This window comes from Marmota flaviventris, chromosome 17, assembly GCF_047511675.1.
Source record: "Marmota flaviventris isolate mMarFla1 chromosome 17, mMarFla1.hap1, whole genome shotgun sequence".
Classification (NCBI taxonomy): Eukaryota; Metazoa; Chordata; class Mammalia; order Rodentia; family Sciuridae; genus Marmota; species Marmota flaviventris.
The window spans coordinates 62,668,766-62,795,649 of record NC_092514.1 but is presented as its reverse complement, the minus strand read 5'-3'; the positions used below and the strand labels follow the sequence as shown (position 1 = coordinate 62,795,649).

Here is a 126,884-nt window from a genome sequence, read left to right as displayed (position 1 = left end):
TCAAATAAATACACTATGAAACTGTAATATAAATTTTATTGTTTTCCTGGGCTGTCCACCGTGGTACTTTTTTGGAACAAACAAGTTGGGCTTTTCTTTTTTTCTCCAGCCTCGGGTAATCTTCCCCATCACTTAGCTCCTCCCATCTGTGCCAGCTGATTTTCTTGGCAAATAATCAGTTCAGTGATTGCATGCCCCCAAAGCTGCACCCACCAAAGCCCCCTACGGTGTCTTGGAAAGGATCCACTAGCTACACTCTGGCCCTGAAAGACAGTGGGCAGGCACACCAAAAAACCCTTGTCATTCCATGGCTACACGGCTAGCTTGGGCAGCCCTGTCAAGGCCAGGTGGCCTTCTGGAAACTGCATCTTCAATGCCCCTTGGGATGTGTCTTCTTGGTGTGGCATGTCCTGTGACCCCCAGGGCCCTGCACGCGAATGGCTGTGCTGGGGCTGCCTCCAAGATCCTCCTCTTGGTCTTTCCTCTACCAGCCCTGTATCTGCAAGAGATTTGAGGATTTGCCATCTTCAGCTGAGCCACCCTCTCCCTGTCTGAAGAGCGCAAACTCAGGATATTTCTGGAATGGGGCTGGATCCCCACTTCTTGACCAGCCTGAATAGGTTTTGGCATTCGCCCACTGACAGGGCAGAAGCCAACTCCCTGACATCACCGGACTGTGATGTGGCTCCAGAGAATCCAAGACTTGCCAGCACACGGTCCACTATGTGTCCAGCAAGAGGTGGGCTTGTTCCTGTCCCCCAGAGTCACTGAGCGTGTGCTGCTCCCCTGTGCCAGCTGCCGGGAGACACAGATGGGCAGGCACAGCCACAGCCCTATCAGCTCCATTTGGTAAGGAAAAGTAGATGAAATTTTTGCCATATTCCAGGCAGAGAAGATTCTGCTCAAGGGCTGAGAAGCATGAACGAGCACTGCATGGGCCAGGACAGAGGTCAGTTCAAGCCACTGAGGCCCTGTTCCAGTCTCTGTGGAAGGGGGCACTTCCTGTTCCAGCGCACCAGCGTTCCTCACTGCTCATCATCTATCTGAGCACAGGACTCCTGCCACCATCTGCCTTTGATCTTGAGCTCGCAAGGCAGAGCAGGGCCACATCTGGGCAATTCTGTGGAGAATCCAGCCCAGTTCCCTACTTCTTAAAGCTCCTAGGCAGGCTTGGTTGTCAACAGAACATGGCCACAGTTTGCAGGAGCCTTGTGTGTTGTGAGAGCTGGGGATTTCGAGGAACCCAGCACCCAGACCCTTATCTGTTTTCAAGAAAGGCTAGAATCCTCTGTGCCCATGCCCCCCACCCCCACCCCTACTCCCATGAAAGCTCAGCTGAATGCTCTTTACTGAGGGCTTATGAGGTACCAGGCATCAGGCCAGATGCTTGGGTCTTAGTGAGGTTTCTGACTGGTTGCAGGGGATTTTTGCCAAGATGATACTTGCTATAGTGGAATCAATACTGAGAAATGGCTTTCCACAGGCCCTGGGGCGAGCGGGCAGGGTGGTGTGTCTGTGATTTCATTAAGTTTAGTAAAAGGAGTGCAGACTTGGAGTCAGACCCAAGTTAAGAATCTGAGTTCCATTTACCCACCTTGTGACAATTACTTTAGCTCTTTACTGTTAGCAAGTTACTTCAGCTCTTTCCAAGCTCATAATTCTTATTTGTAAATGGGCAACCTTGTTTTCTGCCTTCCTTTGCAATTTGGACACCAGGGCACTTCCCTTCAAATCCTGTCCCTTCATCTAGCCTGCCTCTCCCTGCCCCCTCCCCACTGCCTTTGAGATGTGCATGGGTCAGATTTATCAGGATTAGGACACTGGGTGTCCCAAGAACAATACAACCTCCCCTCACTGTCCCAACATCTCACGTGTTTAACTGTGGGCAAAAATGGTATCTTGAAGTGTAAATGAATCCAGGCAGAAGCATCTTCATGCTCACTGTGCCTTGCTAAACAAAACAAAACAAAAACCTCACATTCACAAACAGGTCAAGTTGGGGCAGTGAAGTCCAGACCACACTGAGTTCCTGTTCTGCCATTCACTTAGCCACACAGCCTTGAACAAGTCACTTCCCTTCTGAGCCTCAGGAACCTCTGAGGAATGCATTTGGGTATGGGTACTCACTGTGCTTAGTAGGTTCCTTGGCATGAGTGTCCTCTTTTCTGGTTCTGGGGCTTAGCAGCTTCTGCCACTGGAGGGCACCCGGGAGAGCAGAGCACCCTTCCAGGCCAGGCCTACAACACAAGCTGAGGAAAAGGGAGCACAAGTAGGGAGGAAGAAGGCAGCTGGGTGGTCAGGCAGGGTGGGAGGCTGTGAAGACAGACTTGGCAGCTCCTGCCTGAGGCAAGTAGAGAAAGGGGTATGACCCTTTCTACCAGCTCCCTGGCTATGGTATCACAAATGAAAGCCCATGGGGCTCTACTCAGGCAAGCCACGGGCTCCACCGGAAGGCGGCAGAGTCAGGATTCACATGGCCCCAAATATCCAAGTTTGGCTCTGCCTGCTCCAGGTTGTGCAGCCTTGGGAAAGTCTGTTTCCCCCACCTCCACATCACTGTGGAGTTTTGTGGTTGGTCTGTCTTCTCTTGACTGGACTACCCCATTATGGCCACAAATCGAACTTGAGAAGAAAACTCTGCCCACTCTCCTTAGATCCCACCCTTTTCCCTCTTATGGGTGACACCTAGAAGGGCTTCTCCATCTCAGGAGGGCCTCTGAATGTAGTCCACTCACTTTCAACACAAGGCCTGTATTTGAAGAACACACTTTTAAAGTGACTCCCAACTCTGGCTTTTTTCCCCCAGGGGCTGCAGATGCTTATCTCACAGTGCCTTCCAGGAAAAAGGGGGTCTAGGAGTCCAGACTCTGATTCCCAAGAACATGGGTCATGAAATCCCACTTAGAGGAGCCACAGGAATGTTGTCAGCTGTCAGCAGGGCCCTGGAGTTAAGCTCAGATCAAGAGGGCTCAAGGACTGGGAGCCCAGGCTTCAGCAGGGGCCACAAAACCAATGTCTCTTAGATAATCACTGGCTCTGGTCTCTGCTTGGGAGCGAGAGGGGCAAAGTTGGCCTGAGGCACTATAGCAAGGAACGGAGGGGACCACAGAGTTGAGCGAAGAATGAGCTACAGTAGAGTGGGATATAGTCCCAGAATTTTCTATTGCCCTATCCAGTGAGTGCGAGTGGAGGTGAAGGACACTATATCACTCTGCTCTTTAAGGGCCTCTCCAATCTGGAGCTGCAGTGCCTCTGGAGCCTGTTCCTGTGCTGGGGATGGGGCTGAGCCAGGAGTCTGGGCTTCCTTTGGCCACAGCTCTGGCTGGGCTGGTAACTTCTGTACCTCCTTCCTTCTTTCAGATGCTGTCCTTGCTGCTGCCTGTCCCCTGCCTCCATCTCTCCAGCTCAGGAAGGACGGATGGGGTGGGATTTGCTCAAGACTCAGTACTTGTACCTCTGAAGCAAGACTGGGCCCAGCAACAGTGGCCCAGAGGATATAAAAGCAAAGGGTGGTTTTGCAGGAATAGAGCCAGACTTCCCTAGGCCTCTGGCAGAGTAGAGCCCTGGACCAAAAAAGGAGCCAGGTGGCTGCATCCAGCTGACCCACCATCCCCAACCCAGCCCAAGAGGCTGGCCAAACTTTCCCCAGCCCCCAGTGGAACAGCAAATAGTAGATGGGGCACCTTGGAAACTCTGCAATGTTTTCCAGCTTTCTAGAGGGTGGTGACCAGCATAAATGTCATAGTGCATTGCATGTGAGCGAAGTTCTATTCTGTGGAATATGTACTGGGTGGAGATGTAAAGTATATCATGGAGTTGCTGCCATTCAACAAATCTGAAGAACACTGCTATTGAGGACCAGCCACCTTTTCCCCCAGCTATTCCTGCTGAGTCCCTGTCCAAAGCACTGCATCTAACACACCACCCCATTTCCTTGTGTCACCTCCAGGGTCCCTCACTCACCCACAGAGGGCTCTACTTGTCCTTCACAGATACGTCAGCAGGCCATACTGCCTGGAGTCCTTCAGCCAGGCCCAAGGCTCACTGTAACCATAGGATGGCAGGTGAGGCTTGGGCAACCTTGACCTATTCCTGCTTATCCAATCAGGACGCTTAGGAGCAGAAGATATATTTTCTACAGGCAGGGCAGGATTGTGCCTTCCTAACTATAGACTACAGAAGCAGATGATCTTGGGGAACTTTCAGCACTAACGTTCTATGAAGCCACACCCCCATTTTCTCATCTAAATTCACTTACAGCCTGCACTGCAGGGACAGGGATACTGTCCAGACTGGCTGGTCCTAAAAGTAGACTTCCAACGGCTCTAGCCAGGAGGGAGAGGAGAGACCAGTGACAGGATTAGGGCAAAATATGATTGGATTAGGATTGGCCTAATTAGGGCAGAACTAGAACTTTGCTGGCAATCCAAGAGCCACCTTCATTCACAGCCATCTCTCCCCAAAGATTGCACTCAAGAGAATCCACTTGACAAAATTTTCAACCTGCAGTCCCCTTCCCAGTCACTGCAGCTCTACCCACTGACTGTCACCAATCCCCCTGGGCCCGTTTCCTGGTTGTAAAATCAGTGAGATACTTCTACCTTGCCTATGCCTAGGCTAAGAAGCAACAGAGCTAAGAAATTTCTCTGCAAAGCAGAAGGCTGAATCCCTTTCCTTTGCCCCTCCTCAAGCTTAAGTTGCTTGAGTTGTACAGGAGGCCACCATTGCTGGCTTCTCCATGAGGCTAACAGGGCTGAGATTTGCAGAGTCCTCTGGCTGGACACTTCCCACCACACCCAGGAGGCCTGACCCAGGGCCAATGGGGTGGGGCCAAGTCAGCCAGCCAGCTGCCCTTGGACCCTCACACCATGGGGTCTCCTGCCCAGAGCCTCACTCACACACACATCCTTCACTGACTCTAGCCAGACTTGGGCCCCTGCTGGGCTCCTCCAGCACAATAGCACTCTTGTATTCCCTGCCCCCAAGAGGTCTCAGACCTGCTCCCAGGCAGGCCTGTTTTCCCAGCCTCTGGCAGGTTCCTCCAACCCACCCACAAAGCTCACTAGCAGCCACTTCCTCTTCATCTCTCCTATCCTCCCTGCAAGCTCTCCATTACTCTCTCCTCCCGACTCCTCCAAAGAACTTGGGCAGGCCAGCCCCAGGTTCTCCTTACACACAGGACACCCCCCCACCTCCAGGCTGCCGCTTAGGTTCAGAAGCAGTTAGATCCCAATACTGAGTTATTGTGTATTTTAAGAGAAGGCCCAGGGTAAGAATCTTTGCACAAAGGAGGGAATGGTTCTTGAGTGTATTGTCAGATGCCTGTATGAGAGGCTCTCAATGTTGGTCCCCACCATGACAGCCAATATCTGACAACAAAGGGTCTCATCTCTGACTTCCAAATGGGTGAGTTCAGAAGAGGCCTGAGGGCTGGGGGTGTAATTCAGTAGTAGAGCACTTGCCTAGCATGCTAAAGGGCATGGATTTGGTTAAAAAAGAATTTGGGGTCTGGTGACCCCACCTAGACCATCCCTAGATGTGTTCCCAAAAGTGAGCCTGCATTATCATCACTGGAGGTGACACCAGAAAGCTAAGCCCCATAACTAGCTGTCACAGTGTTTGCCTGTGAGTGAAGTTCTATTCTGTGGAATATGTACTGGGTGGAGATGTGAAGTGTGAGGCTGGCAGGGCCTCTAGTTTCTCATCAGTGGGTGGGGTGGGGGCCTGAGACTGCACTTCTAACAAGCTTCCTGGTAGAGCTGATGCTGCTGGTCATTCTGAGAACCACTTACCTAAAGGATACTTCTCCCAGACTCAGCCTGAAGCAGTCTTGGAGCTAGGTTAAGAGGAGACCCACTAACCTAGGAAGAGATTCATGTTGGATCTCAAGTTGGAGGAGCCATTTCTGGAAGTCTGAATTACCTATCCCAGGTCAAAGTATCATCTGACACACTGGTGGGTAGGAGGTTCTGAACCTCAAAAACCCATGAACCTGGGGGGTTCCAGGATTAACTAACTCTTGCACTTGGTCGTGTGTATGTGTGTACGTGTGTGTTTTAAATACGGGAGATTGAACCCAGAGGCACTTAACCACTGAGCAACATCCTGGCCTCTTCTAATATTTTATTTTAAGACAAGGTCTTACTAAGTTGCTGAGGCTGGGCTTGAACTTGCGATCCTCTTTAGATCACATTTTCCCCCCCCCCTTATGTGCCAGGCTCTTTTACCTATCTTATCATTACTCCTTACTCTGCTCCAGAGTGAGGAGATATCCCTCAAGTTTGCAGAGGTGGGATCTGAACCCAAACAATAATTTTAAAGTTCAGACTCTTAACCTTTGAGTGATTCTATCTTAAGGAAGGAAAAGAGATGGCTTGGGCAATGTGAGTGATGAAGTAAGGGAGGGCAGGAAAGATGCTCAGAAAGAAAACACTAAGATGGGCCCAGCTAGTTGTAAACTTTGCCTTCTTGGAAGAAGTCAATGCTTGCTTCTAGCTCTAGGATTCTAAGAGATAACTATGTTTAAAGAGCGCTATTTTCTCAGTTAAGAAATGTAAGAGCTCCTTCATGGCTAATCTTAGCTGGAAGAAAGACTAGACAGCAGGAGGGGGACACACCTCCAAAAGACAGCTGGTATGCCAGGACAGCCACAGAAGTGGGGTGCATGCAGCTCTTCTGGGGATTCCCCTCTCAATGCTGTCCATCCCCCAATGGAAGGGCCCAAATTCCTCCCCTCGTTCTCCCACACTTCATCTCTTCCTGGGTAGGCCTGGGTGCCCACTCCTGGATCTGAGCCACTAGCTGGCCCATCCCTATCCTGTTCACTGCTGGATCCCACCATACAAGCCTAGTTCTTAGTACATTGGAGGCACAAAATGTGTCACATGAATCAATACATTCCCACTGTGCCTACAATGTCCAAGGGGCTCTGCTCTGCTGCCTGCCAGGAACCCCTCATCTAACACCCTTGATGGTAAGGGCTTTGTTTGGAAGTTGGAGAAATAGAGGAAAATCAAGAGGCTAGGAAATTTTCTCCTTAAAACTTTAATATCCTTCCTCTCCTTACCCCCAACTGGGAAAGGCCAAAACAGTCTAGTTGGGTTTAATTACAAATTAATAAACATTTTTGTATCACCGTGTAAAGTGAATCAACATTGTGGGAATAGGGGTTATCCTCAGAGAAGGTGAAACCCACTGCAACAAAGTCTGTCATGGAGAACCCCACTTAGTGATTTCACTGGCTCCTTCCAAGACCAGGAAAGGTAAGTGCTCTGTGTGCTCTTCGGGGCTGGCCCACACAGTGGAAAAGATGTCTTGCTCTGACTTGGCAAAGCCCAACTAGGCCCTACACCCAGTCAAAGCAAGGGGAGATGGTGCCTTCTTCAGAATGCTGAGCTTCACTGATCAGCCCATGAGATAAAAGGAGACAAGAAATTAGAGAAAAGGCATAAAGATGAACTTTTTATTTTAACTTTAAAAATTGAAAAACTAAATTGCAGCCAGGCACAGTGGTGCATACCTGTAATCCCAGAGGCTCAGGAGGATCGTGAGTTCAAGATCAGCCTTGGCAATTTCGTGAGGCCCTAAGCAACTCAGCAAGAACCTGTCTCTAAATAAAATACTAAAAAGGGCTGGAGATATGGCTCAGTGGTTAAGTGCCCCTGGTACCAAAAACAAACAAACAAACAAAAATAAAACTGCAAGATCACTATAAAGAGGAAAGGGGAAAAAGCACAGAACTAAACTGTTTTTAGTTGGTTTAATATGGTCTCAACTTCATTTGTCTCTTCATCTCTTCATATGTGAAGACCACTCTGTTCAATCAACCTGCTGCTCTCTGCTTAGCAGCTTGAAGGCAGTGGTTTAAAAAAAAAAAAAAAAAAAAAGGGCAGGGCTCAGTGGCACAAAAGAAAATCAAAGAGAAAAGCACACACACACACACACACAGGCATGTGTGTATAAATATCAACATTTTATTTCAATAAAATAGTTTTTAAAAAGCTGAGGGAACACCAAGGCCTCTGGGGATGACTTCTTTCCTTCTGCGTTCCATATAACACCTACCCATTCAGTTTGGAATGTTCCACCTTCTCTTAAGATGGCTTGATACTGAGGAAAGTGGGGCAGGTCCACAAAACAGACAACAGTCCTAGAAAACATGTCATCAGTGACATTTTTCACGTGTAAAAGAAACTCTAGAATCATGAGCAATTTGAGAGCTCTGCCCTTCCTGACTCCCTTCCTGCCCAGAAAACAAGCAGGCCTGAATGCTACGTCTTTAAATACTTCTGGCTGAGCCCTCTTGCCACATCTGTCAGTAACATTCCAAGCTGGCTACCACATGTTCAGGCTCTGGACTCCTTCCCTCTCCTGCCGAGGGCTCTTCTGTTTCAAGGGCACTGTGGGGCCACATGTCTCCCATTTCAGCTCCATCTTCAGTTAATCACATGTCTCAGAATCAACCAAATGTTTTTAAAAATTAGTTCCAAAAGAACATTCATAGTTGAAATACCTATTTTCCTTGAGCTGATTTTTTTAAAAAAATTTCACTTAATATATCTATTAAAGTGAGTTAGACAAAGTGTGTGTGTACATGCACACATAGACACACACACCAGCACACACCCACCAAATTTAGAATACTGGGAGAAGGTTGTTTCCTGCCAAAAGATCTAACAGAAGAAAGCTTATGTGCCGATCAAGTTTTAATAATGTGGTAACAAGAAATGTACACCATTTAGCAAGCACACAAAGACTGTGGGTAGGAACTACTAATCCCTTGAGTTTTTGGCTTTCCAGCCTGTTTTCTGCCTACCTTTGGAACAGTTTCGATAGTTACTACATTCAGAGAATCCAGGAGGACTGCATGGACAGATGAACCTTTATTTAAAAAAATAGCACTTCAAATAAATTAAAAGGGACAACCGTCAAGTGTTCAAATTGTGAAGAAATAGTTGAAAACCTAGAGACTCCAAGCTGCAGTCTTCTAACCTCATTCTTTGTCCAATGGCAAAAACCCGCGCATCTCAGTACTCCCACTCCCTTCTTTCCCAACTGAGACGAGAGAAGCAATTGCAAGCAGGAGACCAGACGGAAGAGAAAGCTGCATCTGACTGGAATGAACATTGCCACGTACTTGCTAATACGGGTTTCACTTTATGACCAAATGTATCCTTTCAAAAATAAAAAAGGGGGAGGGAAGCTGCATGTTTTTTAAAAATTGAAATTATTTAGGGATAAAACACTAACTCTAGTGCCTTTAACGGGCAATAGCAACTTTTTTCCTCCGAAGTCAAACACCATCCCCAGCTGAGCCTTTGTGCTACAAGCTTTTCAGGAGATGTTACCTAAACTTTATTAAAAGAAAAGAACAAGTTTAAATATAGACACTGGACTAGCCCAGTCTGTATTTTCAAGTCCACATTCTTCATCTGAAGCATTGCATCAGGGACCCCCCTGAGTCTGCATATTTTCAAGTTCACAGTACATGGAACCAGTTTTTCTTTTTAATTTTTTCCTCACTCAGAGCAGCCACACACAGTGGCCGTTGACGCCAGAACCTTGGGCGGGGCCTTTTCCTATGAGGCCTGGCCAGAGCTGCCCAAGGTTTCTCCTCAATGAGAATCGATGCTGTCATGCTCTATGGATGGGAAAAAAGCAAGAAAATAAAAGCACCTGGTACAGGTTTCATGAGATCCATTCGGATTCGCTAAGTTCCAAACCCGCTGCTGAATGCTGTTTGTCCACTCTGTGTGTTAACAGTTTGTGGCATTGGAGTCGGTCTCAATTTGAAGAACTGTTATTGGACGCCCCAGAGGTTGATGCAATAGCAGCTCCAGCAGGGCTACTTGTGGAGACCGACTTTCGGATATGAGGCAGCAAGTAGGGGTCACAGGCCAGCTGCTGAACATCGATGCGGTCCTCCTTTCGGTAGGCCAAGCATCGCCGGATAAAAGCCTGCAAAGGAAAGTTTCTTGTAGAAGGTTGTAGCAGACAATCCCAGCACCCCGGAGGGAACTAGAGGCTCTGGAACTACTGCCAGGGCCCGAAGCAGATATCTCATAAAGAGAAGGGGCTTAAGGCCTTTCCTGGAAGCCATCAGGCAGACCCAGGGAAGATAAGGAAAGGGCACCCCTCTGTTGCAATATTCTCCACTCCCTCCTGCTACAGAAGGGCCTCTATAAGTACTCCTGCCTGTAAAGCACTAGACCAACCAAAAAGTGTTGGTTTGGATGGGAAAAGTCTAACTTCACAGTCTTGCATCAACAAACCACAGTCTCATGTGAATTTCCAAGGAAGTGGAAATTCTAAGCTTATACTACCACCAATGCAGTGAAAAGAGATTGACAATGATTGACAACACAATATGTGCATGTGCGGCTGGAGTGTACTGGGCACTGAACCTAGGGGTGTTCTACTACCGAGCAACATGCCCAGTGGCTCTGAAATGCTTTCCCGACATACCCTATCTTCCCGTGAAAGGTCATTAAGCAAATGATGAGGCACTATCTAAGCATTATAGGGAAAACTGAATAGGACTATATCTCCAAAGGTACTACAGACACAAAAACAGTGAGGGAGTTTGACAAGGAATTCGAATTTATTACCAACATGGCGGTTTTCTTTCTACTAGGTATGAAAGGCTATGTAGTCTTACTTCTATAATTCTTATCATTGACCTATATACCATTATTTTCCTCTTGCTTTCTTCCTATTATTCAACTAGACAGTTCTATTTACTCAGTTTTATAATGCAACTATTTTAAATAAATGAATCATTTTGAAAAGTCTAAAGCATCATTATCACCAAAAGCCTATACTTTACAGTAGGGTGAAAATGATGTGCCAATGTAGGGTCACCAATAATAACAAATGTACTACTCTGATGTCTGATGTTGATATGGGAGGTTCTAGGGGAGGGGCAGGTAGTATATGTGTACTATGTATTTTCTGCTCAATTCTGCTGGGAACCTAACACTGCCCAAAAAACCTAAGTTTATTTACAACAAAATGTGTAATGCAAAATAAATGATTTTCTATTTTTTCCAAGTTTAATTAACAAAAGTACAATGCCACCAGGTGCAGTGGTGCAGACCTGTAATTGTAGCAACCCAGAGGCTGAGGCAGGAGGATCAAAAGTTGGAGGCCAGCCTTAGTGACTTAGCAAGACCCTGTCTCAAAAAAAAAGAAACATAGAGGGCAGCCTGGGGATGTAGTGCAATGGTAAAGCATCCCTGGGTTCTATCCACAGTACCAACCCGCCCCCCAAAAAAACCCAAGAAAAACAAAAATCACACAATGCCAAATTTGGGCTTTCAAAAAATCAAAGATACTTACTTACTTGATTGAAGATTTGGAAGATAAAAACAAATTCACAGAAATGAATATAACAACACTTGGTCTTTTAAAGAGAACCTTTCTGCTGGATGCAGTAGCACACAGTTATAATCCCAGTTTACGTGGGAAGCTGAGGCAAGAAGAGAAGACCACAAATTCCAGGCTAGCCTCAGCAATTTAATGAGACCCTGATTCAAAATGAAAAGGGCTGGGCATGTTGCTTAGTAGTAGAGAACCCCTGGGTTCAGTGCCCAGTACACACTCCTGCCACACATACACACATGCAAAAAGTTTAACAGGGTTGGGTCAGACACTGGCAAAATAAACAACAACTACTACTACTACTACTACTACTACTAGTACTACTTTTTAAAATAAATGTTATTTATTTATTTATTTATGGGACTGAACTCAGAGGCACTCATCCTGAGTTCAACAACTGAGCCACACCACATCCCCAGCCCTACTTCTTCTATCTTTAATTTTCTTTCTACATAGCTGCCAGTGTATGCTCTTAAAACTGCAACTGGATCACACAGTTGTCCTAATTACACCCCTCGCCTCCTTCCACCATGTTTCACAATGGCCCAGAGCCTTTCTACCATTCTCTCCTCTGTTCTGCATAAGTGGTGGACCTGTGAGCTCATTCTCATACGTGAGCTGTGCTTGCTTCTCTCAAGAATGCTTCCCCCACAGATCTACACATGGCTCCCATCTTCACATCAATGGCTCAAGACACTGCCTGAAATGTCCATTCATCATCGAGGCCATCCCCAACCATGCCATCAAAAAAGGGGTTCCCACCTCCCTAGCGAACCCTCTCCCCTACCGATTACTCTAATTTATTTTCTTTATAACATTTATAACCATCTAATATGCATCCAATTACGTTTTATTGTCTCTCCTATTGGAATATAAATTTCTTAAGGACAGGAAACTCATCTGTATAGTTTATTGCCACATTTTCACAATTCCATCTCCACTACCTACAACACTGTCCAATGACTAATAGGCACTCAATAAATATTTGCTGTGGGAGGAGAGGGAGAAAAGAGGGTAGGGGTTGGAGAAATACTTATGTAGAAGGAGGAAGAGGCCAGATAGGAGGCAATTAGCGGAAAAACTCAGATATTTCCGTATTGTTTATAGCAGGTCCATTCAATTTACTCTAAAGTCAAGAACATTTGTTCATCTATTTATTGAATGAATACTAAAATTTGACAAAATGGTCAAAATGAAGAAATGGGTCTTCAGAGATCTGACAGATGAAAATTAAACATCTTTTAGGCAACCTGTTCCTCAGTGTTACCCTAGATAGCAGATGGGGCATGGTCATTAACTAAGAGCAACTGCAGAAGGTACTGAATGGCAAGTGATTCAGTCCTTTTGAACCTCACAATTACCTGAAAGCATTTCTGTTTCATGGGTAAAGCAAAACAACTCAGAAAGTTTAAGTAAACTAGCCCAAAGTCATATAGCTGTTGAGTCCAGTGCTGACATCAAAATTAGGGCAGGCTTCACCACTGAAGGTCTCTCTAGTCCTCTCCCAGGAGTTAGAAACCCTGCATGTGCCTTAGCAATGTTACGGAACTCCTTCCTTGCAGATTTTTTTTTTTTTTTGGGGGGGGGTTGGTGGGGGAGGGAAGGGAGCACACTGGGGATCGACTCCAGAGGCACTTTACCAATGAGCTACATCCCCAGTTTTTAAATTTTTTTTTTCCTATCCTTCTGCCTCAGCCTCCAGAGCCACTGGGATTACAGGTGTACATCACTACACACAGCACTCCCTTGCAGATTTAATTTACTGGTTATGGAGTGTTTAAGCCCAAATGATGGGGGCAAGAAGTCATCCTGTCAGGAATTATAAACAACTGCTAAAGATATTCCCTCTTTCCATGTAATACATGGAAAAGCTGATATAATACATCAGCTAGAACACTTAGAAAAGAGACTCCTTTCTAATCTACTTCACATAGGTGTGCCATGAGGAAACAGCAAGACAAACATTCATACAAAAGAATTAGACTTATACTATTTGCTTTGACTTTAAAGTTCTGAATGACCATGGCATCCAACAGAGCTGACCACCACTGACCTTAAGTAGCTTTGGATAATACATAAGAAGAGATCAAGTATATGAACAGCTAATGAAATCTTGGTTTGCAAGACTGATTATTTTAATTTTCTTTCACCACCTCCATTCCATGTTTCCTTGGCCACCGTGAAGGTTTAGATACACGTTCACCAACTGGTATAGACTTTACTGTTTACTACTCACTGCTGTTTAACCCCAATGCCTTAGTACTCATATCATTTTTCCCACATGGGACTTAACTCCCAAAATTGATAGTCCTTAAATAGGAATGAGGCTGGGAATCCTTTCTATTGCCCTCAAAGCCTGGTACATCACCATCGAATTGCTCTCCTTTCTCTGCCCTGACTCTAGGGAGCCTTTGTGGATTAAAAACCCACCTACCAACATTCCTTTCACTGGACTTAGAGATGAGATGGGCAGAGTATAAGCAATATTCTTCTCTTATTTTTAGGAATATTTAACTCATGCCTTTCCTAATGTTTTTAATAACTGATTTTCAAATCAAATAATTACATATCCACTACTACCCAAAGAAATAAAAGAAAGCAAAGCAGTCACTTCTGTTAGCTGATGGATTAAACTTACCTTTGCTTCAGGTGTTACTACTGGCTTTGGTGGGAACTGCACTTCAGTAGCTTTAAGAATAGTATTCTCCTGTAGAATGTCTTGCTGGGACTGGTTATGGCCAAAGGGCTGTCATATGAAAAACAACACAAACAAGCAAATAAGGGTAGGTCTCTGATTAAAATTAAAGAGAATACAATTCAGTACCACAGGGAAGAGAGAGGGGAAGACATTTCCCCTACCATGGCTGGAAGGGATTCTGGAGATGATTTTTTCCATTTTGCTCCTTTCACAGATAAGAGGAAAGGGCTCACAGCTTAAGGATTGGGTCAAACAAGGCAGAGCAGGAACCAGCAGCAGCATTTCCTATCTCAAGCTTTGTTCACAATAAAAAAGGGGAAGATACAGAGCAGGAACCAGCAACCTGTTGTACTCTGAATGACACCTGTGGGCCTAAGCACTACACACATGTGCCTACCACTGGCTAACCTAAGATGCAGAGAAAAAAGTATAAAAAAGGAAGTAAAAGAGTAGAAGTGCTAAGGAGAGAGTGGGAACAAAAAAGGACTGGGGCCACTTAGTGCTGGTATCTGTCCCCAAATTGACATTTCCTGATAAACTCTTTAAATAAGTTCAAGCTTACTGTCATCTCTACCATCTTTCTACCAAAAGACCTTAAACGATTCTTTCTAGATGACCTATACCACTACCATCAACAGCCAATTCAACATTATCAGAGAGTATAAATAATAATTAAACCCTACTAGTTTCCCTGAATAGTCTCCATGATTCGGAGAGGTAAGAGAAAGACCAAGGAAAAGTTAAATGGGAAGGAGTCATCTGATTAAGAGCTTGGTATGGGGAGTCTAATCAAAATGTTAAGATTTTACAGGTATTTCAGGGCTCCCATCTGGCTTACACCCATAGCCTAATGGAATCACTGAGACACACAAAACTGAAGATTAAAATAGGAATATATATACATAACTGGATCCCTTTATAAGTTAAACTTACAAGGGAAAAACAAATGTGAAAATTCATTAGATGTAGTTTACTACCTGGGTTATTATTTGTTTAAATAACATTACCTCAATCAGAGACAAGAGGCAAGGGATACTTTCTGACACCACCTCCCTAGTGTAAAATGTAAAGCACACTTTCATTAACATTAAAAATAAAGTCTAGGGATTTTCTGAATCTTAGTTCTTAGGCCCCTTGAGAATGATCTTGACTATTCACTATAAACTACTTCATGTTAAACCCCTTCACATATTATGAGAATCAAAACATGTTCTGGATCTAATTGAGAACAGCAAAACTGCATGTTTTCAATGGCCCAGCAGAATTCATTAGATACCCTGTACTTGAGAATTTGTGCTTATGCATAAAGCTTTTTTTAGTAAGTCTGTATTTTCTTTGAACCGTTACTTTTGAGATTCCATTTAGTATAACCCAATGATTAACTCCAAGAGCAAATCCACACCAAGGTACAATGTATATATGCCACCCAGGAAGCAAGTCAAGTTGCTATCTCACCCTTCTTCCTTACCTTTCTTCCATATAGACACTGGTAGAAGATCACACCCACTGACCAGACATCAACTTTATTTGAAATCTTTGGTGGTTCCTTCCCAACCACAAAACACTCTGGCGGTAAATACCTGGGAGAAAAGAGGAATAAAAATTCTTAGAAAATAAATATATAAATCTAAGACAAATATAAAAAGGCAAAATAAAAGGTCTTATTGAAAATTGCAATATCTGGATTTAAAATCAACTTAGAAAAGTATGAGAGTCAATGAAAAGATTTAGGAAGGTGGCAATGCCCATATAGGCATTAAAATACATTTCTCTTTTTACAGAAAGAGGAAAATATTCTCCCTAGTCTGCAGTCTCCTTTCCTGGAGCTATGCCTAATCCAAGTGTCATTCAACATCCTTTTTTTTTGTTGTTGTTGTTGTTTTTGTGGTACTAGGGAGTGAACCCAGGGGCTTGCCCATGCTAGGCAAGCACTCCACCACTGGGCTACATAAACCTTTATTTGATAGACTTTTATTTTATTTATTTATATGTGGTGCTAAGAATCAAACCCACTGCCTCTCACATGCTAGACAAGCTCTACACCACTGAGCTTCAACCCCAGCCCCAACAGATTTTTTAATGGGGTGGGGACAAAAGAAAAGACTTTCCTTTTACAATCACTTTATCAACAAACATTAAAATATAACTAGAAATGGTTTTCTTTCATTGACTAAAGATGTCTCTAACATCAATAAATGGTTTTTGCATTTTTTTTTAATACTGGGGATTAAAACCATGGCTTCCACTAAGGTTACTGCCAGTCCTTAAAAATTAGTGTGGGTTTTTTGTTTTTTTGTACTGGGGACTGAACCCAGGGGTGCTTTACCACTGAGCTATATCCCCAGCTTATTTTTTAATTTTGAAATAGGGTCACACTTAGTTGATGAGGATCTCACTCAGTTGTCCAGACTGGCCTTGAACTTATGGTCTTCCAGTTTCAGTTTCCCAAATTGCTGGGACTAACAAGTGTCCACATGGTGTGCCACCATGCCCTGAAAAATTAACAGATGGTTTTAAAAGTCAAGTTAATTCAGGTCTCATTATAGAGCTCTGTGGGGTATGGAGCGGGTAGTCTGTCCTTTTTTTTTTTTTGGTGGAACCAGAGATTGAACCCTGGGGTGCTTAGCCACTAAGCCACATTTCCAGCCCTTTTTTACTTTTTATTTAAAGACAGAGTCTCACTGATTTGTTTAGGGCCTCACTTAGTTGCTGAGGATGGCTTTGAACTTATGATCCTCCTGCCTCAGCCTCCGAAGTCACTGGGATTACAGGCATGTGCCACTGCACCTGGCTCTATTCTGCCTTCTTAAGGTAGCCTTTTTGTGAAATGTTGACTAGAATTAACTCTAACATAAAAAATCAAGGGTAAGTTGGTGTGAAGGCGCATGCCACCTCCTTGGGAGGTTGAGGCAGGAGAATCACAATTTCGAGGCCAGATGGGGCAACTTAGCAAGACCCTGTCTCAAAATATAATAAAAAAGGGCTAGGACCACTGCTCCTATTTACAGCTCTTGCATTGTATGAATAAGGTCCTAGGTTCAATCCATTATACTACCAGCAGTTTCAAAACAAAAGCAAAAATAGAGCTGGGGTTGTAGCTCAGAGGTGGAGCACTTGCCTAGCATGTGTGAGGCACTGGATTTGATTCTCAGCACTGCAAATAAATAAGTGTCCATTAACAACAAAATAAATAAATAAATCAAAAGATATTAAAGTTCAAATTATCAAAAGACTTTATATTTCCTACTTTAAGGAGGATTGGGGTTTACTGGCAAATAGTGCAGCAAAAGCCAAACAAACTTGTTAGCACAACCTGTTTCTCACCTAAATTCCTTCCCTCCCCACCAATGGTCTCTAAAGAAACAGAGGACAGCTGACTACACCAAATTGTAAGGTATGGAAAGTTAAGTGCTTCTGGGCATTCAGGAAACCAAACAAATACACCTGGAGTCTTAGCTTTGGCACAACTAGAAGGTAAAATTCTGAAGAAAACAGATCAATTTCTGTTGATTTTGTGCTGGCAAAACCCATTCTATGAAAAACTCTTATTTTGGACCCTCACTGTACACCTGGGATAAAAATCTAAACTTAGAGCTTAAGGGGACCATAAAAGGCGAGAGGCAGATGTTCCTTCTCCTATTTTCCATCTTTGTTAAGTTTAGTTCAAATGAAAGGCTTTCTCTCTTTTCTTTTTTGTCTGTCTGTTCATTTGTTTTGTGAGGTAGTTCAACTTGTACTTGAACTACTGGTATCAAGCAATTCTCCTGCCTCAACCTCGTGAGCAGCTGGGAATATAGACTTGTGCTGCTGTACACAGCATTTTTTTTTCTTTAAAAGAAGTTTGTTCACTTATCTTATTTTTCTTAACAAAATATTTTTGAACGATTAGGGCCTTTGACTAGATGATATTTCACAATTAAAACTTTTAGCCAAAATGTGCTGAGGCCTGGGGGTATAGCCCAGTAATAGAGTGCATGCTTAGCATACAGGAGGCCCTGGGGCACCACAAAAAACAAAACCAAATAAATAACCAGCTGGGCACAATGAGGTGCTTCTGTAGTTCCAGGCTTTTTTTTTGGGGGGGGTGGTTAGGGGGTTGGGGAGCTGAGGCAGGAGGATGGTTTGAGCTTGGGAATTTGAGACCAGCCTGGGCAACACAGACATGCATCACAACAAAACAGAAACAGTTTCCAATTTATGGCATTAATAACATACCTATGAAGTAAAGTCCCCCCCCAAAAAAACACCAAAACCCACACTGAAAAATGAAATATCGATCCATCCAGAACTTAAAGAAGAAAAAAAAATCAAAGAAATAAAAAATACAGGGAAAAAAATTTAAAAACCCAGCTCTTCCAAGTGTCACAAAAAACTCCCCAGATCCAAGCTTTCACAGTCTTGATTCTTTAATATACAAAACTTAAATATGATCTTGGATAAAGGAAAAACATAAGCTTGATTCTAAAATGATCAATTTAATGTGTTTTTAACTTTTGGTAGAGGTGGTAGGGAAGATCAGGAGTTGGTAAGCTTATCCAAAGACAGCACAATAATTTGGCTAGATTTTCAGAATATAAATGACACTCGTAATTGACAGTATAAGTCTGGTAAATCACTTTTTAGGTCTCAGTTTCTCCATCTATAAATGAAGAAACAAACTAGTTCTTTACCCAAATAATACTGAAAATAAAGATTCTCATTTCCTGTCAAGGAGTTTGGGAGGAAAACTAAAGACAGTTCTATAATGCTACACTAAACTGTGTTAAAATACACACATACAGCTGTATTTCTATCACAATAAAAATTCTCTTACAGAGAAATGATGTTCACGGCATAGTCTATGATTCACTATTTTAAAGAAGTAGTCAATGTAGAAGAATTCTGGAACAACTAAAAACTGCAAATAGTCACTCAGAATATTATATCCTTCCAGTATATTTGTAGCTCTCTGGGTCATGTTAAGAGGATGACATGGAGGGATGGTGATTATGATAATATTTTCACTAACACAGAGACTCAAACCTTCAGAAAAATCTATAAAATTTAATTTTTTCAGAAGCCCCCTTTCTTATATGCATTATGAAAATCTTCAAACATAATCTAAAGTAAAAAGAACAGCAGGGCTGGGGTTGTGGCTCAATGATACAGTGCTCGCCTAACACGTGTGAGGCCCTGGGTTCGATCCTCAGCACCACATAAAAGTAAATAAATAAAACAGAAGTATTAAAAAAAAAGAACAGTAAAATAAACCTCAAAATAACCATTCTCCAGCTTTAATAAGCATCACCATGTGGCCAATCTTTGTTCATACACACCCTTTCCCATGAACCCCCATATAACAGATAACTTTGAAGCAAAACTTTTCTTTTTTTGGGGGGTGGTATTGGGGACTGAACCCAGGGCCTCATGCATGTGATGTTAAGCCCTCTGCCACTGAGCTACATCCCCTGGCCTTCATATGATATTTATTTAAATTCCAATTGCTAAATTTTTTTTTATAACTAAGTAAATAGAGCATTATGTAGGAATAAGATCACTATTTTAAACACGAAAAAAAAATGCACCTTTTAAAAAGAATGAGCTGTCAAACATAAAGCCCAAATCTAAGTTCCAGCAAATTTATATACTTGAAGTATAAAACTCTTTCCGGAATTTCCAACAATAGATATTTTTGCATCCCCAGTTAGTGACAGGGACACTAACCCCCAATAATTATCATATTGAATAAACATTGTAAGTGCAGCCTCTATTTTAAACCTCAAATTTCAGAGTTTTAATTTAGAGACTGACTCTTTACTATAAGCACCATTTCCACAAGCACAAGGAGCAATGGAGAGTACTGTGTGGTGCACTGGGTATTAACAGCCTCACTCTGTGCATAGTGAATGGCATGGCCCTCATCCCTGTCTGCTTCCTTGTCAAGCCTTTCACTCCTAGTCAGTATTCTGCTAAGGCCTACTGCCTCTAGTCCCAAATATAAGTGACCCCTGACGAAGGGATACAAGAGCATGTTACGCCTTCCTTAGTGCTAAGGGGCCCTTCCAGGTTCAAAATCACAGATGCCAATATATGGCTTTGTATAACCACCTTGAAGGGAAAGGAAAGCTTTGTTAACATACTTTTACAATTACAAAGTTAAATGCCTCGGCCACAGGTAATAGCAAGGGGAAAAAGTAATAGTAGGCAGGAATAGAAGAGGTTATAGCAAAACTAGCTGAAGTAGGGTAATTGGGGAAAGACAGGTGACAGTAAATGGTGAGAAGAAATGTGTCTCACAACTTTGTAGAACATGGTTAACAGATATGGATAAACTTCTGGTAAACTGTGTTCACTTGTTCCTGTATAGATTTCATGGGATGCTGTGGTTTTTTTCCATCCTGATCTTCACAACTCCTTAATTCTTGATAGTCCATCATCCTCAGGTAACTCTAGAAACAAATCCCTCATCCCATTAACCCATGAAGAGAGAGACCTCCATTTGTACCGAAAATAATTTGGACCCATTCTTTTTATATACCACATGAACAACCTCACTCTCTACTGACTTGTAAGGTCAGCCCTGTGGAGAAAACATACATCTCTAAGACCTGGCCACACATAAGCTCTCAAGGGTTTTCAAGAGAGGAAAGAAAAAGTAAGACAATTAATATAAAAGGTCAAATTGCTGAAAAGACAGTTACATTATTTCTGCCTTAGTACACAGTATATGGAAATTGTTAATTACCAAGGCTTCTGTATGGCAGAGACACATTTCCACCAGCCAACTTGCCAGGCCTCCTGAATACCTACCAATAAGTACCAGCACCTTGTGACGTTAGCTCCATGCCATCCACTGAATTGTAGCTATCGTCATCCATGATCTTGGAAAGACCAAAATCTGTAATTTTTATCTCTCCACATGCTGTACCATTTACTAAAAGAATATTACCTAAAAAGATAAAAATCTTCATGAATAAGCAGAGACTTAAGAGAAAAATCCAAAGTAATAACAGACAAAAAGAGAAGAACTGGACTCAAATTCTTGCAACCATATAAATCTTCAGAATAAAGCTATCTAACTCTCGATGCTACAGGAGAATCCTTGATGTCTACTGAAAAGTTCTGTTTCCCAAGAATTATCTGATTAATGTGCCAAAATTACTAATATGAGCACTGGAAACAGAAATAAGTTGCCAAAGTAAAATATCACTTGTACAGTTGGTCATAATGATGGGAAAACTTCATTTGAACTTTAGTGAAATCTCTACCCTATTTAGAATGGGTGTGTGTGTGTGTTAAAAAAATATATACATAGGAATGGTAGCTAACATCACAGCACCACCTACAGGTCATATGGCAGTAAAGTGCATTGAATTCATAGATGGAAAACCTAGTCACAGAGTAGCCGTTGTTTTTAAAAATCATTTTATTATAATTAATTTTTAAGTCACCTGACTCTTTTTAGCACATTAAAAAAATAGTAAATAGTGAGATGTAATGTGTACCTATCAGAAGAATAAACAATATTAATCATTTTTCCACACTGGGAGGTAAATGGGAACCATCTTCTTAATGCTCCCAACTGAATTGGTTAGAGCTGTCTACATGGAACACATGTAGATTCTTAAGAAATAGCTGAAGATAACAAAAAAAAAAAAAATAGAGATAAAGCTGGGTGCAGTGCTGCACTCATACAACCCCAGCAGCTCAGAAGGTTAAGATAGGCAGATTCAAAGTTCAAAGCCAGCCTCAGCAACTTAGCAAGGCCTTAAGCAACTTAGTGAGACCCTGTCTCAAAATAAAATATAAAAACAACTGGGTATAGTGGTGCACACCTGTAATCTCAGCGGCTTAAGAGGATCGCAAGTTCAAAGCCAGCCTCAGCAATTTAGCGAGGCGCTAAGCAACTAATTCAGTGAGACCCTGTCTCTAAATAAAATACAAAAATAGGGCTGGGGATGCAGTTCAGCGGTGGAGTGCCCCTGAGTTCAATCCCTGGCACACAATAAACAAACAAACAAATAAACAAACGAATAAATAAATAAATGGTGAAAAGGGCTGGGAAAATGTGGCTCAATGGTTAAGCAACCCTTAGATTTAATCCCAGTACAAAAAAAGAGAGAGTTAAGAAGCCTATGTGTCCTATATTCTTTGTTGATGACTATCAAAATTATGTGATAATCTACGAAAAGGTGAAAAATTCTCAAAATTTAATGAAATGGAAGGCACATGTGCAAAATAAGTCATTTTGGAGGCACTTATCAAAATAAGACTTGTAGCAGAGGAACCACTACGTAGTGTGAGTGACGAGAGAAAAAGCAAAACTAACTTGTCAGAACAGTTCTTTCTCAAATCTTGCTTATCTGCAACTAAAAAAATATTTTAAAAAAAGTAAAGGTCAATTGGAAGACTGAAAAGTCACCAATACTGTCTCCTAAAAGTTAGACATACCTGGTTTGAGGTCATAGTGTATGATGGGAGGTTTTATTTCATTTAGGTACTTTAAAGCATTCACAATTTGCATGATAATGGATCGGGCCTCTTTCTCCGACATTAATTTGTGCTGTTTCAGGTAGAAGTCCAGATCATTTCCCTCACAGTACTCTAACACTGTACAAAACCTAAAGACAAATAAACCAACATTTAGCCATGGAATAAGAACAAGCCAATTAAGATGATCTAAACCAGTCCCAGAGAAAACTTTAGGTCATTAGCTTCTCTTCTCCTTTTTCTGTTTCTTAAAACACTCTTCTATTCTTTACTCAGTATCTGCTACCGGAGCAGTTCATGGAAGAAAAGTACTCACTCTCTTGGAGAAGAGCCTCATGCCCTCCCTGTTGGCATTAACTGTACTGAGAGTCACAATGGAACAGTTCTTTTGGATCCCAGACTTGAAAAACACTGAGAAGAACTATAAGATATGTGAGATGGACATCTTGTGAGGGTCTCCTTCACATACTCATCATGTACACATTTCTAAACAGCCATGCTGTGATCAAGTACACAATTCTCACTGCAAACATTTTATATAACCCTGAGTGCTAACTATGAGGAAGAATCTAGAATTTGCCCAGGTCCCAAAAATTGGGCACATATTATGTATCCTAGCAGTTTGGCATAATGCTACATAAATGTGTTATTACATGGTATCGGGTCTATTTTTTCTTATTTTATGTCAACACATCTGTACACATTTAAGACCCACATTTAAGACTACATATCATTAGTGGCATTGTAGGTCAGGTATCTTATCTTCCCAGGTGTTATAAGCTGAAGTAAGGTTTTTGAACTATTTGAATATCTCTGAGAGATGAGTACCTTTTGAACTATTCTAACTTGTTACAATGTTGGATCTATTAGTCAGTGTCTAGCCAGGAAACAAAAAATACTTTAGTACAGGCTGGGGATGTAGCTCAGTGGCAGAGTGTTTTTATCTATCAAGTACAAGGCCCTGGGTTTGATCCCCAATACTGCAAACAAACAAACACCCCACACTTAAGGAGAAAAAAACTGATCACAAAGGCGATGGAAGAGTTAAGCGAACACACTGACCAGTGAGGAGCCCCAGAGATCAACTACAGCAGAGAGCCATTAGTACACTAAGGCGAAAGGGTCAGAGGGAGGAGATGGTTCAATCAGAACCCAGGATCATCAGGGGAAACTGGAACTGTGGAGTGAGGTTTTGGGGAAGAGACACATCCCCTGCATCTCTGCCTCCCTATCTGCTGGACATCAACTAATGTATGAGCTTGGTAAGCACAGCCTACAAAAAAGAGGCAACCCCCCTAGATGCAGAGCAGGGAAGGGTGAGGAACAGAAGTAAAAGCACACAGGCTCAGGAATGTGAGTTCTGGGCAACTGGAGACTTTGAAAAAGCACTGCAACTGACTGCAAACATTCATGGCCTTATGGAATCTAAAACCTGAGCAATAGCTTATAGCTTATACGTCTTATGAAACATAGCAGGGCATGCTATCACTCTTTTGAAAATAAATATATGATTTATATAGATGCTAAAATCTGAAACAGATTTTCATCCTCAGTGAACTGATTCTTTGACACAAATGTAAGCTAGAAATAAAATTTCTCTTTTAGTACCTAAACAATTCTCAGGAGACATTCTAAAACAATGGTCTTTTTTTTTCGGAGAAATTTCATCATGCACAACAGGAAGAAAGAAAAAAAACAACTCGAGAATAGTATGGAATCAACTTATCACATTAAAAGTGAACATATAATTCAGAACAGCAGGTAATCCAAGCCATTATATTTATTTTTGAAATGGTCTTACTACTTACATTTTAGAAAGGGGGAGGGGGCTCTACCTGTTATTCAAGGAATCTACTCAAAGCAAAACAGTCATGCCATCCTGTGGAGCCAGGTTTCCCACTCCTGCCCTTTTAACCAGGTTATTTTTCTGAATCCTACTCCATTCAAAACAAACAGCTATGCCTGGTGCAAAGGGCCTCCTCAGTGAAAAGGGAATGATACCCTGAGCAGATGGAAGAGAGGCCATGTTTCCAAAGAGAATATGGCCTTTTGTGGACATTTCTAAATGTCAGACAATTATTTGTGTAGCAAGTTAAGATAGCTGTTGGCTGAATAGACCAAATTCCTAGGATCACCTTAGGAGGCTGAGGGAACACCTGAAGGCCAGAGCTAAGGTATGTTCTTACTCAGACCTGACTCTGTAATTACAGAGAAAACATTTTCCAAGTGCTGAACTATTTCTTGACTCCTTGATAAGCCCAGAAGTTCTAGAACTTACTTATCCATACCAGGCTTGGATAATCTTATATGTTGTTACCTGGTATAAGACATATCATTTCTCTGGTTCTCAAAAGATACCTATACAATAAGAAGACTGGAGTCTGAGATACATTTCAATTTTAATATCCCATACCCATATGAACTACATTTCAACTTGAAGCATTAGGCTCTATACTTGTGTCATATCCATAATCTTGTTCCAGGGTATGTTATCATCTTGTTGATACCGTTTCAAAGCCTGCAGGGTTCATGAGAATCTCTAAGATGTGGTATAGATTTTTGACTAACCTACCCTCTCTGGGCCATGTCAGTGGCATGCTGGCATTAATTTGTGCCAATTACCAAGAGATGGCTACTAAGTTTTCTGGAATTTTGTGAGCCAGTTACTAAATAATTTGTAGGACAAATGGATAAGCAAAATGTGGCAAATCCATATAACAGATTTTTATTTGGCCATAAAAATGAATGAAACACTACATACTACAATTTGATTCCACTCATGTAAAGTAGCAGTTGCTTAGGGCTGGGGGAGAAAGATGGGAGATGTGTGTTTTGAAATAGAGGAATGATAGTGAAGGTATAGGCTTCTTCTAGGGTGATGAATATGTTCTAAAAACAGCTCTGGTGATGGCTGCATGAGTCTGAATATATACTAAAAAAATCACTGAACTGTGTCCTTTTTAAATGGATGAGTCTTATGGTATATGAATTATAAATAAAGTCATTTTGTTGTTTTTTAAATTGGTGGCTAAAAACTGAAGATGGTGGAAGTATTTATACTACAGAAATTGGCAAACACTACAAATAAGCCTGTCTCTATCCCCATTAAGCTGACTGTTAAACATTTATTATCACACAATGTCCATAACTTTCGTCCTAGAGATATCCATCTGACCCAAATCTGAATTTATATATGATAATTTTCCCATAAATTAATAAATTTGTTTCCATCAGAGGGTATTTCCTGGGTCCAGATTTAACCTCTATTCCATGAATACTCAAGACTTTGAAAAAATAATATTAACTGCTACAAGAAAAGGGCACAGCACTTACGAGTCAGTATCCAGTGAAAAGTAATCATACAGCTTAACTATTCTGGGATGATCCAGTTCTTTGTGAATCCGGTATTCCCTACATGCATGCCTGTAAACAAAATGGAATATTAACAAGAAGGCACTTCAGTCTGCATTTTAGAACTCTTTAAAGATACTTATAAACATTCTCTCATTAATCTACCATTTCCACATATTTATTCCATTCACATCCATCTGGTCGCTCAACTAATTTGTTTGTTTCCTTATTCTATTTCTCTATTGATATCTACACCAAGTCAAATACAACAGTCACTAGTATGGTAGTATGTATAAATGTGGATGTATAATCATGTGATCCTGTAATCTGTACATGTGGTAAAAATAAGAATTCATACCCCATTTGAATCAAATGTATGATATGTCAAGATCATTGTAATGTTTTGAGCAACCAATAAAAAAAAAGTCAACTTTTTATCCTTTTCAAGTTCCTTCTATTACAACCACACCTCTTATATTTATATCCAAATAGCAAAGATTTAATAATTAAAAAGATAACTTTTCTCCCTCTCCTTTAAAACTGTAAATATAAATATTTATATCCTTGGGTTTATTTCACACATACACACACACAATCAAACTTAGTTTATAAACTACTTGGATTAACAGATTATCTAACACATAAATGAACTGGCAATGCTTTTATCTTTTATTTTGAAATCGTACTCCTTACAAATAAAACTTCAAGTGTTATTAGCTTCACTTTGCCCTAAGAAAATATAAATTGATAAAAAAATGTAAAATTATAAAAATATAAATTGATAAAAAATGTAAAATTATAAAAATTCATGCACAGCGGTCCCTCCATATCCATGGATTCAACTAATAGTAGGTCAAAATTTTCAGGAAAAACAACAGCATCTGTACTGAACATGCACAGGCTTTTCAACTATTTATACAGTATCTCAGTGTAGTAGGTATTGCAAGTAATCTAGAGACAATTCAAATTATATGGGAGAATGTCCATGGGTTACAAGCAAATATTATGTCATTCTATATAAGAGACTTGCTTAGCTGCAGATTTTTGGTACAGGTGAGTGTCCTGGAATGAATTCCACAAGGATACCAAGGGATGACTGGATTATTATCATTCTTAAGTACTTTTCTAAAGTCAAAATAATTTAATAAGACTAGGAACAAAAATGCATTATATAATCTAACGTATTCACATATGAAATTTTAAAAGAACAACAGAGTTTGTTTGTACAACAAGATTAATTTTTTAACGTATTTAGTTCTTCTCTACACAGAATAACTGGAAACTATTTTACATAATCTAGCACCATTTAATTTGGAATGTTTTGTTATAAGGTAAGAGTTAGGAGGGAGACATTTTTCCATAGTATAAACAAAATAAAACTTAAAAAATAAAAAAAGGGTAATGTTTTCTGAAATTTGTATATTCCACTTTATTTTAAAAAATACATAAAAAATACTCAACAACAAAAAAAGCTTAAGTCCGTGTGGTGGTACATCCTATAATCCTAGGAGCTCAGCAGGCCAAAGCAGGAGGATTGCAAGTCCAAGGCAAGCTTCAACAACTTAGTGAGACCCTGTCTCAAAATTAAAAAATTAAAAAGGACTGGGATGTGATGTGGCTCAGTGGTTAAGTGCCCCCTGGGTTCAATCCCTGGTACTGAAGGAAAAAAAAACAAAACTTAAGAAAAATTTTTTGGAAGCAGGGAGAAGGAGAAATCTAAAAGTAATTAATTAAATATGTTTTCCCCCAATGGACATTTTGTTTTGTTTGGACTTATTTTTCAAGTTGCCACTTCTGAGCAACTTTGCTTCTTCTCAAGCTTCATTCCCCCCAGACACCCCCCCCCCCCCCCCCGGTTTCTTTATTTTTTCTCAGTTCTTGGGACTGAACCCAGTGGTACTCTATTACTGCGTTACATCCCTAGCCTATATATACATATACAGGGGGAAAAAATAAGGAAGAAAGAAAATAAAACAAAACAACCACTTTTAATTTTTTTGAGGTTTTCTTTCTTTATTTACTCAAATAAATGATTTGATTCCAAATGAGATGAGGAAATCATCCCCCAAAATGGGTAAGCAATGAAAAGGCAGGGTAAGAGCATTTTCATATTGCTTGAAACCAGGGCCTTGTAAATATAAGTTCTGTACCATTGAGCTACATCTCCAGACTTTTAAATTTTGATGATGATGATGACAACAACAATTATATTTTTTGAGATACTGAGGCTTGAAACCCAGGAATACTCTACCACTGAACTACACCCCTATCTCTTTTTATTTTGTGAGAGGATTTCACTACATTGTCCAAGCTGGCCTTGAACCTGTGATACTCAAGTCTCCCTAGCAGCTAGGATTACACATGGACAGCACCATGCCTAATGAATTTTTAAAGCACTCTTCAAAATCTTGTGTTTGATTTAAGCCTTCTTTAAATTCAAAGGTGTTAAATGACACTTGGCATTTCCTGCAGCTTGAAATTCATAGAATGGCTTCATATCCTTTAGAAAGCAAATATTTCAAGGAAAAAGTGGAAATATTGAAGAATATCCTCCAAGAAAGAATGGAAGTCCCAAGAACTTGATACACTTCCTCCCAATTGTGTCTGACAAATGGAAAGTGGTCCCTGGCCACAGGTGACATCGATGGTGCTCAAGCACCATGATTCTGCCCTCCCCCCCCCACCCCCCCTTCCCCTGCCATGAGGAAACACACAGTAGAAAGGTATCACTGCCAGCCAGAGCTGGAATGGCAAGGAGCTTATACAAATGACAATCCCCTTCCCTTGCTCTCTCACTCTGTTAGAGTAATGTGAGAATACACCCAATCCGTACCCACCGTGACTCAATCTACTTACTGTGTCAAAGACAAAGGCCTGGCTTCAAATCCTTACTGTTTTTAAAGGCTAGAAGAGCAGGTTGCCCTCCTGCAATTACTGTGGTATGCAACTCCACAGTTCTCCTAAGGTCTCTTAAGGTCAACCTAAAAGCTGGATTTTGAGACTATTCAAGCTCCAGCACAGGGACTATTTTCAAGATTGACCATGGCTAGTCCCTAGTACAGTCAACTGTTTTATGCAGTGAGTACACAGGAAAGCTAGAACAGTCTCCAAGGATAACTAGAGGACACTTGCATTGCTCCAACAACCTCAGCCACTCTTAAGAGTCTTGATACAATAAGGACAATTCTCACTTATAACTGGTCAGAACAACACATGGTTTTCTTTCTTTGAAGTGCTCCTGGCATCCACTGCTATATATCTTTCATCCCAATACATAAAGCCACTGAAACATATAATAATGTATCTGCTCCTCAGGAATATCTGCACTGAAGCTGCCTGTCACATAAGATATACCACAGGCCAGCCAAGTGTAAAGTACACATCACCTTTTTTCCTATGTGCTAAGCCCCACTTCTCTTAGTGCCACAGGAACATGCTCTCATTACTAGCATCATAGGAATCTGTGTGGAACAGAAAGAATTTCCAGGTCCCCAATCAATAGCAGATATAAAAGTAAGAATTGCCTTGGTCTGGGTCTCAAGAACTGTTTATTGATGAAAAAAAAATGCTTGATTTTCCTCTTGAGATTTAGAAGGCCACTAAAAAGGCTTCTTTTCAGTCCACTGTTTTTTCCCCTCCAAAGTATTATTTATGAGAAAAAACACAAAGCTGCCTCTAGAATCAGGAGATGGCTGTTTGTACCAAAGGGGGCTTATCTCCTTTCAGGGGCGGGAACTATCTCATTCAATATTTGTACCTTCAAGGTAACAAAACTCAGCCCAGCAGGAATCCTAATAGCAACTTAAGTCTAGGGCTTCCAAACCAAATGAACCATGAATTCAGTGTTTGGAAACTTAAAGAGAGTGATACAGGAAAATCATGACATTAATAGAACAAAGAAATATAGCATATGTGGGGCTGAGGTTGTGGCTCAGGGGTAGAGCGCTTGCCTAGCAAGTGTGAGGCCCTTGGTTTGATCCTCAGCACCACATAAAAATAAATTCAAAAAAATAAAATAAAAATAAAGATACTGAAAAACAAAACAAAAAAGCAAGCATACCAAGAGCACCCCCCTCTCCAGAAAGTAATAACTGGAGTAGCAAAGAGCCCCACTCAGAGCTCCCCAGGGTCCCTAGACCACTAAAGAACACTCTCACTTGGTTTCTACAGACAAGCAACAATGGTTTCCAAGGCTTTGTTTATTGGGGCTATTTTTAGTCACAATGGAAGGGGAATTATGAGTAGAGGTTTTGGATTAAGGGAAATCTGTATTTAAATACCAGCTCAGCCACTTCTTAAATGCTACTCAAATTCAGTAAATATCAGTTTTCTCATCAGTAAGATCAGAGTATATTTGCTCTCCTAGGGCAGTTAGGAGGATTAAATGAAACAAAACCAACATCAATTCATCTAAACCTCTTAGCACAGTGCTCAAACTCTAGCTACTACTACTAAATTTTGAAAAATCAGAAACTTAAGATCACTCACTTGTGGTAATTCTCCTTTTTTTCATCTCTCCAGTTTTTATTTAACTGGTGAATTTTCACAGCTACGTATCTTTGCTCTGTTAGATCAAATGCCTATGAAAGAAAAGGAATAAATTATATTCTAGATAAATGCTACAAGAATTACAGGGAACTGACTTGAAGCTTCTACTTAAAAGATCAACACAAAGTCTAAAATACATTATTAAATTAAAACTGCAGCAAATGACAACACATCACATACTTGCTTTGGTGTTACAACCATCTTCTTGAAACTTGTGATTAGATAATTTAGAAGTCTCCAGACACACTGGCACCAAGGGGTTTAGAAAACAAACCCAAGCATATACCACAAACAATCAGCCCATGCCTTCACAGCCTTTTCCCAAAAATGCTCTTTCTGGAAGTCATCTCTCCTCATTTGAGACCTTCCTCCCTTAGGTTGTCTCTTGTCCCTCAGTGATTCTGGGACTTCACACCCTTCAACAGTAAGTCTTACCACTTTTAAAAATCCTGGAACACATACTGCTTGCTTCCTGGAGGGAAAGGCCCTTCAGAATACAATTCTTAGGTATGATTACAAAATCACCTTGGAATTTGGTATATTGTTTATTAAATAAAAACAGGGGAAAAATGCCTAAATGCTGGATGAATTGAGTTTTTAATCGCAATAGTTGTCAAAATCACACTAAGTCACTTTTACAACACTGTCCAGAAAAGAGGACAGGCCTTCCCACAGAGACCACCACTGCTAGTAATCCTGAATCAGCCAGGTGGTAGGTACTATGTCATGGGGTAAAAAAAATTAACAGATGAGTTGTTGAGAAGTTGGGTATAAATCACAAACTGATAAACTACTATTTTAAGACAACAGTACATTTCTTCAACATATAAGAGTTTAGTGAGGAACTCATCCGAATGAACAGTTCTTCTTAGTTTTAAAGGTTCATCCTAAAAGCTTACTACTTCAGTTCCTACACCGTTACCACCCACTTGCTACCTTCCATGATGTACAAACAGATGAAGTCAACAGGTGAAAGACACACTGTCTGGAACAGAGGTGATCACTTATCACATATCTCTTACAGTGTAAGCCCCACTAGTGAAGCACAGCATGCAATAGGGGGCTGCTTATAAAACGGGGCAACTTCTCATTTGTCAAAACAAGGATGGTTTAAATTAAAAGCACCATTCAATTCAGACATCATCTTATTTCACAGAAATAAAACTTTTGAAGAACTATTTTTCTTACAGTTTGAAGTCCACCTACAAGCATGTACGTTATCAAGACTTCATTATAGAAAACCATTTCAGGTCACTGAAAACCAGGTTAAATAGCTCCTAGTCTGTAACAGCACTAATACCACTGCAAGTGTCATTTTTTTTTCCGACTACCACAACTTATCTTGAATCCCAGTCATTTATCACTTATATGAGAAGGACTTTAGGAGAGTGGAGGACAGCAAAAGAATAACTACATGAAATGTACATATCGCTGTAAGAAGCATACAGATTGCAGAAAAATCAAAATGTCTGAAGAAACGCACTAGGAAAAAATGATCATGAAGTCACTCAAAATACCTGAGAAGTATTAAGAACAAATTTTGATAATGATAATTGTAACAATGAAGGAAAAATTCATTTTCTGAGTCTTGAAATAATATTTGCACACTTAAGTTCACAGCAACATTATTCACAATAGTCAAGAGGTAAGAGTAACCCAAGGAACCAACAAAGGAGAAATGGATAAATGAAATGGGGTACATACATACAATGGACGATGACAATTGTTATTATCACTATTTCAAGACAGGTTCTCACTAATTACTAAGGCTGGCCTTGAACTTGTAACCTTCCTTCCTCAGCCTCCTGAGTAGCTAGGATTACAGGCATCCACCACCAAACCTGGCTGGAATATTATTCAATATTAAGAAAGGAAGGTATTCCGTCACATGCTATAGTATGGATGAGTCTTAAAGACATTATGTTAAGTGAAATAAGCCAGTCATTAAAATAGACAAACATACATTTTATGATGCTATACATATGATGTATCTAAAAGTAGTCAAGTTCATAGAAACAAAGTTATAAAATGGATACCAAGGGCTGGAGGAAAAGGGAGTTGGTAATTAGCCAAAGTTTCTGAAAAGCTCTGGAGACCTGTTTCACAATGTTATGAGTGTACTTAATGCTACTGAACTGCATACTTAATAATGGTTAAGCTGGTAAAGTCAGTGTTATATTCTTTTTCCAACAATAAAAAAAACTTACAAGCAATTTGTAAGCAAGAATGAAAATAAGCCAGGGGTAAAGAAGCACACCTGTAATCTCAGTGACTCAGAAGGCTGAGACAGAAGGATAACAATTTTGAGGCTAGCCTCAGCTGCTTAGTGAGATCCTCTCCAAAAACAATAGAAGAAGGAAAAAAAAAGGAAGGGGAGGGAAATTTAAAAAAAGTAAAAGGAAGGAATGAAAACAAAAGTTAATATAATAGAATACCCTAATAGCAGACCCTAACAGTAGATTTCCTCAACAAAATAAAAAGTTGATTCTTAGAAAAACTACTAACACTGAGTAATCTCTAGTTTATCAGTCAAGAAATACAAAATAAATATAAGAGAAAAAGAAGTATTGATGTATGGATTTTTAAAAAATCTAGATGAAATAGAAGATTCTTAAAAAATTAAATTGACTTAAGGAGAATAAGAAAATCTGAAAAGATCTGTATCTATAGAAGGAACTGGGAAAAAAAAGGGCAAATGTTTCCTTCCAAAATGACACTCACATAGGTGATTTTAAGGAGTCAGCTCTAACAAACTCAAGAAACCAACAACTCCCGAGTAGCGCAAAATTTCACAACTCGTGCTAGGAAGCTAGAATAACTATAACATCAAAGTTCGCCAAAGCTGCTTGCAAACAAAAAGATGACTATGGGCCTCCAGTCAGACTTATGAGCACATATTAAGAATATGAGGGCTGGGGCTATAGCTCAGTAGCAGAGTGCTTGCCTCACATGTGTGAGGCACTGGGTTCAATCCTCAGCACCACATAAAAATAAGTAAAATAAAGGCATGTTGATTATCTACAACTAAAAAAAAAAAAAAAAAACCTGCATGTTTTGGAAATAATGACAACTGTGCAACACTGTCAATTTACTTAATGCCACTGATTTTACACTTAAAAATGGTTAAAAAAGAAAGTTTCATTTACACACACACACACACACGTATGTGTGTGTGTGTGTGTGTATAAAATCATATTGGGGCTGGGGATGTGGCTCAAGTGGTAGCGTGCTCGCCTGGCATGCATGCGGCCTGGGTTCGATCCTCAGCACTACATATAAACAAAGATGTTGTGTCCGCCGAAAACTGAAAAATAAATATTTAAAAAAAAATTCTCTCTCTCTTAAAAAAAAAAAAATCATATTGAAAATTAACGTTTAAAAAAGAAAAATGGTAGAACTAGTTTTTACCTGAAACAAAACAATTTATTTTACTTAAGAGATTTCTCACACGTAAATCCATATGGGCACAACATAAATCATAACAGAGAATGATGTGTCTCAGGAAAGAAGGAAAGGTGTGCAGTGAAGACCATTTGCATTCTATAACCAAGTGCCAGAAACATGTAGATAAATTACTGGTGAACACAATATAGATCTGGAGCTGTCTGAACCCCCACTTGGTGCAAATCAATCTGGACGTTCTGGAGTTGGCACTTTGCTGGCCCCACTGAATCACTCTATGTGAGGATACTCCTGAATGCAGTGCTGCTAAATACTCTTAGACAAGAGCTTTATTAAAACAAAAAGCTGGTTTTCTTTTTTTTTTTTTTTTTAAAGAGAGACAGAGACAGAGAGAATTTTAATATTTATTTATTTTTTTTAGATCTTGGCAGACACAACATCTTTGTTTGTATGTGGTGCTGAGGATCGAACCCGGGCCGCACGCATGCCAGGCGAGCGCGCTACCGCTTGAGCCCAAAAAGCTGGTTTTCACATAAGAAATAACTGACACATCTATTTTGTTTAAAAAAAATTATGAGAATAAAGGTAACACATACTCACTTCTAGCAAATTCAGATGAGGCAGAAAATAAAGAACCAGACTAAAGATCACCGTAAGTCCCACCACCCAGAAATGAGTCTGGTATATAGTTGCTTATTTTTCAAGCTTAAAAACAGAGAAATATTAAATCCTACATGGTCACTTAAATTTACTAAAATCAGGCTTCTCAAAGATACAGGTTCTTAAAGCTTCTGGATTTCAACCAGTATACATCAACTCACAGTTATCACTATTCTAATATGTTCTCCAAATTGGTAATAACCAAAAATCTAATCCTACATCTTCGCACCCAGTTGTTCATACTCACCTTGTAAACTTCACTGAAACCTCCTCTACCCAAAAGATGTAACAACAAATATCTGTCATTTAGCGTTGGATGATCTTTAAATCTGTGGAAAGAGGGAATGTATAACCATCCTGAGGTCAAGGACTATAGCATTCCATATTCACAAAGTTCCTAGACTATCTAACATATCACACACATGATTTTAGCTGATGATGATAGTCTGACATTATTACAGTGAACTTTAAGCTAAAAGTTACATAGAACACAGTATATTTATAATAAATAGTCATAGTGGTGCTAGTCTCAGTGTGGCCACAATTAGACCTTTCTTGATCTCACTCCCTTTCTGCCCTGCTACAAAGTAAGGGGAAATACTAGTTCCTTAGAACTAGTTAGAGGGATTTTTCAAATAATGCTATCTGGTGCCTCCAAAATTTGTTGAGTCATATGTTCTCTTCATCATTTCAAAACTCTACACACTAAAATTCCAAAATATTTTATATGGCCTTAAAAATGGGTAATTATTAAGTAAGTTATATGTTCCATGTGCATTCATTTTTCTCTAAGATAAAAAGTCTATGATATAACTATGTTCCCCATTAAAAAATTCCATTTTATGTCATTTACTAACAATACAACAAAGAAATAAATTTGTTTAATTTTGCCAGATCGTGGCAAAAATAAATTTTAGGAGTATTTTTATTTGGTTCCAATCTTGGCCTATTAATCCTGAAATTATTTCTATTTTTAAAAAAGTAGCATGCCTGTGGGGAGATGACATTACTTCATAATTGTTTAGATTAGAAAGACTCAAATTTGGAGCTGAGGTTGTAGCTCAGTGACTCTCTTACTCAGTTATTGTCTCCTGGTCAAATAAACTTATTTTCTCTAAACTTGTTTCCTGATCAATGTATTGAAGATGATGGTGTTATTGTGAGCATTAAATATTAGATTATCAGAGCGCTTAGTGCTGTGCCTAATACACAGTAAATTCTCAGATATTGGTAACTGCTGGTGCCTGCCATTTGGCAGAGGAACAGTCCATGGCTCATGTTGGCTTAGTGACAATATATAAGCTGTGGACATGAAAAAATGTTTCAGAGTCAGAAATGTGGGAAAGAACAGATTAGTGATAGAAGTCCTTTCTCACTTAAAGTCCACTTTTCCTATATTCCATACTTTCAATGATTTATAAAAAAAAGTTGTTACACTGAATGAAACCAGGTTTCATCTCAACCTAATATTCTTCCCACAGTACCACACTGTGGCCCATGCTTCCCTTTCTCAAGGATCCACAGGTAAATGTGAATATGTAATATAGTCCTCCCTATTTACAGTTGCAAAGCTGTATCATTTTATTGACTTCTACTCATGTAAAAAATCCTATTATATTTGGATCTCGAATGTTCCCTAAAGACTCATATGTTAAAGGGTTGGTTTCTAATTGTTGGCATATTGGGAAGTGGCAGAAACTTTAGGAAGTAAGGCCTACTTGGACTTTCCCTTGAAGGATATAATGGGAGCCTGGCACTCACACTCACACTCTTACTATTCTCTCTGCTTTCTGATTGCCATGAGCCATGAACAGCTCTATTCCATCATGTTCATCCTGCCAAGATGTTCTACTTGCCAAGGCCCTAAGTGATAGGGTCAAATGACAGTGGACTAAAAACTTTAAAAGTGTGAGCCAAAATCTTTCCACCTTTTAAATTGTTTATGTAAGGTATTCTCTAATGGCTACAGATAGCTAACACAAATATTATATGCACACATATATATTTAATATATAAGCTTAGTATTATAATACTAGTATTATTATCATATATAATACTAGTATTAGATATACTAAGCTTACATATTAAATATGACATATATCTATATTTAAAGCAAAGCAGATCATAATTTTGCTAATGAAACTGTATTATATTCTATGAAAGAACTAAATACACTGTGGAGTCACTTATCCCCACCCCCCACCTTTTTTTTGGTGGTGCTGGGGATGAACCCAGGGCCTTGATGGGGATGAAACCAAGGCAAGTGTTCTACTACTGAGCTACATCCCCCAACCCATTTTTCAAATGCATACTCAGCAAAAACATTGCTCTAGACCACTCAATTCATGTCAGAAAGTGCTCAGCAATCTCCAACCCAATACACCCCAAGTTACTTACTGTGAATTATCTTCATTATGTATCCTTTTTAGTTCCCTGATATGTAGATTTCTAACCCTTTCTAGCCTTTCCAGCTCTGCCTGGATCTCTGCTTCCTCCTGAAATAAAAAGGGAAAAAACAGCTCAGGGTACAGGGTACCTTTTCAGAGTCTTGTTTCAAAAATTGTTAGGTACGCCTATTATTTATTTATTTAAGGAATTGAACCCAAAGCCTCACACATACTAGGCAAATGCTCCAGCATTAAGCTATACCCTCAGCCTAACAATAGGCTTTGCTCTTGTGAAAAGCTAATGGAAGATGTTTTACACTGAGAAAAATATTTTAAAAACTAGAAACTTAATCATACAAATAAGCCTCTAGCAAATAATAGATAAAATCTAAACTACAGAGTTCAGTAGGAAAAGCAAAAGTCACCTTCTTCTTCTTGACCACTCCCTGTAACCACTGTTTCTATGTAAGTTTGTAAAAATATTTTATGTATAAACATAAAGTCATGCAAATACTTTTTACAAAAATCAGGTTCACCATCTGCTTCTCTTCTTCAGGTATGGATTATACTTGGTACCTAAATTCCACCAACTTAAAAAGATTTGAGAACCCAATAGAAAAAAGATATGAAGCTGGGCACAGTGGCACATGCCTGTAATCCCAGAGGATTGGGAAGCTGACAAGTTCAAAGTCTCAGCAACTTAGCAAGGCCCTAAGCAACTCAGCCTGTCTCAAAATAAACAAATTAACAGGGCTGAGGATGTAGCTCAGTGGTTAAGCATCCCTAGGTTCCATCCCAGGGAGGAAGGAAGAAAGGGAGGGAGGGAAGGAGAAAGACCAATTTGTGGATAAAAAACAAATACACAACAACAGCAGTTTATTAAAAGCTTATTGACCACCATCACTATAAATAACATCTACCAATAATGTATGAGCTATTGAATTTAAGATGTGACAAGATATATCTAAAATATCTCAATGAACAGAATCAATTACAAATTCTGTTAGGTGCCTCTGTGTTAGAATATGGTTGGTCCAACACCTTCCCTTTAGCTAGGTTAGTCAAGAAAATAAGAGACACTGAGTGATTTAAAATATTCCAAGAGTCTTAATATCTATTTCAGAACCATCTGCTCCTGTATGTTTTATTCAATGCATAACCACTTGGGAAGCCTTACAATGTATATACACAGACTTATCCACTAATAGGTCACACTGAAGGAATAAATACTGTCATTGGGTGACTAGAATTGACTTGAAAATCAAAAGATGAGTCCCATCATTATACAAGACATGACAATGAGATTATCTATTCAAGACTTCTGCAGTATGTGAAACTACTTATTTGCTTAAATAACCAAATAACTTCCATACCAAACAAAAATTAGAAATCACACTTCTCCAGGCAGATTTCCTCAATATAGTTACCTTTTTAAGATGGCCTAATCTGAGTTTAAAGATTTCTTCTTGTTCATGGTATTCTGCTAATGTTAACCTGAAAAGTAATGGTAGAAATTTCAGTAAATTTTAAATAATAATGACTTTTTAAATAGAAATATTCAAGTATGCTACAAGGTAAATTTGGACTCACAGATAAAATGACTAAAAACCAATTTATTTTGCATCCTCTGATAAGAGAAAACTTTTGTGATTTATTAGATGTACTATGAAGAAATGCTTCCAAAGTCAAATGCTTAATTCATAAAAATGAAAAAAATAACTGAGCTATAGTTTATATTATTTTGTGAAAATGAGTTTTGTTTCATATATTGCTCAGATGAAAACCTATTGAAGAGACAGATCAAATAATAAGTCTAAAAATCTTCAAAGGGAAAAGCAATAAGCCAATGAATTTATTATTCATGATAACTTATATCTTGACAGTATAATAACAAGGAGAAAAAACAGGGTTAAAAGAGTCCAAGATTTGGATGCTGGCCATGTGACCTTTGGCAACTAACGTCAACTTCTTCAACTCAGTTTCCTGAAAATTAGGCAAGTAATAACACCTATCCAACAAAGTGCTGTGACTTTAATGAGAATGCAGAAAGAAGAATATAAAAAATGCTATTTAAACCAATGCTCAAAGGGTAAACTTGATGGGGTAATTTCTCAGTTCATGTTTCACCAAGTCTAATCATATCCTCCTATTTTAAGAATGAAGAAGTAATCAGTGTTCTAAATCTCAAGGTTTAGAATATTCTAAATAGCAAAAGTGGAAACAAGTTATCCTATCCAGCAGAAAGGGCTACCAAAACAAAAACAAAACCAAAAACAAAACTCTTAAGGCCTAACTCAAAGAAAATAGAATGATTAAAAAGTAGTACATCCCCCAGAGCTGTTAAATTTATCCTCTCAGCAGCAGAAATATCTCCATCTATTAGTCTACTTCATACCAGTAAAAAAGGGAAAAAATGAAAAATCATAGTTAAGAATTCACTCTGAAACAGATTCAGTACCAGGAGAGGATAAAGTGATTCACTTAAGAGGCCTGTCTTTGGCTTTTGGTCAAGGGTCAAGTCACAAACATTCTAACTAAAAAAGTGAACTAAAGGCCTCCTAGCTTGGATTTTACACAGGACTCCAGATGGCAACTACTCACTGACATACTATTGGCCTAGACTGAATTCTAATTATGGTTCAATGGCAAAAACAAAAACAAAAAACCCCTATCTTGTTTTTATTATTCCTACGCCTATGGTTTTGTGTGTTAGCACAAAATAATTTCCAAGCAATGCTAGAGTGAGAGTCCCTTCACAAAATAAACACAGGACTCAGAAAACAATGACCAGATTAAATCTGTCTGAAGACTCTTTCAAATCTGGGCCTTTTTGAAAGGAACTAATTTTTAATTGGACTTTAAGTTTTAAAACATTCAGTTATAAGGTGAAATATTTTCCAAACTTAGTTTACTCTGCATACTTTATTTTTTATTTTTATTTTATTGTGTTGGACAGAATACATTTATTTTTTTATTTTTAAAAAACACCAAATGGTATATTGCTGAGAATCGAACCCAGTCACACATGCTAGGCGAGTGTTCTACTGCTGAGCCACAACCCCAGCACCCCCATCCCGCCCCGTACTGTACATACTTTTTAATCACTATTCTCTATACAATTACTAGTAAGTTTACTCATCTCTCCTAAATAAACTGTGAACTCCTAAAACTAGGGTTGTATCCTTCAACTCTATATTCCCACAACACGGCCTAACCTAAAATAAGCATTTAATGTAGACTTACTAAATGATGTCAAAGAAAAGACTTCCCAACACATCAGGTATGTATGGGTGAGGATTGGTGTTAAGCCATCTTTCTCACTGGAATAAGGAATATGCATGTCTGGGATGTCATGGACCTTTAACAATGCTGTAATACAAGTAGTATACTTGAAGTGGATAATGGGTTACAATGTTTTTGTGAACTGATACAAAAACATAAAAAAGACAAAAGGCATATTAGTCAATAAGCTATATAATATACCTTTTATTTGTGGCTATCTTAGAACAGAAAATTTACTTTCAAATAAAGAGAAAAGGAGAAAGGAATAGAAAAGAAAGACATTTGTGCTCAGGATTTTCAACCCCTCCTATACACGAAAGCTATGTAATAATTATTGACTGGCAGAGCAAAAGATGACTATGCTTCAATTTAAGATACTTGTATTTTCCCTAGGTTTTCAAAACTGGAAAAGACCCTAGTAAAGTATGAGTTACTGGGAAAGTGTTCTTTCCTGAAACAACAGTTTTTTTTTTTTCTTGGCTTACTCCTAAATTTACAACTGTTAACTAAGTGCTCTTTTGACCAGTAAAGGAGCATTCTTTAGTTTGAAATAGTAGCCATGTAATCACCACAAGACAACACCAATTTACCAGAACTTAGAGTCACACATAAGCAATCATATTTGTGATGGTTAGACAAAAATCATGCTGTCAAGAAGTGACATTATTTCTCCCTCTCATTCAAAATTCTAAGTGTAGGACTAAGAAAGTCAGTTAATTTTATATGGTTTTTATGAGTTGGGCAAATCCATTAATGTGATGGGAAAGATCTCGAACACTAGGGACCTCTGTAATTTATATCTGTCCCCAGTGCCATTCAATAAGACATTTGTTCACATCAATAAAGAACATACGTTTCATTTTCAGCTCCGTTGGTCTTGCTCTTCCGCTGTTTCTGCTCATTGGTTGCTGGAGGGGCTTGACCCATGGCAGGAGGTTTCCGCTTTGCTAACATTTTCCGTTGTCTTTCTATCTCTTCCCTCTGTGAATTTATCCTTTCCTGTTGCCTAAAGACATAAAATATGTGGACAGAAGAAGAAAGTAAAACAAGTTCTTACTGCTAAGGAACAAACACAATTTGTCACCTGGATATTTGATAAACTTCAGAAAAACATAAGCTCCTTAAATTAAGTAGAGATTTGCATTTAACCTTCAGATAGTAAGAAACCAAATAACTAGTGAGAGATTATTTGGAAAGAAGCTGTACTTTAAGACAATAGTTACGTCTTAAAAGGAGAGGGAAAGTTAACAAGAAAAAAAAAATACCAAATTTCTAATATGAACTTACTTTCTGACTCCAAAGAAAAATTTTCTGATTCCTTTTTAGCAGTTATGAAAACAACTCTAGTATGAATCCATGAAAAGAGTTGTTTTTAAGAAAAGACGATACAGACTGTCCCAAGTGCCCTTTTATTTTTTGTTTGGATTAAAGCTTCCTCAAATTTAATTTACAAAGAGATCAAGCTTGCAGAATGCTAGACAAAGTAAACAAGACTTTCTTTTTAGGAATATCACTACTCTAGTCTAAGTGAACCTCTAGCATCCCCCAAATCATCTCCACTCACTGAGCAGGGTGACACACCTAATCTAAGCTTTAAAAAAGCATATTCAGAGAAAGCCAATGAAGTGTTACTAGCTGTGAAGTTATTAATGAAGTAACTCCTTAGGGAATGGTATATAAAGTGAAATAGTATAAAATGTATTTTATAAATCTTCAGATAATTTAATACTATTACTACTGGAGTACTTACTAATAAGATGTCTTATTTTCCTTTAAAAAAAAGAAATCTACTCGTAGAACATCCCTATAAAGGTTTTGAGTTTCAGAGATTTTCAGATTTTGGATTAAGAATGTTTTGACCTGTACAGTCTATGCAAATATTCTGAAATCCAAAAAACTATGAAATCTGAAATACTCCTAGTCCCACGCATTTCAGATAAGGGATATTCAACTTATAGTTTAAAAATTAGGAACCAATAAAAATTCTATTATAAGAAAAAACACTTTTGTCTCATGTATTCCATCACCAAACAAATACTAAGGCTTACAGGCTTAAATATAAAAGTATACCAACATTTCAGATTAACCATTTAACAGGCTAACATCTTTAAATCACCTATTACAGTTGATAGTCAAAATTCCCTTTGCCTTCTCTCTCTCTTTCTACAAGTCTTTTTTTCCCATATTCTTTTCTGGATCAATCTTGCAGAATAATGAAATCTATTTTTTTTTAATACCTCTTCCTTGAACAATGCAGTTCCATATTCTTATAGAATAGCAACCAAAACAAAACAATATTCCTCTAGGTTTGATGCCATAATATATATAATTTATGCTACCATATGTAGAAGGGTAATAGTACAAGCAAGGTTAAAATAAGCAGAGTATTACAAACAAACATCTCCTTGATTCTACATGAGCTAGAGATCACTGATAAGACATCAATTTAACAGTAAACTGAATGTTTTCATTCAAGAGTTTTGTTTCCCTGAAAAATCTGTATACTATTAGATATGCTTTTTCCTACTCACCCCTCTCCCCAATATATAAAATTTGTGACTTGAAAGAATTCTGGGTTGAGAGAGAATCCTTAGCTAAAATTGTAATGTTCCTTCTGCATCAATGAATGTCCTTGAGGAAAACCTTTACCTTATCTGAACATAAGTTTCCCAATTTAAAAAAAGGGAAAAACATTTTTAGCTCATATCTCCACCTTTTTAGGAGGCACCAAGTGCAAAGCACTCTGAACTCCCTGGAAATAGTTACACATTATGAAGTTTTAACTCTAAACTATAGTGGCCTAGGAAAATACCACAACATTATGCCTCAGAGGACTACCTGTGCTTTGTAAGCTTCAGATTTCAGAAATCAACTTTATTGTTTTCAGGGAGAATCCACACATTTATCTTTTCATGTTCAACAAGAAGGTAGCCCCACAGCCATCATATAGATGAGTCATATGCATAGAATACAAAGATTCCAAAACACCTTTAAGGAACTCTTAAGCTATTCTGAGAAAGAATGAAAGTTGATTCACTAAAGATCAGTGTTATACAGATTTCTATTCTGACTTAGCCCATTTTATTTTTTGAGACAGGGTCACTAACATTGCTGGGCTCCACCTTCTGATCCTCTTGCCTCAATCTCCTGAGTAGCTGTGATTACAGATGTGTGCCACAGTGCCCAGCTCTCTACAACAATTCTTGATATTCCTAAAACTGTTTAGTTATTTATACAGAAGAACAAAAGTCATCTAATGAGAATCTTCATTTAGGCTTATCTGAGGAGTACAAAGTCCACACTATCTTGATAAACTGTTAACTTCTCTTAAAATAGGAATCATGTCTTTCCAACTCTTATATCCTCTAGCACATAAAACAGTACCTTTCATGGAGCTGATGCTTAAATATTTCATGTGTAGTATCAGTTTTAGAGAGTACTTGTCCTACAACAAGCATGAAAAGAGTATTTCTTCTATCTTCTATAGAAATTTTGAATACCCAATAAATTCATCTCACTGAAATCTAAATAATTCTATTAAAGTCCTAGTCCCGGTACCTCAGAATATGACCTCACTTCATTGAAGTAATTAGTTAAGCCAGGCACAGTGGCACATACCTGAAATCTCAGTGGCTCAGGAGACTGAGGCAGGAAGATCACAAGTTCAAATCCAGCCTCAGCAACTTAGTAAGGCCCTAAGCAAATAACTTAGTGAGACTTTACCTCAAAATAAAACATAAAAAGAGCTGGGGATGTAGCTCAGTAGTTAAGTGCCCCTTGGTTAAATCCCCAATGCTAAATAAATAAATAAAAGGGGGAGGAGGAGATCGTGCTGCCATAGGGTAAGCCCTTAGTACAAAATGCAATATGCCTGGTGTCCTTAAAAGAGAAGGAGCAAGCTGGGCATGGTGATGCAGCCTGTAATCCCAGAGGCTCAGGAGGCTGAGGCAGGAGGATCATGCATTCAAAGCCAGCCTCAGAAACTCAGTGAGGCCTTAAGCAACTAAGCAAGATCCTATCTCTAAATAAAATATTTTAAAAGGGGGGGCGGGGCTGGAGATGTGGCTCAGTGGTTAAGTGCCCCTGGGTTCAATCCCTGAACCCCTCATCTCCCCCCACCCCACCACAAAAAGAGAGAAGGAACAGAAATACATAAGGAGAACCCCATATGAAGATGAAGATAAAGACTGAAGTTATGCAGCCACAAGCCAGGATCTCTGGAAGAGGCCAAAAAGGATCTTCCCCATATGCTTGCCACTCTTTTACTTTTGACTTTCTGGTCTTGGGAACTGTAAAAAGAATAAATTCCTCCGTAGGGGTGAGGTGGTGGTGGTTGGGGGCTGGGGAGTGGGGTCTGGGGTCTGGGGTTGTGACTCAGTGGTAGAGCCCTCACCTCGCATGTGAGGCTCTGGGTTTGATCCTCAGCACAACATTAAAATAAAGGTATTGTGTTCAACTACAACTAAAAAATAAATAGTAAAAAAAGAAAAATGAAGAAATTCCTATATTTTTTTTGTTGTTGTTGTTGTCGTTTTGTGATACTCAGGATAGAACTCAGGGCCTCAGGAAAGCTAGCCAAGCACTCTATAAATGAGCTACATTCCCAATTCTTTTATAAAATCTCTTTTGAGACAGGATCTTGCTAAATTCCCCAGGCTGACCCAATGATGCAATCCTCCTGCCTCAGTCTCCCAAAAGGCTGGGATTATAGGCAATTTCTGTTATTTTAAACCACAAGTTCATGGTATTTTGTTACAGCATCTCAAGGAAATGAAAGGGAATCTTCTATAGCAAAAGTATATTTCAGATCCAACCACACTAGCAATAACTAGCAGAAGAATGAAAATAAAAACAAAAAACAAATGCACAAATTTTCAGACATTATTGAAGGAGGAAAAAGTCTTTTTTGTTTTTTTTTTAAAGAAGACCTGTATGAACGACACATGAACATCTCAGAAGAGAATTTTTTAAAAATCCCCAGGCTATATTTTGTATATATTGGGAACTGTGAAATGGTATGGCTTATTCAAGCAAGATCTGACAAGAAAATCAACAAAATGAATGGTCTCATTATGGATCATATGACTAAGAATCAGATGGTTCACCAGAAACTGCTTTAAAATGGATAAGCCCCATACACATCAGAATACCAGGATTAGCACTGCAAAGCTATAAAGTTTAATTTATTCCCTCTGATATTCCACACTTAATTGATCAAAATTTTGTAGGGATGTCAGATTCTTTAATGTTGTTTATTTCAATATAAACAAAATCTTAGTCAAGAATTTTTACTGCTTTACCACTGAGACATTTGAATTTTTTTAAAAGATGTATTGAGCTGTAGTGGTGTATGCCTGTAATCCCAGTGGCTTGGGAGGCTGAGGCTGGAGGATCGGGAGTTCAAAAAGCCTGCCTCAGCAAAAGCCAGGCACTTAGCAACCCTGTCTCTAAATAAAATACAAACAGGGCTGGGGATCAAGTGCTCAATCAAGTTCAATCCCCGGTACCAAAAAGAAAAAGTATTGAAAAACACTAGTATACAAGACCACTTTTAAAAAATAAATAAATAAATAATACACAAGCTCACACACATTTTTAGTTGTAGTCGAACACAATATCTTTATTTATTTTTATGTGGTGCTGAGGATCAAACCCAGCCCCTTGCAGATGCTAATCGAGGGCTCTACAGCTGAGCTAGAACCCCAGAACACCACTTTTGAAGAATAAAACTATTTTCAACTGGTTCAAACATACTTTGAAAGCAAAAATTACTAATATGGCCAGAAATGTACAAATCTGGTATCATGTGCCTATTGGAAAACTTTGTTTTAGAAAACTAAAGAGCATTCAAAGGAACAAAGTAAGAACCAAAGAACTGTGCTAAGGCTCCTGATGAGGCTGTCTGATTATCTGATCCATTTTTTAAAAATATCTTGAAGTTTGCTAGACACAGCAGTGCATACATATAATCCCCAGCTACTTGGAAGGCTGACACAGGATGATCACAAGTTAAAGGCCAGCCTGGGCAACTTAGCTAGACCTTGTCTGAAAACAAAAAATTAAAAATGCTGGGGGTACATCCCAGAGGAAAAGCACCCTGGGTTCAATCTCTAGTACTACATCCCCTCTGCCCCTAGTCTTGAAGTTTGTCTCTTCACATAAAACCTAGCACTGCTGTCTGTTGTTCAGCTACTTCACCTACTAAACTTCTTTACATGTCATGAAATTTCTTATGCACAGAATTGTTGCTTGTGAAATTATCATATATAGTGCCTTTTACAACTAAAGAATTTCAATTTGGGGGGCTGGGGTTGTAGCTCAGTGCTGGAGCGCGTGCCTAGTGTATGTGAGGCACTGGGGTCAATGGTCAATCCTGACACCCATAAAAATAGATAGATAGATAGATAGACAGACAGAAAGAAAAAACAAAGGTGTCCATTTGTAACTAAGAAAAAATTGGATTTTTACTTTGAAAGTGAGAAAGATAATTTATTGAAGCAAAACATTAAGAAATAAGAGATTTATAATTAAGAGACATCAGCTGAAAATAGCTTTCCAAGGGAAGAGATACATATCCTACCATTTAGTTTTAGACCTATGAAAAACATTCTACCAACCCACAGGAAACAATTCTGGTCAGGTATCCCATTGACATGGTCTTAATTTGCTCTTATAATACAATTATCATTTTGTATTCTGATTAGTATAAGATTTCTAGATCCTTCTGGGTATTATATTGTTTACAGAGCAATAAGATAAAATACTGCTACTTCCAGCAAAACCCTAATCACTTCTTAAAACTAATTACATTTTATATCTATAAAAACCCACCACCTTTTTTGAGTCAATGTCTAAAATGACATTTAACAAGGCAGTCACTGTAGAAAGGTGGTAGGAGCAATCAGGACACAGTCTGAGCTTTGCATGACTTTGGCTACTAATAAAAATATAGAGGTTTGTTGTTGTTTATTTGTTTGTTTGTTTGTTTTGTGGTGCTGGGGACTGAACCTAGGCCCCTGTGCACTCAAGGCAAGCACTCTATCAACTGAGCTATATCCCTAGTCTGAAAATATAGGTTTTAAACATTTTCTGCTACTGTCCTCACAACTCTGGAAACTGGACAATTTTCTCATCTCAGTCAGGGTGCCATGAAATGGGTGTCATACCTTACTTTGGAGTGACTGCCCTGGTGCACCTCAGCTACTACCAGGCTCCAGTGCTTATAGTTCAGAGCAGACGCTGCTCCAAACCTCTGATATCTACCCTAACTGAAGTCTACTTTCCTTTCAGGGTATTTTCTGACTTAATAACCTCCTCTTATACCAAAATTTGAGGCATATTTGTGAAGTGAAAACGCGTTTCAACTAAGTTGGAGGTTAAGGTTCCATATACAAAATAATGACTACTAATGTGTAATTCAGAGGTTACTTATAACAGATTATTAAAAATAGCATCAATATTTCTTCTTTCTAGGGCTGGGGGTATAGCTCAGTGGCAGAGCACTTTCCTAGCATGTGTGAGGCACTGGGTTTGATCCTTAGAACCACATAAAAATAAACAAATAAGATAAAGGCATTCTCTCCATCTACAACTACAAAATAAAAATAATAAAAAAATACATAAATAAATAAAGGTATTGTGTCCATCTACAACTAAAAAAATTTTTTTTTAATTTCTATTTAAAAAAAAATTCTATTTTCTTTCAGGCATAAACTGTATTTACATCTCATTATTGCTCAAAAGTAACCCCACACTAATTTGTATTCAACAAGCTAATCAATCTCTGGAACCTTCCAACTCACTGTGATCTGGAGAGAAAAGTTGGAGAGCCCATGATTAAAAATATAATGTTTCCACTTGCCCTCAAGTTTCAGGTGGAAATAACCTAATAAATCAAAATAAGTAAGATATGCTAAAAGGTACTACAACTAGAAGATATATAATTTTTACAGTTCTGAGCTAATAACAGCTATTCACAGAGTCAGAATTTTAGGATTTTAAATATTATTTCCCTCTTTGGAATAAATTCCTGAATGTTTGACCCAAAAGTTATGATAAAGAGTTCAAGTTGCAAGACTCTACCACTCTACCACTGAGCTACAACCCCAATCCCTGATCACTCTTTAAAGAGCCTCAGGGACATGTTCTATAAGGATCTTCTTTGGTTTTCTTTTGTTTTATACCTAACTTAAAAAATCTTGCCATGGGCCCTTACCCATTTCATTTTTCTGTGGGCCCCAAATAAATGCTCAAGAGGATCCTCATGAAAATCCACTACTTAGGGATGTAGCTCAGTAGAACAGCACTTGCCTAGTACGTGTAAGGCCCTGCGTTCAAACCAGTACCACACACAAGCACAAATACATTACCTAATTAAAATATCAATACTAGATTTTTCCTTCCTTACCTTCATCAATTTTTGTTATTCTAAGCTTTAATGAAGAACTCACTTTCTATTCCTCTGATTACTTGTCATTTTTTCAGGACCTTTTCTAATTCTCTACATTTTTAAAAAATATTTATTTATTTTTTAGCTGTAGATGGACACAACACAATGCCTTTATTTGTAATGTAGTGCTGAGGATTGAACCCGGGTCCCGCCCGTGCTAGCGAGCGCTCTACCACTGAGCCACAATCCCAGCCCCCTACATTTCTTTATACAAATGGTAACTAAACTCAATGAAAAGATGACTATGACTACTAGGATTATTAATACTACAATTAACAGAAAACTTGAAAAATCCAAACTTTTCAATTAATCATGACAATTCACTTACTTGATAAGGTTCTGGAAAGCATAACCATCTGTCCACTGTTCAGTAAAAGAGGCCCCATGCCGGACAGTAGTAAAGTGGCCCAATCTCAAGCGGTCCTGCATGCTCTTATCTCTACATGCCATCTTCTCTTGTTTTGACTTATGGGAAAAGGATCAAAAAAAAAAAAAAAGGAATTCATCATCAAATTAGCACGGAGACAGACACTTTTTAGAAACTCAAAATTCTAAGATTTTCATGGAAAATATATTGAAAAACCACACAACATCTCAAAACAGTCAGTAATGACTCCTTAGATGAAACAGTATTCCCAAAGTAGACAGGATATGCTAGTGAAGAACCGTGAATTCTTCTTTGGTAAAATTTCTCCCATCTGCCTAGTCTTTTTTATCTTATCAGCATATTATATTTGCACCACAGCAATGCCCAACTACTAAGCTGTTTCTTTACTTTCAGTTTCTTCTCTCCAATCTGTTCTAGAGACCTGCTATCAATTCATCTTCTTAATATATTACTTTGAGGGATGGGTACATAGCTCACCAGTAGAATGCTCGCTCGGCATGGCCAAGGAAGGCCCTGAATTCAATACCCAGTACTGAGAAAAAAGTAAGAAAATCACTTTGCACACTTCCACTCTGATGTGCCAAACCTTCCATGGCTTCTGTCTCCCCAACTCTAGATTCTGACATGAAAACATCCTCCATTCCTCCACTGAGCATGGAAGATCAAGTGCACCTCCCCACAGGGTTCCTATTCCAGGACACTTTATGTACTTCTGATTCTTGAGGACTTCATTCATTACATGACAGGAATTGTAAGACCACTTAGTATAAAGTATGATGTTTATGGCCAAGAGGGGAATACAACCATTGAATTTCTTGATCTGTAATTCTAAGTACAAACTCTAATAAAGAACTTTTAGGAAAAGAACAAAGTACTGTGAGAGATAATATCATGGGATACACCTACTTGAAATGTCCTATGCATTTTTATTTATTTATTGTTGGCAGCACTGGGGACTGAACTGAGGGCCTCGCATATGATAGGCAAGCACTCTACCACTGAGGATATTACCCAACCCTTGTTTTATTTTATCTCATTTCATTTTATGACAGAGTCTAAATTTCTTAGGCTGACCCAGAACTTGCAAATCTCCTGTCTCACTTTCTAGAGTAGCTGGAATCACATGCATACACCACCATGCCTGGTTCTACTGTGCATTTTAACTTTATTTTTGCCTCACTCGGGTCTTTATACTGACCATTAAGGTTACCACCGGGTGACTGTGGGTCATCTCCTGGAAACTGGTGTGGTTTGGAGACAGGGCCTCACTAAATTGACCAGGCTGGTCTTGAACTTGTAATACTCCTGCCTAAGCTGTACTATGTATTTTTAATGGACAGGCAATATAAACCTGCAGTTGTACTTACCTAAAACATCTTTCTTGTAGCTTCCCCCAATTAGTGCCCTGCTTTTGATTTCCTTCAGCCAATTTCTTAATAAAACTGCTTACTTGAAAAGGTTTCTTTGTGAATGTGAATGTATCTTAATCCCCCCACCCCACATAGACTATTAGCCCTCTGGGGATAGGAGCCATGTTTTATGTTTCTTAGATCCATGCATGTTGTTACTTATATGGTGTCAATTCTTTTTCACTGCCAAGTAGCATTCTATTGTATGAACAAACCACAAGTTGTTTACATATTCACCTGTTGCTAGACACCTGTGAACAAAACTGCTATAAATATTCCTGTACAAATCGGTTTGTGGACATTTGCTTTTATTTCTCTTGAGTAAAAACCAGAAGTGGTACTGCTGGGTCAAATGGTAAGCATATAAGTAAGTGTATATATTTAATAAAGAAATTGCCCCAGATAGGAATGGTAGTACACGCCTGTAATCCCAGCAACTCGGGAAGCTCAGGCAGGAGCATCACAAGTTTGAGACCAGTCCAGGGAACTTAGTGAAACCCTGCCTCAAAACAAAAAATGAAAAGGATTAGGGACGTGGCTCAATGGTAGAGTACCCCTGGGTTCAATCCCCAGAACCACCATAAACAAAAAAATTGTCCCAAGTTTTCCAAAGCAGCTATACAATTTTACATTCCTACTAGTATAAGAAATTGGGACACCAACACATCTATACCAGCACTTGATACTGTCAATGTTTTTACTTTCATTATATGTATATAATAATATGGTTTCACTTGGTTTTTTTGTTTGTTTGTTTTTGTTGGTCCCAAGGAATATTCTACTACTGAGCTACACCTCCAGAACTTTAAGTGTTTTTTTTTTTTTAATTTTGAGACAGGGTCTAGTTACATTGCCAAGTCTAGCCTGGAACTTGTGATCTTCCTGCCTTAGCTCCAGAGTAATTCAAATTATAGGGTGTGAACACCATTGTATTCAGCCTACCATGGTCTTAGTTTTGAGTTTCCCAGATGCCTAATAATGTGCAGCATCTTTTCATATGATGACCATTTAGATATCTATAATTTTTTTATAAAGTTTCTGTTCAAGATTTTTTTTGCTTGGGCTGGAGTGTAGCTCAGTGGTAAGAGTGCTTGCCTTGCATGTGTGAAGAGCTGGGTGCGATCCTTAGCACCACATAAAAATAAAGGTATTGTGTTCATCTGCAATTAAAAATATATTTTTTTTAATATTTTATTTTATTTTTCCTCTTTCTTTTTTGGGTAGTGCTGGAGATTGTACCCAGAGACTTTTATATGCTAGGCAAGTGCTGTATCTCTGAGCTACACTGCCACCTCCATCTTTTCACATTTTTAATTTTTTTTAATTATAGGAATCTTTACATATTTTTATTTTAAAAACTTTTAATGTTATTAATATTTCCTCTCAATCTGTAGTGGCATTTTCATTTGTTTCTTTATACTCCAGCATGGTATACCGGACATTTGATAAATACTCATATTTAGAAAACTGAATTATTTTATAAACAAATCTAAATTATCTATTATTATTAACAAATATAAAATTGTATTTTTCTATGATAACTGAGGAGATGGCATTATGTTTGTTTTTTTGTACTATGCTACTCAGAGTTTAGTACAACTGGATGAATCCATGTTGATTTCAGGAAGAGTCCTGAAATTTTAAATACATTCTCTGTATTAACATGTTAATATTATTTCTCTCTCTCATGAAAATGTAACAAAGTAATTTCCCTTCTATAAAACTGTTTAATAATTAAAGAAATGAAGCAAAGTTCTTCCTAGTATCTTTGATCTCAGTAAAATAATCCCTTTCATTTTGACTAAGACTATGCTCCTTTAACCTTTAACAGCATTCCAAATTTTTCAAGAAAAGTAACCAGTAAAATGGTCAATTCTCCAGCTCATAATCTTTTAATAACTTCATTGGGAAGTACTGACATTTTAAAACTTCTAAGAAATAGTTACTAATAACTACTAAAGGCAGGCTGCAACTAACCAATTACTATAGTAAAGGAATATCCACCAATTTGTAATCATATGCAAAAATATGACAACTTCATTTTTTTGAAGCACAAAGCACTTAATTATCACATTATTATAAACAAAAGGAATTCCAAATATCTTTGAAAGAAAAATCTCACTATCATTAAATGTTTATAAATAGTAATAATATACTCACTTCAATTAATCAGATAAACATAAAAATTTAAGATTGCAAACCCTAGGTTAGGGGCATGGCTCAGTGGTAGATGCTAGGCTAGCATGCACAAGGTCAAACCCCCCAGCACCACAAAAAAAAAAAAAAAGTGTGTGGGGGGCGATCAAGAAACAAACCAAACTCCACTAGAATAAGCTGTCAATATCATACTCAAAACAATTAAACAGCCAGAAGGTATATCCCTCTTATCACTCTGGAGGCTAGGTCTGATGTCCATGCAAAGAAACCGGAAGCAATGGTGCACACCTGATGTTCATGCAAGGAAAATAATTCTAATTATCAAAAAACAAGAAGTCTTTTTCTAAAACCCCTATTTTACAAAATATTTTCATCTCAGGTAAGAAGTAAAAAGCCACTCAATGACATACATTATGTATCTTGGAATACAGAGCTCAGGCCACCATTAATGCACTAACCTTTTCTATAAGGAGTTTCTTGCTCATTGTGACACATCTATTTAATCGTTCCTTGTATTTTTCTAGCATCTTTTGCTGTTCATCAATCTGCCTTCTCAAATCACAGTTGGCCTTCAATGGAAAAACATGTTTTTAATTAGCTCCAAAGAAGACAGATTAATAGAAAAGTAGTTTCTAGGGAAAGAGAAAAATCATTTCTGTTATTAAATCAAAATCAAAATTTAGATTCAAAGAGATAAAAGTAACCAAGTCTTTTTAAAAGGTAAATAATTCATCCTTTTAATCTTACTTAATATATCTATTCATCAATAATGAATTCTGTTGTTAGAAATAGGCATGTTTTTCTACTAATCATATTTTACTCCTCCCAATACCCAGATACAACTCATTGTGTACATCACAAGTGCTTAAACCATCACAAAATACAATAAAATTTAGAAAAATCCATGACTATTTAGTGTGAGGGGTGATTAACAATATACATATTAAATACTTACTGAAAGTGATTAAGCACTTACAAAAAAGTACAGAATATTTTCTAAACCATATAATGTTCTTTAAGTTCAATTTGTCCTTTGCTTTCTAATTCCTATTTCTAAAGAAAAAGAAAGGTGAATTTTCATAAATGATTCTTACCAGAGAAGCCAGGCACACCTGTGCCCACCTAACACAGAACTAACCGATAGGATCTAGTTCAAGAATGCTGGAATGTAAATGCACAGTTAAATTAGCTGTGGTCAGGGGCCTACAGAATAGGCTAAATATTTTGAAAAATTCAAGCCTCCTTACAATAACAGAGAATGTAAGAACTACTAAGCTAATATCAAATTTGACTTGCAACTCCTGAATTTATTCTTCTTGGATTAAGCAAAAGATCTGCACTTATTTGGCAAATAATGCTGCCTTATAACATCCTTGAATTGTGGAAAAAAATCTATTATTTCCAAACAAATGATTCAAGCACTTCTGAAACTGTACAAAGCACAAAAGGAAGATATTACAGGACTCTCACTTTTTGAGACTTTTCAGCTTCATCTTTAAAGTGACCTGTATGAAACAGCTTCATCTTCAAATGGTTCTATTCTCCCCATAAACACAATGCTTCACTTAGTTTTTCTCAGGACTCTAGTCGTAGAGACCATATTATTAAAGATGAAAAAGTACAACTATATTGTACTTTTTGACAAATGTGACCTATTCATATTAAACAACCTATAAGAAGCTAAGATGATATAATAGGTTTTTGTTTCTTTGTGGTAATGGAGATTCAACCCAGAGATGTTCTACCACTGAACTACATTTCCAGCCCTTTTAAAATTTGTATCTTGAGATACGGTCTCACTCAGTTGCCCAGGCTGCCTCAGCCTCCAGAGTAGCAACCATGTAATGTTTATGTGAAATCCAATCTACTTTTAGAAGGTAAATGTTTCCTCGAAATCTGAAATCAAGTAAACAATTACAATCAATTAACCTCTGGCAGTTGAGAGTTTTAAAAGTTCTAAATGTTTATGGTTTCTGGACTAACAACTTCTATGAGTTTATGTTTAAAGTGGAAACTGGCTAATAGTGCCATACCCAACATCTGACAAAAAAAGAAAACTCGATCAATGACTGATTCATTTTATATCTGAAAGCAGATATAAAAACCTATGGTCTCTCTCCTTGACTGCCTATCCTCTAGATTCAAAACACAAATTCTAACCAACTTGAAAAAAGGGCAGTTGGACCTCTGTGTCTTTGTTTTTGCATGATCTATTCCCTTACTACTAATCTATATCCATATAAAATTACAACCTTCAAAAAACAATGGAGTAGGAGTTGGGGGTATAACAAAATGGCAGAGTCCATGCTTAGCATGAATGAGGCCCTGGGTTTAATCCTTGGCACCCGCCCCTCACCACCACCAAAGGCAATGGAGTAGAGGGTGAGGGTGAGTTAAGGAAGTATACTGCCTTCTGAATAATGAAAATAAACTTTAAAAACAAACCAACAAAACAAACAAACCAACAAAAACCAAGCTAGGATAAGTTTTTCACAAATTATTTCAATTCTTCTACCTTTACCCACCATGCTGGGGATCAAATCCAGGGTCTCATGCATGCTAGGCAAGCACTCTACCACTGAGTTATACTCCAGCCTCATGAGGCTATGAAGGAAAAAAACAAGACCGTATCCTTTTGTAGTCCAGCAAAGTTACTTTGGACAAAAATCCTTCCAAATGTTGGAAATATTTATACCCAAAGGATACTCCATATATCTTAGGTAGCAATTCCATCAACACTCAAATCAATAAAAACAAGAATAAGAGCAACTCTAAGCAAATGAACAACGAAGATGTAAAACAGGTGCTGAGTCTTCATGGCTTTCCTCACTCAAAGTTGGAGAAAAAGATATAAATAAAAATAGGCCTAAGGAATATATTTCTGAATAAGAAAAGGGAACATCAGCTTCAAATGAGGCAAATGGTCACATACAGATATTAAAAGGATATTTTCAAAATATTGCCCATCATACTCTACAAAATGCAAGACATATGTGTGAAATAGGAAACAAAAAACCATAAAGAATATACAGGGTGTGTTAAGAAAGTATATTGATTACATAAGGGGGAGAAAGCGAGTAACAAAAAAATGTAAATAACAGAATCAAAATTCACATGAACTGCAAGTAAATAGCAGAAAATATATAGAAGATAAACAACATTTTAAAGATCCAGAAGAAAGGGCCAATCATATTAAATGCAGCATAAAATGTCAGGAAGCCAAGATATCAGAGATTGAAGTTAGGAACCAAAGAGGAAAATCAATAATAAAAAGGGGGAAAAAACAGTAAATTAGGTATGATCACACATTTTCAGAATAAAAAATAGAGACACTCACACATAGATGTAACCTGGTAAAATTTGACAGGTTGTTTATTCCTTTGGCCATGGATTCTCAGATACACTAAATGCTAGAAAAATCAAAGGTGTGTATGTGTGTATGTTAGAGAGACAGGGAAGGAGGCAGGGGTGAGAGAAAGAGAGATAGAGAGAGACACAGAGAAAGAGATACCTGGGAAACAGAACAGGTTATAACACAAAAATCTTACAGAGAGTGCTGTCTTTTTCATGAAAGGGTAAAGGAAAGAATTTCCCAGCTCTATAAGGGCACAGAGAATTTAACACTGACATAGCTTTCCTGAAAAAAATAATTACTTAAAAGTGTAATAATTTAGTCAATTAATAGATGAAACAAAAAGACAAAGGCCATGTTAAAAAAAAAAAAAAATGAAAGCAACATTGGACGTGGTGACACAAGCCTATAATCCCAGTGGCTAAGGAGGCTGAAGCAGGAGGATTTTGAGTTCAAAGCCAGCATCAGCGCCGGGATATTGCTCAGTTGGTAAAGTGCTTGCCTCCCCTGCACAAGGCCTTGGGTTCAATCCCAGCATGCCCCGCCCCCCGCCCAAAAAAAAAAGCCAGCCTCAGCAATGTCGAGGCACTAAGCAACTTAGTGAGACCCCCCCCCACCCACCGCTTTTTTTCTTGGTACTGGGGATTGAACTTAGGGATACTCGACTGCTGAGCCATATCCCCAGCCCAATTTTTTATTTAGAGACAGGGTCTCAACTGAGTTGCTTAGCACCTCACTTTTGCTGAGGCTGGCTTTGAACATGTGATCTTCCTGAGCCTTGCAAGCCCCTGGGATTATAGGCATGTGCCACCATGCCCGGCTGAGACCCTGTCTCTAAATAAAATACAAAATAGGGCTGGGGATGTGGCTCAGTGGATGTGTGCCACTGAGTTCAATTCCTGGTACCAAAAAAAAAAAAGTAGCAACAATGAACTGTAAACCTATTTCTGTAAATTTGAACATAAAATTTCCCACAAATGTAAGAAATTATTCTCATATAAAATAATAATAATAACAGAATTTATTAATAAAGAGCATATTTATGGTTTGGATCAATGCTAAGTCTTACAGAAAACAAAGTAGAAATAAGCTATTTTACCCTATATTTTGATTAATTATAGAAATAAAAAATAAAAATAAAAATCTTTCGAAAGGCAGACAACTAGTGTCATTTTAAATCATTTTTATTATTAAACATCCTTTTATTCAGACAAAATGACACTCCAAAGCCCAATAAAAACAATTGATCAAAGTAAGGCTGCTGATTCCCACCCTAACATGTCATAGTCCATTGAGACAGTTAGAAATTACCACATTAGTACAAATAAAGGTCAAACCTATTCATTCTAAATCACTGGAAAGATGAAAATGCTAGCCAATTTCATTTATAAATCAGTAATAGTTGTGTATATGTTATGAATGGCTCAAACAATGACTGAAGGGCTGGGCATGGTGGTACACACCTGTAATACCAGAGGCTTGGGAGACCAAGGCAGGAGAATCGCAAGTTTGAGGTCAGCTTTGGCAATTTAGTGAGACCCTGTCTCAAAATAAGAAATAAAAGGGAGGGCTGGGACAGAGGACATGGCTCAGTGGTAGAGAGCCTCTGGGCTCAATCTCCTATTACACACATACACACACACACACACACACACACACACACTATCTGAAGTAAATGTACAAAATGTGTATCCTAGTTAATCATTCTGTATTCTCTATTACAAAAAAAAAATTATAAAAGGAAAACAATAAACATTTTATTCTTTTTGTTGGCGGGGGGACAGTACCAGGGATTGAACTCAGGGATACTTGAACCCCTAAGACATATCCCCAGCCCTATTTTGTATTTTATTTAGGGTCTTAATGAGTTGCTTAACACCTCGCTTTTGCTGGGGCTGGCTTTGAATTTGTGATATTCCTGCCTCAGCCTCAAACCGCTTACAGGTGTGCGCCACTGTGCCCAGCAAACATTTTACTCTTAAAAAAAAACAAACTGTGGGTCAATAATGCCAAGCTGCATATTCAGAATATATTTTGAAAATATCATGGTACATCTTCCAAAGGTAAATTTCAGACTAGGTGTTTAAAAGTAAATTTCAGACTAGGTGTTTCTTTTGTATGCACAAAAAATTTTTAGATGACAAGGTTATTGAAAGACACAAAATAAAAACTGCACTGAAAAAATCCTTGTTAATTTAGTTTTCTAAATTAAAGAATAAAATAATTTCCCTAAAATGTGAAAACATACTTAGTCCCACAGTTTTGGATGAAATATAACATTCCACATATCTAATTCTCTAAATAAAAATATTAAAATATACAACATAAGATTTCCACTGTAAAGACTGTTGAGAAAGTATGTATGATCCTGGTTCCCACTTAGATTCCCTCAGATTAAAGAAAAGTAACTTAATTATCTGGCTTTAGTAATTATTTCCGTGCTATGCACATAATCCAAACATATATAACAGTACTTGTTATAAAATTTCTTACATTTTAATACTTACTCTTAATAAATCATCTATTCTTCCTTCTTTCTTCTCTAAGTCAGAATTCTTACTATTTTCTAGTGCAGATATTTTTTCTATTGTGAGGTCAGACTACAAAGACAAAGGCAATAGAAATTTAGGATCAGTCTCAAAATAATACATGTCAACACATTTGACTCATTACTTTTCTGCAAAAAAGTATCTGCTTACAAAAATGGCCTGGAATCATGTGGCTCAGGATATTAAATTCACTTTCCTCATCCCAATCTTCAAATCTTAACTATGGGTTCCTAAAATCTCACTACACCAGCATGTCAAAACTCAAGCTAATTCTGGAATCAAATATGAAAATTCTCAAAACTACTGTGCATTGAATAAAATAGAACTGCAGTACTCTAAAAATGAAATGAATTGAATAAAAAGACTCAAGGGCTGGAGTTGTGGCTCAGCAGTGGAGCGCTCCTCTAACACGTGTGAGGCCCTGGGTTTGAACCTCAGCACCACATAAAAATAAAGGTATTGTGTTCAACAACAAGTAAAATAAAATATTAAAAAAAAAGGACTCAAAGGGCAACTTGACCAAAAATCTCTAAGGAACAAACATGCCATCTAGTGGAAATAGGGAGCAATCAGAAGGGGAAAAGTCTATTTAACCATCTAGATGCTGGTGGTTCAAATAAAATTAAATTCCACAGGGTCACATAAGTTTTAAGATAAGAAATTCTAGATTGCTAGGCTTCCTGTCTTGAAAGCAACAGAGTGCCAAAAGAGGCTGCAAGAACACCCAATATACTACTGGTTAACTCAACACTAGAAAGGGAGGATATATCTATTATACTTTTCAGATACAATTGTTAAATGTTCACAACATTCCCTAAATTCTGAAGACTGTTTATCGAGGAAATTATACTGGTATAGCACAACTTAAGTTTAGCTCGGTCTTGCAAGGGAAGTAAAGGAATACATAAATTGACTAGTTCCAGAAAGTAGGTAATTATATTTATCAAAAGTATACTGTAAGCACTTTCCTAATAAGCATTTTGTAAACATTGTCTGAGGTAATAAGGATCAACCACATTTTACAGATAATTTCTTCTAAAAGAAGCTGAGGCCCAAGAAGACAAAGTATAAGCGGCAGAACCAGAATTGGAACCCAAGCCTAGAGACCTCAAAGTGCATACTCTTTCCATGCTGAAGTAAAACCATTTCTGCTACAATACACCAGAAAGGTAAAGAAAAGCCTCAAACAGCTATTGCACATTTTACAAAAACTTTAAATACTCATAATGCAAATTCTGAATATAATGCACACAAAAGAGATACAGTCAAAGATATAAGGGGAAGATCAAGTGAGGAATCACAGATTTTCTACATGTTTAGGTTTACTCCTAAGCAGAACTTCTCCACTGTTTATCAACCCCCAACGTACCTGGGTCTGTCTGTGCTGGATGGAGATCTGTTTTTGGGAGCTGCAGGAATGCTCTGTGTTGCCAGATCCTGTGGAAGAGGGACTGTTTTGCTGAGCCTATAATAAAGGTATATCACCAATCACAGAAAGGCTTGGCAGCTTTCTCCACAAACATTTTTATGAATACAAACAATTACTTCTATATAAAATAAATCCTATCTGATAAAAGTCAGAAGTCAGGGGTGCTGGGGTTGTGGCTCAGAGGCAGAGCACTTGCCTCACACAGGTGAGGCACTGGGTTCAATCCTTAGCACCACATAAAAATAAATCAACAAAATAAAAGATTTAAAAAAAAAGAAGTAGTCAGGGCCACAAGGTTAAGGTGAAAGCAAAACAAGTTGAATGAGATACAAGGGCTAGATATGGTAGCTTAAGACTATATTCCTATAAACAGGTTTTATTTTTATTTAATTAATTTATCTTTGAAGCCTGGGTCTCTCACATGGTAGGCAAGCACCCTACTACTGAGCTATACCCCAAACCTTCTAAATACGATTCAAAGTATCAAATACTTACAAATGAATTTTTTAAATGTTTAAGTTACAGAAATGGACAGTTCCTTCATGAGCGCTCTCTTGTCCAGCGAGGACGTCCACAGAACAGGGTAGAGGAGACTGTGGCTGCAAAGTCGCTAATCAAGACCTCCAGAGAACCAAGCAGGAAGCAGGTCTGATTTTATTGCGCAGTTACCATGTATATATACTCAGCCAGTAGCTAAGCAGATTACAGGCAGCCACCAATGCAATTTCTGCTAAGTGTCCTTGCAGTGAACAATTGAGAAGTGGGCCATGGAACAAGCGCAGGGACTACATAACACATGGCCTCACGCCCAGGGCTGTGCCTACGGGGTATGCAGCCTGCCACTCATGTGCCTAGCATGAGGGGAGTGGCCTGCCACTCAGATGCCCTTGACATATGCCACGCATACAGTACTCCATGCACTTGTCCCCACATTCCTCCAATAATTATTTGCTTTTTTCACTTATGTTTCAACATGTCTTTATCAGAAAAGGCAAGTGAAACATCCAATGCATAGGGGATACACATGAGTACAGACAGAAAGGACTACAAACTGTTATTCAGAAAACTCTCTAAATACACCAATATTATCCATAAACACTATGTGTATAAAACTTTAGGCTAATCTCCAATATTCTCACTGCTAACTGAACATTCTAAAGCATCTTTATTATTTATTTATTGTAGCACTAGGGATCAAACCCAAGAATCTCAGTCATGCTAGGCAAACACTCTACCACTGAAATATAATCCTGTTATGGCTGTAATCCCAGTGACCCTGGAGGCTGAGGCAGGACGATTTTGAGACCAACCTCAGCAATTTAGTGAGACCCTGCCTCAAAGCAAACAAACAAACAAATAAATAAATAAATATAAATAAATAAAAAGCGCTGGTGTGTGGGGCTCAGTGGTTAAGTTTTTGAATTACTGCTCTTACTCATTATTATATTAATAGTAATATAACCATTTATTGAGTAATAAGTATACGCTACATGCTTCAAAGTCATTGTCACATGTAATCCTTACAAAGTATTATAAGGAATTTTTTATTATTTCCATTTTACAGATAAAGAATATACAAATCAGGGCTGAGGTTGTGGCTCAGTGGTAGAGTGCTCATCTAGCACATTTGAGGCCCTGGGTTTGATCCTCAGCACCACATAACAACAAACAAAATAAAGGTATTGTGTCCAACTACAACTAAAAAATAAATAGTAAAAAAAAAAAAAAAAGAATATACAAATCAGCTGAGCACTGTGGTACATGCTCTTAATTCCAGCTACTCAGGAGAATGAGATAGGAGGATCATGACTTGAAGACCAGCATACACAACTTTAGCAAGACCCTGTTTCAAATTAAAATCGGCTAGGGATGTAGTTCAGTAGTAGAACCTGCCTAGCATGTGCAAAGCCCCAGCTTTAATCCCTAGTATCACCCAGAAAAACAAAAAACTACATATATACAACATTAATAAATATATCGATATATTATTAATAACTATCAATTATTAAATAATTAAATGTATTGATAAATATTAATATTTACATATAACTATGTAAGATCACAGAGCTAGTAAGTGGGGGAACTAGAATTGGAGGCTGTCTGCATCCACAATAACTGCTCTTAATCACCAGAGCAAACTATTACAGCTAGGTGGTAAGTAAGCTAATGAGTTCCTACACATTATTTCATGGAAGTATCACTACAGTCTTTTAAGGAGGGCAGTATAACTAACTCAATTTTTATTTCTTCATTCACTGACTATTTATAGAGTAGTCCCTTTATCTAAGCACTGTGTTGGGTTCTTGTGACACATGGCTGAAGAAGATGAACATAAACCATTGATCCTTATTTTGCCTTAATGAAACTTAAAAATGAAGAGAAGATTTAATGAATACTCAAATATGGGTGCAAAGAAACTGTTGAAAGAACAATTGTAACAAATGCAAAATTACAATTAGGAGAAGTACTTTAACACCACACAATAGGATATGAAAGCTAATCTAGAATAAAGGGGTTGACTTGAAAAAGTTAAAGATCTGAAGGTAATCAGAGTTAAAGACAGGAGATGATTGAATCATTCCAGGTAAAGAACATGGAAGAAGATGCTAGGAAAAGAGAAAAGACTGATATAGGGTTCAGAGAAGGTAAAAGAGAGGAACTCACCTCAAAGAGGCTGTTAAACAACTTGTGCAGCCAGTAAATGTCAGAATTGTGATTAAAAGCCAGGTCTATGTGATTCCAAACAACTGAAAATTATCTGTACCCTTTCTAAACTTCAGCAAAACCAACTGTTTCTTACTGATTAGGAGTCATCATTAAGAACCTTAAGTATTACACTGCACTATAATACAAGTATTGTCTCCTTCGGTTATCATTAGATTGCTTCTTGCAATCTTTTATTTTCATATTTGTTTTTAAATAAATTTGACTGAACTAAAGGGCTCTTCTATAAATTTATAGATTTTGATAGGGAGACTTTGCTAAAATGCTCATTTTCTAAGTTTTCTTCCAGCAAACTGATAGTACTAAAATATGATTTAGTGGGATACTTCTAAAATCTTTCTGTAAAAATACATATGATAAGAAGTGTAAAAGTTAACTGAGGAAGTGGGCTACAGTTGTTAGGAAAGCAAATGTAAATGAAAATAATGTTTTTAAAAGGTAAAAGGTATATACAAATATAAAATCCTAATGTGACAACATGAGCCCATAATGGGGAAAATGCTCTAATTTTGAGCACTTGTTTTATATTAATTGTGGACCTCTATGCCAAGTCCTGTGTTAAACACCAGAAATGCAAAACTGAAAAACAATAGCTTCCACTTTCCCACAAAGTCAAATTTCAGAATAATGTCCTAGGACAATGATAACACAATCTGCCCAGTTAGCCTGGTGCCACTGCAGCTATGAATTAAGCAGAGTTTTCCAATACTCTATTAGGCTTTCCAGAGAAAACAAAAGAAAAGAATGAGACAGTAAAATAAAATTTTTCTAAGATAAAAAGGGAAAATTTCAGAGTAAAACATCTACTACATGGTAAGCACTATTAATGGGAAAATAAAATGGTGGGTAGACTTCAGAGACAAAAAGATACCTTGATTTAAATAAATGTAGAAAAAGCATTCAAGACTCTTTCATGTTAAAAACATTTAACAAACTCAGACTAAAGGAAACTTAACCCCCCAAAAGGGCCATCTTTGAAAAATACACAATGAACATCATACTTATTTTCAAAGACTTCATGCTTGTGCTAAGAGCTGAAACAAGGCAAGACTGTCTACTCTCATAACTTATATTCAATGATGTACTTGAGTTCTAGCCAAGACAATTAAGCAAGAAAACAAAATAAAAGCACCCAGAATGGAAAGCATGTAAAACTGACTATTTTCAGATGAAACAATTTTATATGCAAAAAATCCTTTTAAAAAAACTATCAGAATTAACATATAGACTTCAGCAAGATTGCAGCATACAAGATCAACATTTAAAAAACTATGTGGGCAGGGATATAGCTCAGTTGATAAAGTGCTTGCTTCACATGCACAAGACCCTGGCACGCACGCGCGCGCACGCACACGCACACACACACACACACTCACAGACTGTATTTCTATCCTCTTAACAATCACCAATCTGAAAATTAAATTAAATGGATACTATTAAAATACAAGTAATCAAGAAGGATACTTAACAAAAGAAGTGCAAAATCTAGATGTTTAAAACTGTAAAACATGCCACCTATGATAATCCACACCTGTAATCCCAGAGACTGAGGAGGCTGGAGCAAGAGGATCACAAGTTTAAAACCAGCCTGGGCAACTAAGAATCTGCCTCAAAACAAAAACTCAAAAAATGGCCAAGAATGTAGCTCAAGTAAAGTCCTTGCCTAGCATGCATTAGCTCTGGGTTCAACTCCAGTTACTAGGAAAGGGGGCGAGGGGTGGGAGTATTGGTGAGAATGTAGAGAAATTGGAATATACTGCTGATCAAAATATAAAATGGTCCAGCTATTGTGAAAAACAGTTTGGTAGTTCTTCAAAAATACACCACATGACCAACAATTTCACTCTTCAGCATATTAAAAAAAGAAAGAAAGCAAACAAACATATCTAAACAAAAACCTGTACATGAATGTTCATAGTAATATTATTTATAATAATCTAAGTGTGAAATAATTCAAAGGTCCACCAACTGATGAAAGGATAAATAAAGCTAAGACCAGATGGGCACAAAAAGAATGATTATATTTACTTATGTACATCCATGAAAATCCATGAGGCCAGGACTTGGGATATAGCTCAGTGATACAACGCGTGCTTAGCATGTGCGAAGTCGTGGGTTCAATCCCCAGCACCAAGAAAAAAAAAAGAAGAGAAGAAAGAGAGAGGGAGGGAGGGAAGAAGAAAGAAAGAAAAAATCCATGAGGTCATAATGATATCAAAGAGGAAGCTATTTGTTACTATTTGATGAAGCCAATATTATAATCAACTCCCTATTTTAAAAATTAAAATTTTATTTTAAAAATTGAAATTGGTAATTAAAGGGGTTAAAAAGTAAGCATTTATCCTGCCTTTCTAGTAAAACTATGTCAATATAGTCTAAGAAGCAGAGATGATGAGAGGAAAGTTCTATTTCACATTAAAATAAACCCTAAATGAAGTATGGTGCTAGGCACAGTGGTGCATACCTATAATCCCAGCAACTCAGTAGGTTGAGGCAGAAAGATCCAAGTTCAAGATCTGCCTGGGCAACTTAGAAGGCCCTAAGCAATTTAGTGATACCCTGTCTTAAATTTTTAAAAAATTTAAAAAGGGGTTGGGGATGTAGCTCAGTTGTAAAATGCCCCTGGGTCCAATCCCCAGTACCAAAGCAAATAAACAAACAAAAAAATCTTTAAAAAAAAAAAAGTTAGTTTAAATATATAATAATAAATCTCAAAAAAGTATGATAATGTTAATTTGGGTATATAGAAAAAGGTAACTATTTTGTAGAAAATGCCTGTTAAATTATTTAGAGGGGAAGTCAAAAATTCTGAAATTATATACATCAGCATAAATAAAGCTAACTACATTGTTATTATCATTAGTAGTAGTAGTGGTAGTAGTAGTAGTAGTTTTTAAATTCAGTTTTGGGGGCTGCAGTTGTAGCTCAGTGGTAGAGTGCTTGCCCAGCATGTGAGAGGCCCTGGGTTTGATTCTTGTGTGTGTGTGGGGGGTGAGTGGGAGGTTTCAAACTTTCAATTACATCTGAATAATATTAAATGATACAGCTTTTAAGGAAATAATAGGCCTGGCATTAAAGGGGGAAAAAGAAAAGAAAAAGATCTAGTAGACCTTGACAAATTATTTCATTTAATAAAAACTAATTCGATGACTATGACTGTTTTCTTCTCAAAGAGTTCAATAAAATCATTTGGTTTTGCAATGCCCAATAATGAAACATAATAATAATTATAAAAGTTCCTCAATCACTTTCAGGTCTTTTAGAATAATTTTCAGAATAGAAAAAGACTCAGTTATAGGTAAAATAATAAACTAAATATCACACACTTAGTAACAATGACTAAAAACGTGAAAGATACCAAAGGAAGGCTAGGTAAACATTATGAGTATGTTAAGCTTATCTTTCATATGGGGAGTAAATAGATCTTGTTTAAAATTGATTAAATAAGAGATATACTATTTGAAGTTAAAATGGTAATCAATAGAAAAATCTAAACAACAAAATGTCAGTAATGGTTCTCTCTCCAAGGAGTACAGAGCAAGGATTTTCACTCGTTCCCCATTGATTTAAAAAACAAATTTCCTATGTTACATAATTTTATATATTAAAAGATCAAATTCCTACTATTCTATCACCTACTATTTTTCTCAGCACATTTAGAGATATTTCATTTTTAGCATATACACAGCTATTTCACTTTTTTGTCAATTATATAGCATTCCACCGTATAAATGTATTATAATTTATGTAACAACCCCATCTATGAAAAGTGCTTTTATTAATTCATGCAACATATAATTACATTGAATTCCTTTCAGAGCAAATCCCATTCAGGGCATTGGAGATACCGAAATGAACAGAGCAAAGTCTTTGACCTGTGGAGCTTATGTTCAAGAGTAACACCCAAAGAAGTACATTATAAGAATGTTAGCTGGTGATAAGACTAAGAAGAAAAACAAAGCAGGGCATTAGAGCTAGATACTAGGTGAGGCAGTCAGAGAGGAACTGTTATTTCATACAGTCTAGTCAGACCAAGAATACTGAGCGAGTAGGAGGCATGCTAATATCTAGGGCAACAATGTTACGGCAACAGTGAGTATAAAGGTCCTGAGGTAAGAGCACTGCTGGTAGCATCTGAATAAAAAGGGAGCCAGTGTGAATGAAACTTGATAGTTACAAGAGATGAGGACATGGAGGACAAACCACATAGGGGCATTTTAAAGACCTTTTGGAAAGTAGAGTGGCAGGCTTGGACTTAAAGTTTCAATAAAATCACCATGTTTTGTCACAAAGAGATTAAAAGGGAAATCAAGGTGGAAGCAAGGAGTCCAATTAGAAGGCCAAAATTTCAGAGGGAGACATGGTTTAGAATGGAGGCAATAGTTGGTGGGGGTAAGGTGGGAGTAGAACTCTAAACACAATCTGAAGATTTATTGATAGCTTTGAATTTGGGGTATAATAAAAAGAGAAGATAAGAGAGAGATAAGAATGACTCCAAGAGTCTTAGTCTGAAAAAGAAGAAGAGTTGACAATATTGAGATGTGGAATGCTGTGGGGAAAAAAAGGTTTTGAGTGGAAGAACAGAATGGAGTTCAGTTTGGGATATGTTAAATTTGATATGCTTGTTAGAAAGAGGAGATGACTAGAAGCAACTGACTATATAGGGCTGGAATTCAGGGCAGAGATGTGACTACAAGCATACACATAGGAACCCTCTGCACATAGGTGATAGGCATTAGTAAACAAAGAAACGAGATGAAAATAAATAGAAAATTAAGGAGAATAAAAAGGAACACTGAGTCCTGGAACATGCCAATGTTGAGAGGTTCTGGGAGAAGGGAACAATTCACCTACAGCTAATGAAAAATGCTGGATGAATTCTGAGAAATGATCACTGGGTTTAGTAACATAGAGATTACATCCTCTAAAACACTTATCGAGGAAAACTGCTTCCAATTTTTGTAATTACAAATATCTCAACAAAAATCTTTGTAGTTTCATGGGAATGGAATTTCTGGACCCAAGGATATATAAACTTAACAAAATGACTATTCTAATTAATTTCTAGTTAGTATAAAACTACCCATCTCCATTATTATCACCTACATTGAGAATTATCAAATTTATTAATCCTTGACAATTTGATAGTTCATGAACGTTATCTTGTGTTATTTGGAATTTCTTTTATGGCCTAAGTTGAGCTCCCCCCCCAAGATTAGTTGTTTGGCTTTTTCTTTCCTTTAAAGCTGCCTTTGCAGTGGTGACTTCAGTTCTGAAAGACACTCCTAATAATGGAATGATAGGGCAATGGAGCATTCTCTTACTTTATACCACCCTTATACCTGATGGGGCAGAGAAACCAAGGGAAATAATAGCTTTTGATTCCAATTGCATTATAACTTGGCAAATTAAAATGAAGTCAAGCTTTTATAATACTTGAATTCTTGTTCTTCAAAAAGGGAGAAATAAGTAAGTTGAACAAACAGACAGCTGAATATTCCTGGAAAAAATAAGTATATGAACACTCCAAAGGGGTTAGAAGACAAGTTTGTAAGAGCCCTGCCTACATATTGAACTGTACTGACTTGAATTGGTTTATATAAGTGATGGCTGAAGTTTAGAAAATTTATTTTTAATTATACAAATATTCTGGTTGTAAAGAATTAACCTGCATTTTCTTTGCTTTTTTGTCAATCTAAGATTATACATTCCTTCCCACTCAGTGCTCAGACTTCAACAAAGCAGCTGCTTTCAGGAGCCTGAACCAGGAGGGACTGAATAAAAGCACAATAACTCTAGAAGGGATAGAGAATGAAAAATATCCCCATCTCTACTAAAATAATTAACCCAACTTCATCAAGAAGCCCCAGGACAATGACAAGCATCTGAATAAATTGAGCCTTAGTACTCACTGAAACGAAAGTAAAGCAGAGGCCAGCACCCCTTTGTGCTAACTGTTCTGTGTCAAGCCGAGGTTTTGCTAGCATCACTGACATGAGGGTTGGCAGAGCAGATTGTTCCTCTGGTGCCTCCTTTGCAGCACTGCCATCTAAACCATAGAGGGGCTGCTCTACTCGCCGCTGGAAAACATTAAAGAAAATACATAACATAGATGAGAAAGAAAATCTGATAGTGCCAAATTATTCAACACGTTAAAATATAGTTAGAAAATATAAGATGAATGAATTAAAAGAAAACAAACTTCTCAGGAAAACAATTATAGCAAGGATAACAACATTATCACTGGGTTATTACCTATCTATAAACCTGACTTAATATCTTACTCAAATTTTGTTCAATGACATTTTAAAGGTTCTATGTTTATATAACTCTGAACTTGGAGATTACTTTGTAGAGATTGATAAATGAACTTCATAATACTCTATCCTATACAAGGTATGTTATTTCCATCCTGTAGGTAAATAAAGAATTAAGACAACCATCCCATGACTTTATAAACCGGACTTACTTCACTCTTCTCTTTTCTATACCTTACATGCATTCTCTTTTCTATACCCCTTACATGCAAAAAAATCTAAAATACATGCAAACAAAACAACCATAATACACTAAAATAATAATAAATCATAATTATGGTTTATTCCAGAAATATAAGAATGGTTAAATAAAAGAAAATCTACTAATGTAATCCATTACAATGTTAGGGGAAGAAAATTATGATTTTCCCTTTGGATGTCAAAAAGATTTGCATATTTTTGGTCAACTTTTAAAAAACCAAGGTACCCAATTTTAATACCTGAAAGAGTACTTTTTCAAAAATCAGTAGAAAATGTAATTAATGATGCTACACTAGAGACCCCTTTAACTAAAATTAGGAGCCAGGCAGGGGTGACACATTAATTCATTCAACATTGTTACAGAAGTTTTAGCCAAGATAATGATGAGGAATAAAATTGGGAGAATAGTCAAAAGTGTCATTTTTGGATGATATAAATATTCACAAAGAAAACCAAGCAAATCAACTGAAAAACTGCTACAATAAACAAGCAAGTTCAGTAAGATGGCCGCACACAAAATAAGTGTACAAAACCTAGTAGACTCCCCCAGATACCAACAATAATTAATTATAATCAGAGCATATAATGGAAGAAAAAGCAGATTCAAAATAGTGAAAAAATTGGTCTGGGAGATGGGGTGCACACCTGTAATCCCAGCAATCTGAGAGGATGAGGCAGGAAGACTGCAACTTTAAGGCTAGCCTCAGCAAGCTAGCAAGGTCTAAGCAACTTAGCCTCAAAAGAAAAAAAGGAAAGACTGGGGAGGTGACTCAGTGGTTAAATGCCCCTAGTACCTAAAAAGGAAAAGAAACAAAAAAAGGGCTGGGGATACAACTCAGTGGTAGAGTGCTTGCCTGGCATGCATGAGGCCCTGAATTTGCATGTAAATAAACAAAATAAGTAAATAAATTTTAAATATAAATAAAATAGCAGGAAAAAAATCTATAAAATACTAAAACAAGTTATACATGGAGTATAATTTCCCACAAGAATGGGAAGTTATACTCCATGTATGTATAATATGTCAAAAATACATTATACTGTCAAGTGTAGCTAAAAAGAACAAATAAAAACTTTGAAAAAAGAAATTAAAAAAGCAAAAGCAATTATTTAAAACAAAAAATAAAAAAGAAATATGAAGGACAGCCAAGCGCACACAATATCACATGCCTGTAATCCCAGCGACTCAAGAGGTTGAGGCCAGCCTGGGCAATGTAGCAAGACCCTGTCTCAAAATGAAAAATAAAAAAGGGATGGGGATGTAGTTCAGTGGTAGAGCATTATAAGGTTCAATACTCAATCCTGGGGTGAGGGGAGGAGGAGGAAGAAATATGAAGAATACATGTGAAGAAGACTACATAGCTTTACAGATGAATATAAAAGATTATGTAAATTAAATGGTGATTTCATGTTCTGGAATTCAAATTGTCTAGATAGCAAATTTCACCAAAAACCACTATTTACAAGGTTTATTTATTTTGTTTTGGGCCTTTCAAAGAGGAAGAGTTATGGTAGAATAGTGGTCATATAAGTTCACTTTTCATGTTTGTTCTGGTGGAATTTAACAAATTAATTTTGAGATTCACTTGAAAAAATGGTGAAAATTAGCCACATAATTTTTGATAAAGAATACCAGGGACACTTGACTAGATATCAAAACATACTATAAAGTTACATTAAGTATAAGAACAGACAGACTGACCAGTGGCACAGAAAAGAGAATTCAGAAACAGATTCATATAATATGGATATGTTATTTGTGACTAGAGTACATTTCACATTATTGGGTATTTATTAAAAAGATGATGGGATATTTGTAAAGTATTAAGAAAAAAGGGTAAAGTAGATTCCTACCTTATATGTAAAATTCATAAGAAAACATTAAAAAAAAAGTACTTTTATACCTTTTTACTGGTAAAGGACATTTAAAATATGACATGAAAAATATAAAACATATAGGAATACCTATGAATAACACAAAACCCATAAAGTCATAAATGAAAAACATTGACAAATTTGATTTCTTCAAATTTCTATACTCCTAAATGTTAAGTATCAACATAAATTTATAAGACAAGATTACAAATAGGCAAAAAAATATTTATGATATAAATGATGAATTAGCAACAACCCCCTCTCCTCACGCCGTACTGGGGATCAAGCCCAGGACCTTGACATGCTAGGGAAATGATCTACCACTGAGCTTATCAATCTTTTTTTTTTTTTTAATTTTTTATTGTGGGTTGTTCAAAACATTACAAATTTCTTGACATATCATATTCCACACTTTGATTCAAGTGGGTTATGAACTCCCACCTTCACCCCATACACAGATTGCAGAATCACATCAGTTACACATCCATTGATTTACAAATTGCCATACTAGTGTCTGTTGTGCTCCACTACCTTTCCCATCCTCCACCCTGAGCTTATCAATCTTAATAACATGCTTCTATTCATCATTAAGAAAAAAAAATATTCCAATAGAGAAACAGGAAAAGGACCTAAACAAGAATTAAAAGAAAAATAGAAAAAGCCATTCCACATATGGAAACGTATTTAATATCACTAGTGAAGAAATGCAGTTAAAATAAGGTATTTTTGTCATTGGCAGACATTATAATGACAAAATCAGTATTAGTGTATGCAGAAATTGGTAATCTTAAACTGCAATAACCTTCTAGCAATTTACATGGTGACTTTTTAAAATAACATACTTGGGAATTGCAATCAAAGAAATTTACCTGAAGAAAAAAAGATGCATAAAGTATGTACAAAGACATTCTTTACAACGCTATTTATAGAATACACAGATGTTTACAGGATATTGGTTAAATAAAATAACACAATGAAAATGAGGAAAATTATAATGTAAACATACATGTACACAACCAGCAAAGGTCTAGAAACACTTTGCCTCACTGGACTCTTCTTTAGAAACCGTTCTTTTGGAAGGTGCCTTCTATTATACCACTTTGAAATAAGAATTGCCAAATTTTTATAGTCTACCTATACTTCATCAGGAAAAGCTATTTAACATTTTCACTGTAGGCAATAAAAGTAAAACAAGCCAATCACATGATTCTGACAAAGGAGTTTAGTTTTTCAATCTACAAATAAAGTCCTCTTCAAGATTAATGTTTCTACTATACCAAAAGTAACAGCCTAAATTCAGGTTCCAGAATACTTATGATACCCATTTATCACAGTGTACGCTCACTACTTAGGTAAATGTATATATCTCTGAAGCCATGATACTAAAATAAATCATTCTGCCATATATTCAATGAATGTCTGCTAAAGTCTAAAAAATGTTAAAAATTTTCTGTAAATATAGGCAGGCTAAGATGTCTAAACCAATTTTCTTTTCGAAAGCAACTATAAAGAGAGGATAAAATATTTTGAAAGGACATTAAAAGCACTTAAGATTTGACAAAATATAAGGAATCTGCCAGGGAAACAAATCTAAGGAAAATTAGGAACAGAAGACAAGTAAAAAATCACCAAAGTCATATGTGGCCCTAAAGGCACCTGCAAATATTGAATTTCCATGTCTAGGGCACTGTGGTGCCCAGCAGACAGGTCTATCAACAAGAAACCCTTTCCAGTTCAAGCTGGGTGGGTCTCCAATACAGCTGGACTGCACTCTCAGTAAAAGGGTAAACCAGAGGAAAATTTCTCCCACCCTGGAGGTGGGCAAGAAGTTGCCTTGACAGTGCAGGGGTCCGGAGTTCCCCTGAAAAATGCTAAGATAATACAAATCAATATTTCTTAATGGTTGAGACAAAAAAGAAAATAAACCAATCAAACAAAATACAAGCCATAAACTCAGTAAAGTAGTATTAGAGAGGTAAAAATCTCTAAGCACTAGAAAGATGCCAATAAAAATTCTCCCTGTGAACCCACACTCATCCTAGACTTTGAAGAAACCGCACAAATAATTTTTCAAGAACAATGAGGAGCACACTGCTAGAAAACAAAACACAAAAGAAACAAAGTCATAAGCAATAACTAAGCAAAGCAAGAAATAGCAGGAATGGATTCATAAATAATTTACATACCAGAATTATCTGACAGAGATTATAAAATAGCCACCTGTACAAGCTTTAGAAAAAATAAAGAGGGTGACACAGGGCATGGTGGTGCATGCCTGTAATCCCAGCAACTTAACTCCAGCAGAAGGATCACAAATTCAAGGTCAGCATTGGCATCTCAGGAAGATGTGTCTCTCTTTTTTTTTTTTTTGTGGTGTTGGGGATTGAACCCAGGGCCTTGTGGGTTCAATCAACTGAGGTCATACCAACTGAGCTACAGCTCCAGCCCTCAAATTTTTAAAAAATTAAAAGGGATAGGGATGTAGCACAGTGGTATACTTCTAGCTGCAATCCCCAGTACTACAAATATAAATAAATACAGGTATAATTTTTTAGGGGTGGGGGATGGTTAATGGGGATTGAACTCAGGGACACTTGCCCAATGAGCCCATCCTCAGCCCTATTTTGTATTTTATTTAGAAACAGGGTCTCACTGAGTTGCTTAACACCTCGCTTTTGCTGAGGTTGGCTTTGAACTCGCAATCCTCCCATCTCAGCTTCCTCAGCTGCTGGGATAGATATAAATAAATACAGGTCAATGGTAGAGTACTTGCTTAGCATGCATGGAGCACTGAATTCAATCCTCAGCACCAAAATAAATAAATAGATAGATAGATAGCTTAAAGCTATCTGTGGGGACTATTTCTTAAAAAGCTACAACAAAGGCTGGGGTTGTGGCTCAGTGGTGGAGTGCTTGCCTCACACATGTGAGCACTGCGTTCAATCCTCAGCATCACATTAAAAAAATAAATAAATAAACAAAATAAAGTTATTTTTTAAAAAAAGCAACAAGGGGCTAGGGCTGTAGCTCAGTGGCAGAGGGCTTGCCTCACACATGTGAGGTACTGGGTTCAATCTGTCTACAACTACAAAATATTGGGGGAAAAAAAAAAGCAACAACAAAAATTAAGAAACAAATGGGGTTAACAGCAAATTAGAGTGAAAACCCAGATAATTTTGGTGCTGAAAGGCAAAAGTATCCAAATAGAGACAAAAAGAATATAAAAAAATGAAGTTAAGAGGCATGAGGCGTGGTGATAAAATAGATGGTCTGACATATGGTTTGCTGAGAGGAGGAAAAAAGGAATGGGGCAGAAATGATTTATGAAGAGATAATGGCTAATTATATCTGGAAATGGTAAAACACAACAACCTACAGATTCTAAAAGCCCAACAAATCACAAGCAAAAGAAAAAAAAACCTTCCAAAAATCAGGGAAAAATAAAGTTATTTCAACAAACAAAAACCTAGAGTTAAATCCTAGCAGACATATATTAAAGGAATACTTCAGGCAAAAAAGAAAGTGACTTCAAATAGAAGGTATAAGATGCAATAAGAAAATATCCCCTCTCCTCCAAAAAGTAAATATACAGATAAATCTAAATGAATAGGGAGAGCATAAAACAATAATGTTTTATGAGATGTTTTATTATTTGTATTTTTGGTTTTTTGGTGGTCCTCAGGATTGAACCCAGAGGCACTCTACCACTGAGCTATATTTCTAGGCTTTTTATTCTTTCTATCTATCTATCTATCTATCTATCTATCTATCTATCTATCTATCTATTTGAGACAGGGTCTGCCAAGTTGCTAATGCTGGCTCTGAACTTGTGATCCTCTTACTTCAGTTTCCCAAGCCATTGGGATTACAGGTGTGTACCACCATGCTTGACTTATGACTTTTTAAAATACAAAATAAAAAACATCCCCTGCCCCCAACTAAGTCAGTAGAAGGGTAAATAAGTTAGTGCTCCAAGATCAGCATTTGACACTTGGGAAGAAGGTAATATTGGCATATTTAATATGCATGTTGGAATTTCTGAGAGAAACACCAAAGAGGACCTAGCTGCTATTAGAAGAAGAAAACATGAAATGATTACACAATGACAACAAAAAAATCTATCTAAATGAAAATAAAACATGAAAGAAAAAAGAAGATAAAAGAGGCAAGACAAGCAGAAAACACACTAAAAGGCAACATATTTAATAAACCCAGTATAATGATGTTTATTAAATGTAAATAGAATAAAAGTTAAAAGAAAAATTTTAGGTTGTATAAAGAAAAAAAAAAAGAACAGTATGATATTTGCCAGAAAACATATTAGCAAAAAGTCAAAAGTATAAGAATGAAAGGTGTAGAGCCATATGCAGTGGCATGTATCTGTAATCCCAGCAACTCAGGTGGCAGAGACAAGAGGATCACAAGTTTGAAGCCAGATTAGGCGATTTAGCAAGACTCTGTCTCAATATAAAAAATAAAAAGAGCAGGGGATATAGTTCAGTGGTAGAGCACCCTTCTGTACTGCTAAAGCAAAATGAGGAGGAAAGAAAAAACAGCAAAAAAAAAAAAAAAAAAAGACCCTACTCTCATGAAATTATCATTCTAGTCAGAGAAGATTAAAAACAAATTATAGAGTTAAAAACTGAAATAAATTATTAAATAAAACGTTATTTTAAAAAATACCACTAATCAATGGCAATGATCTCCAATAAACACAATATGAATAAATCTCACACAAGTAAAAAGAAGCCAGACATAAAAGTTTACAAAAAGTATAAAAACAGGGGGTAAAAAAGTTATGCTAGACAGCAGTGATATCTGGTGACAGAGAGGGGGTTAAAAAATTGAAGGGAACACAGTGGACTTCTACAGAGTTGGTAATAGTTTTGTTTTTTATGCTGGTACAGTTTGTGAAAACTCACTGAACTACAGACTTAACACTGGGTATGTGTACTCTTCTATAAGTATAAAACGTGAATCATTAAAAAATGTTAAGTATATATCAAAATTTATGTGTGTGTATGCATTTGGGTATAGGGGGGAAGAAATTAAGAATTAAACTAAAAAACAAGATTCAAGGACTAGAAACAGAGTGACAAAATTAAAGAACTGCAATTTTGGAGAAGCTGGACAGCGAAGACCATTCTGCTAAGGTCTTTTTGTTTTCCCCTTTTTAAAAATTTTTGAGGCAGGCCTTGCTAAGTTTCTGAGGCTGGATCTGAACTTGGTGATCGTCCTGCTTTAACCTCCCAAGTTGCTAGGACTAAAGGAGTGCACCACCCCTCCTCTCTAACGTCGTTTTTGAGCAACAAAACGTTGAAGTGATTGTTGGTATAGGGAAAAGATGAGTGAATAACAAGACTGTTAGAGTCTGCAAACAAGTCAAAATAACACCTGGCATTTTGCCAGGGGAATGTTAGAGTTCATAAACAAGTCTGGATGGTGCCTGGCAAAATGCCAGAGGGAGTGGTTTGAGAAGTAACAAAAACAAGCCATTAAGTGTGGAGATTCCTTATTGGTTGACTGATGTATCTAGTTTATGTTAATTAGATAAGCTGTGTGGAATGTATAAATACTGCTCCTGTCCTGCAATAAACGGCTCCTACTCCTGCTGTATCAACGTACACAAGTTATTCGTCACCCCCCCAGTTATTTTGCTGCAGCCGGACTGCGGCACAAGACAAAGATCATGAAGCAAAAAAGCACTTCACAGTGTTGGAGGAGGCCAGTGTGGCTGTCACTGCATGGGTGACAGGGGGATGATCACACAGGGGCTGTTAAGCCACAGTGTCAGAAGCAAATGAACAGTTCTAAACAGAGGAATGGCAGAGTGATCCTTAAATGCTCTCTCCTTTTTAAATTTATTTCAGTTGTAAATGGACCTTTATTTTTATTTATTTATATGTGGTGCTAAGAATCAAACCCAGGGCCTCACACACGCTAGGCAAGTGCTCTACCCCTGAGCTACAACCCCAGCCCCTGAGACTTTTCTTAACAATCACTCAGGCACATGTGAGACAAGGGGAAAAAATAGGGAGACTATGCTGGACACTAAGGCAGAGATCCAAAAGATCAGAAAAGTGTTGGAATCTAATATGTTTTAAAGGAAAAACAGGGTTTTCTGGTGGATTATATTTAGGGAACGAGTTATAATCTGAATAACTGGATGAAAAACACTGCCCATTTACCAGGATAGGTTAGATTATAGGAAGAGCAGTTTGTTGTTTTGGTATGAAGGGTTCCATTTTAGACATGTAGAAGTTCAAGTTGTGTGTTAGATACATACTTGTAAATGTCAAATGGGGAGTTGGATACATAATTATCAGAACCCATGTGAAGGATGCGCAAGTTCATTCATCCCAAGTCATATATAAATACTGGTGCAAGAGATACCTTACTACAATATCTAGCTCAGGTATTATCAACCTTGGCACTATTGACATTTTGGATCAGGTAATTCTTGCTGTAGGGAGGTTGTCTTAATAGAATGTTTACTAACATCCTTGGCCTCTGCCCGGTGTTGATTCAAATAGTATGTCAGATGTGAAGTAGGAGCACATGAAAGTTCTTTTCCTGATTGTTTCTATTTTCTCAGTAAAATAAAAAAGCAAGAGCATCAGTTTAAAGTTTGGAGGTTTGCAGGACAAAATTTTCATTGAGGAAAGGGAACTAACTAGAAATACAGCAGGACTAGCAGGCAACTAGAGGCACACCTGAGGTTAGTGGTCATGAACATAAAGTGAGATCAATCAACTTGAGTGAGTGTTGTTTTTCTTCAGCCACAGTGACCTGCTTAATTAAAGGCAGGCAAGGTAAAGGTAGAGAATTAGATTTAATTATGGCTGGTTTTTTTCCAGGCAAATATGATGAAGAAAGAGTAAAGGAATTAAGTAGTATACACAAATCATTGACTATAATAATGAAGGACAGAATATAAGTGGGATGATAAAGAGCTTCTCCGTGCAATGGAGAAAGGAAATTAAGGTTTGGTTCCTATTTCAATATCTTATATATGCTTAGATTTGCATATGATGAAGTCCAGTCATATTCATAAAGCTAGCAGAAAAAGCCTACAGATCATTAAATACATCTCTTTTGTCTTTAGGTACAAACTTAAGTGGCATATGATGGATGGTCACAATATAAAAATCAAAAAAGAATTTCAGGAAGAAAAAAGTAATGGACAACATTCAGAAATGCAACAAAACATATCTCCCAAATATAATCTGCAATCTCATTTAATATTTTTAAACTTTAATTGGTTTAAAACCTAAGGAAAAAGAGACACCAGCCTCCTCAAGAGTTATCTAAGAACCTATCCAAATAGCTCTACATATCAAACATTTCTAACATTTAAAAAATATGGTAAGGATGAAAAAAAATCCTAACAAAAAAATCCTAAGTTGTCATTTTAACTTATGTTTTCATAAGTATGTTAACAATTACAATCATCCTGATGCCATGTTTTAATGAGCTAGTAGAAGGGAAGGAAGTGCATTTTAAAATGCTTTAAAAATATAAAAATCTAAATCACTTAAGAAAAGAGCAGTATTATCCAACTCTATTAAGGAAAAGAAAAACAACCTTCCTAAACAAGCAGATCTAGGATGAAAACTTACAATTTCAGCAACCCCAATCCCAAAGATCCCACCTAAGGCAACACCTACAGCATTATGGACAGAGTGCTCTTGAGTACAGAGGTCTTGATTAGTATCAACAAATTATTCAAAGACACTGGAGCAAATTAACACAGAATCCTACTCTGGCTAGTTCAGGAATATCAACCTCACCACTACTGACATTTGTATCAATAGTAACAGCGGCTGTCCTAACTTCACAGGATGTTTATCAGTCTCTGCCCAGTAGACAATCAAAATGACACCAGATATTGACAAATATTCCCTAAGGGGCATTAACTGCCCGAAACTGAAAATCACTTAATGATGTACAATGTTTTTAAGACCTTGGGATCTCACTTAAAGTCTGGGCAAAAACCTATCTCAAATCTGTATGGCATTAGCTTTTCTACCACTGAGTGAGCCCTGGAGGTAATTCAAATACTAGGACCTGAAACAAACTTTAAAAGAAAAAATTAGAACATGTGAGTATAGCAAGGATAAAAAGCTCATGTTTGGACTGGAATCACTTCCTTGACAGATAAATGAGCTATACAGGTTTAGAGGCAATTTATTATACTGAGAGAATAGGACCAGCTCTTGAACAAAGTTAATTTACTGGTACTGACATGAATCTAAGTCTGATTCATAGGCAACAGCATGAAGTTCTCTCCCTGATGCCTAATTCCCCATGGGTAATTAATGGAAAAAAAAAAAACTGCTGAGTGTTCCTGGGCTTCTGGTCTCCTATAACAGGTGTCAAATTTCTCCAGGTGAATGCTTACCGGTAAGGGATTGGATAAGGAATGTTGCGGTGAGGATCGTGCAACTGGTGGAACACTTCTGCCAGGGCTGGTTCCTGGCCCGCTTCCCCCAGCAAACTGGCCAACAGGGAAAAATGGATATGAATAATTCAAAACAGTACTATGCTTCAGATAGGAGAGTAAAAGATTAAAACACAAACAGGTGTTAATTATACATGGCCCCCTTAAGTCAATACATCTTATTCTAGAGAGAAAATGCCACATAAGCCAAACTCCACTATCTTTTCAACTAGATTTTTTAAGAAAGAGCTCCTACAGAAATGACTAGAAAGCTGAAAGTGTATGTGGTTTTGAAAAGACATGAGAGAAGAATGTATTCCCTTCTTATCTCAAAATACACAAAGCAGAAAAACAGTGGTGCAGTGGGTGTTAGTCTTTAATACCACTAAGGATGGGCCATGTTCCACTGGACTAAGGGAAGAGGACAAAAGAAGAGTCCAAGTCATTCCACCTTAATCTTTGAAACACACAAAACCTAGTCTGGTCAGAAGGAAAGAAAAATCACCTTATATGTGAATTCTTATATCATCACAGATAAGACACATAATAATTTTTAAAAAAACCTTAAATTTACGAAGTCAGCATCAATTTCCTCTTATTGAGAAATGGGGCAGCATTAGGTTGATGAAGACGGGGAGAAAGAGGGTGGGGAAATCATAGCAAAGGCAAAATAATTGCTTTCTAATGCTGTAAATGAACACAAGGACTTTGGTTTTCATAAAAATCACTGCAGAATTTTTTTCCCAAAAAAGTAAACTTACCTCAAAGTAATCACTAATTTTATGTCCCCTAGGAGTGCCTTTCCCTGAAAATGAAACCAAAGTAAGTACAGTTTTTCCAATGCATATGTAAACCATCATTCACCAAAATGCATTATGTATTCAGTAACCGCAAACACTGCTACCATCAACTTTATTTTATCAAATGAACCAAAATACCTGTACTCTAAGAACAGACTGTTCACTCCATACAATAAGTAACTGAACAAGGAGTGCAGGAAAGAATTTTTCACAGCTTGTTTTCCATTAAGATGCAATAATCTTCCTTTTATAAATACTAACAAAATGTGCCATAATTGGGAAATAAAACAAAACTTCATCTTTAATCCGCATCCCAATTTAAGAAAACAGAGGTTCAAACAAACTTATCACAACTACAGAGTTGATTCTATTTCACACAGAACTACATAATATTGTTATGTTGGAAGAATTTTCCTTCTTAGAGTTACAATGAATTATCTATATTTATAAAGCTAAGAATAATGCAAGAAGAGACTGTCACTCCTTAGAAAGAGAGGGGGGAAATAGCCAAACTATCTACTCTTTCTTTAATTATATAAAATATATGGCACTAAACTATCACGTTTATAAATTTATTCCAGTCTCCAACGTGCAACTAAACTAAGTAATTGGCATGGAAGAATAGCAATAAAATGAAATCACTTATGGCTACCTCTATTAACAAATCATTGATTTAATGTAAGAAATAGTTAAAACTATAATGTCACCTCCTCTCCACACAATGCATGTTAGGTCTGAAGAAAATCCTGCAGTGAGAAGATCGTTAAAGTACAACAGAGCAAACAAGAATCCCCAAAGAACTGAAGGTTTTGTCAGGTGTATATCAAATGACAAGCATATAATAAACAGCCTGATATTCCCTTAAGATACACAAACCTTCTTTGATTGGAATCCTTGGATATAAACTAATTATTTACTGTAAAATTCTTAAGTACATAAGAATTCAGAATTTTCATTGGTGTGAAAGTATTACTACCTTGGCTAGTTTCATATGGTTCAGCTTTTCTTTTCCGATTTCGCTGGTCATTCTGCTTTTTTTCAGGAGTCTGTTAAATACCATATAAGTCAAAATTAGCATTTTGGTAAATTTTTCACATTAGAAAAAATGAGAATATCACACATATAATAGAAATAGAACTGTCACAGACAATCCTCAAACAGCATCCTATCCTTAGAACAGAGGAAAAGAAAAAGTACAGGGTATAGATCCAAATCCTCTAAGCAACTTTTGGCAAAATGCTTAAAATGTCAGATCTTTAATTTATTCACCTGTAGATAAGAGTAGCTAAAAAGCTTAAATAAGATATTCTGTAAAAAGATCTGCATAATCGATAAACTGACTACAATTTATTGAAAGTTTTATCATGGTACAAAGTAGGTCCTTGCTGGCTTTGACTTACATTTATATCCATGAGACTAGGTTATGCGCCTAACTTTAAAATCCCTTCAAATTCAATTACTAGCCTGATGTGGTAGCACATACATATAAAGCCAGCAACTTCTGGGGCTGAGGAAAGAAGATCACAAGTTCAAGGCCAACCTTGGCAACTTCGTGAGATCCTGCCTCAAATTAAAAAAAAAAAAAAAAATAGCTGGGCCTGGTGGCAAAAGCCTGTAATCCCAGGGACTGCAGAAGTTGAGGTAGGAGTACTATAAATTCAAAGCCAGCCTCAGCCATTCAGCAAGGCCCTAAGCAATTTAGTGAGACAGACCCTGACTCAAAATAAAAAGTAAAAAGGCCTAGGGATATGGCTCAATGATCAGGTACCCCTTGGTTCAAAACCTGGTACAATAAAATAAAATAGGCTAGGGATGGAACTCAGTGGTAGAGCACCCCTGGATTCTATCCGCAGTACTGCAAGGATAATTAGAAAATTCTACTACTAAAGTCAGCCAGTGACCAACTTACTCTGTTGAATTGCTGGCAAGTGTTAATATCCAGGTTAGGCTACATAAGCCACAACTGCAAATTTCTGCCCTTTATTGATGGTAATCATAATAAAACAAACAAAAAACAAAACAAGGCACGTACTTGATTACAGTAATAAAAACCCATCAGGGTAGGGTTGGGGTTGTGGCTCAGTGGTAGAGCGCTTGCCTAGCATGTGTGAGAGGCACTGGACTGGAGCCTCAGCACCACATAAAAAATAAATATAAAGGTATTAAAAACAAACAAACAACAACAACAACAAAAACCCTCCTTCACGGTAACATCATAGTTGCAAATAGCAATCAACCCAAAGGGGAGCCATTCACACACACTACCACAGAGCCACTGGAGTTACATAGTGCTATCTTTTAACCCAGACTAAAAATGTAAGAATACAAAAATTCTTGCACTGAATAGATTCTTACCTCTACTTCTTTATCACTCAAGGACCCCACGCTGCATAAGCTCTGGTTGGAAGACTCACTATTGAGTGGCCCCTGGAAAGAAAAAATGTTTAAAAGAATCAAAAGAAATTTTAATTTAAGATGATAGCAAAACTAAGGAAGAAGCCTACTGATTTTGATGTCCAAGACAAGTGACAAAAGCCAAGAGTTGACTGTAACACCTCCAGAAAAATTTGAAAAGAACTCAGCTATAATACTGAGCCTTCTATGTTAAATTCCTCAGTTCTACTATTTTCATTTGCTTTACAAACTCTGTACTCATATAGAGTACATGTTCTGAAGTTATTCATTAAGAAAAATAATCATGGGAAATCAATTCCCCCAGCCTCTTGTCTCACAAGATAGTATCTGAAAGTTGCAACATTAAATATTATGCTAAGAATTCTTTGAGGGGTGGTCAGAGACCATAACAAATGAAGTTTTTCTAAGACATCCCTTACAGAGGCATGAATGCAAACTAAAAAACCAAAGTTATAGGAGACCAACTTGCATAAAACAGCATGAGCTCCACTGGACTGCTCCTCAGTGAAACTCATGAAAATTATAAAAAGATAAGTATTTAACAAGTGTTGTGGCACACATCGATAATCCCAGCTACTATAAAGGCTGAGGCAGGAGGATCCTGAGTTTGAGGTCAATCTCAGCAATTTCAGGAAGACTCTGTCTCAAAGTAAAATAAAAGGGTTGGGGATGTAGTTCAGTGGTACACCACTCCTGGGTTTGACCCCAGTACCACAAAAAAATGAAGGAGAGAGGGAAGGAGGGAAGAAAAAAGAAGGAAGAAAGAAGGGAGGACAAAAAAGAGGAGGAAGAAGAAAGGAAAATATTTTAATAGTGCTGTGAAAAATCATTCGGAAAAATAAAAGTCTGTGGTATCTGAATCAACTCTACTGCCTAAATCTCAATTTGGCTCCAGACTATTGCAGCCAAAAACACAGCCTAAAGACTTCAGGGTTTATCAATCTGAGACCCCTCTTGCTGATACTGTTCCAAACAAGTACCATCAAAGGCAGAGGACTCCCTTCTGCTCAACCCCTACTTGAAGGGCAGAGGCTCTACTATAGATACTGCAGAGAATATTGGGTAACCAAGAGCCCTTTCACTCAGCTCAGGAGACAGTGGTTCCATAACAAAAGGAAATCGAAAGGACCTCAGGACTCTAATGCCATCCAGCCACCCCACCCCTGGTACTCAGCTCCTAGGGCTGAGATATCAATCACAGAAAAGCTTATGATTATCCCCATCCATACATCCAGAAGCTTGGTTCAGATAAATTGAGCCTAAGGGATGAAGCAGGAACACACAGTATACAAAGGACTTGACTTCATTTGCAATAAAGCATGGACAAGTTTAATTTCTAAGGGTATTCTCAAGAACACACCCTGTAATCCCAGCTATAAGAAGAAACCCAAGTACAAGGCCAGCTTGGGCAACAAAGCAAGACCCCATACCAAAAAAAAAAAGAGAAAAGAATAGTGGAAGAAGAACTGAAGGTGTGTATGTAGCTCAGTGATAGGACATTACATGTTTACTGTAAGGTCCTTGGTTCAAGCCCCAGCACCACACACACACACACACACACACACACACACAAAAGGAACAGCAGAGGTTGTGATAAAAGACAACTACAAGAAGATTCATGGATGTAATAAAAATCTAGACTGTAGGCTGAATAGTTTGTTACAAAGAACCAGGGTATAAGACAGCTGGGAGGAGTTCTGCTGGGGACAGAGAAAACAACTAAGAAGACCTCTGAAATTCAGAGCCATACTTTGATTGCATTCAATTAGGGGGGAATTTATGGCCAGGACATTGTTGAAAACAATGGAACACTAATCAACAAATGTTAATAAGGAGGGTACTGTCTGGACAAGTAAAGAAGAGAACCATACCAGTACTTTGGTCATTGCAGGATGATGATGACTATGGGCCTACAGAAAGGCATGCCTCCCTGAGGAACATCAGAGGCTTAATACTAGGGGATAAGGATGGAGAAGTATTAGCAGACCCTCTAGTCTACTAAATAACCCTCTAGTCACTCCCGGCTCCTCCAGCAAAACCACAGTAACAACTCAGGGGGTAGGAAAGTAATCTGTACCAAGAGTTGCTACCAAAAAAAAAAAAAGAGAGAGAGAGAAAAAAAGAGTTGCTACAATACATTATCTAAAACAAAGTTTAACAACAAAAGAAATCATAAAGCAACAAAAAAATGATCCATACACACCCCACCAAAAAAAAAAAAAAAAAAAATCAGACAAAGGAAACCATCATTAAAGAAATAAAGAAAGGGCTGGGGACATAGCTCAGTTGGTAGAGTGCCTGCCCTCTATGCACAAGGCCCTGGGTCAATCCCCAGCACCACAAAACAAAGAAATAAAGGAAGGTACGAGTGAACAGATGTTATAAAAAAATAACTGAACGGGAATTCCCGAGTTTAAAGAAAAATAACTGAAATTAAGGGGGGGGGGGGGAATCACGAGAGGCTCAATAGTAGAACTGAACCAATAGAAGGGCCAGTGGTGTAGCCCTATGGTAGGACATTAGGTCATGTACTTATTATTATTTCAATTCCCCAGGACCAAATACAAAGGTGGGGGGCTAGAATGGAGAAAAATAAACTGAGCATCAGAAAAATATGTAAAACTGTCAAAGAGGGGTGAGAAAGGAACTCTTCAAAAATTTATTGAAAAATAATAATCAGGTGCAGTGGCAAATGCCTGGCTGAGACAAAAGGATCAAGAGTTCAAAGCCAGCCTCATCAAAGGCGAGGCATTAAGCAAGGCAGTGAGACCCTGTCTCTAAATAAAATACAAAACAGAGTTGGAGGTGTGGCTCAGTGGTTGAGTGCCCCTGAATTCAATCCTCTACCTGCCCTGCCCCCCCCACACACACCCTAAAAAAAGAAAAAGAAAAAGAACAACCTACACAAATAGGAACCTCAACAAACATCAAGTAATATGAACACATAGAGATCTGTAAATAGATGGATCACAGAAAAAATGCTCAAAGGCAAAGACAAGGAGAAACTCTTGAAAACAGAAAAACAACATAACATACAGCAACCCAGTTAAGAATAACACCTGACTTCTAAGCAAAAACAATGTAGTTCAGAAGACAGTGGAATAAAATACTAAAAATACTCAAAGAAAAAAAATGCCAACCAAGAAACCTATCTCTTAAAAACTAAGGCAAGAGAGCTGGGGATGTAGCTCAATGGCACAGCATTTGCCTGTCACGTGTGAGGCTCTGGGTTCAATCATCAGCACCATTTAAAAAATAAACAAATTAAAGGCATGCTGTCCATCTATAACTACAATAACAAAAAAACCCAACCAAACAAACAAAAACCAACACAAAGGCAAGCTGGGTACAGTGGTGCACTCCTGTAATCCCAGCAGCCTGGAAGTCCGAGGCAAGAGAATCACAACCTGGAGGCCAGCCTGCACAACTTAGTAAGGCCCTGCCTTAAACTAAATAATTAAAAAGGGCTAAGAATGTAGTTCAGTGGTAAATGCCCTTAGGTTCAATCAATTCCCACGCACCCCCCCACCCCCACACACAAAGGGCAAAATGATTGCTTTCCCCATACATATAGGCATAGATATACACTCAAAAAGGATCAAAAATGCAAGGGCTAGAATTATAAACTTCTTAGAAAAAGACATAAAAGTAAATTTTTATGAATTTGGATTGGGCAAAAGATCCTTAGATATGACACAAAAGGCAACAACAAAAATAAATAAATAAATTGGATCTTTGGAAAACAAAGCTTTTTTTGCTTCAAAAAACACTATCAATAAAAAGAAAAAACAATCTAAAAAACGGGAGAAAATATTTGCAAACCTTCATGATAAGGAACTTCTATGCAGTTTAATAAGTCTTACAATTTATTAATAAAAAGAAAGAATTCAACTGAAAACACGGACAAAGAACCTGAACTGAACAGATATTTTTCTAAAGACAATACACAAATGGACAATAAGCACATGAAAAGATGTTCAATAACATCATCCATCAGGGAAACGTACAGCAAAATAACAAGGACCTTCCATTTCAATTGCACTAGAATGGCTAGAATCAAAAAGACAAGAAATGTTGGCAAGAATATGGGGAAAATCGGGGCTGGGCTTGTGGCAGTGGTAGAGCACTTGCCTGGCATGCGTGAGGTACTGGGTTCTATCCCCAGCACCACATAAACAAATTAAATAAACAAAATAAACGTATTATGTCCATCTACAACTAAAAAAAAAAAAAAAAAAGAATATGGGAAAAATCAGGGGGCTGGAGTTGTAGCTCAGTGGTGCAGTGTAAGGCACTGGGTTCGATCCTTAGCACCACATAAAAATAAAATAAAAGGCATTGTGTCCATATACAACTTAAAAAAATATTTTTAAAAATATGGGAAAATTAGAACCCTCATATAATGCTGCTGGGAATGTAAAATGGTATGGTACAGCTACTTTCAAAAACAGGCAGTTAGTTCCTCAAACAGTAAGAGAGAGATACAGAATTTCATTCCTAATTATTGCTCCAGAGAAATGAAAACATGCACACAAAAATGTGGACACAGGCCAGGTGCGGTGGCACACACCTGTAATCCCTGTGGCTCAGGAGGCTGAGGCAGGAGGATTGAGAGTTCAAAGACAGCCTCAGGGGCTGGGAGCTCAGTGGTAGAGCACTTGCCTAGCCAAGTGTGAGGAACTGGGTTCAATTCTCAGCACCACATATAAATGAATAAAATAAAAATAAAGCTCCATCAACATCTTAGAAAAAAAGCCAGCCTCAGCAGAAGTGAGGCACTAAGCAACGCAGTGAGACACTGTCTCTAAATAAAAAACAAAATAGGGCTGGGGGTGTTGCTCAGTGGTCAAGAGTCCCTGAGTTCAATCCCCAGTACCCACCACCACCACCACCACCCCCGCCCCAAAATGTGAACACAAGGCATAGTGGCACATGCCTATAATCCCAGCTTCTAAGGAAGCTAAGGCAAGACGATCCCAAGTTTAAGGCCAGCCTCAATTCAGCAAAACTCTATCTTAAAATAAAAAATTAAAAAAGGATGGTGTAGTCGTTCAATGGTAAAACATTCCTGAGTTCAATCCCCAGTACCATGAAAAGAAAATGAGGACAGAAATGTATACAGCAGAATTATTCACAAAAGCTACAAGGTTGAAGTAATCCCAATGTCTGTCAACTACAAAGTAGATAGGCAGAATACATATGGTCACATATGTAGCATTATTCAACCATAAAAACAAATTCGGTAGTGATATATGCTACCATATGGAGGAACCTTGAAAATATTTGCTAAAGCAAAAAAAATAAATAAATAAAGTATTGGATCTTCTTTCTATTTACCTACCTACCACTGAGTCACATCACCAGCCTTTATTTTATTGTGAGACAGGGTCTCACTAAATTACTTAGGACCTCACTAAATTGCTGAGACTGGCATTGAACTTGAGATTCTCCTGACTCAGCCTTTCATTGCTGGGATTGTAGGCATGCATAACGGCGGCTCCCAGGAAACTAGATCTTATTTTGTGGAGTGGAGTGGGGAGGCGGATTGAACTCAGGGGCACTCGACCACTGAGCCACATCCCCAGGCCTATTTTTAATTTACCTCGCCATTGCTGAGGCAAGTTGGATCTTTTAAAATTAAAGCTTTTCTGATTCAAAGAACAATGTAAAGTAAAAGGCAACAACAACAAATATAAACCACATATCACATGACTTCATTCCTAATAAAATCCAGAATAGGGAAATCTAGGACACACAAAAAAATAAATTAGTGGTTGCTTAGGGCTGAGCACAACAGTGAAGGAAGATAGAAGTATAACTAAAAGTTATGAAATTTCTTTTTAAGGTGATGAAAATGATATGATATAAAACTGTGTTTTATGGTTGTACTTATCTGTAAATATATTAAAAACCACTGAATTGTATATTTTAAAAGGTTGAATTGTAGTATGTAATTTGAATTATATCTCAATAAAGCTGTTAAAAAAATAAAGTCACTAGGTTTAGGACTAGAAATAACTGCATTCCTCTTAGAGTATATTAAGTATTTCTTTCACTGTGTCTTTAAAGCACTATTTTTAAACTATAATTAGTACACTATACCAGGGAACTGCACAGTGAGATACTTGTGAAACTGCAAAGAAAAATAATAAAGTGAATCTGGAGAAGTAAAATCATACCATGCATTCCCAGTGGCAAGAATCAACAAGATTTATTCCTAAAATTCCTATAGCGCTCAATAATACAACTGAATGAAGAAATCAAGCTTTATTTACATAAGAATTCTACAGTAATTTAAATTGAATATTTCTATGTCCAAGTTTTTTAAACACTTGGTTCATTAATTATCTTTAACATAGCCCTTGTGAAGCATTTTCCCCCTTGGACAATAATAAAACTGTATTTTAACTATCCACTTTAAAATCAAATATCCCTTATTTTCAAAAAGAAATGGCAGAGTGAGGAAAACAGATAAAAAGACTGAAGATTCTACTTTTTAACAGCAATTACTACTAATAAAAAAAAACAACTGTATACAGCAGTGCACACTGTAGTATTTGAAATGCAATGTTAAGAGGTACGAGTAGAATCACTGGGTATGCGTGTCTACCCAAAAGTGAAAAAAGCTAATTATTTAATCCTCCTTTTCCCATCTTCTTATGAGATAGATTCCTATATTATTATTTAATCATTAGATTAAATTTAATTAGCAAGAACAAATAAGATATATTCCCGTTCTAAAGTTTCAAAACTGTCACTCATTAAAAGGGAGATTGAACTAAAATTAAAGGCAGCTAAGAATTCACATTAAATTCAATATAAGGGGGGCTGGGGATGTGGCTCAAGCGGTAGCGCGCTCGCCTGGCATGCGTGCGGCCCGGGTTCGATCCTCAGCACCACATACAAACAAAGATGTTGTGTCCGCTGAAAACTGAAAAATAAATATTGAAATTCTCTCTCTCTTCTCTCTCTCTCTCTCTCCCTCCCTCTCTCTTTCTTAAAAATAAATAAATAAATAAATTCAATATAAGGACCTTAATTTGGTCTAAAACCAAAACAAAATAGGAGTATGGGGATGTAGCTCAGTGGAAGTGGGTTTGCCTAGCATGAATGAGTTCCTGGGTTGGATCCTTAGCATTGAGGGGGAAAACAAGTAAAATCAAACAATAATTACAAAGAATTACTGGGAGCAAAGCAAATATAGCAAAAAGTAGTATGGACTATATGTTAAACATTATTATTTACATCAATATTAAGAATGTACCAAAGGCAAGAAAATAAATCAAGTTCTTTTTTAGACTGGCCTATTATCAGGTCTTGAATCGTAAATTCTTCTTTTGCTACATCTCCTTTATTAATGTGCTTTGTGAGTTTTCACATTCAGCTTTGGGAGAGTCCTCCTCATTTCAGAAGTTAAAGAATAGGCCTTAAGGGATAGTTTCATGGTGGTCTATGTCAGTTCCCTATAACATTCAGCATTTTCCAAACAAATTTATACATTAGTGTTTGTTTTTTTTGCCTAGATTTTCCATCCAAGATTAGTTCAATTTCTTGCAGATGGCTATATAGACCCAATACAAAACAAATGGCTCAATTCTGTCTAGCCCTTAGAATGATGAGCTGTTGACTAATCCAAGTCCCAGGCAGGCTTGTCTTTTCCCACTTCTACAGTTCCAATTCAGAACTATGGCCTTAATTACCATTCCCAAGTGTGAATGAAACCCCAAGGCACAAAAGCCTGCAGGCTGTCAAGGTTTAACTATCATTTATCATTGTGACATCTTCAGATATTAAAAACAATATAACTAGCACTCAATTTTTTCTATTTTTATGGTGCTGCTAGTATGTAGAAATTATATAATTTTTAGATTTATTATTTAGCCAATTGTTTGACTAATTGTTCTTTTTTCTAATCATTTGTTTCTTCCTTTAGATTTATTGTCTACATCTAAAATATAAAATTTGTTAATAATGTTTATAATGTTTCTACCTTCCTTTCCACAATTTGTCTTGTTTCACATTTTACTGTACATACTGTACAATAAATACAATAGTAATTGTCTTCGAGAACAATGTTTTATTATTCATTTTTAAAAACTGATCTAATTAGTTATACTATTATTCATTTCCATGGTAACTCCTCTAGTGTTTTCCCATTAAAAACTATGTGAGGCAGGCTGGGGTTTTGGCTTAGCAGCAGAGCGTTTGCCTAGCACATGCGAAGCCGTGGGTTCAATCCTCAGCACCAAAAAATAAATAAATAAATAATGAAAGTCTTGTGTCCAAAAACTAAAAAATAAATATTTATAGAGAGAAAAAAAAAACTGTGAGGCTGGGCCAGTGGCGCACGCCTATAATCCCAGCCGCTGGGAAGGCTGAGGCAGGAGAATAGCGAGTTCAAAGCCAGCCTCAGCAACTCTGAGACCCTGTCTTTAAATAAAATACAAATAGAGCTGAGGATGTGGCTCAGTGGTCAAGTACTCCTGAGTTCAATCCCTGGTACAAAAAAATAAAAAAAAAACTATATGAAACCGGGCATGGTAGCTCATGCCTATAATCCCAGTAAATGGAAAGGCTGAGTCAGGAGGATCATAAATTCAAGGCCAGATTCAGATAGTTAGCAAATCCCTGAGCAACTTAGTGAGACCCTGTCAAAATAAAAAATTAAAAGGCTTGGGGATGTAGTTCAGTGGTAAAGCATCCCTGGATTTGGTCCCCACTGTCAAAAACAAAACCAAAAAAGACAACTATATGAAGATGCTAAATAGACAAAACACTTTTTAAAAAACCCCTAAGTTCAAGGTATAATACTTCTTATTACAAAGATGGGCATGGTGCCGTACAACTATAGACCCAGCTACTGGAGGCTGTGTCAGGAAGATAATTTGAGCCTTAAGAGGAATTCAAGAAAAACCAGCCTAGGCAACATAGTTGGAGTTATCAAAATTGTAATGCTGGCATAAAGATAGACACACAAACCAATGGAAAAGACTAGAGAGCACAGAAATAAACCTTCACATAAATGATCAAATGATTTTTCAACAAGGTGCCAATGGGGAAGAAGAGTCTCTTCCCAAATGGTGCTGGGGAAATTGGATACCCATACGCAATTAAAAGAAGTTGGACCTTGGGGCTGGGGTTGTAGCTCAGGGGTAGAATGCTTCCCTAGCATGTGTGAGGCACTAGGTTCGATCCTCAGCACCACATAAAAATAAATAAAATAAAGGTATCTTGTCCATCTACAACTAAAAAAAAATTAAAAAGTTAGACCTTTACCTTGTATCATATGTAAAAATCAACACAGATCAAAAAAGACATGAATATAAGAGGTAAAACGACAAAAGTTCTTAGAAGAAAATATAAGGAAAAGGTTATATAACATTGGATCTGGCAATAATTTCTTGGATAGAAAACCTAAAGTATAGATAACTAAAATATAGAGGTGTTTTTTGTCCAAAGGACACAAACAATAGAGTAAAAAAGGAATCCACAGAGTGGGAGAAAATATTTCCAATCATTTATCTTGTCAAAAGCTAATATTTCAAATGCATAATAAAATGTTATCCAGTTAATCATGCCCAATTGCAAATGGGCAAAGGAACTGAACAGGCTTTCTCCAAAGAAGATACACAAATAGCCAATAAGCACATGAAAAGATGGCCAACATAACTAATTACTAGGGAAATGTAACTCAAAGCTACAATGAGACTATCTTACATCCATTTGGAGGGCTACTACCAAAAAAAAAAAGACCCCCAAAGCAGAAAATAACAAATACTGAAGATGGAACCCAGGTGCAATTTAGTGGAAATGGAAAATGGTGCAGCCACTATAGAAAACAGTATGGCAATTTCACAAAAATAAAATTACCATATGGTACCCCAATGCCACTTCTAAGTACAAACCTAAAACAACTAAAAGCAGGGTCTTGAAGAAATATTCTCCCAGCAGCAGTATTCACAATAACCAAAAAAGTAAATGCAACTCAAATAGGCACTGATGGATGAATGAATAAATAAAATGGGCATATTGTTGCTTTTAAGATTAGAAAGTAGAGATGGGTATTGAGTTTATTCAAATACATTTTTAGAAGTTATTGTTTATAAGGAAAAGGTTACATAACATTGGATCTGGCAATAATTTCAGTGGCACACGCCTGGAATCTCAGTGACTCTGAAGACTGAGGCAAAAGGATCTGCAAATTTGAGGCCAGGCTCAACAACTGAGTGAGGTTCTAAGGCAACTTGGGGCTCTTTTGTTTCTTATTTTGAGACAGGATCTTGCTAGGGTGCCCAGGCTTGCCTCAAAACTGTGATCCTCCTGCCTCAGCCTGCCCCTCCAAGTAGCTGGGATTATAGACATGGGCAACCATGCCCAGCTTGTTCAACTGACTTCTGACAAAGTCAGAAAAGCAATGCAATAATTATGTAATTATATAAATCGAAAATAAAAGTCACCAGGTATGGTGGGGGCACGGCGAATACCTATAATCCCAGCAATTTGGGAGGCTGAGGCAGGAGGATTGCAAGTTAGAGGCCAACCTGAGCAACTAAGTGAGAGCTTGTGTCAAAATAAAATAAAAAGGGTTGGGGATGTAACTTAGGGGCAGAGTGCTTAACTAGCATGCACAAGACCCTGGGTTTAATCCCTTGTAGTGGGGTGGGGAGGGAGGTAATTACAGTAAAATGGGTCATTAGGTTGGGCCCTAATCCAACAGGACTGGTGTCCTCATAAGAACTGAATTATCAAGACGGGGGCGCAGCAGCAATAGAGGGAGGGAGAGGGGGAGGGAGGGAGGGGGGAGGGGGAGGGAGGGAGGGAGAGAGAAAGACACACACACACACACACACACAGACAACAAAGTTATATCACACAAATGCTTGCAAAGATCACATAAGGAGGGCTGGGGATATAGCTCAGTTGGTAGAGTGATTGTCTCACACGCACAAAGCCCTGGATTCAATTCCCAGCACCACAAATTAAAAAAAGAAAAGATCACATAAGGATACAAGAAGACAGCCACCAACAAACCAGGGAAAGAGGCCTTAGAGGAAACCAAACCTGCTGGCACCTTTATCTTGGACTTGTAGCCTCCAGAATTGTGAAAAAACAAATTTCTGTTATTCAAGTCACCCAGTCTGTGGTATCTGTTAGCACAGCCCTAGCAGACTAGTGCCCAATCTTATGAAGAAGCTGCTATTATTACTCAAGTGAGGGAACTATAAAAGAAATTAATTCACCCAAGCTCACACAGCCTTCACAAAGCAAAAAAACTAGGATCTGAACCAGGGAGATCTGGTTCAAAATATGTACTCCTAACCATTCAGCTATACTGACTTAGTCTCTATGGGCTGCTACAATAGAATACCTAAGAATGGAGAGTGCAAGGTTGGCTGGAGAGTGGTGGCGGGCTGGAGGTGTGATAGACATTCAGGCTTTGATTGCAAGATGATGTCTTGAACTGCTTGCTTTTCTCTGGAGGGAAGGAACTCTATCCTCACATGATTGAGGGTGGAGGGCAAAAAAGGACTAATAAATAGCAAAATATCATAACAAGGTCAAAGTCCCTCCATCAAGCCCTGTTACAAAGACACCTAATTCCATTTATAAGGGGAGGAGTACTCTTGATACAATCACCTCTTCAAGGCCTCACCTCTCAATATTATCATACTAGCAACACCTGAATTTGGAGGGGACACATTCAAACCATAGCACCAACTCTAGATTTGCTAATGAATTCTTAAACACCAAACTTGTCTGGCACTCCTAGTATGAACTACTTGAAATATAGTCAAGAAATCATTTCCTGTGGTCATTTGCTAGATTTACAACTGAGTGACATCCCCAGTCTTTGTTTTTTTTTTTTTTTAAGATAGTCTCACTAAATCATGGAGGGTCTCACTAGTTGCTAAAGCTGGCCTTGAACTTGGTGACCCTCTTGCCTTTTCAAAATGACAGCTGTGGGTCACTATACATGACTAAAATCTTTATTTTAATTTAAACATCTATACATTGATAAATGAGACTGTTGTATTGTCTGTGTGTGTTCATCAGATTTTGCAATCAGAGTTGTTTACTTCAATGTCATCCTTTGGTGAGAGAACTATTTATTTCTTAAAAGATTAGGAGGGTCGAACAGTAACTAGGGGGAATAGTGGAAACAGTTTTATAATTTATTTTTACTTTTATAATAGTTTATAATTTCCTCAATTTTTCCTTGGCTATAGGAGCCTGTTCTGATTTTTTTTAATGTTTATTTTTTAGTTGTACACAATACATTTATTTTGTTTATTTATTTTTATGTGGTGCTGAGGATCGAACCCAGGACCTCACACATCTAGGCAAGCGCTCTACCGCTGAGCCACAACCCCAGCCCTAATTTTTAATGTCTTATTATTCCTATTATCTTTGAACAAATTATTTACCTCATTGAGACTTTCATGGAACATATAACTAATAGCATCAAATTCTAATATTTTCTCTTTGTTGATCCTCACATCCTTTTGTTCTCATTTACTCTTCTTCATTTTTCCTAATTTCCTTTCATTTTTCTAATTTTCCAACTCTGAACTGATCTCCTATTCTTCTGTTTTGCAATGTATTTATTTCTTATTGTATCTTTATTTTTACTTCCTCTTTTTATTTTTCCAAAAACTTTTTCTCTTGGTGTGTATCAGGAATTGAACCCAGGAGTACTTAACAACTGAACCACACCCTCAGCTCTTTTTATTTTTTTTTTATTTTAAGACAGGGTGTCAGTAACATGCTAAGGCCCTCTCTAAGTTGCTAAAGCTGGCTTTGAACCTGCGATCCTCCTGCCTCAGCCTCCCAAGCTGCAGGGGTTATAAGCATGAAGTACTGCGCCTGATCTAAAACCTTAAATTATATGGCAAATTCATATTCTTGTATGTTCTCTGTTAACATTACGTAAGTTTAATTATACAACTCTTCATCTTATATGCTAAGTAAAATATTCTCCACATTTGATATGCAATAGCTAAATACACACACGCACACGCACACACACACATATATATGTACTAGATATATAGAACATTTTATATATAACAGCTACATTTGATATAGAATAGCTGGATAAACGATCTGACTCATTGGGAAGGGAAACTGTCACCTGCAATCTCAGCACAAAACAATGCTAGTAAATTTCTAACTTAATATGATAAATTAAGACTTCTCCATGAAAGTCCCATTTTCTATGATTCATTTATACAATTTAACCTCTTACTACTAATGATTTTTTTAAAAGTAAAAAACCAAACGGACAGACTAAAAAATGGACAAATATTAAGTTCCTTGAAAAGTAGTTTCCAAAAATCAAGTGAAACATATTTCTAACATGCTTAAAATGTGTTTTTGAGAACAAAATAGAGAACTTTATGGATAAACTATAAACCCACAACAAATGAGATTAAGATGCAAACAGGGGCTGGAGTTGTGGCTCAGAGGTAGAGCACTTGCCTACCATGTGGGTTCGATCCTTAGCACCACATAAAAATAAAATAAAGATATTGTGTCCACCTATATAACTAAAAATTAAAATTAAAATTTAAAAAGAATAAAAAAACAAAGATGCAAACATTGATACCAGCCCTTCAGCACATGAAGCAAGTCCATATAAACTAAGAAAAACTTGTAGAAGAAGGAACCAAAGGTGAATTTTTCACTCCTATATAAGTTTAAATGTCAATATTTGCTGAGTTTCTAAAGTCTCCATTTCCTCCTTGATTAAACTGGTAGCTTCAAGGGACTGGGAACAGAGGACAAAAATTAGGTTTGATGAGGTGTAAAGCAGTACAGCTGACAACAGAGTCAAACTACCTAATGCTCTATTAAAAACAGGTTAAAAAATATGCCAAGGGTCTCTATAATTTTTTTTCTTAGTCATTAGTAGCTCTACCTCTTTTCATACCATAGTAGAGCCAAAGCAGTAATCAGTGTAGTCTTGACTCTTAGAGACTTATTGTGTGGGCTGGTTGACCAGTGTTCTTAGAAGTTAAATACACAGGAAGTCTACTAAATCTTACTAAGTACAACCACAAGAGGTCTAGATCAAATGAACAAAAATCTAGCCTCTTAATCAATTCCTAATTTTGAGTTCATTTTCAGATTCAAAACACACTGAATGATGTGGAAGTCAGATCCTTTAAAGGAAGAACCTCATGACAAAATGTAGTCTTCTGATCTTTCTCTCAGCATTCCCCCAAAGCACCTATGGTCTTTTATCATAGGTGGCTGTTTAGGGGGAAAAGATTATTAGATACTGATTGTGAACTGGCACTAATTACAGAAGATCCAAAACATTACTATGGCCACTAGTCAGAAGCTTATGGGGTTGGGAGTGTAGTTTAGTGGTAGAGTGCATACTTAGTGTTCATGAGGTCCTAGGTTAGAGGCCCAGCACCAGAAAGAAGAAAAAAAAAATTTATGAAAAAGAAACAAGAAAAAGAATAAGAGGTAATAGAGGTCACATAATCAATGGAGCTTCAACTCAGGATCATCTCACAGTGGGTCAGGTGGGTTCCTAAACACATCCTGTGATTTCCCCAGTTTCAGAATGCATGATTGGAGTAGACATACTCAACAACTGGCAGAATACTCACATTACTTCTAGAATACTCCTAATTAGGCCAGGATCATTCTACCTCTTTAATTTATACAATCATCCTCAGCAACAACCCCCATAAGGAAAAAAGAAAAAATCAAAGAATAAAATAAATTTGACTTATTTAAAAATTGGTAGCACTATTGCAATCTATTTCAATGATTTTTCCCCCTTGTACTGAAGACTGAACCCAGGAGCACTTACCAGGAGCTATATCCCAAGCTCTTTTTTATTTTTACTCTGAGACAAGGTCTGGCTAATTTGCCCAGACTGGCCTGAACTTGTGATCCTCCTACCTCAGCCTCCCAAATCACTGGAATTACAGGCATTTACCACCTTGCCCAGCCCCAATACATTTTTTTTTTTTTCTTTTGCTGGGGAGTGGGGAGATACTGTGTGTACTAGGGACTGCATCCAGGGTTGCTCTACCACAAAGTCAAATCCCTAACCCTATTTATTTATTTATTTGTGTGGTGCTGGGGATTGAACCCAGGACCTTGTACATGCAAGGCAAGCACTCTACCAATTGAGCTATACCCCCTGCCAGAGCCCTTTTTAATTTTTATTTTGAGATAAGATCTTACTAAGTTGTCAAGTGTGACCCTGTGATCCTTCTGCCTCAGCCTCCCAAGTCATCACACCTAGCTTCGATACAAGTTTTATAACTTTAAACCAAGATAACTGGGACGTTCTTTCACTATGGTATTGACTTTGACACCTTGATAATACGCAAAACTAATCTAGAAAGCCAGAAGAAATGTCCAATTAAATCAACTGGCTTAACTCTAGTAATAATTCAGGAAAACAAGCTTTGGTGGTATAGATAATGATGAAGCCCATTCTATAGTTCCACTTAATTTTGACCAAAAGTGAGATAATTTTAATTAAGTAACTTTGTAGCCAGGCAAGGCATCCACCTGCAATCTCAGTTACTCAAGAGGCTGAGGAAGGAGGATCCCAAATTGGAGGTCAGGCTCCTCAACTTAACCCTGCCTCAAAATAAAAATGTTTAGCCAGGCAATGTAGCACATGCCTGTAATCACAGCAGCTCAGGAGGCTAAAGCAGGAGGGTTGCAAGGTCAAAGCCAGCCTCAGCAACTTAGTGAGGACCTAAGCAACCCAGCAAGACCCTGTGTCAAAACAAAATATAAAAAGGACTGGGGATGTGATTCAGTTGTTAAGTGCCACTGGGTCTAATCCCCGGTCCAAAAAAGAAAAAAAAAAGTTTAAAAAGAGCTAAAGATGAAACTCAATGGCTTAGGTCTAATTTCAAGTGAGAACACACATGTACACAGAGTAACTGTGCAGTACTAAATGAACTAAGGTATCACATTATACTGGTTAAGAAAATCCTTCATTAATATTACTGATTTTTAGAAATATTTCAGTCATAACAAATCTTAACCATGTAATTTAATAACATCCATTTTCAGAAAACAAACAAGCTCAATACAAAACATACTTTAGCTGTCTATTGTCCTAGAAACCTGCCTATGGAAGGAAGGCTACATAATTCACTCAATATCCAGGGCATGAGCTAGAGCATGGTGGCATAGGCCCATAATCCCAGCAGCTCAGGAGGCTGAAGCAGGAGGATCATGAGTTCAAAGCCAGCTTCAGCAACTCGAGGCCCTAAGTAACTTAGCAAGACCCTGTCTCTAAATAAAATATGAAAAAAGGGCTGGGGATGTGGCTCAGTGGTTAAGCACCCCTGGGTTCAATCCCTAGGACCAAAAAAGGGGAAAATAAATAAATAAATAGATATATAAATTCATCCAGGGCGTGTAATAAAAGACACAACAACAAGTATTGGTCAATAGATGGCTGGATAAAGAAACTGTAGTATATATAGACAATGAAATATTACTCAGCATTAAAAGAGAATAAAAAACCAGGGCTGGGGTTGTAGCTCAGTGGTAGAGCACTTGCCTCAGATGCTTGAGGCCCTGAGTTCGATCCTCAGCACCACATAAACAAATAAAGATATATTAAAAATATAGAATAAAACTATGGGATTTTCAAGTAAATGGATGGAGTTGGAAAACATCATGCTAAGTGAAGTAAGCCAATCCCCCCCAAAAAAAGGCAAATGTTTTCTCTGATATGTGGATGTGATCCATAATGGGGACAAGTGGAGCATGGGAGGAATGGAGGAACTTTAGACAGGGCAAAAGGGAGAGAAGGGAAGGGAGGGGGTATAGGGGTAGGAAAGATGGTGGAATGATTACCCTAAGTACATGTATGAAGTCACAAATGGTGTGACTCTACTTTGTGTACAACCAGAGACATGAAAATCGTGCTCCATATGTGTACTATGAATTGAAATGCATTCTGCTGTCATGTATAAAAAATTAGAATAAATAAATTTTTTTAAAAAAGAACAAGTATTGGCAAGAATGTGAGGAAATTTTTAACTCTAATACATTACTGATTGGGCTACAAAACAGTGCAGATGCTTTGGAAAACTCTGGAAATTCCTTAAAAGGTTCAATAAAAACTTTCCCTAGGCTCCAACAATTTCACTCAAAGGTATAACATGCTCTAAAGAAAACATATGTATCCAGAAAAACTTGTATATTAATTCTCACAGAAGCATCATTCATAATACCCAACAAAATGATAACAATCCAAATACCCATCAACTGATAAACATATATACAAAATGTGGTTCTGCAGCAGGGCATGATAGCACATGCCTATAGTTCCAGTTACTTAGGAGGGTGAGGTGGGAGCATCACTTGAGCCCAAGAGTTCCAGACCAACTTGAAAAATATGGGGAGACCCCATTAGAAAGAAAAGGTTTCATTTACAAATTTGGTTTGTATACAATTGGAATACGACATGGCAATAAAATGTGGTTTGGTATACAATATTATTTGGAAATAAGAAGAAATGAAGTAGTGATCTATGCTATAACACAAATGAACCTTAAAAACATGATGCTAAAGAAAAGATGCCAATCCCAAAATATCACATATTGTATGATTCCATGTACTTAAAATCTCCAAAACAGGCAAGTATGTAGAGACAGAAAGCATATCCATGGTTGCCTAGAGCTAAGAGGGATTGGGGTTTTTGAGAAGTAGTAGCTACATAAGAGTTTCTTTTGGAGGTGATACAAATGTTCTAAAATTGTGCAATAGTTACACAACCCTGTATATCATTTTGAGTGAACAGAAGAAAGATCCAATACAAACAAACAGATCTTGCTGGATGGAAGCAATTACAATCATGAAACCATGTTGCTATCGTGCTGGACACAGGGAGGCATCAAATACAATTCTTGCCCTCCACAGTTTCCTAAATATCTATGGAAGAAATTAAGTTATCATTATCTCCTTCTAACTTTCAAATCCTTTATCCCACTTAAGATTTCTTTAAATAAGTGACAAAACACTATTTTACACATGTGTTTACATAATGATTATTAAAGAAAAATGACCCTGGAGCTGGGGATGTAGCTCAGCCCTAGAATGTATGCTTACCATACACAAAACCTTATCCCAGCACCAACATATAAATGAATGCATGCAAGAATGAAAGAAACAATAAGCTAGGAACAGGAGCACACACCTACAATCCTAGCTACTTGGGAGGCTGAGGCAGGAGGATCGTAAGCTTGAGAACAGCCTGGGCAACTTAGAAAAGTAAATAATAAAAAGGGTTGGGAATGTAGCTCAATAGCTCAGCAACTAATCCTAAGAGAAAAGAGTAGAAATACTAGCCATATAAACCACAACATATTTCAAGGACTATAATTTATGTTTTTAGCTTTCTTGTTATGCTAAAAAAAAAAAACTCTTTTGTTATGATTTGGACCTTAATGTCCCCTAAATCTTATGTGTTGAAAACTTGGTCCCTAGCAGACGGTACTACCGGGAGGAGGTAGGGCCTTAGTTGAAAAAGTTAGGAGCATGCCCCTGGAGGATTTATTGGGCACCCAGCCCTTTCTCTTTCTGCTTTTTGTTTGTTTGTTTTGATGTTGGGGATTGAACTCAGGGGCACTAGACCACTGAGCCACTTCCCCAACCTATTTTGTATTTTATTTAGAGACAAGGTCTCATCTTACTAAGTTGCTTAGTACCTCGCTTTTGCTGAGGCTGGCTTTGAACCCATGATCCTTCTGCTTCAGCCTCCTAAGCACTGGGATTACAGGTGTGCGCCACCGTGCCCAGCCCTCTTTCTGCTTTCTAGCCACCATGACATGAGCAGTTTTCCTCTGCCACAAGGTTCCCACCATGATGTTCTGCCTTGCCACAGTCCCAAAAGCAATGGAGCCAGTCAACCATGGACTGAAACCTCTGAAACCATGAGCCAAAATAAATCTTTCCTCCTTTTAAGTTGATTATCTTAGGTTTGGTCATAGCAACAGAAAACTGACTTGCGCATCTCCTTTAGATCAAAAATCTACAAATCCTGGGCTGGGGTTGTGGCTTAGTGGCAGAGCGCTTGCCTGGCGCATGTGAGGCACTGGGTTCAGTCCTCAGCACCACATAAACAAACAAACAAACATACATACATACATACATACATACATAAATAAAAGTCATTGTGTCCATCTACAATTAAAAATTATGTACACACACACATATATAAAGAGAGAGAGAGAGAGAGAGAGAGACACCCTGTCTCGAATAAAATACAAAATAGGGATAAGGATGTGGCTCAGCAGTCAATTGCCCCTGAGTTCAATCCGTGGTAAGCCCCCGCCCCAAAAAAGAAAAACTGGTGTCTTGAGATATCAACTGTGAGGAGTATCACAAGAAATCACTGAATTTGTTCTTCTTGTGAATTATATACTTTTAAAATAAAATAACAAATTTATAGTTAATTTTTATATACTATAAAAATTAGTCTCACTTGCATTTCCCAAGTGTGAAAGAATGAGACAGTCCATGAGTGTGACCAATGGAAAAAACTGATTTAGAACAGCTGGAACCAGACAGGTGTGGGAGAGTCAGACAAGTGTGGGACAGTCAGATAGGTGTGGGAGAGTCAGACAGGTGTGGGATTGAAACTGGGCAAATAAAATTGTATGAGCTCTGGTCTTCTCATCTGTGATAAAAGAGAAAAGACCCACCTATCTTAGGGATACTGCAGGGATTATATAAATTAATACACTATCATGTTGTAGGGAATAAAACAGTGCTAGAAACATAGTACTTAATGAAGAGTAGCTAACTACCTTTTTGCCACTATGGGAGGTCTCTCATGGACAGTCCTTAATACGAAACTTTAACTAACCAAGCTAGTATCAACCACTCTATAAACTGCCAAGCATATATAAAATAAAACAAGATGCCACATATACAGGCCAAATTATTTAACAAATTACAATATTTAATATTTAACTAGGCCAGACACATGCCTGCATTCCCAGCATAAGGATCACAAGTTTGAGGCCAGCCTCAGCAAATTAGTGAGGTTCTAAGCAACTTACCAAGACCCTGTTTCAAAATAAAAAAAGGGCTGAAGATGTGGCTCAGTGGTTAAGCACCCCTGGGTTTGATCCCAGGTACCTAAATAATAACTAAAAATAAAAAGGGCTGAGGATGTAGCTCAGTAAAGTGTCCCTGGATTCAATCCCCAGTAGCAAAAAAAAAAAAAAAGAAAGAAGAAAAAAGTCTAATTAAAAAATAAAGACTTTGAACCATTCATCTAAATCATAAGTGCTAGCTGGGCATGGTGGCACATGCCTGTAATCCTAGCAGCTGGGGGTTGAAGGGCGCTGAGGCAGGAGGATCCTGAGTTCAAAGGTAGCCTCAGCAACAGTGAGGCACTAAAGAAACTCAGTAAGACCCTGTCTCTAAATAAAATACAAAATAGGGTTGGGGGGTGGTGTGGCTCAGTGGTCGAGAACCCTTGAATTCAATCCCTGGTAACCCCCCCTCCCCAGGGCAAGCAAGCAAGTAAATAAATAAATAAATAAATCTAAAGGTCTAAGACAGGAGCTAGGGATGTAGTTCAGTGGTAGAACACCTGCCTAGCATATCCATGACCCTGGGTTCAATTCCCAGCACTGCAAAACAAATAAATGCTAAGCAAAGATGAAAATTCAGTGCTCTAAATGCATTTCTTTCAATCTCTAGAAGATTATCAATTTCATAAGGGCAGGGAACAGTAATTTTACTCACTAGTATATTTTTACCACAGACATAATGAATGTTTATAAAGGTGTGCTCATGAACAAATGAATGTTCTTCAATCCTCTGTACCCTAACGTCCTCCATCCATAAATTGGGAATACAAGCTAACTTCTTGAGGGAACCCCAAGAATTTTCCTCATTCTTTTGTACTTGGGGAATATTTTTTATTGTATACCATTTCATGCTATTTTAAAAATAGTGCTTTCTAAGTTTCAGGTTCAAGGCCCAGTGACTCAGAAAGCTAAGGCAGGAGGACTGCAAGTTCAAAGCCAGTCTCAGCAACTTAGTAAGGCCCTGAGCAACTAGGCAAGATCCTGTCTCAAAATAGAAAATAAAATGGGCTGGAGATGTGGCTCAGTGGTTAAAGACTCCTGATTTCATTCCCTGGTGTCAAAAATATCAAACAAACTAACTTACGTTTATAAACTGATCTTGTATCCTAGCTAAATTTATCTGTACAGCTTAAAACTTTGTATGTCTACAATCATGTCATCTATAAGACATCTAAATAATAAACAGTTTTACTTTTCCTTTCTAATCTCTACTTCCTTTTACTTGCCCACTGGTTAGAACCTTCAGAACATGTTGAACAAAAGTTTCGAGAACAAATATCCTTGACTGCTCTGGACATTTGGCAGAAAGCATTCCATTTTTCACTGTTAAATATGATGTTAATCACAGGTTTTCCATATATGCCTTTTATCAGATTATGAAGTTCCCTTTATCCCTAGTTAGCTGACAGCTTTTATTAAAAATTCAATCATTTTGAAGTTTGTCAATTTTTTTTTACGTTATCTATTACAAGGTCACTTAGCTTTCCTCTTTTATCCCATTAATATGGTGAATTACCATTGACTTCTAATGTTAAATCAACCCTGAAAATAGGATAAAACCCAATTTGTCATAATGTATTAACCTTTATCCTTTTTACATATTCTTAACTCAATTTGCTAATATTTGTTAATGATTTTTGTGAGGGGCAGGTATTTTTGTTTCTTTTGTTTTGTTATTTTTTGCTTTGTTTTTGTTTGTTTGGAAACTGAACCAAAGGGTGCATTACCAATGAGCTACATCTCAGTACTTTAATTTTTTCAGTTTGTGACAGGGTCTCAATAAATTGCTCAGAGCCTCACTAAGGAGCCCAAGCTGGCCTTGAATTTAATCATCCTACCTCAGCCTCACTAAGTTGGTGGAATTATAGGTGTGTGCTACCAAGCCTGGGAAATTTCTTTTATCCTAATGGTTTTGTCCAGTTTAGCAACAAGGCAGTACTGTCCTCATAAATTTTTTTTTAATGAAAAATTGTTATTATTTCTTCCTTAATGTTTGCTAGAACCCTACAGTAAAGCCAGGTACATCTGGACTTTCCTTTCTGGGATGACTTTATTATAATAATCAGTTATTCAGATTTATTTTTCTACTTTACTTCAATTCATTACTATTTCTCTTCTGTATTGAAAATTGCTCTTTTTTTTAGCTTCTTAAGGCAGAATCTTGGATCACTGATTTTAGACCTTTATTTTTTAAGCTATAAGATCCCCTCTAGGTCTGGGGTTATAGCTCAGTGGTAATACTCACAATTGGTCATCTGCTTTAGACAGACATTTTTCTCACAAACAGCCTTTACGAAAAATTTATGTGAAATGTAGGTTTCCACCAGACCCAGGATGACAAGACCCCTGCTTCTGCACATAGTCTCTCGGTCTCATTGTTATTATTACTTTACAGTAGAGCACTTGTCTCTCACATGTGAGGCGCTGGGTTCAACTCTCAGCATATAAATAAATTAAATAAAGGTATTGTGCTCATCTATAACTACCCCCAAAAAAACAAAAAAACTGTAAAGCACTGGCAGCTGTATCCCACAAATTTTGTTATACTGTGTTTTGATTTTCATTCGATTCTAAATATTTTCTAATTTCCCTTATGAATTTTTCTTTGAAGGCTAGGAACGTGGCTCAGTGGTAAGGTGCTTGCCTGCAGGGTGTAAGGCCCTGGGTTCCATCTTCAGCCCTGGCAAAAAATAAACAAACTTCATGGACCCAGAGATTATTTGGAAATATATTATTTTACTTCCAAATATTGGGAGATTTTCCAGGTATCTTTTTTCTTTTTGATTTCTAATTTAATTCCACGTAGTCAAGAGTAGTCTCTACATTATTTCAATCCTTTCAAATTTATTGAAACGTGTTTCATAGCTCAGCATATGGTCTATTTTGGTTAAGTGTTCCATGTGCACTTGAAAAGTATGTGGGCAGAGTGTTCTAAAAATGTCAATTATGTACAGTCCATTGAGAGGATAGTCCAAATCTTCTATATTCTGATTTTTTTGTCTGCTTATTCTATTAATCACTGAGAGAAAACATTCCAATTGCTAACTGTGGATTTTCCTATTTCTCTTTTCAATTGTCAGTTTTTGCTTTGCTCTATTATTGGATGCATACATATTTAGGACTGTTGTGTCTTCCTGATGGATTCATCCTTCTTCTTTCATGATGAAAGGTCTTTGTTGCCCCTAGTAATATTTTCCTTATTCTGCAGTGTTCTTTATCTATAGTCGTTTCAAGTTTTAAATATAAAATTAGTATTGATGTGGATTTATCCATTACTTAAAATTTATATTAATTTTATATATATTTATAAACGTGAATAAAATACAGTGAGTTTCTTTGACTCTTGTGCTTGCTCTCTCTCTTTTTTCTTTTTTTCAGTACTGAGAATTAAATCCAGGGGAATTCTACTACTGAGCTACATCTCCAGCACTTTCTATTTTTTATTTTGAGACAGTTTCACTTCAAATTTGCAATCCTCCTGGCTTTAGCCTACAGAGTAGCTGGGATTACACCACACCTGGCCTGCCTGATTTCTTTAAATCCCCTATAACAGTACAGACTCAATAAAAGTTGTTTGAATTCAACTGCTGAAAAATGTAAATACTACTATTTCAATATAACTATTTTGTCTCTTTTCCTTCATCTATACAGATACAAGTAGATCAAATAGCTTTTCAAAGAATTTAATAGAATATTTTGTGTCTTATCCTAGCTGGTGTATCCTTACTCTAATAGAAATCTGGATAAGTTAGTTTGATGATGGTAAATTGTCCTAATTTGAAGGTTAAATGTGACTGCTAAAGTTAATTAGTATAACAGAAAATATCCTGAACTGGAGGCACCACCTCCTGAAATCAGTTGACCCTTCACATTACATTTTAATTTTACAATTAATCCCTATTAGTCCTCCAGACCCAGACAAAACAGAAATGAACACCAACTATGGCAGCAATTTATGTGATAAAAGTCACATAATTTACCCTTTTAAAATATATATATATATATTTTTTGTAGATGGACACAATAACTTTATTTGTTTATTATTTATGTGGTGAAGGGGATCAAACCCAGTCCCTCACGCATGCTAGGCAAGCGCTCTACCACTGAGCCACAACCCCATCCCAATTTACCTTTTTTTTACAAGCAAAGTTATCATTTATACAGATCACATGCATTACAACAGATGCCAGCACTTTGTTGTCTTTATGTATATAGCATTACCACTCTTCAGAGGACTGAATATTTGAGACAACACCTGATTTCAAAATAGAATTCTAGGGCTACAGATATGGCTCAGTGGTAAAGCACTTGCCTATCATGCTCAAGACCCTGAGTTCAAACCCCAGAACCGCAAAATAAATAGATAAAATAAAACAGAATTCTAGGGCTGGGGATGTAGGTCAGTGGTAAAGCATTTGCCTAGCATGAGCAAGGCCCTGGGATAGGTCCCCAGCAAGCTCAAAAAATAAAGTAAGACAGAATTGTTGTACACCAAATATGGATATTCATTTTCTATTATCACTTTAAAGTAAATGTATTCTTAGCCAGGCCCAGTGGCACATGCCTGTAATCCCAGCAACTCAGGAGGCTGAGGCAGGAAAATTCCAAATTCCAGACCAGCAATTTAGCAAGGCCTTAAGCAACTTAGTGAAACCTTTCTCAAAACAAACAAACAAAAGGGCTGGGAATGTAGCTCAGTGATAAAGTACCTCTGAGTTCAATCCTCAATACCAAAAAAAAAAAAAAAAAAAAAAAAAAAACCCAACAAATGTATTCTTTGGTCAAAATAAATAACTATCCTATGTAATTTACCAAATTACATCTTAGTTCTTCAACTTACTAGGCCAATATAACTATTTGCAAAACTAGTTGCAATTTGAGTATTATTACTAGTTCATCTGTAAATGCTAACTAAATATCTTAAGATGTCTAAACCCTTTTTCTTGATCTATTTTTTTTTCCCCTGGGGACTGGACCCAGGGCTACTTTACTTACCATTGAGCTACATCCTGTCCTTTTACTTTTTGTGTGTGTGGGGGGGGGGGGGGGGTTGAACTCAGGGGTTCTCACCCACTGAACCATTTCTTTATTTAAATAGAGACAGGGTCGCATTGTGCTGCTTAGCGCCTCACTGTTGCTAAGGCTGGCTCTGAATTCTCCATCCTTCTGCCTCAGCCTCCCAAATGTGTACCACCACACAAGCTCTGTCCTTTTACTTTTATTTTGAGACAGGGTTTCATTTTAATTGCCAAGGGTCTTGCTAAATTGCTGAGGCTGGTCTCAGAGTTGTGATCCTCCAGCCTGAATTGCTGGGATTACAGGGGGATTATAGGCATACAGCACTGCCCCAGGCTGATTTTCAGGCTTTCCCAAGACAGTAAACCCTGAGGGGAGGTCAAGCTTCAATAAAAGAAAATAGCTTAAACAAGGTGTGGTGGTGCTGACTGTAATCCTAGCAACCCAGGAGGGTAAAGGAGGAGGACCACAAATTTGAGAAGAGCCTCAGCAATTTAACAAGACCTTGTCTCAAAATAAAAAATAAAAAGGGCTAGGATACAGTTTAGTGGTAGAGCACCCCTGGGCTTAATCCTCAGTACCACCAATACAACAACAAAAGAACACAGTTGCCGGCTTGGTGGTGCACACTTATATTGCCAGCAGCTTGGGAGACTGAGGTAGGAGGATTCCCAGTTCAAAGCCAGCTTCAACAATTAGCAAGGCCCTAAGCAACTTAGAAGGACATGTCTCAAAATCCAAAATTTTTAAAAAAGGCTGGGGATGTGGCTCAGCGGGTAACCATTCCTGGGTTCAATCCCTGGTACAAAACAAAACAAGAACATAGTTTAAGATAATCTAGCAAGTCTACATCTGTGTGTGTGTGTGTGTGTGTGTGTGTGTGTGTTTTGACATATACTGGAAACTGAATCAAGGAGCATTCTACCTCTGAGATACATCCCTATCCCTTTTGTGCTTTTACTTTTTAGTATTAGGGATTGAACCCAAGGGTTTTTTAACTACTATGCCACATTCCCAATACTTTTTTTTTTTTGGTACCAGGGATTTAACCAAAGGGTGCTTAACCCCTGAGCCACACTCCCAGCCCTTTTTATTTTTTATTTTGAGATAGGGTCTCCTTAAATTGCTTAGGGCCTTGGTAAATTGCTGAGGTTGGCCTTGAACTTGGGATCCTTCTGCCTCAGCCTCTAGAGTTGCTAGGATTATAGGTGTGTGCCACCACGCCCAGCCAGAAAATGGTGGTTCTTTTACTTTTTTTTTCTTCTTCTTTTTTTTTTTTCTTTTACTTTGAGACAGTGTCTTGCTAAACTGCTGAGGCTGGCCTTGAACTTTTGATCTTCCTGCCTGAGCCTAACAAGTCTCTGGGATTATAGGCATGTGTCACCATGCCCAGACCATGCCAAAAGAATTAAAGCAGAGGGCTGGGACCCAGGTTCGATCCTCAGCACCACATAAAAACAAATGCACCTAAAAAATAAATATTAAAAAAAAAAAAAAGAATTAAAGCAGGGACTCTAAACATTTATGTTTACAGCAGCATTATTCACGATAATCAAAAGGTAAGCCAGGCATGGTGGCACACACCTGTAATCCCAGTGGCTTGGGCTGAGAAAGAGGATCGTGAGTTCAAAGCCAGTCTCAGCAATTTAGCAAGTTCCTAAGTAACTCAGAGAGACCTTGTCTCTAAAGAAAATATAATATAGGGTGGCTCAGTGGTTAAGCACCTCTGGGTTCAATCCCTGGTAACAAAAAAAAAGGTGAAAGCAATCCAAGTGTCCATCAACAGATGGATAAATAAGATGTGGTATTTACTTACAACAGAATCCTAGACTTAATAAAAATAAAAAAGGAAATTCTGGGCTGGGGATATAGCTCAGTTGGTAGAATGCTTGTCTTGAATGCACAAGGCCCTGGGTACAATCCCCAGCACCACCAATAAGAAAAGAAAAGGAAATTCTGACATAAACTTCAACATGGATGAACCCTGATCAAATAAGGTAATCACAAAAGGACAAATACTGTATGATTTCATTCAAATGACGTAACTAGAGTAGTGAAACAGAGTCAGAAAAAAAGAATGGTGCAGAGAAATAAAATCTTCTAGTTCAGGAGGCTCCTACTTAGAAAAAACTTTTGGATATAACCATTGTTGTGGTAGTTTACTTAACACTACTATGTACACAGTGAACAAACTTAGGTCCTATTTGAAACATCTAGTCTTTCTAGATGTTTAGAAGTACACAAAGAATGTTAAAAGTAAAAGTAGTAAATAGAACATTTTGTAGATTAAAAAAAGAAAGGAAGGAAGGAAGGAAGGAAACAGAATGGAGGTTGCCAGGGGATGGAAATGAGTTATCATTTAATGGGTATGAAGTTTCACTTTGGGAAAATGAAAAAGTTCTGGACATGGATATTGGTTATAGTTGTATAATTATGTGAAATACACTTAATGCCACTATATGCCTAAAAGGCAGAAGGATCACAAGCTTAAGACCAGCCAAAGCAACTTAAAGAGGCCCATAAGCAACTTAGCAAGATCCTGTCTCAAAATAAAAAATAAAAAGGTAAAGTACCCCTGAGTTCAATTCCACTACAGAAAAAAAAAAAAAGGCTAAAATAGTAAATTTATATGTTGTATATTTTACAGTAATATATGGAGCGTCCGAGTATACTTAAGGGAACTCTTCTTGCATGTATGGCATTTTCCCACTGTTACTTTATTCTGCATGATCAACATTCCCAAAAGCCTATACACAAACTTAGAAAATAATATGGCAGATTTTATTCTAAAGAGCTTTCTTCTTGAGGAGATAAATATATTTCTTTCTTTCTTTCTTTTTTTTTTTGGTGTGTGTGTGTGTGTGTGTGTGTGGTGCTGGGGATTAAACCCAGGGCCTTGTACATACAAGGCACTCTACCAAATGAGCTATATCCCCAGCCCTTGAGGATTTATATTTTAACACCACTACTCATTCTCTGATAGTATTAATGCCTAAATAGAATTTTGGGATTTTAGTAGGGCATGGTGAAATGTACTTGGAAATTGCCAGACACTTGGAAGGCTGAGGCAGGAGGATCAGGAATTCAAGGCAAGCCCGGGCAATTTAGTCAGACTCTGTCTCAAAATACAATTAAAAAGGGCTGTAAATGTAGTTCAGTGGTAGAGTGCTAAGGAAGCCCTAGGTTCCATCCCCAGTACTCGTCCCCCCTCCAAAATAGTCAAATTATATAACAAATTTCCCATGAATACCTATCAGGGCATAAACCTGACCAGGAGTAAGCAGCCAATAGAGCAAATGATCCTATGACCAAAACCCTATGGTTCCACACTTTGCTTTTAAAAGGATACTCCTGAATGAACCAAACAGAAACATTGATGGGAAGGTGAATCCCTCTGCAGCCCTTTGTCACCAAGTACTCCGAGAAAGATAAATGTGCCTAAAGTTTAAGAAAGGAATAGTTAAGAAAGGAATTACTGCACCAAAATCCCTAAGGCAAGAACTCAGAGACATAAGCCTACAACTCAAAACAAAAAGACACCCAAAACACTAGAAAGAACCACGTCTCTGGATTAGAGAAACAGGGTATCAGTACTGTAAATGGTCAAACAGAATATTATAAGAGTGTTTAGCCATGGCTAACATACTTATGAAGCAGATTCTACACAAATTCCATTCACCTAATTGTAGTCAGGACCAAGTGAAACCTATCACCAGAAGGAACCTGACAATTTGACATCCACAGAGAAGAAAAGGATCAACTAAGCCAAATCATTCCTAGACTCATGTTTTGAAATAGTAACTGACTATCTAATTTGTTTTATTTCCCCAGGACTTTTAAAAAAAAAGTTAAGAAATCTTTCAATTTAATTTTATTTAACTAAAAGTAAATAGAAAACAAGAGATAAAACAAATGACTGCAAATATCAGGAACAATGTCAACGACAATGCCAACCATATGGGAAGGAAAGAAACAGATAAGAAGTAAAAATCACACGAGTGAAAAATAGATATGGATTTTCTACCTACTGTATCAAAGGAATTCATACTCACTTTGTGACTTACATAATGTTACTGACTGTAAAAAAGCAAAATAAAGCCAGCCATGGTACTGCGTGCCTCCCAGAAACTCAGGAGGCTGAGGCATGAAGATCACAAATTCAAGGACAGCCTCAGCAACTTAGTGAATCTTCATCTCAAAAGAAAAAATAAAGGCTGGGCACAGTGGCACATGCCTGTAATCCCAGCAGCTCCGGAGGCTGAGACAGGAGGATTGCAATTCAAAGCCAGCCTCAGCAATGGTGAGACGCTAAACAACTCACTCAGTGAGACCCTGTCTCTAAATAAAATACAAAATACGGCTGTGGATGTGACTCAGTGGTTGAGTGCCCGAGTTCAATCACCAATATCACACACACAAAAAAAAAAAAAGATAAAAAGGGCTGGGACAGCAAGGAGCGGTGATGCATTCCTGTAATCCCAGCAGCTCAGGAGGCTGAGGCAGGAGGAGGATGAGTTCTAAAGCGCCCCTGGGTTAAATTCCTGAAATCCTAGCAACCCACCCCCCAAAAAAAATTACTGCACCAAAATCCCTAAGGCAAGAACTCAGAGACATAAGCCTACAACTCAAAACAAAAAGACACCCAAAACACTATTATGTCAATTTGAGGGGTTTTGCTGATTTAATTCTAAAGGAAAAGCTTTGAAACTGAGTTGAATTTAGGATGTGTAGGGGTGTAGGAAGAGAAATAAGCCAAAACCTAAAACCTGCCTCAAAAGAATGTGAAGAAGCCAGCCTATACTTTATTTAATAGTTTAATTAATTAATTACTTTTGGTAGTGGTGTGGTGGTGCAGGCCTGTAATCCCAGCAGCTGGGGAGGCTGAGGCAGGAGAATCTTGAGTTCAAAGTCAGCCTCAGCAACAGAGAGGTACTAAGCAGCTCAGTGAGACCCTATCTCTAAATTTAAAAATACAAAAAAGGGCTGGGGATGTGGCTCAGTGGTTGAGTGCCCCTGAGTTCAATCCCTGGTACAAAAGAAAAAAAAAAAAAAAGTAAAGTAAATGAGAGCTAAAGCTATAGTTCAGAGATAGAGCACTTGCCTGGCATGTATAAGACCCCAGGTTTAGCCCCAGTATCACAAAAACAAATTTATATATAAAAGTAAGAAACCCACAGGCTATTCACTCAGAATAAGAGTGACCCAGAACCAGTGGCTCATGAGCTTGAGGTAGGAAGATCATGAGTTCAAAGTCAGCCTCACCAACTCAGTTGAGACCCTGTCTCTAAATAAAATATAAAAAGAAGTAGGGATATGTCTCAGTGATTAAGTGCCCTTGGGTTTAATCCCCAGTACCAAAAGAGTGACCCAGGAAGAAGCCAGCTCTTGTGAAAACTCAATGGATAGTTTCATCCAGAGTAGATAAATTTAAAGGGAAAATAAAGGAAGTGGCACACAGGTCAGGAGAAATTGATCTACACTACCAAATATGAAGCAACTGAACACTACCAAGTATTCAGACAGGGGGAACAAACAGAACACAGAAGACAGGATTAAGAGGCAGTAAAAGAGCTAGGGTATAAGTCAGTGGCAAGGCGCTTGGCTAACATGCAGGAAGCACTGGGTTTGATCCACAGCCCCATGGGGAGGTGGGGGGTTAGAGAAAACACAAGAATATCTAGCATATATAAATGATGTGCCAAAGAAGAAGTAAGAATAAAGCAGAAGAAATATGAGAAGATAACAAAGAGAAAAATCTTTAAAATGGGCACCGAGAAAACAGATAACCCTTGATAGAACAGTACTGACTAAAAATAAAAGGCAGTATACTGGAAGCCAGAAGAAACAGTTAACACGCTGAGAAAAAGTAATGGACAACTGAGAATTTTTTTTGGGGGGTGGGGGAAACAATACTGAACCCCAGGGTGTTCTACCACTAAGCTAAATCCCCAGTCCTTTTTGTTATTATTGTTATTTTTCTTTAAAGACAAGTTGCCCAGGTTGGCCTCAAACTTATCCTCCTGCCTCAGCCTCCCAAATCATTGGGATTATAGGTATACCTACAATGCCTGGCCAGCCTACAATTTTAACAAAATACTATTCAAGAATAAGGCCAAAGTAGTCAGGTGCAGACAGATCACAACTATTCAGGAATCCCAGCTACTCAGGAGGCTAAGGCAAGAAAACTGCTTGAGTGTAGGAATTCCAAGCCAGCCTGGGCAACACAGTGAAACGTCATTTAGGGGGAGGGAAAAAAAAAAAAAAATCAAGGCCAAAGTATACATTTTTAAGCAGATAAAATAAGGATATCATCACTGGTAGATCCACAGTACCTATTCCAAAGAATATATTTCAGGCAAAGGAAAAAGTACCAACAAAAAAGAACACAGAATCAAGTGGCAAATATGTAGATCAAGCTAAATGAACACTGCCTATATAAAATAGATTAAATAATAATCTGTGGACTGATAAAATGTGTGTGTAAATATATGTATATGTGTATATACATATATACATATATATATAAAATATATGTGTGCATACACACACACACACACACACACACACACAAAAATGGGCTATACCTGGCTTTTTTTTTTTGCATTTTTCAAAACCATGAAACCGCCAGATGCAGCAGCACATGCCTGTAATCCCAGCTACTCAGGATGCTGAGGCAGGAGAATCCCAAGTTTGAGGACAGCCTGGGCAACTTAGTGAGACCCTGTCCAAAAATAAAAAAACAAAAGGGCTAGGGATGTAGCTCAGTGGCAGAGCACCCCTAGATTCAATGCCCACTGCAGGTGCGGGCAGGGGATCATAAAATTATATAACACAAAAAGTGAATCCTAATATAATTAGACTACAATTACTAAAAATGTATCCATATTGGTTTATCAATTTTAACAAATACTCCACACATAAGGCAAGATATTAATAAAGGGAAATGGGAGCCAGGTGGAATATGTAGGAACTCTGTACTATCTCTACCTTGATTTTTCTACCCAAAATTATTCTAAAAAAACAAAGTCTGCTAAACACACACACACACAAACACACACACAAATATAAAAACCAATAGCATGTGAATTAGGAAAGAAATAGGTGAAGTTTATTCTACAAGAGCCTTGACTGACCAAGAGGGCAAAGGTATTGATTAACATCAATTTTTGATAAATTAAGTATATATGCTATCACTTCTGAGGTAATCAATTATAGAATAGAAAGGATATAAGACTTTGAAACTAGAAGAGGTAATGGGGAGCCTGTAAAGCAAAGGAGTAACATTATATTATTGTTTTTAATATAACTGGTAGCTGGGCATGGTGGTGCACACTTGTAATCCCAGTGACTTGGAGGCTGAGGCAGGAGGAACACAAGTTCAATGACAGCTTGAGAAACTTAGTGAGATCCAGTCCCTAAAAAAAATAAAAAGGGCTAGGGGTGTAGCTCCATCATAGAGCATCCCTGGGTTTAATCATCAGTACCATGAAAAAAAATAAAATAAATAAAAACTGAACAGAAATATAACTGGTAGCAGTTTAGAGAAAGATGAATTAGGGAGGAGAAACTGACCAGTACAGTTATGAACAAGGTAGGTCTGGATCAAGGCAGTAGCAATGGTGGCGGAATTAATGGCATGAGAAATTCAGATTAAGTGAATTTCAGAGACATGAAGCCAGGCATTGTGGTGAATGCCTGTGATCCCGGCTACTCAGAAGTCTGAGGCCAGAGGATCACAAGTTCAAGGACAGCCTCAGTAATGGCAACTTAATGAGATGCTGTCTCAAAATAAAAAATAGGAAGGGCTGAGAAGGTAGCTCCATGGTAGAGTCCCCAGTACTAAACTGAAAGCATTAATGGTACACACCTGTAATCCCAGTGGCTCGTGAGGCTGAGGTAGGAAGGTTACAAGTTCAAAGCCAGCCTCAGCAACTGAGCAAAGCACTTAGCAACCCAGCAAGAACCAGTCTCTAAATAAAATATAAAAAAGAGCTGGGGGTACACTGGTGGCCTCTATGGTAGAGCGCTTGCCTAGCATGTGTGAGGCACTGGGTTTGATCCTTAGCACCACATAAAAATAAATAAATAAGGGTATATGTCCACCTACTTAAAAAAAAAAAAAAAAAGGATACTAGGGATGTGTGGTCCTGGTACCAAAAGAAAAATGTGAATTTGAATTCAAAAGCATCAGTATAAGTGTGAATTATTTTTCAGCATTTATTTACTTATCATTGTCTAATACATATTGCACATAAAATACTTGAAACAAAAAATACATATAAAATAATTAAATACTTTTTAAAACATAAATAAAAATGGAGCCAGGGGACATGGCACATACGTGTAATCCTAGCAACTCAAGAGGCTGAGGCAGGAGGGTCACAAGTTCAAGGCCAGTCTCAGCAACTTGTTAAAGCCCTAAGCAACCTAGTGAAACCCCATCTCAAAATTTTGTTTAGTTTTTGTTTTTTTTTTTAATGTGGTGCTGGGGATCCAACCCAGTACTTCATGCATGCTAGGCAAGTGCTCTACCACTGAGCTACAACAGCAGCCTGGGTCTCAAAATTTTTTTAAAAAAATCGTAAAAAGGACTGAGGATGTAACTCACTGGCAAACACTAGGTTCAATCCTCAGTGCCTAAATAAATAAATAAATGGCATTGGTATGTTAAAGAGCTAACACCAGATATCTAGTAGAGATTAAACCCAGAGCTTAGCACATGCTAGGCAAGTTCTCCTACCACTAAGCATGTATATTTCCAACCTAAATGTACATTCTTTTGACATTTTTTTTTGTACTAGGGATTTAACCCAGGGGGCGCTAAACCAGAGCCACATCCCCAGGCCTTTTATTTTTTATTTTGAGATAGGGTCTCACTAAGATAATCAGGAATACCCTAATTTGCTGAGGCTGGTTTTGAACTTGTAAATCTCCTGCTTCAACTTCCCGAGTTGCTGCGATTACAGGCATGTGCCACCACACCTGGCCTTTTGCCAGTCTTTTGAGGTGGGCCTTTTGAGTTGTAAGTCCAGTGATGGTAGTTTTACAAAGTACACTTATAATACATAATCTATAATTTCCAGTTTCAATATCTTTAAAGAGTAAAGTGAGAACTTAAAAAATTCTTATTAAAGTTATAAATGAAAGTCTTTCATATTAAAAAAGAGAATTATAAGTGCAGAGGGTATGTGGCTCAGGACAGAGCACATATTAAAAGGCCCTGGATTCAATCCTTCCCATCAAAAAACATAAACACACACACAGTGTGTGTATATATGTCACCTTTCTATGGCAGTTAACTCAGTTTCATAAAATACATCTTTTTTATTTTTTTGTTCCAGGAACTGAACCTATGGATGCTTAGCCAATGAGACACAGCCACAGCCCTTTTTTATATTTTATTAGAGATAATGTCTTGCTGAGTTGCTTAGGGCCTTGATAAGTTGGTAAGGCTGGCTTTGAACTAGGGATCCCCCAGCCTCAGCTTCCTAAGCCGCTGAGATTATGGGTGTGCGCCACCATGCCCGGCTCAAAAAATAAACCTTTCATTTCACTATCATATTTATTGGTTTATGCAACTCTAAAGCTATGTAATTACAATACAAATCCAGGGTGTAATAAAATGATCCTTGGCAAGTCTATATTTCCTCTAGTGGCAGCAATGCAGTGGACAACAAGCAGTACAGCTTATAAGAAGAGGATGGAGAATGTGCTAAATTGCTTAAAATACAAATTTGTTAACCAATATTATAAGTTCAAGGCCAGACTCAGCAATTGAGCAAGACCCTATCTCAAATAAAAATTAAATTTAAAAAGGCTGTGGATGTAGCTCAGGTTTAAAACCCCTGAGTATTATTCCCTGTCCCTTAAAAGAAAATAAATAAATAAAAAGGATTGGGAATGTAGCTCTATGGTAGAGCTCCCCTGGGCTCAATCTCTAGTACCCACCTCCACCCCACACACTAAATTTACTTCTTATTGTTTCTGCTCTTCCTGGGACAGTACTGGGCACATAGCAAGTTCTACAACTATTTGTTCAATGAAGTATGGTTAACAGTACATGCAAGGTTGGGATTCCATTTCCTTCAGTCTTCAAAATCACAGAGACTACCTATACTTAAATTTCCAAAAGGGAACAGAGTAAGGAATATAAACTGTAACAGGTCCTGATAGAAAACGTATGAATACAAAATGTAGACAGTTTCACATTACCAAAAGTGGATAATCCAGTGCTTAAAAGATGGTATCTTATAAAAGAACTAGAATAGCTCAAATATCAGGTCAATAAGAAATAATCTTATCATGTCAAAACTAAGAGGGGCAGGTCAGGTGGGGTGGTGCATGCCTATAATCCCAGCGGCTCAGGAGGCTGAGGCAGGAGGATCAAGAGTTCAAAGCCAGTCTTAGAAAGGCACAAGGCAACTGAGTGAGACCCTCCCTATCTCTAAATAAAATACAAAATAGGGCTGGGCATGTGGCTTAGTGGTTGAGTGCCCCTTAGTTCAATCCCCAGTACGGGGGGTGGGGGGGGGTGGGGGGGAGACGGACACTAAGAGGAGCAGGTATACTAGGGCATGCCTGTAATCCCAGCAACTCAAGAAGCTGGGGCAGGAGGATTACAAGTTCATAGCCAGCCTGGGCAATTCAGGGAGACCCTGTCTAAAAATTAAAAAACAAAAAGACTAGAGATGTAGCTCAATGGTAGAGTACCCCTGGGCTCAATCCCTGGTACTGCCAAAAAAACAAACAGGATGGTTTCTGGTTTTCCTAAAAAGTGGCAGGTAGAGAAGGAAAACAAGCTGCCATAGATGTCTCAGTGCGTATTAGGCTTCTTTCCCATCCTCAACCACGAACAACAGAAAATATCAATATTTTAAACAAAAACCAAAGACCCAAACAAATGAACTTTTGGTTTACCAGTTATTATGAAATAAATATGTAAATATAGAAATTAAAGGCATACAGATGTACTATATAAGAAAATAAAAACCTGCAAATAAAAAACCTAAATATAAATAATAATTATCTTAAATATAAATAAATGTGGTGGTTTGGCCATTTCATTTTAGCCTAAGTTTTGTGAAGTATTTCTAAGTTAAAAAACTTGGAGCATTATGACAGAAGATCTATAACAACTAGGAAGTTCAAAGACTGCAGCTACTTATAAAACTCTTGCCCTTGTCCACTAGAAAAGAATCCACAGTGGCACTGCCTTTCTTCCTTCTAAGTACTGAAAATGTTATGAATAGTTAGGAGAAACTTAAGAGATAGCCTGTGAGGCTGCACCAGTCCCACTAGATGGCACTATCACAGGCAAGTCACTCTGCTCTCCCATTTGAAAGAGCAAAGGCTGAAATCTCTTGTTGATCTTAGCAAAACTGAAAGCTCCCCAGTACCAAAAAAGCAAAAAACAAAAAAACAAACAAAAAACACTAAATAAAACTGAAACTGTCATCTATAGTGATATCCTTATTGGGAAACTATGATTCGGAACAATAAATTCAAACCCAAGAGTTTCTCCAAAAGCATCCTTTTTACCCAGTCCTTTTTACTTCCCCTCTCCATTTCTAATCAATGGTCTGATAAATATGTCTCATAGGCAACAAAATTCATATAAAATGGATATTTTCTTTACCTCTTCCTAACTCTGGAAAACAATACTCTCCTACTAGTCTTTGAATAACATTTATTGTGATAAATACACTATGACTTGAACATCAAAATAACATACAATTAATAGAATAAAAACAACAGGACTTAGAGGAACTTCTCTCTCCACAGAGAACATCTTTCTCTTTAGGTTAAAGGTATAACTTCTTATTAAGCAGGATACTGCTTTCAAGTCTTCTGACCCCTTAGTTCCATGATTCTAAATTGGGTTGAAGCAGCAAATTCAGAATACCCTCATTTCCGTTACTTATGCCCCACTCCATCAAAAGTATTCTTGGATATAGCCATTAGGAGTCTAAAAGCAGAAAGAAAGAAAAACATCCTAACAAAAACCAATGAGTTTAAACTGCATACAACTCGAACACCAACTTTCTAATTTACTCAATAGGGAACCAACTGAATATATAGATTTGGATGTAAGCCTTATGCCAAATTCCCATGTTAAAAGACACATCAAAAGTCATCGTAATCAACTGAACCATGGATCAATTTAATATCCAAATACACTGCTCATTTCTATCTGAAGCTACTTCACCTAGGTCAGAGAATTTATGTCTATCCATATGAAATTCAAAACACAATGCTCAAGAGTAGCCACTCCAAAGTGCCACCAAAAGTCAGTTATTTAATTAAAGTGGCAAAGAAACCAAAAATGTGTAACAAATCCTGGGTTCCTAAGCACCTTGTCACAGCTCTAATGCAGCTCTCATCAAAATATCATCTCTCCTCACTGACTGGCGTTCTCTCTTTGCACAACGCCTAGAATACTATAGGCACTCAATAACTACTGAATAAACAAAAACTATAAGTTTATCCCAGAGCTCACCAAAATTGTGTGATCCATCAAAGAAGTTATGTTTTCCAACTATAAACCTTAACATTCACTTCCCTGAAGAAGCAACTAACCAAAGCATGAAACCTAGGTTACCATGAGATAAAACTTCTTGAAAAACACAGAAAGAAATGTATCATATTGGTTAAAGATCAAAAATTCACATATTCACGTATCTCAAGCCCAAATAATCTAACAATCATGGGTCAGTGAAGTTTTTAAATAAAGCATCATACATACATACACACACACACACACACACACACACTCTCTCTCTCTCTTTATATATTGCACTAAAATCATCCCATGGGAACAGAGGGGCGAACTGGCAAGTACATAAGGATATGCAGGCAGCCATAGCACTGTTTGACATCTCACCTGCCCATTAATGGGGCCTTGAACTTATTTTACACTCCCACAACAAAAACAAAAACAATGAAAAGGAAGGAAAATAAGAGGAGAGAGAAAACGGTCTGGGGTGCAACCAGGAGGAATCAGCTAAGCTGCAGAACTGAACTGAAAGATTTCACAGAGTAAGATTCTTCAATGCTATATCATATAACTACCCAGTAAAATCAGTGTAATAAAACTAGGCAAAGCCTTGTAATTATTTTTTTTTCTGAGTAGCTGAGAATTTTTAACAAAATATGGCATAAATTCTAGATACACATTCTATCGGTATCCTTTTAACAAACCCTTCAAGAAACTTCCCCTGTATTTGAAGGGGGAAAGAAGCATATACTCCCATATAGAACACCTTCAAATACGCTACTGGAAAGACTGGCAGGATTTAAAAGTTCAATGGAATCATGAGACAAATTTTCCCTGCACCCATCAGTATGTTTCACCCAAACTGCTCTTAATCATTTTTTAAATGTGTTTACATTAGACTACCAATAGTGTTCATCATCGTCATTTTACTCACCTTACTAACACCAACTCCAGTAAACCTGGCCTCTAATAATTCCTGCCGTCGTGGGTCCAGGCTATGCAATTCTTCCATCATTTCTACTGAAAAAGAAAAAGTAGACTGTAAAAACCATGAAAACTAAAATGTGAGGAACAAGTTTTATTACAACAAAACTCAGAGCAGTTATTTCATTGAGTAGCGACATACGGTAACCCTCAAAATAAAAAATAGAGCATAATAGTAGTTAACTATAATGCACTGCACCAAATAATTATTTGACATTACCAATATATTCAAAGTTCTATAGCAGCTTGGAAGTCCTTGTCTAGGGGGGCAACTTACTCTTATCCCAAAAAAGAAAAACTACAAACCATTCATACAACATCTGTAAAAGTAGTAGAGGAAGAAAAAAAAAAACATGGATGAGCGGGGGTGGTGGCACACACCTGTAATCCCAACAACTTGGGAGGCTTGCAAGTTCAAAGGAGGATTGCAAGTTCAAAGCCAGCCTCAGCAAAAGCGAGGCGCAAGGCAACTCAGTGAGACCCTGTCTCTAAATAAAATACAAAATAGGGCTGGGGATGTGGCTCAGTGGTTGAGTGCCCAAGTTCAATCCCCAGGACCAAAAACAAAACCAACAACAATAAAACATGGATGAGCTTGCAAAAAGAAATTTACTTCTAACAACCTTTGTATCTTTGAATTCTAGCTAAGTATTTTCAGATATTTCTTTCCCAAACACACAGGAACTAGTTCTTAAACTAAAAATATGAATCATTAATAATTTCAAAATATGGCATGAATCAGAAGCTACAAATTACTTCAAATAACACTATTATGTAGCTCCTTTCTCTGAAGAGCTCACAGTACCTCATGAAAAAAATGAATTATTTTATTTTAAATTTAATAGACAACTAAGGTAAAATCCTCAACTTGCATTCACTCAGGAAATTAATATAGCTCCGTAACAATTTCTTAAAAAAATGTTTTTCGGACCACTCCCTGAAGCAGTGGGTTTTTCTTCACTCTGGACATCTGCTTTTAGCACTCCTTCCAAGCAGGGAGGGGCGGGAGGGCACCATTTTTAAACTCCTTCCTTGACCAATTAATGCACAGGCTCCTTTGAACAAATGTGTCCATCCTTTGCAAGAGATCAACTCTTACACGATGCACCGAAAATCTTTAACATTAAAAGTGGGAAAGGAGTATGTTATCACTACACGGAACCCCTTCAAACACACTATTAAGCTGTTATTAGAATGACTGGTGTGATTTTAAAGTTCACAGAAAACATGAATCAAATATTCCCTTCTGCAATCTAACAACTCCACAATTTCCAGTAACAGCCCTACAAAGTCCTTCAGTTTCGTTTCCCTTCCTGGATTGAGAGCATGGGGCAAAGGGGAATGAAAGGGTGACAAGTTAAAGTTTCACCCACACCTAAAAGTGCAGGTTAAAAAAGGAATTAGGAAATTCTCAGAAGGGTAGAAAATCATCTTTTTTAAAAAAGAAAGACGGAGATTGAACGAGTTTTCCCTAAGTAGGTAAGTGCCCTTCCCAGCGTCTCGCTCGGCCCTAATTGGGTCGGAATCGCAGAGGTTGCAGTCTCTCCCCAACCCCAAGGTCTCTCGCAACATTTCCCAAATCTTCATCCCCAGGCCTGGCCCAGAAAATGACGCCCCAGCGGTTATTCCATTTAATGTCAACTCATGTTAAGGAAATATCCACTCCGACTCATTCCATCGCGGCTTTGGACAGGGATCCTCCCTGCAGCCCACAGCCGCGAAGCAAAACCGATGGGGCCTGGTCCCGGCGCCCCTCACTGGCTCCAAACTTTCCCCAACTCCAAGCCCACCTGTCACGGAGGGAGGGAGGGCCAGCTCTCGGGGGCGCCCGGGAGACTGCCGAGGCCTCCAGCTGCCGAGGCGCCCCCTCTCTCCGCCGGCCGCTGGCCCCACTCCCAGGCCTGGGCCTGCCCCATCTTCGGCCCGGCCCCTCGGCGACCCGCAGCCCTTGGGGAGTCCCTCCCGCCTCAGCGCCGAGGAGATACGGCCCGGCGCCGGTCCCGGGCTGGGCCCGGGTCGCAGCCTCCTCAGGCCGAGGGGGTCTCCGGGACGGTTAATGCCCCAGGCCCAGCGCCCTCCCCCGCCCGGGGTTCAGCCTCTCACCTGCCGCTGCCGCTGCCGCCGCCGCTCCACGCTTCTCCCGGGAGGGGCCCCGACCCGACCCGGCTGCGGCCGCTCCGCTTTCCCCCTGGGCAGGCCCGGGGCGGAGCCGGGGCCTCTCCTAAGCGCCTCAACCCCCCGCCCGGGCAGCCGCCGCCGGCGTCCGGCTCCACGAGAGGGCGGGCGGGGGAGGGGGTCGCGGAGGCCGCAGATCCCCGGGCTCGCGTACAGAGCTAGGCGCCTGACGCGGCCCCGGGCCCGGGCGGCCGCGGGGGGCGCGGGACCGGCCTCCTGGCGCCGGACAAAGGCCAAGGGAGGCGCAGGAGGGCCCAGGCCCGGCCGGGAGGTGGGGGCCCTCTCGGCTGGGGGCCACTCGGGTGCGGCGCGGAGGGCGGGGCGGTCGGAACCGCTGGTGCCCAGGGCCCGCCTCCGGCCCCTTAATCCGGATCGGTTCGGTCCGGATTAGTAGTGATCGGTGTAAACACACTAGTGAAAGCGCGTGTTTCCTCGCGAGATTTGCACGGCCGGGAGGCAGGGGGGGGGGTCCTGGGGGGGTTGGGGAAGCGCCGACAGTGGGGGAGGAGGAGGAGGAGGGAACGAGGAAGGTGGGGGGGTCCTCGCTGCCCCGGCGCCCCGCCTCCTCCAATCAGCTGCCGGGCTGGCGGGCAGGGGTTAACCAGGGGACCCCGCGCCGGCGAAGGAGGCCGCGCCTGGCCGGACGACTGAGGGCGGGCGACGGGCGGCGCCGGCAAAGCGGCCGCGACGCGAGGGGCGGTCGGGCGGCCCGGGTCGCCCTGCGTCCCGCCGGCCCGAGTCCGGGTCCCAGGGCCCCCACCGCCGTCTTTGTGTAACCGGCTCCAGGGGCGCTGAAGGGACCTCGCTGTCGGGCTGGGCCAGCGCCCGCTTAATCCTTGATCTGCACAAGTTTGGATGCGAAGTGAGGTTGCTCTGCCCAGGGATGAATTTGAGAGGAAGAAAACCCTTGAGCCGGCGGACCCAAACCGGACTTCCAGGAGACACCCGGCTAGTGAGTTCGCTGTGCCCAACGTGTTCCCGTGCTCGCTGGCCCGCCACTCTCCAAAACCATGGTCCCTCTTCCAGACCCCAGCCGTACGCCCCGGAAAGCGGGCCGCACTTGCCTTCCACATACCTGGTGGGCAAGGCGTCTCCAGGGACAAAAGGTGCTCTGGGATCGGAGAGGAGCCCCACCAGGATGCTGCCCTCCAGAGGCAGGCCACTGCCCCCAGGGGACACTCCCCGGCACCCAGGGGAAGGTTCTATTTCAACCTCGGATTAAAAACAAGGCCCTCCGGGTACTTGGGGAGGGGGCTCCGATAGTGCTAGGATGGAAAAACAGTGTCTCCTGAGGAATGAGGTAGGGTGAGTTTTTGTGCCCAAGGTGGGCTTCCTGCATGGAAAAGGGTTCCCTCTCTGACCCTCAGCACCAAAGAAAAAAACTACACTTTCTTCATTGATTTCCATGAATCAAAACACTGACTTCAGTGCGGCTACCCAACATTTTTTCTGTTGCTTCTTTGACCAGATGACTGAAGGACTACCAACAAATCACAAGGGGAAAGTTCAGACCTTGAACTTTTCCAGGGCTAGGCAAGTACTCCAAGTGGAGTTTCTGCGCTTAATTCTTTCTTACTCCTAATTCTTCCGTAAATTAAGAGGAAACAGACTTGAGAAATGGGGAAAGAAAGGCAGTTTTACTTTTTGTTAGTTCTCCAACCTTCCAAAATCTTGGGGCAAACTCAAGCCCTATGGAAAAACTCAAACCAGGAATCATTTTCCTTATTGTCCCAGACTACTTGGAAAGTTATATACACATATTTCTGATAACTCTTTGAAAGGCAGAAGGAGAATATCAGCTGCAGAGGTTGGGGAAAAGGGCAAGGTGGAGAATTGAGTACAAGCTCCGCCTGATAGAGCAGGAGAAGCAAAGAGGGATAATGTGGGCCTGCTTCCCACTGCAGCACCAAAGGAAAGCAAATGAGGCAAGCTCTTGCATTACAGCCAATGATCAAGAAGGTAACTCCTTAAAATTACACTGTCGTAAATTAGAAAAGAACATAAAAGAATACAGCTTGGCACAGTGGCACTTGCCTGTAATCCCTGCTACTTGGGATGCTGAGTCAGGAGGATTACAAATTGGAGGCTGTCTAAGCACTTCAGCAAGACTCTGCCTCAAAAATAAGATAAAAAATAAAGGTCTGGGTATGTAGCTCAGTGGGAGAGGGCTTGCCTAGCCTGTACAAGGCCCTGGTTTCAATCCCCAGCACTGCGATTAAAAAAAAAAAAAAGACAAACAAGCACTAGCCAGTTTTGGAACTGAGTTCCAGCCCAGCTCTTCCATAGACAGCTTCATGAACCTATTATCTAACCTTTTCAGCCTTTACCAACCTCATGTGTGAAGAAGGGATTGGAGCTAGAGAATTTCCCAAGTCCTCTCTAGGTAGAAAAGTCCAGAATTCTATTTTTTAAAGTAATTATGTAAGTAATCTTTGGAACACAGAGATGAGTTGTTTTTTTTTTTTTTTTAATATTTTTTTAGTTAGACATAAACACGACATCATTATTTTATTTATTTTTTTATGTGGTGCTGAGGATCAAACCCAGTGCCTCACATGTGCAAGGCAAGTGCTCTCCCACTGAGTCACAACCCTAGCCCCAGAGATGAGTTTTTACTTTCACTTTTCGTAGTTCATTTTTCTCCACAAGTCAAATAACTTACACCATCATATGTCTACTTTCAGCCCCACTTTAGGCCTAACATCACCCCAAAAACAGCTGCTTGGGAGAATTTTTAATGAGTTTGCTTACCACAGAGTTTGAGTGCTTTCATGTATTAAGCATCCACATATTAAACATCATATAAATGGAAATATTAACAGAAAGGCAAGAGAATATAGACAATAGATCTCACCCTTTCCCAGAGGAAACAGGATATTTTCAAAACAAATTCTGTTGTCAGATGGTTCTTTATATTTCACCTGGGGTTCGCAAGTCAACTTGTTAAAAGTGTGTTTGGTCATATGGAAATTTCATGAGACTCAGCCTGTCATGGAATGGCAAATGGTGGCATGCCCCCATGCAAAGACCTAGTTCCCATCAGCTATGGAGGACTGAAATATGGACCTGGAAGATGTTCATGTTGGTTATCAGGTCCTTCCCACCTTCGGGGAAGTGAATGGAAAGTCCTCCAGATTCATGTTCACAGTCACAGGGGACCATATAGGGATATCCTCTGGCTAATTTTGGTATATTGTGTACTTTTCAATAGAGTAATAATGCATGAAGGAGGTGGGAAGATAGCTTAATGGTAGAGCTCTTGCCTCACATTCATAAGGCCTTGGGTTCAATCCCCAGTACTGGGGGAAAAATGGGGACATGAGAGGAAGTAAAAGTTATACCTTTGTGAAGGAGAAGGAATTTTGGATACTTTAGATTAAATTTAAACAGAATAAATGAGTCTTCAAGAGGGGGATTTGGATACATATTCATC

General features: G+C 38.2%; 1 protein-coding gene and 1 non-coding gene across 5 annotated transcripts; one reads left to right on the top strand and one right to left on the bottom strand.

Annotated features, from left to right (window-relative positions):
• Positions 1-7,951: 7,951 nt before the first annotated feature.
• Positions 7,952-123,831, bottom strand: Tlk2 (tousled like kinase 2). Of its 4 annotated transcripts, none has more exons than XM_071603778.1 (22): positions 123,380-123,831; positions 121,227-121,312; positions 82,622-82,693; positions 81,243-81,312; positions 80,228-80,271; positions 79,428-79,523; positions 68,546-68,713; positions 59,850-59,945; positions 58,439-58,531; positions 53,038-53,148; positions 48,954-49,090; positions 41,030-41,182; positions 38,322-38,388; positions 36,905-37,002; positions 34,755-34,836; positions 30,386-30,477; positions 25,880-25,969; positions 22,508-22,677; positions 20,867-21,005; positions 15,546-15,657; positions 14,018-14,125; positions 7,952-9,957 (listed from the first exon to the last, which is right to left on the bottom strand). In XM_071603778.1, the coding sequence occupies exons 2-22, from the start codon at positions 121,305-121,307 to the stop codon at positions 9,784-9,786; spliced, it is 2,253 nt and encodes a 750-aa protein (XP_071459879.1). In that variant the 5' UTR covers positions 121,308-121,312; positions 123,380-123,831; the 3' UTR covers positions 7,952-9,783. The 4 variants fall into 4 exon arrangements, with proteins under 4 accessions (XP_071459879.1, XP_071459880.1, XP_071459881.1 ...); XM_071603779.1 differs by having other exon boundaries at positions 121,227-121,309; XM_071603780.1 differs by lacking the exon at positions 123,380-123,831 and adding an exon at positions 123,067-123,083.
• Positions 99,203-99,275, top strand: Trnal-cag (transfer RNA leucine (anticodon CAG)). Its single transcript has one exon. It is a non-coding gene; the product is annotated as a tRNA-Leu (tRNA).
• Positions 123,832-126,884: the final 3,053 nt, after the last annotated feature.

What these genes read in the sequence shown, in the direction of transcription:
- Tlk2 (XM_071603778.1), bottom strand. Translation starts at nt 121,307, where the DNA reads ATGATGGAAGAATTGCATAGCCTGGACCCACGACGGCAGGAATTATTA. An exon ending in TTTTCACTGGATACTGACTC is followed by an intron (nt 22,678 to 25,879) that starts GTAAGTGCTGTG and finishes ATTTGTCTTTAG; the next exon opens with GTTTTGTACAGTGTTAGAGT. An exon ending in TAGTAACACCTGAAGCAAAG is followed by an intron (nt 9,958 to 14,017) that starts GTAAGTTTAATC and finishes TTTCCTTTGCAG; the next exon opens with GCTTTTATCCGGCGATGCTT.